Source organism: Antechinus flavipes, chromosome 6 (assembly GCF_016432865.1).
Source record: "Antechinus flavipes isolate AdamAnt ecotype Samford, QLD, Australia chromosome 6, AdamAnt_v2, whole genome shotgun sequence".
NCBI lineage: Eukaryota > Metazoa > Chordata > Mammalia > Dasyuromorphia > Dasyuridae > Antechinus > Antechinus flavipes.
The window spans coordinates 166,485,270-166,629,448 of NC_067403.1; the positions used below are offsets into that span (position 1 = coordinate 166,485,270).

At 34.4% G+C, this 144,179-nt stretch overlaps 1 protein-coding gene across 2 annotated transcripts; it reads right to left on the reverse strand.

Annotated features, from left to right (window-relative positions):
• Positions 1–2,169: 2,169 nt before the first annotated feature.
• On the reverse strand, positions 2,170–86,851 carry USO1 (USO1 vesicle transport factor). 2 transcript variants are annotated; one of them, XM_051967142.1, is made up of 25 exons: positions 86,708–86,851; positions 75,193–75,279; positions 75,048–75,112; positions 73,263–73,342; positions 47,076–47,176; positions 39,449–39,551; positions 39,257–39,312; positions 36,672–36,792; positions 35,484–35,662; positions 33,144–33,284; positions 29,405–29,493; positions 25,566–25,720; positions 22,406–22,617; positions 21,422–21,442; positions 16,694–16,804; positions 16,212–16,330; positions 14,215–14,396; positions 13,876–13,997; positions 11,416–11,554; positions 8,493–8,656; positions 7,832–7,921; positions 5,406–5,504; positions 4,641–4,748; positions 4,007–4,222; positions 2,170–3,421 (listed from the first exon to the last, which is right to left on the reverse strand). In XM_051967142.1, exons 1-25 carry the CDS (start codon positions 86,771–86,773, stop codon positions 3,254–3,256), a joined length of 2,994 nt encoding a protein of 997 aa, XP_051823102.1. In that variant the 5' UTR covers positions 86,774–86,851; the 3' UTR covers positions 2,170–3,253. The 2 variants fall into 2 exon arrangements, with proteins under 2 accessions (XP_051823102.1, XP_051823103.1); XM_051967143.1 differs by lacking the exon at positions 21,422–21,442 and having other exon boundaries at positions 86,708–86,850.
• Positions 86,852–144,179: the final 57,328 nt, after the last annotated feature.

The following is a 144,179-nucleotide window of genomic DNA, read 5'->3' on the forward strand; positions in this document are numbered from 1 at the left end:
GCCTACACAATAAAAGTGGATCAAAATAGAAATGAAAATGTGGTTGAAAACAAAAAGTAATGCCCTTCAAAACAGACTAATCAATCCTCAGAAAGAAAAACAAAACAAAACAAAAAAATCAAGTATTTCAGAAAGATCTTGGAAGCTGAAGAAAGTATTCTTGACTCTGACTCTTACTGGCTGCTGGAAGCCTGAAAAATAGTTAAAAATGATTACATTGAGGGATAGCTAGATGACATGGTGGATAAAGAGCTCATCCTGGAGGACCTGAGTTCAAATCCAGCCTCAGACATTGCACTAGCTATATGATCCTGAGCAAGTCAAATTAATTGTCTCACTCAAAAAAAAAAAAAAAAAAAGGAATTTTTAGGAAAAAAGAGCTGGTAACCACTAATATAAAGCAAAAATACCCATCAAAAGCAAAACACTTTGGAGAAGCGAAGATTAGAAAAAGGCAATTAGCATTAATGAAATTCACTTTTTTCATTCAAGGTTTTATCAATATTATTGTCAGAAAGTCACAGTGTAAAATGTGGATCTTTTCAACAGACTACAAGGTAACCACCTAAAAATATTCTGGGAATTTTTTCTACTTCCAATGGACCTGGCAGCCTTATCTCAGTTGAAAGAAAAATGAACTTGGATGAACTAAAGGCTGGCATATTGGTATGTCGGAGAAACAGAATTCTTCAAAAATTATAGAAATTCCTAGGTAGGAATTGAATACTGCAACATAACTTGGCATAAGCATCACAAAAATGAAAGCAATTTTTCCAAGAAGGACATAAAACCCATTCCACTTCAGAAGCTACAGTTGACAAAGTCCTCTCCCTACAGTAAATCTAATGTTGCCTCTTTTAACTTCCCCCTACCCCTATTTGCTCCTAACTCTGCCCATGGTGGCCAAATGAAATGAGCTTCAACCCTTTTCCACATCTACGTATGTTGAGGACATGACAGTCCTTGAATGTTATGCCAACATTTCCCTCCAAAGTTTTCTTTTCTTTGGACTAACCTAATCCTTCAGTGCATACTCGCCCAGCACAGGCTTCCCCATCTTTCTGAAATGGCGGTGTATTTTCTTAACCTAACACTCGAGTTGTGTTCTGAACAGGGTAAAGTACAGAGAGGCAACCACCACTCCTCATTTCTCAGTGTAGCACTGAGACAGCATTATTTTGTGGTTGCCCCGTTATACGGCTGCTTCGTACTAGCCTCCAAGTCCACCAAAACCTCTAGACCTCTGCAAAGGGTCAATTAACCAGGCTTCTCCTACTTCTATGTGGATAGCTGATTTTTGAAAATTAAGTACAAAACTTGACATGAATCCCTGACACTTTTCATCTTACTTGGTTCCATTCAGTGTTCTAAGATGTAAAAGTCTTGTGGGTTTCTGTTCCATTGGATGGTTTAGTTACAAGAGTAAATAAACTTTAATGCCATCATAAAACCAATACTTAAATGCCAATAGCTTACAAAAATGGGAGTTGATTTGAGATAAAAGGAACATGTGTTATGAAGTGAGAAGGTAGAGCTGGATGATGTAAGCTTTTTACAATTGTGGGGTGGTACAAAGAAATTAGGGAAATTAGGAAAAGAAGTGTTGAGAAAGGAAGGCTGGAAAGGGAAAAACATAAACTTTCTCAATTTTACCAGCAGTAACTGGTGAGAATAAAACTCAGATTTTTAAAGAAAGATCTTAAAACTCCAGCTTCACTCATCTTTAGTCTTTCCAACTTAAATAAAACTGCCCACAGGAAAAGAAAAAGAAAAAAGAGATAAATATATGCATATGCTTCCTCCCAACAACTTCAACGTCAGATTAATTCAGTCAAGATTTGTTAAACAAATCCTAAGAATAAAGCAGAAAATAGCCTAAGCTCTGGCAATACACAAATCAATTCCTACCTTCAAAGATCATATATTCTATGAGGAGATACAATATGTAAAGAGATATGCAAATTAAGATGATCATAGGAGGTTGCAAGCATTAACAACTAGAAGGGAATCAGGAAAAGTTTCCTGAAGGCACCTAGGAAAAATGCTTAAAGGTCTTTTGTCATGATTTCATATAAAAACATATAGGAATTTTGATTCAATCCTGAAAAATAAAAAGCACTGTTGCTCAAAATCTAAAAAGAAGCAAAGATAAAACAAATGACTATGGACTTAAAAGTGAATATAATATCTATTTTTATTACCAAAACATGAGATTGACATCTTTTATTGCACTCTTTTTAAATCTTTTATACTGGTCAAACCTATTTCAACATTAATTCAATTCAACAAGCATCCCTCAATTGTCTATTCAGTGCAAGGCACTGGCTGAGGTGCTAGGAGATAGCAAGAAGAGTAAGACCCAGTCCCTGCCCTCAAGGTGCTTCCTTGTACAAAAGCCAATAAATTAAAATTATATCAATCAGAATAGTGGGTGTTGGTTTATTTTATTTTTTTTGACTCAAGAACATGGAACTGGTTATGATAACCAGCTAACATGTCAGCTTGCCTGTAAGAATTATTAGGAGTTGTTTTTAACTGAGTTGTTCTGCTTCCCAAACCATATGCTTCAGTACCCCTGCAGCTTACTGCAGACATGACCCTGCATCCTTGGGCATCAAGCTCACTGTCTCTTTGCAATCTCTAGCTGCAAAGGCACTCCCCTTTACCTTGTTCAATATATTTATTTTGGGAATCATCATCAACGAATCAGCCATTTCCCCAAAATTATCCTGCTCCTGCTCTTAAACCTACTCATCAACCCTTAAAAGAACCCATGGGTTTAGAATATCATCAAGGTTGACTATGGAGAACAAAGAGCCCAATTCAATGTGTTAAAATCAAATATATAAGTACTTAAAAATCGCAAATTTCAAAATAAAAAGATAGATGCAGAGACTTCAGTAAATGACCAAGGAACTAAGGCAAATTGTATGACTACCTCATGCTTTTTTAACGGTACACTTTTGGTATCTAAAGCTAAGAGATGGTCGTCTTCTAAAGAGTTCAGGAGAACTTAAATAAAACAGTAGTGTGTTTTACCCACCATTAGGTCTTTTTCTTTAAAACAAAAAAACAAACAAACATGGGTGACATCATTTCAGAAACATAGCAATAGTCTTTTAGTGAATGCTTTCCATTTGTTTCCTAAAAATCTTTTATTATTATGTGTGGAGACAGACCAAGATATTGTCTTTGAGGCTCCATCTTAAAAATTACATAGTAATCTCTATTATTTTTAGAGATACTTTAAAGCTTAGATTGATCCCTCTACTAATGCATTGGAATTATGATGGTCATCTTCATCATCACTGTTGTCGTCATCATCATCGTCATCGTCATCATCATCATCAACATCATCATCAATGTCATCATTACCAGTCTGGTCTCCAGATCCAAGTTCATCTTCATCTTCATCTTCAACCTAAGTTGAAAAAAAAATTAGCTTGGACAAAATAACATGAAAAACTATTTCTTGGCCAAAAAAATGCTGCAGTTTCAAATGCTCTCCTTATTTTGAAATTTGTAATTTTAGAATTCTTTATTTCCTTGTCTTAATGACTGATGCAACTCCTGGGAAATGATCTGGCCAATGTAATGACAGCTACTTTTGCATAATAAAAACTATCATGAAAAAATCTGAATAGGAACTAAAAAAAGGTAGCATCTTCTTATTCTCCAGTGAGTGTTTCCTGCTAAAGTAACAGAAACCTAGATTACTAGAAATAAAATATCAAAGCATAAGCATATGCAAGATAGTTAAACAAAATCTTTAACAAGTACAATGCTTTTAAAGGAGAAATGTGCCTTCCTATAAATAGTTTAAATTTCTAAAACATAATAAGATTATTACAGAAATCATCTATTCATAATATAGCCAGTACCTTCAAGGTAAAATATTTCTAAATATTTTACAAAGAAATGTGAAACTAAGCACAAGTGAACTGAAATACAAAATGTAGAGCAAAATCTTTGCAATGATAAATTCTAGAGAAATATGTGGTCTTACCGGGTGCCCAAGTTCCTTGAGTTTACTTTTTAATGAAATTATTTTCTGATCTTGATCAGCCAGCAGCACCAAGAGGTCATCCTGTTCTTTGGCAGATTTGGCAAGTCCCACCTGCAGTTTGCTTTTCTCATTTTGTAAGATTGCAATAGTGCTGTTTGATGAATCCAACTGCTGTTTTATAGAAGCTTTTTCCTCAGATAGGGCTTTAACTTCATTCTGACAAGGGAAATGTTCAAGTTACTTAACTTAAAAGAGAACTCATGTTGGAAAAGCACATGATGAAATGCTCTTTTGATTCAAACACTCCATCCAGTTCAGCCTTGGAGAATGGTTCTTAAACACACAAACTTACCCTTAAAAAATGTATTTTTATATGCAAAGGATTTTCCATCATCAAAAAATAATTTAAAAAAACTTGAGTTGCATTATTTCTGTTCAAACTAGAGAGTTAAGAGATTACATGAAAATGCAGACCAAAAAAAAACCAAAGCACACATTCCAATAGAAATACTGACAACAAATTATTGGCTTCATTCTACTTTTCAGAGTTTACTCATGCATGAAAATAAATTCTCAATATGCTCAATGTTATCTTTTTAAAAAATTGTGTATTAGGCATGAAAATGATACTAACCTTTAATTCTTTAGTCTCTTGGAGCAATGCAGAAAGTCTTCCTTCAATGTCAGTGGGTTTTGCTGTTGTTACAGTTCCATTGTCTCCTGATACTGTAAAAGATTTAGCCTAAGAAACAGAAATTGAGTTAAAAAGAAGTTTTAGAAGTCAAGCTAGCAATATAAATGCCCAGACTACTAGATATAGTTTTTAATTTCACTTTTAAAATCTGGTTTCCAAGATTAGATAAAACAATTCTCAAATGGACTCCTATGCAAAGAAAATAGCATTATATGAAATAAATGACACTTGGGGAAGAACCCAAAGTGCCAGAAGTCCCATGTATAATGAGTCAGGGAACAGGGCAAAGCAGACACATCTAAGAAAATAAAGGAGACAGATCAGGGAAGGAAAGATCAAAGTTATTCTTAGTTAGAAGTGTGCTCTAACAATGCCTGAAACATAAGATCCCAGATTCAGAGCTGGAAGGACTCTCAGTGACCAACCTGTCCAAGACCTATTTTTGAGAGACAAGGAAATGATGCTCTGGCAGGTCTCAAAGAATGACAGATCAGGGTCTTTGATTATAAACTGGGCTCCTTCTATTATGTGTCAGTAAAGAGAATGTGTTGAGGGATTCTAACTGGTGAATTAAAACTAAGATTCTACTAGGCCATTGTGAATCTCTAATTTAAAACAACAGAATAAGCTGATCCTACTAAAGCAGGCAAGTCATTCCAGTCCTAGCTTTGCTATTTATGGATAAATAAAACAAAAGAAACTTACAAATGTTTCAGTTTTCTGTAATAGCTCCTGCTTTTCCATCTGTAATTTAGAGACCTCCACAGACTGTAAATTTAGCTGAGCTCTGAGTGTTTCAACTTCCTTTAGAGACAAAAGCAGCAAAAACCATTTTATATTTATTTAGAAAACTACAGAGAACCAGCAAAGAAATTGAAACAATAACTTTGGTCAATTATCAGCTTAAAAATGAAATTTACAAAAATCACCAAAATTTCTGCTACACAAACATTTCTGTAGGACGTTCATCAAAACAAGATATGACAAATAACTGGAGGAACATTTATTATTCTCAGTATGACCCATACCAATGTAATGAAAATAACCATGCTACTTGGAATTTATAGATCTAATACTATATCAAGCAAACTATTAAGTCCTTTGACAGAGCTAGACAAAATTAATATGATTAAATAGAGTAGAGAAACTCAAGAAAATAATTTAAAAAGTTAAGAATGAAAGAGGTATAGGAAGGAATGAGGGAGGAATTCCAGATCTCATGATATATTACCAAAACACAAATTATAAGTACAAAAATTGCTTAGTACTAGTTAAAAATCAGAAAAGTATAATCAGTGGAATTAGGTGGGTAAAAATCAAAAATGATATCATTCAATAACCTGGCAAATTTGATAAATCTGGTAACACAGATGACCCAGGAAAGAACTTGCTATTTGACAAGAACTGCTAGGAAAATAGAAAAGTAGCTTCAGAGAAATTATATCTAAGTAATATAACATATAGCATAACAAGGCCAAAATGGATAAAAAATCTCAATATAAAAAGTGATACCATAAAATAAAATAACCTTTTAACCAAATGAGAAAAGATCACAAATGATAAAACAGGTAATTTCATTTACATGAAATTAAAAGGCAGTTGAATTAAACAAAAGCTAGACAAGAAAAGAAACTGTCAGGTGGGAAAAAAATAAATCTTTACATCAAAGATTCTTTGATATGGGTCTAATAGCTAAAATACATAAGGAAATAACACAAATGTATATACGAAAAACTTCCCCTATGGATAACTGATCCTCAAAGAATATGAATAAATATTTTGAAAAGAATTACAAACTACTACCAACAATGTGAAATCTTGTTCTAAATCACTAGTAATAAGAAAAACACAAATTAATATAACTCTATGGCTTCATAGCTAATTAACTATGAGGACAGAAATGAGGGTTAAAGTAGAGGCATCTTAATATTTTAGTGGAGATGTGAACTGATTCAACAAATCTGAAGAGCAATTTGCAATTATACTTTAAAAAGTAAACTGTCCATACTCTTTGACGTAGAGATCCCATTGCTAAGCATTTGAAAAAGAAGCCAAAGACAAATGGAAGACCCTACGTACATAAAAATATTTATAGCAGCTTTTTTTTATTATAACTAAGAAGTAAAACGAAAGTAGGTGTCCATCAATTAAGAGAATGGTTAAAAAAAAAAAAAAACCCAAAACTGTGATACATGAAAGTAATGGACAATCATTGCTTTATAAGATACTGTGAACATTAAGAATTTATAGAAGCACGTAACTAGACAGAATAATAGAATAAGAAAAAGAATATAATAACCAAAATTCTGAAGCAGAATTATCTATTTTGATAGGATTTTCAAGTCAAAAAAGATGTCAGAAAAAAGAAAAAAGTTTATTTTTTCCCAAAGTTAAAGGCATCTATTTGAAATGCTGACAAGTCCACCTTTTTATTTACTTCTGTACATGTTCTCAAGAAGCATTTTATTTTTTGAGACATTAACACAAGGCACAAATAAATTGTTTATCAAGTTCTCCCTCCCCCCAGTAATTATAATGAAAAATTGGTCATGAAAATTTGGCAAAGTTTACCACTGTTCTGCCCACCCCACTTCAACCCCCGCAGCATTTTCAATTTATCAGCAAAGCTGCAATTGCCAATAAATGGGATCCAAGGCTCTTTACTAGCCAAGAATGCAGCTGACAATCAAGGGGACTCTTTTAAAGTCAGTATAGAGAAACTAATCAGCTTGTACAATCTTGTACAACACAGACAAATCTCATTTCTGACTGGTAGTGCTATATCAGATACTTACCAGGTGGCCTAACATCTGGACCGACATCCTCTACAAAGTACTATAGTTGCCACAAAGTTTACATCTTAACACAGTCACTGGTAATTGATAGTCAAGCCACTACTTAATTTTTTTTTTTAATTTTATTTTAACAGCTATTTAACAATCTGGGAATCAATTTGGATAGAGATTACATCTTTTTAGCAAAGAAAAATAATAATTATAAGGATTCTAAAAAGTCAAAAATTAAAGACAATTATTTGGTTACAATTTTTGTTATAAAAAAAAGGTCAGATTAATGATTATTCAGAACAATCATTCTAATTTATGATGAAAAGGGAGAAAGTACAAATTTACCCGTTGCAATTTTGTAGTCTGTTCAGAATCACCATCCACAGAAATCTCTAGAGATTGTTCTGCTTTCCCAGGTGTTAACTGTGTAGCCTTCTACAATAATAAACGAACAAATAAATGAAGAAACTAAATTACTTAACACTTCCTAGCTGTGTAACCCTGGGCAAGTCAATCCCAATTGCCTCAGCGCCCCACCTCCACCCCCCCCCCCCAAAAAAAAGAGAGAGGGAGAGAGCGAAGGAAAAAGGGAAAGAGAGAGAGAGAGAGAAGGAAAGACAGAGGGGAAAAGAAGGAGAGAAAGGGAGAGAGAGAGGGACAGAAAGGGGGAGAGGGATATATATAAATATATATACATATATATATTTCATTTATATATAATATTTCATATATATATTTCATTTAAATTGATGTGAAAAACTATTCTATAAATGATCATTAAAAAAAAATCAACACAAACCATTTTCTCTCATTTCAGCACAATGACTCATAACTCTTGTGAGACTAATATAAATTATATAGATATATCTTGGAAAGAACAAGCTCTTTACTAAGTTTACTAACGCACAATAGATGATCATATGAGAAGAATAAAGAAGTAGATACTATAAAAGACGAGCAAATTTTGCTTTTATAATTTAGTACTCTCTGAATGTTCATAACTTACCAAATTTTCAATCAAGGAGTCCTTTTCATTCAATTGGCTTTGTAGAAGTTCTTGCTTATTTTTTAGTTCTTTTATCTCTTCTCTCAACTTACTAATTTCTTCTGGCTGAATTCCATTCATCTGAGCTCCATCACTGTGGGAACTATGATGCTGATTGTCTTTTCCTATTAAACATGCATGAAATTTGATAAACTTACATAAACTTAAGTTTGGCATTATTTGCCCTAGAAATTCTAAGACAGACACACACTAAATCAAATATAAAGCTAGATAAAAGACAAAGGACTATATAATTGTGTCTCCAATATGGTACCATAGTTTTATTGTATGTGGCATGTGATAATTACAAAGCAAACATTGAAGGGCAGCTAGGTGTGTGAAGTGGATAGATCACCAGCCCTGAAGTCAGGAGGACCTGAGTTCAAATCTAGTCTCAGACACTTAACACTTTCTAGCTGTATGACCCTGGGCAAGTCACTTAACCCCAATTGCCTCAGCAAAACAACAACAAAAAACCACTGACATTACTGATCACTACTTTTTGTCTCTGGTCAACCCATTATCAAATTTATTAAATTATACTACCATCACATCAACTACAATGTTCTATTCTCTCCATGACATAATGAGATACTTTGCCAAATTCTTTGCAGAAACCCAGATATACTACATTTATGACATTTACTAATAATTCTAATCAAGTTTAAAAATTGCATTAATTTAGTATGACCTTAAAGGAGGGAAAGGGACCCACATGTACAAAAATGTTTGTGTCAGCCCTTTTTGTAGTGGAAAGAAACTGGAAACTGAGTGGAAGCCCACCAGCTGGAGAATGGCTGAATAAGTCACAGTATATCAATGTTATAAAACATTACTGTTCTGTAAGAAATGACCAAAGGATGATTTCAGAGTGGCCTGGAGAGAGACCTATATGAACTGATGCTAAGGGAAGTGAGCAGAACCAGGAGATCATCGTACACAGCAACAATAAGACTACAAGATGATCACTTCTGATGGACGTGGTTCTCTTCAACACTGAGATGAGTCAAACCAGTTCCAACTGTTCAGTGATGAAGAGAGCCATCTACACCCAGAGAGAGAACCACAGGAACAGAGTGTGGAACACAACATAGTGTTCTCACGCTCTCTTTTGTTATTTGCTAGCATTTTGTTTTCTTTCTCAGTTTTTTTTCCCTTCCTTCTTGATCTGATTTTTCTTGTGCAGCAAGACAACTGTATAAATATAATGGATTTAACATGTATTTCAACATATGTAACATGTATTAGACTACCTGTCAGCTAAGGGAGGGGGTGAGGGGAAGGTGGAGAAAATTTGGAACAAAAGGTTTTGGCAAGAGTCAATGTTGGAAAATTTACCCATGCATATGCTTTGCAAATAATTTAATAATTAAATAACTTAATAGTTAAATAAATAAATAATTGAAGATTTTGTTGTGGTCTGTTTTAAATGAACTTTGGGCTCTTAGTGATTATCCCTCAGTTTCAAAACTGTTCACAAACCAGGGTAGCTTAGCACTGTAAGAAAAACACCAGCCCTGGAGTAAGGAGGACCTGAGTTCAAATCCAGCCTCAGACCTATAACACTTACTAAATGTGTGACCCTGGCCAAGTCACTTAATAACCCCTCCCACACACACATACATAAACACACTATACCTTTAATACCTTATTTTAGAAACTGGTTGGAATCATAATCCTATTCATTAGCCTATAGTTTGAAGATCCCGCATTCTGGAAGATAGGGACAATGATTTTCCTAATGCACCTTTAGCAATTTTGATGATTTTTCAAAGGTCTCTGATAGTAACTTAGCAAATGTAATTCTAAATGTATCTATAAGTCTAGCATGCAATTTGTTTAGGTTTGGAATTTTGAACTCATCCCCAATCTTAAATCTCTGGGTTTCATCTCCCCTGTCCATTTTTGTTCCATCTTCTTCAGTCCTAAAATTATTATTCTTGGCAAAGAAAATATCAAAAATTCATCCACTCCAATAACATCTCCAGCTCTAATTGTTCCTGTGCGACACCAATTCTTTAATTCCATATTGTCTCATGGACATTTCAATAGTCATCCTATCTATAAGTTAAATTCAACATATACAAAAGCAAAACTCTTTTATTCCTCTATTACTTCCCTTGCCCCAATCTAATTCTTTTCTTAAGTCATTTCTGGCTCTTCCCTCTACCTTATATTTTCCCCCAACCCAATTAGTTGCTAAGACCTATACGTACTATCTTTAAAGCATCTCTTGTGTGTGTCTTCTTATATATTTCTACTACTATTTTTACTATGTCAGTTCAGGAACTCATTCTCTCTTTCTGACTACCAGAAGAGCTTTCTGGCCAATCTACCTGTTTCTTCTCTCTGGAGAGTGGGTCTCTGAAGAGAGCCTTAACACTATTACCAAAATATTCATCCTGGTATACAGGTACTCTACTTAAACACCTTCAGTAGCTATTTCCTACTAAGTGAAGTACAAAATCTCTAAGCTAGGACCGAAGGCTCTCCAGAGCTGGCTCTAATTTAATTTCCTTTCTCTTTTATTTTGTGTCTTTTATATTTATATTGTGTCTTATATATTTATATTCTAGCTGTATCAAACTACTCACTCTTCCTTTATTGTGTTCTATTTTCTCTTACCTAGAAGCATCCTTTCTCATGTATCTACAAGCCCTTTATATTTCCAACTATCAATATTACTCTCATGTTTTAACATGTCTTCCATGAAGTGTCTTGAATCCCATACAAACTGCCTCCCTCTCCTCAAATCTTTCCTGTTTTTCTTCTAAGATTTTTCTGTACTTCATCATATTACAGAAATCAGAGGGTTTGTAATAGAAAGGAAATCTAGAATACAACACATACATCCCAACCCAAAGTTCAAATGGGATCGTGATACCTAGCTGTACTTTGAGGAGATTATACTGATCCTTGTGCTGCTGGATCTGAGATACTTGCTGTGTGACGGCTGTCTGCAATTGTTCATTTTGACATTTTAGGGTAGAAACCTGTTGTTTTAATTCCTCAAGCTGGCAATCCTATGGAACAAAAATAAAGAGCATTTTTGTCAAGAGAAATATATGTATCAATGCATGTGGTACTCAAGATAATCATTTCTACAAGATCATGAAACTGGAATTAAAATTATGGATCCAATATATATATGACAATAATGTTTTATGGGTATGCTCATTTGCACTCATGCATTTCTATATCTGTGCTCTCTCATCTTGACCCCATCACATAGCTCCTTAAAGGTTGATACTGGAGCACTTGATTCAACACTTTCTACATAGGTGTTTTAAGAAAAGCATTGTTAGGTTGAATTTAACTCCAGTGTTTGAATTCTGTGAGAAATCACAGGAGAGAGACTTTACTTGCTCTATGTGGCCTCTAAAGAATACAATTAGGAGGAAGCTAAATTTCCCCTTTGGAAGGAGAAAAATGGTCATTAAAAAAAAATAAATAAATAAGTGAATGGCCCCAAAAGGTAAGCTTTTCTGCCCTTCCCAGGAGTTAAAGTCTTTAATCATTTGTCTGGAGATTATGCAGAAGGGATTTCTGTTTCAGAAGGACTAGACCAGATCATCTCTATGTCCAATTTTAACATTTTATGATTCTAAATCACAGGAGAAATTATTCTTAATCCTTTAAAGTTATAGATCATAGTTTCAGCACAATAGAAATGTTCATCCTAATCGACAAGTTATCTATAAACTACTTCACAACATATGCATTCATTAGATTATGTGGGTGAAATGCCAGTCATTTCCTAGTCTGTAGAGAGTAGATAATTCAATATTCAAATATCTAAAAAGTAAGGAATGACTCTAACAATGCTGAATAATAATCCCTAAGTGTGAGGTGTCTAGTATCATTTTAATAATAAGTACTATGACAGCTTCTAATCTCACGACTTAAAAAAATTAAAGCTATTAACACTTTAATGCCCAAGAAATTATTAAAATGAGTGATTTATAATCTTTCTGAATTAAATTTTGTATTGATTATAAATATATCAAATATTATTTTCTTCTCTCTAATCAACTACTTATTAGTTCCAAGTACAGACATCTAAGAATCTTTTCTCCTTTGCTCTAAGATACTTAGAATATTTTATGATGTACAGTAAAGGGAGAAACTTTTTTTCACTTTTGTAATCTCATTGTGGTTTGAAGATTGCTGAGCATAAGTTGTTTCCAAATCATCAGTATCTAAAAAAAATTCTAATTAATCTGATTTATACAAAAATTATTGAAAATGTAAAGTCTGAACTTGAAACATTACATGCCTTTTCACTTCCTAATTTATTGCAATAAAAATAGAAGGCAGTGAAGCAATGGAAAGAACATTAGCTCTAAAGGTCAAAACTAAGATTCAGCTCTCATCTCTGATGTCCACTCTGTGACTGGGTCTGTGGGACAAACATCTTTTTGTGAATTCTGTTTGTTCATGAGCAGGTGGGAAAGTCTGACAAAACAGTCTCAAGTCTCTCTCAAATCTAGATTTATGAGCCTATAAACTACATAAAAAATTTAGAGTCAATTTTCATGAAAGAAATATGACTAAAGTGGATTTTCTATCTTCCTCAAATACCTAATACAGTGTTCTGAATACAGTAGATACTAAATAGAAATATGTTGAACTGTAGTTGTTTTAGTAATTTCTATTAAATATGGAGCAGCAAGGATGCACTTAAGATCACTTCAACAAGAAAAATCAAGATTTAACCCACATCATTCTAAAATCTCTTTCAACACCATAAGCTGTCCTAATGGAAAAGGGCTCGCTGCCTGTACCTGTGATATACCACATATCAATGCTATTATTTCTTCAAATGTGTAACCCTTGAGTTTAAAAATAAAGGAAAAGGGGGAAAATGAAAAATTGCTCAAGTAATTAAAAAAAAATATTCCGCTAAATCTTTACTTAGGGTCTATAAACTTGCCTTTTTAATATTTTGACAACTATTTCAAAATAATTGATTTTCAATTCTATATATTTTGTGTACTTAAAAATGTAATTCTGAGAAGGGGTCCATAGACTTCATGTGGACTGCCAAAGGGGTCCATGACACAAAAAACATTAAGAACCCCTGTCCTAAATGTTTAACAATAAAATTGCAACTAATTATTGGACCTTTTTAAATGACTTTTTTTTTTTAAACCAGGAGCCTGTAAAATGTCAATTCTGAAAGAGACTATTTTTCAAAATTTTAAGGGGTGTTAGGTATGTAATTAGAACTAAAATGAATTTGCATCATACCACATGGTATAATTTACAAAATTTCTCCTGCATGCTCCTTAAAAGAATTTTGCTCTAAACCTGATGAGCTAGAGAATATCTGTCTGGCATTTACCTGCTCTCGGATCACATTTTTGTAGTGAGTCACAATGCTGTCATGCTGTTCCAATGTTTTCTTCACCTCTTCTTCCTTTTTATCCTCTTCACTAGATTTATAAATGGACTTTGTTATGACACCTGCAAAAAATGGCTTATAGTTAAATTTTCCAAATTTTATAAATAGGATTTCAATAGCTATACATAATCTAGCAATGAAAAGAAAACACTTTATGGATTAATCAATCTAAAGAACAATGCTTTTTTTGAGTTCATTATGTCTTAAAGGTCTTCAGAGAGAGTAATTAATTATCCTAATTACTTTTCAAATTCACTGTCTCCATTCAATGTGCCTCACCTTCAAGTTCTTTCACTAACTTTGTAAACTCATGATCAAACATCATGTGATCTGGGCTAGAAAAACTTGGCTGTGGTTTCTGGGCAGCTCTTGAGTACAGTTCATGCTTGCTAATGAAACCCAACTTCTCTATGAAGTTCTCTTTGCCAATTCTCTTCTCTATAAGTTGTTTCAATTTCTCTCTAAAAAAAATAAAAGAGAGAGAGAGAGAGAGAGAGAGAGAGAGAGAGAAAGAAACAGGTAGACATACAGACATATTAAAGAATTATCTATAGGTCAAAAACTAAGCTCAAATTATATTTGCAAGGAAAACAATATTTTTATTTTCCAATTACTTGTTATTTGTTAGTCAATCTCAATGGGACCTTTCTTGCAAGAAAGCACAATTTTCTGCTTATCCCAAGCCTGACAGAAGCTGTTGCTCCCTTCCTTGTGCCTGTGCCTCTTCCTCTTGGTTAAGGTCCTATGGAATCTTTCTGCCATGACCTCTCTCCTGTTCTTTGCTATCTAAAGCCCTGGATATTATCCTCTATTAACTCTCTTTCTTCTAAAGAAGTCTTAAACGAGACCTATCTTTTGACCAATGCCAGCCTCTCTACACATGCCTTTGACCCAATCTTTCATTTTTCCTCAGATTTTTTCTTCAATGTCTGCCTACTTATTGGCTATTTCCCTAATGAGTTCAACATTTTAAAGTCTCCCCAATCCTTAAAAAATTTTCATTGATCCCAGTATCATCTACAGCTATCATTCTCTCCTTATCTAAATTTGGAGGGGTCCCCAAATTACAGCCCCTGGACCAGATGCAGCAGCTGAGGATGTTTATCCCCCTCACCCAGGACTATGAAATTTCTTTATTTAAAAGCCCACAAAACAAAGTTTTTGTTTTTACTATACTCTGGCCCTCCAACAGTCTGAGGGACAGTGAACTGACCCCCTATTTAAAAAGTTTGAGGACCCCTGAAATACATCCAAGGCCTCTGCTTTCCTTCGTATCTCACTCACTATTTAGCCCTTTTCAAGTGTATTAGCAATTTCTGACCTTTTCACTCAATTGAAACTGGTCCCTCCAAAGTTGCCAATGATCTCTAATTGCACCTGATGGCTTTTTCTCAGTTTTTATCCTTCTCAACCTTTCCATTACAGTGGAGAGTGAGGACCACTCTGACCTCCTAGATCCTTTCCCTTTCTCCCTGTCTGACCTTTCTGACTGAGACATTTTCTCTTCCCTCTCTTTTGTTGATATCAACAGCTCTCATAGATTTAATTAGCAAGTCTATGCATAATTCCTGAAGCTCTTTCCTGCTTCTAGGATAAAAAGGAAGTCCCAAAGCTTTTAAAACTTTTTACCATCTGGCCCCAAGGTACCTTTCCAACATCACTGAATATTAGTTCTCTTTTTGTATTCTACTGTTCAGAAAGGCTTTCTTGATTTCTTATACATAATAGTCTACTTCTCCACCCTATCACTCTACACTGATCCTCCTGTCTTTTAGGACCTTCCTTTCACTCATCATTTCCTTTTCCTAGCCTGTATATATATATCTCCTGGATAGATAGCTTAGTTGTTCAGCTGTTTTCATGCTATCTTCTCTGTCCTGTGAACTCCCTGAAGGTGGGAGGGGGGTAGAAGAGGGAGGAGGAGTTGGGTCTGGTCTTTCTGTGTCTCCCTAGTACTTAGCAGGCCTTGGCACAGAGCAGGTACTTAATAAACATGAGTTAATTCATAGCAATTTTGATTCAACAAATTTTGATTCTGCTTTATGTGCAGAACACTGTTATTAGGTGCTGAGAAACCCATGGTCTCTGACAGCACGCAAGGGAAGACACATACTTTAATGATCTAGGTTTTGGTTGATATGTCTTCTTCCTTCACTGAAGCATTTCCAAGGATTGAAAATGTCAGACTCGGCAGCTACACATTTTGTTAACCACAAGAGCTCATACAATTGTTTCTGTGAAGAGCACTTAGAAGTATGAATCTTCTCCCCACTTACTTCATATAGTTCTCAAGTGAATTATCATTGAAATAAATGGAAATGCCCAACAAGAGGGCACATAAGCCTTGAACCAACTGCTCCTCTTCGCCAAGATTTTCTGCTATTTGTGCTGTAAGCTGAAATTTTTGTTAAGGAAGACGACAAACTTCATCACATACCCAAGGTATGTTCTTTTGCTATTCACAAAATTATTACACATTCGTTGGAAAAATATCCTTTTGAATACTGTATAATGGCACATGTACAAAGCCAGTCTAGATAAATCATATAAATGAATACTACTATCTTCCTAAGAATCTTAGGAAATATCATAAAGCATTTCTGATGAAATATCTTATCTGGAAAATAACTCCCCTAATATTTATATGAGTTTTAACACAAATGAAATCATATAGGCAAATTTTGAGCCTAACACTATTTACTTTAAAAAAAAAAAGTTTAACAATCACTCTTAGCTATTTAAAACAAACAAAGGATACAAATGGAATATTTGCTGAATTGTGAAGAAAGTGTGTGACAGCAATAGGACAATTGCTTAACCAGGTACAGAGCAACATCAATAACCCAACTCTTGTTTGTACTTTGCTCCCCTGAAATAAAAAAAGTGCCGTGAATTTCTCCCCATCAGTTATTTATTTCTATTGAAGTTTTCCTTTCTCTCTCTCTCTCTCTCTCTCTCTCTCTCTCTCTCTCTCTCTCTCTCTCTCTCTCTCTCTCTCTCTCTCTCTCTCATTAAAGAAGAATTTTAATACTTAGTTCCTGGTACCTTCCCACCCCTTCTCCTCTTCCATCCCCCCTCCTCTTCCATCCCCATCTCCCTTTAACAGGAGAAAAACCATTTTGGGTACATGTATAGTAACCAGCTTCCTGGCATGCTGTTAATATTCAATAAAAGAATACATTCTTCTATCATCCAAACACAGCACTTCCAAATGCAACCAACAACAAGCTCAAATAAGATGAAGAGAATTCAATTAGAATTAGTAAAAATTAATTTATATTCATAAATATAAATTGGCCTCATTAAAATATTAATAGAAAAGACAATGTTTTCTGAAGAATATAGCAAACTCCCTTAAAACAGTTCAAATATGTTCAAAATGCAAACTTAGAAAAGAGAAATACCCTTCTGCTCTAGTCTAGGCTCTTTTTCCCTATTCCCCAAATCCATGATATCATCAGCATGGGTGGTGGTGGTGGAGTGTTTCTCCCCACTCACACCCAGGAAAGCTATTGTTTCTCTACTACAGGCAGACTGTTCCAGATAACCTGGCCTGGCTGAAAAACAAGGCCTTGTGCAGCCTCCCTGGTGATAAGCCTCTCTACACTCAGACAGGTTGATTCTGAGATCATAGACACACAAATCTTCACTGAGCCTGTACCCCCAAATCTGTCCTACTTGATCTAAGTTTCCAGAGGCTACAATGTGTTATCATAATCTGTGAGAATCCAAGGTCACCTTCAAGCCACAATCAGGCACTGGAGGAAGATGTAATTTTATATGTTTGAATCTATCTCAACACCAAAATTTGTCTCTAAATTGAGTGTTGCTTCATCCCTAATTTAAAAAATTTCTGTAGTACAATTTTCTTGTCAAACAATGCAATGTAAAGAAAAAATCAAAAAGGAATGGTATCATGGATCATTTAGAAATTTCCTCTCATGGAGGAATGAAAGTTGAGGAAACTGATCAATGATCTCAGGGGCAGCAGAATTCTTACAGGGAAACACTAACCAATGCAGATCAGTATTTGATCATAATCCCTAGTCAGTATTTGATCACAATCCCTAGTCTTAAGAGAGCTGAAATTGCTAATAACGGTTTAAGTTACTTGCTTAGGGTCATGCAACTAGTATATGCCAGAAAAGAAGACTTGAATCTAGGTCTTCTTGATCTCAAGACTGGCTTCCAATCTTTTTTTAATTCCCCCGAATATTTCTTTATTCCCTATCATAAAAAAAATGTGAATTATTTACAATAAATTTGATTATAATGTATAAGAAAATGTTGATCAATTCTCATTTCATTTTTTCTCAGAAGAAACAAAAAGATTTTTTTTAATTGGCAAAACATTTTGAACCACAGCAGTAGTTAAGCAATAAAGTATACTACTTAAAATGATTGAGCTTTTATAAATTTATCACTTTTTAATTTTTGGATATATAAAACTCTACTGGAGTTCTCCCATTATCTATTACAGGGTAGTACTGTCTTAAAAAGTCTCTAAGATTAAAAAAGACCTATTTTTAAAATCAAAATAAACAAATAATTTATGCTTACTCTCAAAAATAAAAGAATAAAGGCATTAAACAGGAACAATAACAATATGGAATGAAAGCAAAGGAATAGAAGTAGAAAAAAAAATTACATGCATTATATTGTGATGATCATGAAAATAGTGTAATCCTTTGATGTAAGTTTACATGAAATCATTTACATCATGATTTCATGTAAACTTTCCCATTTTCAGAAAAAGAAAAATTGAAAAGAAAGAGGGACTTGTGAGTTTATTTTAGTAATTTCTGGTGTTAATGAGGCACAGTTCCCTAGTAAGTGTAAGGTTTCTCCTTTAATGGGGGAAGCACTGTATGATTGAAAGAGATAAATGTGATCATAATTTAAAAGAGTGAAAGCCTCACTGAAATGAATAAAACTGTCATGCTTACTCAGTGCTTGGAAAAAGAAAAAAAAAAAGAAAATAATGAGATCAAGATTTAAAAGAAAAAGCCTCAGCAAGACATTTTTAAGAATCACTTATAGCACTCCTTCCTCCCATCAATACAAATAATTTTTCACCCTTTAAGAGGCTACTGATCCAAATTTTTTCAGCTTCTTTTTCAATTGTAAAATCTTATAGATAAAAGCATCCAGTACAATTTCAGTATGAGCATACATATAATCTCGATGTATAAAATGTTAACTATCCTGCCTTGAAATTTCCCTTCATATCAAGCTTCTGCTCAACTTTCTTGCTTTTCAAAGAACGAAAGCTGAGTGACTCTTTCCAAACTAGTCAGAGAGGCATTAGTTTGATTTTCTAGTGCTTCCATTTAGCCAAAAAGCTCTTACCTCTCTTTCCAACATTTTCCTGATCAAAGACTTTTCTGTTTTCTCTCCAAAATAAAGACGCCATACAACTGAGGTTACTTAAGCAGCAGATCCAAATCAGCCAACCAGTAACTCAGCTTTTACTGAGCACTGACTTGGTATCTTTATTTATTTTTTTACCTCCTCCTGACAGGCTTCAGATTTTTTGAAGCCCCAAACCATCAGAACCACAAAGAACATCTCCACACAAGTACAGAGCTTTTACACTAGCATAGTCTTATTTGCTCATCACAACCATCCTTGGAGGTAGACTGCACAAGTCTCTACATCCCTATTTTCCCTATGAGGGGACTAAGGTATAGCTGTCCTTTAACTTGCCCAGAACTAGCAAACATAATCAACACTCACTTTAGCTCCTAAAGAACATTGTGCTAGATGGGGATCCTTAAACTTTTTAAATAGAGGGCCAGTTCACTGTCCCTCAGACTGTTGGAGGGCCAGACTATAGGAAAAACAAAAACTTTGTTTTATGGGTCTTTAAATAAAGAAACTTCATAGCCCTGGGTGAGGGGATAATTGTCCTCAGCTGCTGCATCTGGCCCGCAGGCCTTAATTTGAGGACCCCTGTGCTAGACACTCAGCAAGACAAATTCTGGTTAAAAAAAAAAAAAAAAAAAAATCTGCTTTCAGTCATGCAAACGATCTCCAAGGGATTGTGGCACATAAATAACTAACAGCTTATAGTTTGGGCTCACATAAATTAATCTAATAAGAATGCAAAGATTTTCATTTGCAAGACGTATATAAGTATACGAGAGATACAAATGATGTCAGAGGTCAAATGATTTTTTAGTTCGGTGCTCTTTCCAAATTAAATTCATTAAGCATTAAATGCCTAGCATGTGGAAGGCATTAAGAAACAATAAAGACAGACCCTACCTCAAGGAGCTTAATACAGTCTGCATCTCAGTTAACTAAAAAGTGACTAAATAGATCTTTATAATGGAAAACATTAGATAAAAACACAAATCAACTTGCTTCACTGTATATACCTGCAGGTTTTACTGGAGCTAAATGACTTTTAAAGATAATTTATACATATACATATATATATATATATATTATATATATATATACATACACATAATGTCGCAGTTCTTGACATCAAAAGCTTGAACTTTGTAGGAATTCAATAAATATTTCTTAATTTGAAAATATTTTAATTACATTAACAAAGCAAATGTAACTTCATTTTCTAAGGATTTTAATTGCTAGAGAATTATTCTTGGAAATCAACTCAAATAATTTATTGGAAATTTGAACTGGCCTTCTCTAGATAATTAATCTCAACTCTATTTTTAGTAAAACATTAAAACATGTCTAGTATTTTGATTGACCTCAATTATGAAAACAAACATGCTTGGGAATTTAAGTCTGGTAAAACCTATAAATGTTCCATTCTTTGATGCACATTTCTCCCTTAAGTTTCATGTCAATAAAATATTCATCATGTTCTGAACACAGACATAATGCTCAATATCATTAACTTTACACATAATAAAGCCCACATTTCAGCACCTCAGCTATTGTTATCCAGATTTTAAAGTGAAAACATATATTCAAGCATGCCTAAGTTTACTAGTTTAAATTATACATTTTTTAGCCAATCACTCATTTATAAAAGCATTTCTATATGTTCTAAGGCATAAAATTACGCATAAAATAAACTATGATGTTTAATTGTAAAGATTTTAAATGTCAAGACTTAGTATGATCTTAGCAATTCATTTAAATGATTCCTATTTTAAATCTCGATTAATCAATGATATAAGTACCTTAAAACTAAATTTTACATTCTAGAAAAAAAATAAGAGGGAAAAGAAGAAAAGTTTCAACTAAAACCCTTTGAATTCTGCAAAGTGTAAGCACCCCAAAAGAAAGCCCAAGGACAGCTTAGGATTGTCACTGGCATAGCTCCAAGGACACCACTGCAGCATCCCACTGAGAAGCCCTTAAGAGTACCATCTTGGTTGACACATGAAAGTGTTAAGTAGAGTATTATTTCAACAAGCAGTTAAAAAAATCAATCAGTAGAACCCAAGACACAGAAAAGGCCCTCTTTTTAAGAAATACCTAAGCCTCACCAGATGATACATACCCGTCTGTCGATCTTATCACCCTGTAAATTATACATTAAAAAAATTCACATGTATTACTATTTTTGAAAAATTAAATCTGGAAAAATCTTATCAAAATTCTTCCCTCCCTCCCCCCATCTTTAACTGTTAGACAACTAATCATTCATGACTGATTCTACCTTGAAAGTGATTCTATTTCACTAAAATGTACATTCATTTGGGGGGTCAAGGTGATATATTGTTCCCATTGAGAGACGAAATGAAATCATGAAGTGAAGTCATTATTTGCAAACCCTTATGACTACTTATTGTTCAATGTATGGTTTCCCTGACTAGAGAGTTAAAAACTATTTAAATTAAAACAGGAACTTTGATAGCTCATATTATGGCAAATACTCCAATATTAAGTAAACATAAATAGTTTTTCTTGATAAAGGTTTGGCTACTTCCAAGTATGTGGGGCAGTTGAGCTTTTTTTTTAATTTCTGAGACTAAAAAGTACTAGAAATAAAGGTGGAATTTTTTAAAGTGACAAGAGACTTAAAATAATATTCATCTTTTATCCTTAATAAATTCATTCATAAATTCCATGAAAGGCCCTAATCAAATCAGAGTATCACAGAGGGCCATCAAAGTCCAACCCCATCATATTACTAATCAGGAAACATAGGCAAAAAAACTTAGTATTTCTGCTCAAGGTGATTTCATGCAAAATGCTCTGCTCCAAGTGAAGACTCCAAGCAAAGGAGAGCCATTGCAATGCACGCTTAATTAATATCAGGTTGCACAAACTGATGCCAGAGGCAAAATGTCTTAGCAAAAGGTCGCATCAGCTGCTTTTTCTTTCTAAGAAAAACTGAGTGCATGAGCCCTCCTCTTTTCTCCTCTCTGCAAACTTTTCTGATGTTCCATAAATCCTGTAAGGTTTCTGTGCTGAAATAAAAATGTTTCTTTAGTGCACACTTCCCTTCCCCTCTGGATATAAGGATAGCCAAATACTGCACCTGAGAGAGGATGTTAGTGCACTGCTGCAGCAAAGACACCGGAGGGTTGCCGATACTTGTGGCAAGCTGAACCCGCAGCAGCTGCTCCTTCTGAGTAGAATTTTCTTGCAATGCATGGGCCAAGGCCACAGCAGCACACCAATTTGAAAGGGAGTCGGTGGAAAAGAGGCCTCCACATAATAGTTGACCAGCAGAGACTGAAACACCTGTAGCTATAAAATTAGCAGGCAGAAGATAATGTCAGAACTCTCTATATGTGTGATCAAATTAAATTCAAAGTAAATTGAAAATATATTCAACACACTGGATAAGTTGCCACCTAAAATCATAAAAATTCCACAAGAAGTTATTCACCTCCTTTTGTTCCTGAGCTATAATGGATTAGTAGAGAACAATTCTTAAAATATGAAGAAGTGAAGGAGAAATGGTGTCTAAAAAGAAAATTATAGAAGAATAGAAGGAATTTTAAGATCTCAGAAGAATATCAAAAAAAGATAGGCACCAAGCTGGTGGTGATGAAATTACTTCTAAAACATATTCAAAAAAAGGAGAAATCCATTTAAATGATTCAAACAAAGCTTCAGGGCTTTTTCTTTCATTTGTCTTTTCTTTTTTTGTTTTTCAATTTTTTAAAATTGGCCTTTTGTTTTGCCATTACCTTCATTTTCATATATAAATGCTCCCTTGTCCAGAGCCATCCGCAGCCACATATAGTGAATGAAGGAAAGACAGCAGCAGAGCTGGCACTTTATGCACCAGCAACCCCCCAGCTCTGCAGAAGAGGGGGCCAGAGGCACCTGATTGGTTCTAGTCACTGTTTTTCAGGCTCTACTTTATTGTACTGCCATTTTTATAAATCTTCCTTCACTTCTAGGAGCAAATTAATATTCCATTATATTCATGAACCACAATCTATTTAGACATTCCACAGTCAATGTGGATACCAGGTAAACTTACAGCAGAATACCTTTCAGTGAATTTCTTTTTTCCATTTCTATCAAGTATGTTCTTGGTAGTTAACAGGATTTTTTTGGGGAATCAACTTCAGGAAAGTTGCATACTTATTATATGTAACCTATCAATGTAAAGGAAGAAACTGGATACACAGTATTTTCAAATAGCATCTCCAAATTATTAAGATTCAAGTAAAGTTTAAAAGATTTACTTTTCTATACAGCCCATCGATTCAGATACAATGGATCTTAATTTCAAGGACTACAGAAATTTTTTTTTAAATTACATGAATTTTCCCCAACAAAACCTTGAAAAAAGTCTCCTAAATGATATCTGTAATAACTTAAGAATCTGGCCTAGTCAGCACAAGAAAAATCAAGTGAAATGACCATTATCTATGCTATAATATGAACCTGAAAGCAAAGGTAGAAGAGTACCAGGTATGCAGTCAGTGAACCTAGGTTTTAATCTGAGATTTACAATTTACTACCAAGCATGACCTTGGAGAAGTCAATCTCTGAAACTTAATTTCCTCACTTGAAAAATTAGAGGATTGGGTCTGATTGTTCCCATGATTTCTTCCAACGTGACATCAGGGTTTCTTAATCATTTTTGTGTCCTGAATCCCTTTGACAGTCCGATACCATCTCCAGAAATATTTTTAAATGAATAAAATAAAATGTATAGACATATCAAGCACATCAATTATGTTAAGAGGTGTATCTTTTGATCAATACTCTATCTAAAACAGGGGAACTCCTAGTTAAGAATTTCTATTTTTCATAGTAGCCAAAAGCTAGAAACTAAGATGTCCACTGAGGAATGGTGAAGCAAATTGTAGTTCATAAATGTACTGGAAATATTCTTGTGTGCCATGAGAAATGATGAAATGGTCAGTTTCAGAGGAAATTATAAAGATTTCAACATGAACTAATGTGGAGGGAAGTGAGCAGAATTAGATTAAAACTTTATACAATGAAAATAACATTACAAAGAAAAACAACTATGAGCCAAGTTATAACTAGAACTTGGCTCAATCCAACAACAAACCACGAATTCTGAGGTCTAAATATTAATTTTTCTTTCTACCTCTCTCTACCCTCACAGCTCCTTTCAGAGAGGTGATGAACTAAAAATGCAAAATGAGACATTAATTTTTGGAAATGATAAACATGGAAATTATTTTTGCTGGACCTTGTCTATTTGCTATGAAGATTTTAGGCTTTTAAACTGTTCAGTGGGAGAGAGGGGAGTGATGAGAATGAATAATAAATGCCTGATGAATGGAAGGAATGAAGAATGAAGAGATCTGGGGCTTATGGGTATAAAATAAAAATTTGATGTTGGGATTTACAGTAACAGAACACACAACTAGATTTCCAGAATGCCAAACTGGTAAGAAGTGTTTATTTAGGATTCATATATTTATTTTGCTGGAAATTTTAATCTATACTATTGACCGCAAGATTTTTATCATGAAAATTTTAATTAAAAAACACCTGGAAAAATAATAATAAAAAGAATCTTTGTCCAGATTTATGATCCAATTAGATATGTGTTCTACTGGTACATCATGGGCTGAAACTATGAATGCACAATGAAATGGGACCAAAAATGAACAGGAGAAGAAAAAATTGGGTTATCTTTGGGAAACTATGTAGTGCTTTTAATGAAACCAAGCTTTTTCCTCAAAGGTGCAGAAATATTCTTTTTTGTTTTCTGATGTTTATTTTCTAACTTTTTATTATGAATCTAACAAAATGAAATGGACATTTCCATTTGCACTATAAAACATAAAGGGAGAAACGTACGACAAACTGAATATTATGTGGAGTTTGCTTTCCTTTTAAAATTAAAGCCGGGAGGGGCAGCTAGTTGGTGTAGGGGACAGAGCACCAGCCTTCAAATCAGGAGGACCTGAGTTCAAATCTAGCCTCAGACACATCACACTTCCTACCTTTGTGACCCTGGAAGTCACAAAGGCAAGTCAGTTACCCCAATTGCCTCAGCAAAAAAATAAAATAAAAATAAAATAAAAAAATAAAGCTGTGGGTCTCTTACAGGGCAATAAAGATATGACATTCCAAAATAGAATCGCTCAAAACAAAACATTTACATTTTATTTAATATTAAGATTAATCTTCAGATATAGAAAGATGGAAAAAAGCATGAAATGGATTCAATTTAACAATTAAAAAAAACTTACCATCAATAGTAGAAGGCAGAAGCGTTGCCACAATTTCCCCTTGTCCTTTCTGATTTTTATACAAGAAACACTGGAAACAGTAGAGAACAGCACAACGCAAAACAAATGGCTGCCTTTCGTTAACCATGGACATCAGAAGCACAACAATTGCAGGTCTGTTTCATTTTTAAGAGAAAAATACATATCAGAATCAAAGCACCAAAGCCCAAGACTTAATCATGTGAGACTAGGGGCTGAAAGAACAATTATTGATGTACAGGAAGGGCTGATAAATATTATCTTTTTCCTGCAACTATCTTATTTTTCTAAAGCCAAATTCACCCAATTAAGAAAACCTGAAAAATTGATTTGCCCAATAAAACTTTCTTTTTGCAAACAATAAGATATATATTTGGAAAATTCTAAAGCTTAAAAAGCTAATGGAAACACTGAAAAATGTTAGCAAAGGAGATTATAAAATAAAACCACATAAATCAACATTTCTCTATGCATCACCCATAAAATCCTGCAAGAAGAGATAGAGATATACCCCATTTAAAATAACTTTAGACAGTATAATATCTGGGAGTATACCAACCAAAATAAACCTTGAAAGTACACTAACAATTATAAAAACGCTTTTCATACAAATAAAGTAAGATTTAAATAATCGGAAAAATATTAACTGTTCATGGATAAGCAGAGCTAATCTAATACATATAATAATTTAACTGAATCTATTCAATGTCATCCCAATTAAATTACCAAAAAATTGTTTTATTGAGCTAGAAAAAATAATAAAAATCATTTGGAAGAACAAAAGGTCAAAAATTATCAAAGGGATTAATGAAAAAAATGTAAAGGTTTGGTAGCAAGAGATCTTAAACTAATCAAAATGGCTATAATTAACAAAATCATCTGGTACTGGCTAAGAAATAGTACAAAGGTAGATCAGTTTAACATAGTTGACAAAGTAGATACAATAACAAGATAATAATAACCTTATGTTGTAAATATTTAAGCTTTTTGAAAATGAGTATTTGGTAAAAATTGTTGGGAAAGCTGGAAAGGAAATTGGACATAGACCAATTTACCAAGATAAAGTCAAAATGGACACAGGGATATAAAGGGAGGTATCTTAAGAAAATTAGAAGAACATGTAACGTATTATTTATCATATAATGGAGAGGAAAATAACTTATGAATTTAGGGTTAGGATTAGGGTAACAGATAGCACACTGAGGTGCAAAAGGAATACTTTAGATTACATTAAGTTTAGAAGGGTTTCTACAAATAAAACCAATGTATCCAAGCACAGAAAAAAAGCAGAAAATTGAGGAAAATTTTTTAGAGATTTTCTCAGATGAAGGTCTCATATTTTAAATGTACAAAAACAACTTTGTCAAACCTATAAGAATGAGTCATTCCTCAACTGATAAATGGTCAAAGGATATGACTGGGCAGTTTTTTGATGAAGAAATCAACTTATAGTCATGTAAAAAATGCTCTAAATTACTATTGATTAGAGAAATATAAATTAAAGCAAATTTGAGATATTACCTCATATCTGTCAGACTGGTTAAAATGATAAAAGGGGAAAGCAACAAACGTTGGGAAGGGATATGGAAAATTTGCGACACATTCACTGTTGGTGGAACTGTGAACTGATCCAAAAATTTTGGAGAGAAATATGGAGTTATGTCCAAATTAGTATTCAACTGTTGATACTTTTTGATCCAGTAATATCACTATGGGGTTTGTTTCCCAAGAAAAGAATTTATGTTTTCTAAAATATTTACAGCAATTCTCTTTATGGTGGCAAAGAATTGGAAACTGAGGAGATGCCCATCAATTCAGGAATGGCTAAACAAGTTGTGGTATATGATTGTGATGGAATACCACTCTGTTGCAAGAAAGGATGAGCAGACTGCTTTTAGAACATGGAAATACTTGCATGGAATAATGAGGAATAAAATGAGCAGAACCAAAAGAATTTTGAACACAGTTAACACCAATATTATTCTAAGAATAATTTTGTACTACAAAGTCATTTTGAGTATTATAAATACGCAAAGCTAAAGATGTAGATCTACCTCCAAGAAACTAATAAACAGAAGAATGTATAGTATGGTTTTGCACATAACATATGCCCATATTTGTGTTTAATGTTTCCACCTTTTTTAAAGTGGAAGGTAGAGGAGGGAGGAGAAAAAATATTTAAAATGCACAGCAGAGAACAAAGAAAAACTTGGAAGCACTGGAAAGTAGGATAGCTTAAAAAAAAAAAAAGTAAATGATGAAATGGAAATTCATGGTTTTATATTGAATCTTCTTTCTGTTGTACTATGTATATGACAACCTTTTTTTTGGGATCTTTTCATATTTATAATCCAAATGAACAAAAATTTTTCTACCATTGTTGATGGCGTTATGAAATGATCCAACCATTCTGGGGAGAAATTTGGAACTATGCCCAAAGAGTTATCAAATTGTGCATACCCTTTGATCCAGCAGTGTTTCTATTAGATCTATGTACCAAAGGAATAATAAAGGAGGGAAAAGGACCCACATGTGTAAAATATTTATAGTAGCTCTTTTTGTGGTGGAAAAAAATTGGAAAATGACTAGATGCCCATCATTGGCGAATGGCTGAATAAGTTATGGTAAATGAAATTATTGGTATATTATTGTTCTATAAAAAATGAACAAGCTGATTTTAGAAAAGTCTGGAAAAATTTACATGAATTGATGCTGAGCAAAACAAGCAGAATCAGGAATACTTTTTACACAGTAACAGCAAGATTGCACAATGATCAACTATGAAAGACACGATCCTCCTCAGTGGTTCAGTGATCCAAAGCCATCCCAATAAACTTTGGATGGGAAATTCCATCTACAGCTTGAGAGGGAACTATGGAAACTCAAAGTAAATCAACACGTGTTGTGTTCACTTTTTTTTTCCTTTTTCTTGTGTATTTTTCCCCCTTCTTATGGCTTTTGTCTTTTGTTCTGATTTTTTTTCTTCCTAATATGATTCATAAGGAAATGTGTTTTAAAAAAATAATAATAAAAATGAATGTACATGTATAACCAGAAAAAAAAGTTTTTAAAAGAAAAAGAAGAAATATGGCTTTGCCTATTCATTCATAATTATTTCCTAGAGAACGAGCAATATTTCCATGTGGAGGAGAAGAGAAAAGATACTGTATTCAAAACAGAGACTCTGGGACACAAGTTAAAAGGTAGGTAATTTTGGGCAAACCACCCCTTACACATGGGTTTTCTCATCTATAAAATGGGGATATCAACATTATGTCATTTCTGGAAATATCTACCCAACATCCTCCACTAAAATTCTACCCCAATTATTTCTAAAAACAAGATTAAAAAAATCAATCTATTTTCGTGGTTAGGAATCACAGATAAAAGCTGGAGGCAGTAAGGATTCAACCTGGTTGGAACAGTTAATTCAGTTCAAGCTCCATTTAAAAATCAACATGGGTAAAGAACTGTGGGGAAAATCACATTCTGGAGATGATAGGCAACACATTTTGTCAAGTGGTAATTAAATCAAATCAAACATGTAACTTTTAAAAGTTACAGAATAGATATTTCTGGTAACTGCCAAAAAAATTAGGGGAAAAAAACATAGCCCCTAAAGTTTCAAATACAGAATCAAAAACCTGGTATGTATCTGATGTGCAGAAAAGATTAATAATCTCTTGCTATCTCAAAGGTATACCACAAGATTTTAAAAGGACAAAGACATACAAGTTTTATTACCAAATCAAAGTTAATTAAGTGTATTTATAGTTTCCGTTAAAATTTTTTATCAGTACTGATATATCCCTCTCTCTTACCGTGGTGGGTTTGAAGGAGCATTGACAGATGCAAAGTAGTCCTGGTTTACTTGGCAGCCTCGAATAACTTCTGATACAGTGTTAATGGTCTGTTAAGAAAAATTTAAATATCAGAAAATAAATAAAAAAGAAGGGCTAATGCTGACCAGAGTAGGGAAAAAACTTAACTGCTTTTCTTTCAGCTTAATCTCCAACTGCAAAGGCTATTAGCAAATAATTTGTAGCAATTAAAATCTCACATTTCTTACAAATACACTCATAAATGTCCCTCACTTTCTACTAACATCCTATAAATAACCTTAAAATTCATGTTACTTTAGGAATACTTTAGAAAAACAAGACAATCTTTTGTGATTGGATGAAATAATAGCTAATGAATCATTTAAGCAATTTTATAAGGATACAAAAAGCAAAGCGCATAAAAATCAGTATAACCACAACTTCTTTCTTTAGCATTTGCAAACCACCTCTTCCCAGTCAAAGTAATGGTTTGATAAAAGCATGTATTCATTTATTTACTGTCAGAGAATCCTTTGAATGCAGTAGTTTCGCATTTTGACCTTTTTTTGATTGTCTTTAATAAAAAAAAAAAAAAAAAAACACTATCAACATAACACCTCTCAGGACATATACTCTAATGATTTCCTACATGTATAATTGTAGTGGCACTAATATATGCTTTAACTTGGTGCCTTGTGACCCATACATGTGTTAGAGATAGTTTGTCTGGGACGAGGGACCTCCTAAAGTAATCCTCTTTACTTGGCCAGGGCTGTGCTCACCCTGGATATGCTTTATCTTCACAGGGGTAATTTCCCAGGAGAATGGGACTAGAAAAACTGCTATTTCTAAAGTTGTTGGATTTAAGATCCTGGCTGTCTCCATTGGGTCCAAAAGGAAATGATGATCAAATGAAATACTAAACTTTCACTATCACTCTACAAAGCTTACTTAGGATTACTGAGATCCTGTACGTTGAAGTATTTGTTTTACTTAGCTTGACCCACCTGTAGCAAATGTTGGTATTTTGAAGATTGTGAATGCAATATGCACAGAGTACATCCCTGTCTTACCCTCATAGCCCTTTATAATCTGAAGAGCTGCCAAAACCAAAAAGCTCGTCCTTTTGCAACTCGCAGGTAATAAAACTTATCTGGCTGGTCCATAGATGGCAGAAATTGAGGTAATCCAAACTAGTAAAGCTTCCATAGATCACTAAGACTTGCTTTCTGACGTCCATATGGCCTAAAATGAGACATTTCAGTGGACCTTTTGGGGAGGCTTTATATAACAGATTTATTTAATAAAAAGATGATTTCCACCTTAAAAAATTTTTTTAGCCTTTTTTTTTTAGGGAAATAATCTCTTCTTCCAAAATTGAGGTTCTTAGCCATTTTCAATTGATAAATGTTTAAGGGATATAGAAAGCTTTCAGAGGAAGAAATCAAAGCTATCAATAACCATGTTAAAAAATGCTTTTAATCATTAATAGAGAAGTGACTATTAAAACAACTCATTCTTCCATTTGATTGGCCAAGTCGACAAAAAATGGAAAATGGCAATTGCTAAAGAAGTTATAGGTTCACAAATGCAATGCTGGTCAAGTTGTGAACTAGTCCAACCTCTCTGGAGAGCAATTTAGAACTAGATGCATACTCTTAGACCAGTAGTACATAGGTCTGTACCCCAAAGAAACCAAAGAGACTAAGGATTCATATATATATGTAGAGCTGTTCTTTTCGTGGTGGCAAAAAACTGAAAACTGCCCATCAACTGAGGAATGTTTGAACAAAGTGTGGTGCTAAATACTATTATGCTATTAAGAAATAATAGAGATGACTTCAAAAAAACCTTAAATGAGCTAATGCAAAGTGAAATAAGGAGAACCAGAAAATTTATTCAATAATAATAATACCATAAAAATAATGAACTTTGAAAGACTTAGTAAGTGACCCACACAATGGCCAAAAAATTCATGATTAAACATGCAATCTATTTCCAGATAGAAAACTGCTAAATGGACCTCCAATATAGTTTAAAACATATTTTCTCTTCTTTCTGGATATGGCTAATGCTGCTATTTGTTTTGCATAACTACAAATATGTGATCTAAGACTTTTTATATTTTCTTCCCTTCTTAATAGGAGGGGAAGGAGAGAGAATTCAGAACAGAATAAAAAGAACTAATTTTTTTAAAAGAGATTCTTAATCTGGAGTTTGAAAACTTATTTAAAAAAAAAATTTTAGAATTACTTCTATGTAACTGGCTTCCTTTACATATGACTGATCCCATATATTTTATGTATTTAAAAATATCATTTAAGAACTTTGCCATAAACTAATAATCAATAAATATTTAATAAGTACCTGCAGGGCAGGCATTGTGCTTGGTAAAGGTGTTCAAACACAAAGAATGGAACAATGCATATAATTTCAAAGGGTGGGTAAAGAGCACATTTGTAAATATATTCAACATAAATGAAATGTAATAACAGGGGAAAGCATTAATAACAGGTTAATGCTCTGGTAGCGACGAAAAGTTTCAGGCAGAAAATGGTACTTTATCTACATCTGAAAAGAAGAGAAAGAACAGGCGACAGAGGAAAGAAAAGATACATTCAAGGAAATAAGTGATGGAGGATCTTATGAGGAACACAGAGAAAATCAGCTTATATGAAACACAGAATGCAGCCAAATAAAACTGCAAAGATAAGTTGAAGCCAGTTATCCAGATTTTTAAAATTATGCTAAACAGGAATTTATATTTTATTTGGGGGGCAAGATAATAGGAAACCAATGGAGTTGATTAAGGAAGTCACATATTGCATTTAAATTTGCTAGCATTGTGTAAGATGGGTTGTAGTAGCAGAAATGAGACTGGAAGACTAATTGGGAAGCTATTACAATAACTAGGAGAGAGGTAATATGGTCTTAAATAAACTGGGTATGTGGGGTGAAGAAGAGTAAGGAGTTGAGGATAATGCTGAGATTATAAACCTTGGAGACCAAAGGCAACACTTCCTTCAACAGAAATGGAAATTTCAAAGAGGAAAGGATTTAGAAATAAACAGACCTGATGTTTAGATTTGTGAGTCATCTACATAGAGATAATAGCTAAAGCTATGGAAGTTGATAAAGTTACCAAGAGTGTTCCTAGGGAAAGACAAAGCTTAAGACAGGAGTCTGAGAAGCAACTATGGTTATGGGGGAATAGGGGGGTAGGATATGGATTATGCACCAGCAACTAAAACTGAGAAAAAATATCTTATAAGATTAGCCTCTTTTATAGTGTTTTTAGGCTTGCAAAGCCCTTCAAAATATTATTTTATTCAATCCTCACAACTCAGGGGAAGGCAGATGCTATTATTACCTCCATCTTATAGATGAGGAAACTGAGGCACATAAGGTCGCACAGCTATTGTTTGACACTAGAGCTAAACTCAGGTCTTCCTGACTCCCAGTTCCCTCTCCATCCACTGAACCACTGAGCTGCTCTCTTACATCATCACATTTTACAAGGTGCTAATGTTATTTACTATACATCTTATAATTCTTAAGAGAATGTAAATTCTGGAGCTCCATTTTAGTCCTCTTCTGCCTTGGAACTTCCAGCAAAGTGACTTTCATAGAACACATGACAAGTAAATGAATTCCCTAATGAAGCTAATTCCCAGCCTCAATTTGCTGTGGCATATGGCCTTTCTCCAAATAGTTCAGTTCCCAATATCAGATACTTTACCTCAGTCAGAATATCAGCAGGAACACCAGTAGCCATTAAGATAATACAAAGTTGTTGCAACAATCCACAGTGATACATTGCCTTCTGGCAGCTGCTGGTAGCACCTGGAGGATTTGTAGGTGATACCAGAACACGAACAAGCTAGGTTATGGAAAGGAGAAAAAAAGAATTGTTTTTAAAATAGAAGGAAAGTGTAAAATAAAGCCTAAACAGACACAAATTTACTTCTTGGCGAAAATTACAAATTTATTATTATGCAAAATTTATTTAATAAGAGGAATCTGTCAACAAGCAAATATTGTGTATTAATATAAATTTTGAAAGCCAGGTCACGTTCACAAAGCCAGATAAAAAGAAAACAAAACGGATTTAGAAAAATAGACTAGCAAGGACATGGAAATACTATTATAGAAAAAAAAAAGTCAAAAGAAGATTTGTACTTCAGACCTTAAAATGTATTAAAAAGTGAAAATACTGAAGTTGCCTGGTTCTGGCCAAAAAGCCAGGAAAAAACAGACCAATGGAAAAGACTAATAGATCTAATTTAAAATAAAAAGATCACAGATTTAGAGCTCAAAGAACTTTGGATGTCATCTACACCAAACTCCTCATTTTAGGATGAAAAATCTGAGTACTAGAGAGGTAAAGGCTGTTCTGGGGTCACATAGGCAAGTAGGAGAACTATGATCTCAGGCTTTCCTTCTCAAGATTTGATGCCCTTTCAACTGTAACACACTCACAAATCTTTGCCTAATAAATAATAAGGAAGGGAATTTAAAAATTTTTAAAAATGAAGACTACAAAGAAGTTACCCATTGCTTTATTCATTTGCAAAATGTAACGTTTTCAATTTTGTAAAAAAAAAAAAATTAAAATTAAAATTTTGACAATCCCCATGGTCACTAAGACTTTTTCTCAAGTATTTGATCAAATTCAGTGTTTCAAACCATTATCAATTGTACATTCCAGATAAACCGGACTACTACAGATTCCTTATGCTCAGTCCAGCCTCTCTTGCTTTTGTGTTCTTGCTCAGTCATTCCCATTATGCCTGGCACATCTTCTCCCTCCTCTTCTTCCACATCTTCACCTGATGAAATAATTTTCTTCCTTCAAGAACTAATTCACATGATATACCTGGTCAGATGCAATCACTTACTTTCCTACCTGTCTCTATTCTCCAGTTTACTTAGGACATTTATCAAAGCTATTTATGTACATGTCAAGATACACTCACTAAAATCAGTTAAAAATAAGTGGACCAAGGGTCTTATGTGAGGAACAGAAAGATCAGAATATGTATAAGTGAATAAAATGAAAAAAAAGATAGGAATGGTAGAAAGGGACAAATTATAAAAAATTTTAAAGCTAAACAAAATTTTAGATTTGCTCCTGAAGGTAACGGGGGCCAGTGGAATTTACTGAAAACAAGGTAACAGGACTGATTTTGCACATCAGGGTAATCCACTGGACAGATGAATGGAAGAGAGACTGGGGTAAGGTGACATGAGGCAGAGAGAGCAATTAAAAGCATCTTGTTGTTTATAATCTTTATATCTGCAATGCCTAACACAATGCATAGCACATAGTAAGCATTTTTATGGAATTAATATATTTTTATCAAATTTAACCAAATGGTTCAAATTAGAAAATCATCCACTTTTAATTATATGCTCTCTTTTCACAAACAACAACTATGCACAATGGAGAGAACATTGGATAAATGCTTAATGAGTACTTGTTAATCTGAGAGAGATTCAGAAAAACTGGATTCTACTATTAGCTCTACCATTAGATCTCTAGGTCCAGCCTGAAAGAAATATTACAAATACTTGAGACAAAAGTTACTACATTATTCTAGATTTATGATTTCTACTATGCTATGCTGTAAATTAGCATTATAACTTTAAGTATTTGTAATGAACTTTTAAATAAAATATGATCAGGTAAATGCTGGAGCTGAAAATTCTTCACTGGACTCTAGAGTATGAAAAGCTTTTAGCTCACAATGCTATTTTTCCAAGTCAAGAAATTCTATCTATAAAATTAAAACAAAGGATTAATCTATTCTTTATTGTAAAATTCTTCAATAATCACCACAAGCACAGTCAAATACTTTATTCTGAAGAGATAAGAAGTTCTTACCATATTTGTATCAAAAAACAAAATAAAAGGAGCAGCTAGGTGGCGCAGTAGATAGAGCACAAGCCCTGAAGTCAGGAAGACCTGAGTTCAAACATGACCTCAGACACTTAACATTTCCTAGCTATGTGACCCTGGGCAAGTCACTTAAGTGCAACTGCTTCAGCAAAAAAAATAAAATAAAACAAAACATTTTACCTGAAGCATCAGATGAAGATTAGTCACTTTCTGTGCAGACCAGCCAGAATTGTCATCACCAACCTCAAACCAAGGTTTCATACGCTGAATGTATGAACCTTCTTTGAAAAAATTCTGATTGGAATTATTGTTCTTTAACAAATTTTGAAGCAGGAGGAGACAATCTTCAACTACTATACCTGAAAAGACAAACTTGTTGAAGTTAAGACCTGAAAGAAAATTATGAAGCATTTTTGCTTGCAAACACTATCAGGCAGATATTGAGCTGTACTATCTTTTTGTTTATGACATCTTCTAAGTTTTCTCTTCCTTTTTCCTATTCTTCAAACCTATTATAAGCTCTACTATGGCAACATTTTACAAAATAATATCCTACTTTCTAAGGGGAAGAGGTGGCTGGCACCATATAAAATACTTAATAGGACAAAGATGGTAACAAGTGGGTGTTTCCCCATTTGAGATATGAAATAGAATTGCAAGTTCCATATTATTAGGAACTAAAACGGGATAGAAAAATTTCCATCCTTTCATTGTTCACAGCTCTATAAAAGGAATGCTATTTCCAAAATATTTAACCAGCAAGTGTTATAATAATATTCAGTTATTCTGAATATTTTTAAAAAGCTCAACCTCTGGCCTTACCTTTTTTAGTGTTACTATATTAGTTGTGTCTGATTCTTCATGACCCTGTGAACCATATCATGCCAATATTGTTCATGGGATTTTCTTAGCAGAATAGTTTGCCATTTCCTTCTCCAGTGAATCAGAGTTAAAACACCTTGGCCATAGTCACACAGCTAGCATCTGAGTCCAAATTTGAACTGGACCTGTGACTGCCTGAGTCTTGTCTACTGAACTACCTAGCTGCTGTTACTACATATAGTACTTTTAAAAACAAATACTCTATTTGTTAACATATCATCTTTTTGGCTTTTACTTTTGTTAGCTTCTGTTCACCAGCCCCTAGTACAACAGGCAATTATACTTTACTACAATGGATATAGTATTTTATATTAAAAGAGAAAAAAGAGGTACAAACCTGGTTTCTGACATAACCTAAAAATACATGCATTCTTCTTTTATATTACTTATATATATTTATATTTTTTCATTTCTAATAACTATTTATATTTTATACCAAATATAAACAGGTGACAAGACTGCAAATTTAACTTGTTCATACCATACCTCCATCACTGTTTCCCTCCTCTGTGATGATGTCCAGTAACCTCTCAAAAGCATTTTCAAAAGCAACAATTTTCTGGATTGCTGCATTGCTTCTTGTCAATGCCTGCAGTAATAAGACACCCTAGTAGGGAACAGGGAAAAGAATGGTTAATAGAGCTTAAGTTATTAATAGGAAATGAGAGCCACTTAAAATCATAACATTATACAAGAGCGGGAAGAGGTCTCAGAAATCATTTAGTCTAATGTCCTCATTTTAACAGACAAGGAAACTAAGGACCAGAGAGATTATCTATCTATCTATCTATACACACACACACACACACACACACACACACACACACACATTAAAAAAAGGTTATACAGCTATTTATAAGCAATAAAACGTAATTTCATGGAAAGCCACATTGTATTTCAAACTATATGTTAACAGAAAAAAGTTTTACACATAAAAATTAAGGACCTGACTACATGGTTATAGTGTGAGCAATATCATGAGACTAAGTTAATGACTGTATGTCACCAGCCGTGTGCCCAAGTGATCTGTGTGTAGTTCTATTAGTCCACAGTAGACTAGTTATCTTCATCACAATTTAGGAAAGATGTTAATAAGTTGGAACAGTTTCAGAGGAAGGGAACCAGAACAATAAAGGGACTCAAGTTCATACCCTAGCAAGGGAAGGAACTGGAACGGTTGGTTCTGAAGAGAAAAAAAAAATTAGGAGGAACACAAGAACTGTCTTTAAATATTTTAGGAGTTTCCAAATGGAAGAGGCATCAAGTAAATGCTGCTTAGAGGTTTGTTTTGGTAGAATTTAATAAATAAAGCAAAGAACCTACATATCTTGCCAATAATCTTCTTGATATTAGCCATGGAAAATAATGCAAAATTACTAAGAAAAAATGAATCACAGAGGGCAGAGATAAAAGCAATGAGTGAAAGTTGCAAATAAGAAAATTTAAACCTAATGCAATAAGAAGTAAAATCAAAAGGCTGAATGGGCTGTCTCAGGCATTATCAAGATGCCCCCCATTTTAAGCAAAGGCCACTGTCAAATAAGATGCAAAAGTGGCCACTGAAATTCCTTATATCAACGCCAAAAATCTGTTATAAACTCCACTGGTCATTAATTAGCTGAATCATTTTCTCTCTGGGCCACAGCTTTCTCATTATAAAATAAGCAGGTAGAAATGAGATGTTCAAAAATCCCTTGAGGTTTTAAAATTCTCTGCTCTCTCTCTCTCTCTCTCTCTTTCTGTCTCTCTCTCTTTCTGTCTCTCTCTCTCTCTTTCTCTCTCACACACACTCACACTCACACACACACACACACACACACACACACACACACACACTCACACTCACACACTCTCTCTTTCCTTACACATGAAAGAACATTATCTGGTAATACCAAATAATGACAAAGAAAACCATTCAAGAGTCTTTACATTAATGTATGTAATAAAAGACAAGTCTTATATGTAAAATCTTTGAAGGTATAATAGACAGTAACTATACTTTTAAGTAAGTTATGCTAATTGTTCAAAATCAAATCAGCAAAATACTCAGCCTTAATAAATAAGTTCAACTACATATATTCCAATGGCCTAGACTAGAGCATGTCAAAATCTATATGACTCTAAGAACTCTAAATCTGGGCAAAACCCCTATAGCGGTAAGTCTTTGACATTAGCTCATACACTTCAGTGTCCACAGGGCCCTCCTTTGTATTGTGGGGAAAGGAATGGACATAACACTATACTGACATTATTTCTCAGAAAGAGGCTGAAGTGCTATACTGCAGGGCTTCTTAAACTTTTTCTACTCATAACCCCTTTTTGCCTGAGAAATTTTTATACCACCTCAACTCAAATCTCAGCCAAGATGTTTCTGGCAGTATTTGTGCATGCACAAAACGTGCAAAATGCCCATGCTGTATGTTCAGAACCAAGGTTGCAGAGAAATTTTTTGATGTAACACAAAGCAAGTACTGCCAGAATCATTTTGGGATCATTATGCATTTGATTTTAAATTAATTTTTTGTTCACTGAATTCAGAAATCTTTTACTGTTGCCAAATTTCTTGTGATCCTCTCATTCAATTACATAACCCAAATGGCAGGGATAGAGAGCCTTTTTTCTGCAAAGGGCCATTTGAATATTTATAACATCAGTTGCAGGCTATACAAAGTAACTGACTACTAGAACTCAAGAAGTAGAAGATGGTTCTACCTAGCTTTCAGCTCATCTTTGCCTGTGGTTAATTGTGTGAAGGGAGGATTCCCCACCTTTGCCATATGTGGTTATGATACACAGTTTAAGAAGTTTTGCTCTACAGAACTATATGGCAATAAATATTCTGGTTAAAATAAGTATCTGTATAAAAAAGCATCAAAGAAACAATACTGTTCTATATTATCCTTTATGGAACTAAAAGAAAAACCAAAAACTAGATGATCATTCTCTCCTATTGAATTCATACAAAATTACAAATCAAGTTCAGAGGCTTTTAGGTTCCTGGATTGTTTTTTTAAATGATATCAAGAAGAAAAATTTAACAACTTCAGTCTCCTGAATCCTTGCTTACTTACGTCATTACGTATAACTTCCCTGGAATCAGCAAGCAAATCCATTAATCTTGAAACACCTAGAATAAGCAAATCATGTGATTTATAGTCCAAAAAATACATCTTAAAAAGTGAAACAAAGTATCAAAAGTGAACTCACTTTTACAGTTCCATTTTCAAACATTTTTATAATCTGAAATTATGCGAGTGTCTTACCCATAGGACTGACAAGAATAATCTGCTGCACCTGTGGCCCCTGTTGTTTTAAAAGTGTGGTAAGAAGCTTCACTCCAGGCCAACGAACATGGAAATCAAACTCCTGCAATATAGAATATAAAATATTTATATGTACTTTTAGACAAGGAAAAAATGTTTTAAAATGATCATAGTATATAAAAATCATAGTTAAATATCTTTAAAAAAATTTTAAAAAATTAATTTGAGAGTCGATGGACATTGGTAAAGGGACATAGAGCACTAATTGAAACTGGCAATTTATTATTGACTAGATAAAAAAGAACTGTAGAAATGAGACAAATAGCAGAAAGTATTTCTAGAAATAGTACATCTTAAGATCAACATGCTTGAACTGTTTAATTATTGTTCAGATATAAAATTTCACAATCTCCCTTGATATAATGGTTAAATTTATGTAGAAAACATCTTACAAAGTCTAATACATTAATACTTATGTCAATGTCATTCCTAGCATCCAGAGTGAAATTTTTCTATGGAGAGAAGGGAGAGGAGCCAGTCTTCCATCTCCCCTATTTTTCCATTTGAGTTTTCCTGATTTCTGTCACACTATTCCATAGAGAGAGTAGTGAATGGAAAGTCTTCCCAATTGTTAGTACTAAAATTCTGCTCCTTAAGATAACAAAATTCTGGGAAGATGACAGAATAAGGTCTCCTAGGGACAGTCTCCTCCACTAGAGGAAATAAGACATATAAGAAAATAAAACCTAAATTCAAAGAGCTCACTGACAAGAAGAGTGGCAGAATATCCTAACAAGATAAACTTTAAGGGTTCTCTCTTCATCATCTTCTGTCTGCTGTAGTTTGGGGCACGTTTTCTTTTCAGGCTCCTAGGGAGATTCCTCAACTTTTATATACACCCCACTGTTTCCAGATTTTTTCTTAGCTTCCCAACTCTACCAGACAGTCTGGTAATTCAAGTGATTGCTATATCTGGCTCCTGACTTTTGAGCTAAATCCAGGAAAGAGAAGAAAGAATCCTACCACCTGGTCAACTTAAAGATCATTAGTCATACTATCCTGAGTCTCAAGAAGGAAAAGAGGTAATTGTGGATGAGGGTGACACCAGTGCAGAAGGGAAGAGATCAAAAAGTATTACTGATTACAAATAGTCATTATAGCAAGGAAGCAATCAATCACCAAAAATCAATAGTGTAGTAGGGAGGGGATCCTCCGGGAAGAGATGTGAGAGCCTGCCTCAGGTCTCTTGTGACTCTCTTACTGTGACTGAAAAGAGACTAGTAGAGATGAACAACAGACTATTATTTGAGCCTACTAGTCTCCCTGCAATGTCCCAATTGGCAATGACTGATAGAAATAGGAAATAACAGAAAACAGGCAACAAGTGCTATGGGAGGTACACTAAATGTCAGGTTTTCTGAAGGGGAGAAACTAATAATAAGTATATATTTCAGTAAAAACACAAAAGAAAAATCACCAAGTATGAACTGGTTTATCCATTTTGGAAAGCAAGTATGCTAAAACAAAACAAAACAAAACACACACACACATACACATACACATACACATACACACACACACAACCAACCAAACAAATAAACAAATTCAGTGATTAAAATGCCCTTACTCTTTCTGACATCTGAGATCCTACTAAGATCACTAGTAGAAGTCAAACCAAAATAAAGGTCAAAAAGACAGCCTCCCTTTCCCCCCCATTCACCCAAATTTTCAATTGCCTTTTTTTTTGGTAGTAGCAAAAATATTAAAAACACGGGAGATACTCATTAATTTGAGAAATGGCTAAGCATACTATGGTAATAATTGGAATATTTCTTTCCTGTAAGAAACTGGGAATACAAAGACAACAGAGTAACAAACGATTCAAATGAACTGATGTAAAGTTAAAAAGAAAGAACCAAAATGCAAAGAAGCGAATAGCAGTAACCTTGGAAGGACACAAGAGTAGGACAGCTTTGAGAGTAACATTAAATATATTGTATCAGGGATTCAAACTATTTGTGGTTTCATAATTCTACTCTACATACAAAAATGCTAGTTTTATTCTGTATTTATTTCAAATAAAAATTTTAATAAAGTTGAGTGAGTCAATATTCAGAAAGTTATTAATCATGTTTATTTTTAACGATAGAAAAAGAGGAAAACATTGTCTTGCTTTAGGAAAAGGAAAAAAACAAATAAACAAGTGTAGAGGGCCACAGATAGTGGAGGAATTCTGGGGGAGGTATAAGACCCTTCAGCCCAGAGGGAACCTGATAATAATGTTTGGTTCAGCTTCCCATCTACCCTAAGGGCTCTCAGTCTTCCTGAGAAGAAAGGAAGCAGTGACCACCTGCCTTGTGATTAAAGTAGAGTGATACCAACTGGCAAAGAGTCATCTATACACAATAGCAAGTTGTTTATGTAGTCCAGCATGTCCAGTGTTGCTTTAGGTATATAAGGATATTAGGGTATACAAGGGTGAGAATTTGAAATAAACCGACTCCATATTTGACCATCCATGTGAGTCTTGCCTCATCACTCTTCCTCTAAGACCAAGGACTAGGGATGGTACCAAGATCCTTCAAAGAGCTAATCTGGACACATTTGGCGCCCCAAACGTGGGGCCTAGAAGATACATAACAAACAAGGATAACAAATAAGAATAAAAACAACCTGAAGATTAAGTGCTGTATGTAATGTAATTTCTTCATCTACTGAGATAATCATGTGGCTTTTGTTAGTTTGGTTATTGATGTAGTCAATTATGCTAGTAGTTTTCCTAATATTAAACCAGCTCTATATTCCTGGTATAAATCCTACTTGGTCATGGTGTATTTTCTTTTTTTTTTTTTTTTGCTAATATTTTATTTAAGATTTTTGCAACAATATTCATTAGGAAAATTGGTCTAAAATTTCTTTCTCTGTTTTCATCCTGTTTTAGGTATCAGTTCCATGCCCATGTTATAAAAGGAACTGGTAGAAGTCCTTGAGTAAAAGATTGGAAACCTGAGTAGCTGGGAAGACTGTGTTACTCTCAAGAGTGATATGGAAACTAAAAAGGATGGAGATTTTGAATTGAGGCATCCTATTTAAGATGCCAAAGGAAAGTTGGTACATGGGACTGGGGCTCAGCAAAGATGATACATTGGCTAGATTTCTAGTAGAAGAATCAGTGATGCAGTACACAGAATGCCAAGTCTAAATTTAGAAATTCTAAATTCAAATTCAGCCTCAGACACTTACCTAGCTATGTGACTTTGGACAAGTCACTTAACCTAGTTTGCCTCAGTTTTCTCATCCTTAAAATGAGCTGGAGAAAGAAATGGCAAACCACTCCAGTCTCTTTGCCAAGAAAACCCCAAACAGGGTCATTGAAGAGTCAGACAAGTAAAGATTTCTCAGAGCCTATAGGGTAAAGTAGATCAGACCCCAGGCCTAAGTTTCAGGTTCCTAGATGTCATGTGACCATTAATGGAATCTGCTCATGCCAAATAAGGAGACATTGATGTACACTGGTCAATAGTCCCTTCCATGTTCCTGAAGAATTCAGTCTAACCAATGAAATTTAAAAATTAACAGGGCAAGAGGGATGGGGAGGAGAGAAGAGAAGAGAAGCCTGCAGCTTTTTGGCTATATAACCTAGCTTCTGCTTCTGTACTGGGGCCCACCCTGCCTCCTGAGTGTGCTGGCCCACTTTTTGCAAGAACCGAATAAAGGCTGTTTATCTGTAGACACTTCTGAGAAGGCAATTTGGGTAAGGGAGTTCCAGCACCCCATCCCACACAGACACAACTGAAATAGTTGAGCAACAACATAAGTATCACAAAAACTAAAGAAAAGAGAATATACATGAGCAAAACAAAATGGATAGTAAAGACTTGGCCTAAGCTAATAAGGTTAAGGAATGAGAAAAGGCCATTAGATATGGGAATTGTGAAAATTAAATATTGATCCTGTGTTTAATATTTTTATTTAAATCTATAATTGATTCTATTCAACAAACACATTCTATATTCTTTTTTGTCTTCGAATATAGAAGCTCATAAGTTCATCCATCTCTCACAATTAGATGATGAAGTTTATTATATTTCAAAAAAATCTTTACAATTATTTTAGAAGTTCAATGCTCTCATAAAACATTTTAATTGAGAGGAAATGTTATCCTAATACCACCTGCAAATCCCTTTGTGCTCCTCAGAAACTGTCATCTTGTGCACTTCTTGAAAGCAGACAAGCTGACCTTGCACCATCTTTGTTTCATCAGTGTCCAATTAAAAGTAATCTTTGTTCTCAATCCCTGATTCCAGGGAGTCTGCTATCCTTAGCCCACTAGCAATGGTCTTGCGACTAGGTCGCATAAATCTATAAAGTATCTTTTTAAGGCAGAGAGGGGATGGTCCCAATTCCACGAGTTTGAGTATGAAACTCTTCCCAATGTAACCAATCATGATTTTTCATTTCCTGATGTTGCCAAGTCTTTCACCAATGGTGTATGATTTCCTCCATTTTATTCTTTGTTCTATGCTTAGAAAAAGGCTCTGCAACTTCACCTCTTTATCTCTGACTAAACTGAGACAGGCTACTAGACCTGTATTATGAGTAGATATGAAAATTAACTATTATACTGCTCAGAGAAAACACACCTCTCTTGACTTGTGTTGAATTTCACTTGTGACCCAGTCATGATAACGCTGGAGAAGGCAGTTTCATTTAATGATGAAGTCAGAAGTCAAACTTCAGCATTAAGAAGTGAAAGAAGAGACAAAAAGCCAACAAGGAAGAATGATAGCCAATAAAAAGGAAAGATCAGGAGAGAGCTTTCTGAAAATGAGAATATGAGAGTACATGTATGTGCAGTATAGACTAATGAGGAGTGAGCAGGGATGGATAGAGGAGACCAACTGCTGGAATACACAAAGGTATATGAAGAGGTATTAGCCCCAGCAAGAAAAGCAGCTTTTTCATGCATAAGAGGAGTGAAAGAGAAGATAATAAAGGAAGACATCTCAGTATTTTAAGGTGAGGAAGGAGGGAGAGAAGGGAGCGTCAGTGTTTTTGGTAAAGTAGGAGGTGCGAATTTAGGGTTCTTAGCAGGGAGAATGTCAGGGGATGGAGGGAAGGTATAATGGGAGACTGGAGGAGGGATTAAAAAGGTAAGGAACAGCTGCTAGGTTGAGAAAGATAATTGTTTGGGGAAGTATAAAAGGACTGCCTTGCTGCAGTAAGAACCAGATGAAATTATTTAAAATAAATCTGTAGTGGATCCAATAAGCATAGTTTTGTGATTTTCTCCAATTCTGTTCAGCAAGATATTCAGTTACACACATTCAAACAAAAAAAAAGTTATTATTTTAAAATAATAATGGAAAACTAAGAAATGATTTTTCATTTAGCTAGGAAAAGAAAGGGACTTAAATGCATGCGGGACCAAGGAGTAGCATATTTCTATTTGTTATTTGATTTTCTATTTTAATAGTAGCAAGAATTGGATTTATTAATACCTCAAAGAATCAAGTGTCAATTGTGTCAACTGACAATGTGTATTTTTAAAAAAATCCATAAAGCAAAGAAAATAATGATATAGGATGAAAATTTTTATTTCAAAGTAAAATTTATTGCATCAGTTATCACACCTGGTCCTTCTATTGTTAAAAGTCTCACAACAAATGAGAATGAGCAAGAACATCAATGCGCTAAAGAAACTTAAGGGTTGTTTTTTTTCCCCAATTCTGTTAACTAGGACATAACTAACGAACAAAAATTAACTATGTGAAACCATAATACCATCAGTATATCTTGGTTTGATTTTTTATTTTTTTTCTAAAGAGTAAAATCAAGACCATAGTAGGTATAAGAAAGGAGTATCTCAGGAGGAAAAATCTTATTAGTAATTCAATATTTCAGATACCCAGCTAGGGTGTCTACTTAGCTGTGGAGAGGAAGAAATGAAATGAGAATTCTAAATAATAACTAGTCAGGGCTCAAGACGAGGTAAATAAGTCTCAAGTCTCAATTTCTCCCCCTGACGTTGGGATTTTAAGAAAACAGGACAAAAAATTGAGAGTGAAGAGGGGACCCCAGAACTCTGAAAATCCTTGAAGGAGAAAATCTCCTTCAACTCTACTTCAGGAGGGACCCCGACCCAAGGACAAATGGCATCATCTTAGTTATCTGGGTGGGGTTGGCTCAGTCCTGAAACTTACTGAATTCAATTCAAATTCCAGCTCAGAGCTGAAACCCAGGGAGAAGCCAATTTGGGATTCCACCCACTAGCCCCCTTCAGCTTTTAGCCAAAGCCCCTTATTATAAAAGAGCCAAACTAAAACCCTCTCTTTGTAGTGGTTCCAAACATGCCAGTCCTCTGCTTGGCACACCAAGGGTCTCTGCCCACTGGAATGCTTTTTCCACTGCCATCTTCTCTTTACCCTTATCTATTTCCTTAACCAGATTTGAACCTTATTTCCAATCCCCATAATAAACCTCTTATCAATCTAGGTTTTGGGGGTCTATAAATTCCTTTACAGAGAACCTAAGTTTGTGCTGAATCCTGAGGAGTTGCAGGGGAGCCTGAACCCCGAACCTAGCCACTAGACCTTATTTAACTCCCTGGCCACTAGAAACACTAATTTCATTTGAGTACCTCAAATATAAACCTCAACCTAGCCACTAGACCTTATTTAACTCCCTGGCCACTAGAAACACTAATTTCATTTGAGTACCTCAAATCAAAACCTCATCAAGAGGAAGAACTAAGAAAAATCCGTGCCATCAGAGGGAACAATAGCATGACCCCTTGGCCATGGAAGGGAATGGGCCAACTCTCCCAGCCAACTACTGAGGGGGTTGGACGCTTCAGAAGAGCAGATCTGAAACTTGATACTAGGTTTATGATATACTTCACACACTGTACCTTGATTTCTTTATCTAAAACTATCATGTCTAAGAATAAATCCTGAAGCAAACTAGAAGTAAGAAATAAGTAAGGGCACGGAAGATGTGCCTGGGATTCAAAAAAGGCAACAGGAATAGAAAGGGGAGACAAGATTCAGATTTGCATAAACAAAAGCATGGAGGCTATGTACTAACTTAAGAAAGGAGGTAAACTTAATATTAATACATATTCAAGTAGCTGATCAAAGACACAAACTTCAACAATTGTAACTTTAAATGTAAAGGGATTAAATTTACTAATAAAAGACATAGAAGAATGGATAAGAAAACAAAATATTACAATTTGCTGTTAATAAGAAACACATTTAAAATATACAGAAAGGATGGATCAAGATTGTGCTTCTTGTGATTTTAAAAACACAAATAAGAACATAGGGATGACTGGAAAGGACCTTGGGAACCATCTAATCCAACCTTCTCATTTTTAAAGAGGAAGAAATTGAAGTTCAAGGAAAGTTAAATGCTTGACCACAAACATACATACATGTGGAGTGTCAGAAACATGATAAGCAACAATGAACTTCAAATAATGCAGTAACAACTGACAGACAAGAGACAGAAGAACTACATTAAGTAGAGTGGCATCATAGACATTGATAAAATATTAAATGTCTATGTAACAAATGACATTGCCTCTAAATTCCCCAAAATCAAACTGTATAAGGTGTTGACTCACCTCTAAGAGGGATAAAAGGAGTGTAACATTTTCTTGTTGTTTAATGAAAATTTCTGTAAATTGGCCTCCCAAATCATCACTTTGTTTTGAAGAATTGTCTTCTGTAATAGTCAAATAAAAAATTACTTCAGTATGGTGCTAAATTATCTTAAAGCTTTTTTTTTATTCAGCAATTAAAAGTATCACGCATTTGGTATTGTAATTATGAAAAATATAATTCTATTAATAAGTGTCCAGTCTTTCAATCATAGTACTTCCACAAGCACAAATAACTTTTTTTATTTAAAGTTTGGATTTAATTTTCATTCAATATGCACTCTTCAGGTTTCTTTAAACATTTCTACCTTCTAAGAAAACATTTAAGTCCATATTCTTCGACCCACAGATTCTACTACTAAGCATACTCCCCCCAAAAGATAAAAATCACAAAGAAAGGCTTCATACACATCAAAATATTTATAGCAAACTTTTTATACCAACAAAGTTAGATATCCACTGAGTAGGGAATGACTTATATGAATAGAAATAGGCATGAAATATTACTATGTTGTTAAAAAACAAAACAAAATAATATGAAGACCTTAAAGCAATAAGGGAAGAATCATAAGAACCAATGAAGAATGAATATATGCAATGACTATACAAAATAAAAATTAAAAACAAACATAAACAACAACAACAAAAACAATCCCTGGAAGCTGAATGCTTTATAACAAAAAAGCCTGATCCCAAAAAAAGGAACACCTCTGCCCTTGAAACATGGTTATGGAACAGTGAGTATAGTTCATATTGGGTTAGTGCTTTTCCCCCTCAGTTTTTAATTCTTTTTAACAAGGGTAAGTGGAGTGGGGAGTCAGGAAGACAGGGGAGATATATCTGGAAATGATACAAAAATAAAATAAACACATTTTTAAAACTGTTGTTATGACTGGATATACCTCCTAACAACTCAGTCATTAAATGTCGTAGGGTTAAAAAGCAGATATATACCACCTCACTTGCACACTTTAGATTCCCTGATTTCCTTCAAGATTCAGCTCAAATTTCACCCACTCCAAGCAGCCTTTCTGGGTGCTCCCACATGTTAATCTTTTCCCTTCAGAGGGCTTTCTATATACTTTACAGCAGGGCTTCTTAAACTTTTCCCATTTGCAATCCTTTTTGCTTCAGAAATTTTTATAACCCCAGACATATTGGAAAATAAAACAGGTATACAAATCAAACAATAACTGATAACGAATCATAATTTCACACCCCTCTCTCACTTTTCAGTTGCAAGACTTCATAGAGGGTTGTGACCAACAATTAAGATATTGTGCTAAGCCTTGGGATACAAAAAGAATTAAAAGATAATCCCTGCTCTCAAGGAACTTGCAATTTGATGTGGGGATACAAGAAGCAAACAAAGAAGCTATATACAGAATAATAAGAAAATAATTAAAAGAGGAAGAACACTAAAATTAAGAGGAGTTGTGGAATGTTTCTCCCCCCAATAGAAGAAACATTTATAAAATACATCATAGAAAAATATCTATAAAATTCAGAAAAGAATAAATATCTATGGAAAATTAAAAAAAAAAAAAGCAGTAGCAGCTAGGATCTAGAGATACTCTATTTTATAGAGAATACATGAATACATGTTGTCTCTTTCCTTAAATGTACTCTCAAGAGCCATGACTGTCACTTTACCTTTTTTTGTACTCCCAGTCCTTATTACACTACCTGGAATATAGAAAGGACCTGAAATCTTGTTGACTTCAATTCTGGCAATAAAAATTACCTATCAATTGTCTATCAGCTTTTCAAAAGTATATTAATTTTATAGTATTCACTGTCTAACATCATTTAAGAATACTACATTTAACTCTGCTTTCTTTGAGCAATTGTTTCTCTACAGATATAAAACAATCTTAGAATCATTGAAAATAAATTATTTTAATTCAACTAATTGAAAGCCTTAGGTTGAGAATAAAAAATAAACATTATCAAAACCTATTCACTTATTCCCATTTTTCAACTTGCCATTTCAAATAAGATTATCCTGGGTTTCCCCCAAGTGTGACATTTAATATTAGCATGCTGTGGAAATAAGCAAACATTCCTAAATTAGGGAAAACAATTATATGTAACTGATGACAGAACAGGTTCTTCAAAAAGAAAAGAATAAGCAAGAAAGGGGGGAGGGGAGAGGAACCACAGAAAACAGTATTAACTAAGTACTATTTTGTATTGTTCATTTAGTACCTAAAAAACACAATGCTTATCTTGTTTTCTAGAAATTAAAACTAAGCACCAAAATGAAACAAAATAGCTTGTGTTTAAAAATTTTTAATTCAAAAATAATCTCCATAAAATTCCTTGCCTCTACCAACTTCAACTTTCTCAAAACCTTAAAAATTTTCCCCATAAAAATAAAATAACTTTTCTTCTGAACACAAAAAAAGTTTTTAAAAAACACAATACTGTTATATGTTCCATTATTTAGACTAATACAAGGGGCCTGAGGATTATGTCATCAAAAAAAGAGTGGACAATGCAACAATGTTTGTTTGTTTTTTTTTTTTTTTTTTTTTGGGGGGGGGAGGAAGCAATTGGGATTAAGTGACTTGCCCAGGTTTACATAGCTGACAAGTGTCTGAAGCTGAATTTGAATTCAGATCCTCCTGACTCTGGGACCAGTCTTCTATCTACTGTGCCATTTGGCTGCCCCTATTTTTGATTTTCCATGATTTTTTAAAAAATTTGCTTTTGAATACTGGTGGTTTGATACGTCTCTATTAAATGGCTGAGAAGTTTTCTCATCTGCTGTGGTTGCTTAAATCTTTTATACAGCAGGCAAAAGAACTGTTAAGATTTCAAATTGTTCTACAACACACAAAGCAAGAATTAAGAGGCAAGGTGGAACTAATATTACTATTAAGAAGATCAAATCCTAAAAATAATGAATGTCCAATTAAGGTACAAAAGTTTGTATATGACACTATATAAATAGAGAGGAAGTACATGCTGGATTCATGAAGATCTGAGTTCAAGAACTGCCTCTTATACAAACTACCTATTCAGCCAAGAGTCAGTACTATTAGGACCCTCAGACATGCCTTATATATAAACTACAGATCCAAATCAATGACATTTCCATATCAAGAAGCTTTCCACACAACGAAATGACAAGAGCCCAGAGCAACTGATATCACAGACATCTAAGGAAGGAATCTCTGGAAGAGGAGGGAGGCATGGTGAGCAGTGTCAAATGCTATGGCTAAGCTAAGAGACAATATGCTGGGGAAAGGCCATCTGACTTAATAATAAAAACCTTGGAAAGAGAAGTTTAAAGTTAAACATTAAGTATGGAAGCCAGATTTCAGAGGCTGACTTTTAAAGGGAAAAGTTGACAAGGATATTGAAAGGAGAGATGGTGGAATCAGGTCAAGGTGAACAATTTTATTGCATTCTCCTTAGCTATTACTCTCAATTTATCCTGTCTCCCTCAGTCTGGAAATTCTGGAGAACAGACTGCCTTTCGACTTTCTTTGTATCCCTACAGAGGATGTGATTAAGTGCACAAACAAAATGGCTGACTTGGTTAAATGGGCTACTTCATTCTTTGCTACAGGAGCAAATGAAAAGAATATGACAAGCTGTTGAGGTATTTCAAATGTAAACTTGGGAAGAAAAAAGCATGTGATGGAATGGTCTCTATTTTTTCAGTGAAATATAAGGTGAAAGTCTTTGATGAAGAAAGTAGGAGAGGTGGCCTGAAAAGATATATAGAATGGCTCATTTGGGAATGAGATTCCTATATTTTATATTATTATCCAAACTATCACAAGATGATTTAGAAACTTTTTTTAAAAATAAAAGTTGAGCATAATAAGATTGTTGGATGGCTGCAAGAAAGAACTACCACTTTCAACTTCATTTAAGGAAAAAAAATAAAGTAAAAAGAAATAAAAGGATGAAAACAATGCTTGCACAATCTGCCTTTGCATGCCTAATTGAATTCCACATGGAATACTTCTATCAGAGGTAGTCCCTTTCCTGTGAAGGGCATCCAGCCACCCAAATTCATGGCCTTTCCTACAGCTTCATGGCCTTGGTGTCATGATGACGTCTTATTCCCATTCATCCCATCAGTTGCCAAATCATATCATTTTTATGTATGCACATTTCTTGCATACACTCCTTCCACTTTATTCATACAACCATCTCCCTGGTATCATAATTTCTACCTGGACTATTCAGTACCTTCCTGATTGTTCTGCCCATCTCCAGCAATTTCTCATTCTAATTCATAACTAGGTAAACCCTCTAATTCGGTGAACTTCAACAGCTCTCTATTATTTCTAGCAAGAAATATAATGTCTATTTAATATTTAAATGTCCTTACAACTTTCCTACACTTTCAGGCTTTCTATACATAATTTCCTTCTACATGCTTTGTGATCCAGCCATGCTGGCCTATTTCCTATTCTGTTCATCCAACCAATCCCTTTGGCATCTTTACACCTTCTGTGTTCCATGCATGAAATGTTTGCCCTCTCCTCCTCCATCTTTTAGATTTCCTTGGTTTCTTTCAGTATCCAGGTTGAGTGCTACCTTCACCATGAAATGAAACTTTTCCATATCCTACTAGCTCTTAGTGCCCTTCCTCTCAAACTACATTTCATTTAACTTTATATTTACTTGCCAACTCAGTGGATAGAGCACTGGATTTGGAATCAGGAAAATTCATCTTCCAAATCTGGCCCCAGGCACTTACTATCTGTGTGACCTTGGGCAAGTCACTTAACTCTGTTTGCCTTGGTTTCCTCACCTGAAAATGAGTTGAAGGAAATGATAGTATCTTTGCCAAATGACCCAACTAAGATCATGGTGTGTTGGACACAAGTGAAATGACTGAAGAATATCTTTTCAGAATTAAACTCAGCAAACATGCACACACAGAGACTTACACCTGAGAAAAACTGCGTTGGCACTTATATGGAGGATAAAGGGTGTACTCAGGGGAAAGGATAAGGTGAAGTTCTCTTTAGGCCAAGATGAATTTGAGAAGCCTATGGAACTCAATTTAAAATGCATTATAGACAATTCATGATTTGAACCTGAAATTCAGGAGAAAGATTTAGTCTGGATATATCTGCTAGTTATCCAGAGATGATAAAGAAACCCATGAAAGATTATCAAGAGAGAATGTATAGAAAAAAAGGTCTAGGACCCACCCTTGAATGATATCCAAAGTATAAAACGTGAATGAAAAATGAGAAAGAATAGGGGTTTATTAGAAAAGAGAAGACAGCCCCCATGCTGCTTTGTAACAGCTACTATAAGTGAATGACTCAGTCAGGTCACAAAAGCCTCGAGTGGCTGACAAGTAGAACAGAATATAAAAGTAGGGAGCCTGCACAAGGGTGAAAGGGCAGGAAGTAAGCTGTAGGAAAGGAGAAGAGAAAGGTACAGATGGGAGACAGCAAGGGAAAAGAATGGTAGGGTTTTCTTAGGGAAACTCTCTGAAACTTGTCTATGGTGGGAAGAGATGCATATCCACTTTATTTTAAACCAATTGTGCATCTCTCAGAAGTCATTCCACTACCCTTTGTTGGTTTTCTTCAGTACCTTTTTTGCATCTCTCATCATTTGGTCAATTCCGTTTTTAAGTAGTTATTTTCTTCTACCAAACTGATAATCCCTTTTCATAGTTTTTTTTGCATAGCTTTCATTTCACTTCCCAATTTTTCTTCTACTGATCTTATTTTTTAAAATCCTTTTTTTCCTCTTTTGAAAATCTCTTTCTTTAGATCTTCTAGGACTTCTTGTTGGGCTTTTGTATAGTCTGCATTTTTAGGCTTTGCTTGTAAATGTTTTCCAAGTCATTTTCTTGCATTGAGCTAATATGTTCAACTTTCCTGTCACTGTGATACCTTTTTGTTGTTGGGTTGTTTTTGTTGTTACTGCTGCTCATTTTACAACCTATTTCTTGACTTTGAACTTTATGTTAGGATACTTCTGGGAGGGCAGACTACCCTGATCTAAGGCTTTAATGTCCTCCTATTTTTACAGTTCAATGGGAGAGATCTGATCATTGCCCTTGCCTGCAATATGATACTAATACAGTAGAGCTCTGGGTCCCTTATGACTATAACCACTTCTTCTTTGCCCTGGAACTAGGAAAGAGGCAACGTTGTTGCCAAACGATATCCAATTTTGCGTCCAGTGTTACTGCAGAGATACTCTGGAATTTCTTTTTGACTAGGTGTTATGTTCCCTTACTATTCCTAATTAGCATTCTTGGACTTAAGTTATAAAAATGACTCCTGGAGACTTTGTTGGCTTTTCTGCTCAGAATTCAGGTTAGTACGTTTTTCAAGTTGTAGAGAGAGTGTGTTGGAAGAGCTCAGCAAATACTGGCTTTTTTTCTAACTTGGTTCCATTCCCTCTCTACATCTTTCGGGAGTACATAGCTCTCAATGTGAAGACCACTGTTTTTCTTATCAAAAATTTTTTTGGGGGATTCCAACTGTCATTTGCTCTGAGCTATCCATTTAGGTTTTATGGCATTCACAAATCTGGTAAACAAACCTGTTATGACCTTAGTGAAGAACAAAGCCAAACAACGTTCCAGTTTACCCTCCCAAGATGACATAATTATTAATCTCTGAACTCTCCCAAGATATCCTGGGGTTTACTAGATAGATTTCTTTCTTAAGGATCAGGCCTTAAGCCAAAATCATTTAGATTCTCATTGACTGGTCACTAACAACTCCCAGGCCAAGTCCCATCTGGTCACTGTTTGGGTCCAGATTGACTCAGATTGAATGTATATAGAAGTTATTTCTGCTTTGGCCAGAATCCCTGTGGGATCTTCCCCTCCCAAATTTATTTAGATTTTTTTTTTTTTTTGGACTAGCTGAATGAGATTCTTTGCCTCAATTGCTTAACTTAGTCTTAATCACTGAATGTTGCGCCTCAGTCAAACTGAAATCTATTGGACATCTTGGGCCAAGATTTCCCATTATATACAGGGCCATTTCTAGTCATTCTGATATGCATCTGGCTATTGGACCCAGATGGCTCTGGAAAGGAAAGTGAGAAAGATAATCTTGCATAGCTCTCCCTCTCTTAAATTTAATTCACTTGCAGGTATCACCTTCCTCATGTCATGGCTGTCTTAGAGAATGAAGGACAAATAACAATAATAATTATTAACCATGAAATCTCTAGTTTAGCCATTCAACTAGCCCCACATTTCTTTTTCTTTCCTACAAAATAACAATCAGAAACCAAATTTTAAACATCTTTTTTTTTTTTTTGGTAACTGGGGTTAAGTGATTTGCCCAAGGTCACAAAGCTAGGAAGTGTTAAGTATCTGAAGCCAGATTTGAACTCACGTCTTCCTGACTTCAGGACTCATACTCTATCCAATGAGCCACATAGCTGTCCCCAGAAACCATTTATTAAACACAATCTTATTGGTTAAGATGATAGGAAAAGATAATGATTAAATGTTGGAGGAGATATAATCAACTGGGAAGCTAATGCATTGCTGGTGGAGTTATGAAATGATACAATCATTCTGGAGAGCAATTTGGAACTATGCCCAAAAGGTTATCAAACTGTGTATCATCTAGCAATGTTTCTACTGGGCTTATATCCCAAAAAGTTCTTAAAGGAGGGAAAGAAACCCACATGTGCAAAAATGTTTATGGCAGCATTTTTTGTAGTGGCAAAAAACTGGAAATGAAGTAGATGCCCATCAGTTGGGGAATGACTGAATAAGTTATGGTAAGTGAATGTTATGGACTATTATTGTTCTATAAGAAATGAACAGCAGGATGATTTCAGAAAAACCTGGAGAGATTTACATGAACTGATGCTGAGTGAAATGAGCAGAACCAGGAGATCATTATACATGGCAACAAGAAGACTATACGATGATCAATTCTGATGGACATGGCTCTCTTCAACAACGAGATGATCCAGGCCAGTTCCAGTAGTCTTGTGATGAAGAGAGCCATTTACACCCAAAAGAAAGCACTATGGGAACTAAGTGTGGACCACAACATAGCATTTTTTTGCTCTTTTTGTTGTTGTTTGTTTACATTTTATTTGTTTCCTTTCTCATTATTTCCCTTTGTGATCTGATTTTTCTTGTGCAGCATAATTATGGAAATATATATAGAAGAACTGCACATGTTTAACATATATTGAATTATCTGCTGTTTAGAGGAGGGGGTGGGGAGAAGGAAGGGAAAAAAATTTGGAACACAAAGTTTGCATGGATGAATGTTGAAAATTATGCTTTTGAAAATTTTTTGTTTTGAATGAATTGTTTTGAATTATGTTTTGAAAATTAAAAACTTAAAAAAAAAATAAATAAATAAACAATCAGCAGAATGATTTCAGAAAAGCCTGGAAAGATGTACATGAACTGATGCTAAATGAAGTAACCAGAACACTACACATAGTAATAGAAAGATTATGTAATGAGCAGGGGCAGCTAGATGATGAAGTGGATAGAGCACCAGCTCTGAAGTCAGAAGGACCTGAGTTCAAATCTGACCTCAGACATTTAACACTTCCTAACTGTGTGACCCCGAGCAAGTCACTTAACCCCAATTGCTTTAGGAAAAAAGAAGATTATGTGATGATCAACTTTGATAGACTTAGTTCTTCTCAACAACATACTGATTCAAGACAATTCCAATAGACTTGGGATAGAAAATGCCATCTGCACCCAGAAAGAGACTGAATGAGAATCAAAGCACACTATTTTCACTGTTTTTTTTCCTTTTTTGTTCTGATTTTTCTTTCACAACATGATAAATATGGAAATGTTTAAAATGATTGAACATATATAACTATTAGATTGCTTGTTATCTAAGGAAAGGGAGGGACAAAGAAGGAGAAAAAAATTGGAACTCAAAATCTTACAAAAATGAATGTCAAAAACTATCTTTGCATGTAATTGGAAAAATAATACTTTTAAGAAAAAAAATTAAAATACTTTCTTCCAGGTTCCATGCTACTTAACTGAGACACTTTATCAAACATTTTGCTTAGTCTAGGTAAACACTATCTATGGTATTTCCCTGATGTACCAATTTGTAAACCTGTTAAGAAAGGAAATATGGTTTAGTCATGTATGACCTCATCTTGATAAAAGATACTTATGAACAGTCTCTAATACAGTTTTCCTAAAAATCAGAGTTAAGATCACTACACTAAAGTTTATAGCCTATATTCTTTTCCTTTTTGAATAACTGGGGTAATATTTTTTTATTCTGCAGTCTTACAGTATTCTTTTCATTCTCTACCATATCCTGATCAAAATTTTGAAGTCTTACAACATTATTTTCCTCTTACTTTGTGTTCATTATACAAATTATTCTTCTGATTCAACTCATTTCTCTTTGCATTAGTTCAAGAAAATCCTTCCAGGTTTTTTCTGAATCCATAGTATCTGTTCATTCTTACAACATTAATAACATTCCACTACATTCATATAGCATAATTTGTTCAGTCAAGTTGGTAACAAGGAATTGGAAATTGAATGGATGCTCATAAATTAGGGAATGACTGAACTAATGGGGTACCCCCTGTTTCTAGTTGTTTGCTACATTAAAAGGTGTTATCAATAAACATCCTTATACCTTTTAGCTTAAAGACCACATAGTTCTATACTGAGTGAAAGAATTATATTGCTTTCTAGAATGACTGGAGCAAATCCCCACAGCCCCTCTAAAAATTATCATTTTCCTTTTTTGTTCATTTTTGCTCATCAGATGAGTGTCATAGAATCTCATGGTAATTTTTATTTGCATTTATAATATTCATGATTTGGAGCATTTCTTAATATGGCTGTTAATAGTGTGCATTTCTTTATTTGAAAGATACTAAGAATGGCTCCTATTTTTATACATTTGTATCATCTCCTTATGTATCTTGGACAACTCCCCAATTCTTCCTGCCCAAACTCCTCTATTCTGGTTTCACCTGCTGACTTTGTTTAATAATGACTCTATGGTTGGTTATTTCAGTAAATATCTTAGGATGGATAGTCATTCTAAGATGTCCTTTCTCTGTAGTCATTCGACAAATTCTAGACACTATGTACCACACATCATTAGTGTCTCTGATTTTACTGTTGATTTATATTAGATTAGCCTTTATAATGCTTATCATGTATTATTGAAGTAATACATAATCATAATCTTAGCTAGACCTTTATTACTGTTCTGCAACCTTTTTATTTTGATATTAATTACTTGTGTCATTGCTCCAATGACCTTGGAAAGAAGAGAAAATGAAGGAAAAAGCGAAAGGTAGAAAAAGAAAGGGGTCAGGGAAAACTGATTTTAAGCAATTATCTTACTTCTCTAAGTCTCAGATGTAAAATGAGGGACAAACTGACTAATTTTGTAATTTTCCTTATAGCTCTAAAAGTCTAATTAAATATCAGAAGTGGAAATTAGAACTAAAGACAAACATGAAGGAAAAAGCATATTACTAACCAATAGGTCTTTTTATCCTTTTGAAGATATATCACAGATCAATCTCTCCCTAGGAATAGGCTTCCCGTAGTCATTTATCTGTTATGTGGATCAGATTATCTAAGAATGAGCCCTCACTCCTCCTTAGCCAAGATATCACAATGTAAGTTCTTTGAAAATAGATTGTTTCATTTTTTAAATTTGGAACCTGAGAGCTTGCCTTAAAGATGTTTAATAAATATTTTGTTGATTGATAGAATGAGGGTCTGAGTGTAATTTTATTTTATTCTTAGCCAGTCACCTTTAACCTTTTTCCATATGAGTTGACATGAATCACAAGAATGAAATACTTAATTCTCACATTGTACTTTTTCTAATTAGAAGGCCCAAATGGACCCAAACTCACTAAAGAAATAACATCTAATTGTTACAAATGACAAAAAAGATGTCTTCTCATAAAACTTCCTTTAGTCTACCTATCTTAAGAGGTCTTTTTCCTAAGATACCACGAGACACACAATTCATCCATCACGTAGCCATTCCTTCTTCATCTGATTAGGTCATCTCCTCTTCTATTAGGCAATTCTTTATTAGTAATATGAAGTAATTTGGACTTGCCTCATACCTTTTCCATTGTCTTTTGAACAATCTAGGATTTTAATACCTTAGCAGTTGTAGTATTCCATGACTGATAGGCAAAGATCAGCAAGAGGGGGAAAAACAAATTTAAAAGATAGTTTTTGTTTCAAAGAGGAATCATTAAAAATACCAAGTAATTTTTCGAGTGTAATCAAGACTCTTGAGTTTGTTGAGACAAACAACACAGCATATGAACAATACTTTTTTTTTTCCTGTAAAAATAGACTGAACTAATGATAATGGATCTCATTTAGACTATGCCAACTTTTCAAGGCTTGATTGATGCAATAAGTATAATGTCATCTACAAACAGAAGCATATGGGAAACCTTAATCTACAAGAAATCTCTTCCACTTTAATTCTGTAATGTGCCCCATCCACACAATGGAAAATACCTTTAAGCAAGCATTCATCTTCATATTGTATACCTCTATTGATTTTTACCAATCAATGGTTTGAAACTGAAGACCTGGGTTTGAGCTTCTCTGTAATTTAATCATGTAAAATATATTTTAAAATGCACCTGTACAAACTTATCAATAAGTGTGTTAAAAATCCCTGAGTTCAAGTAACCTATTTGCTGCTTATCTTTCTTAGCACTTCATTATTATTAGCATAAGTTTCTACACTATATGCTTTCATGCAAAATAGATCTTTGTCATTGTTGCCAGATAGGCAGAAGGCAGGACTTCATTATATTTCCTTTTGAAGCTGCAGATGCTCCTGGATTCTATGTTCATGAAACACCTGCGGGCCAGGCACTGTTCTTGACACTGGAGTTAGAAAGAGAAAAAGAAAGAGTACTTCCTTGCCTTCAATGGGCTTACATTCTATTTGGGGAAACAACCTAAATAAATCTAAGTACATCTAACCAAAATAAAGTAGAAGACAACTTAGGGGCAGAAAACAGAACAAAGAAAATAGAATATATAAAAGTATGAGAAATAATAAGGCTAGTATGGCTGGACCATAGAACACATCCATGTCTGGAAAGGTCAACTGAAGGCACACTGTGAAAAATTTTAAAATGTCAAGCAGGAGCTTATTATTTTTTCCAAAAAACAACTAAGAATCACTTTGTATATGAGACTGGTACATATGGAGGGATTAAAATAGACAATCCTATACATTAGGAGATCACTTGTCAGCTATGTGAAAGATGGATTGGAGAAAAGGGAAACAAGACTCAGGAAGATCAATTAGGAGATAACAGCAATATACCAGATGAGAGGTGATGAAGTCCTGAACCAAAATAGTGATAAGGGTAGAGAGATGTTGAGGTGGTCATCAAGACTTGGTAACTGATGAGATATGATGGAGCCAAGTATTCATTAAGGGCCTCTTACATGCCAGGCACTTTGTTAAGCACTGAGAATACAAAGAAAAGCAAACAAACAAAACACCCTTCTTCCCCCTCTCAAAGAGCTCACAGTTTAATAGTGAAATAAGAAAGAGTGACATTACCCTGAAGCCAATTTAACTTGTGTTCTTGAATTGCCCTATTTTCCAGAAACACTGGACCCAGACTGTACAGAAGGCCCAGAATGAATCGATGATGAAGTGCCTAGTCCCTCCACTCTTACCCACAGTAGACATAACTGCTTTTTTGCCTCTTTTATCACTCTCAATGTGTCTTTGAGGATTGAACCAACCTTGAGAATGGCATAAGTCAGTCTGCACCAGACTAATAAATTGTGCAGCAAGGACCCCGGTAGAGAAGCAGACACTAATGTCTTTGTGGTCTAGCAGTTCCCAAGGGAAAAGACTGTGACTTTTGCCATCCTTCTTACTCATGTTTCCCATCCTTTTCTTTTGTTTCTTTTCTCCTCCTGTGTCATTTCCATTTGGGAGGGAATTGGCCATAAGACTTCCCCCTTGCCTGGATTGTGAATCTTTGTATTTGTTTTAGGAGTTCCACATGCATCTTCACTTCTCCAATAATAAATCCAATCTCAATGTTTGGCTTATAGACTTGTGATTCTTTTAATTAATAGTGAGAAATATAAAATGGTACAAATGTCTTGAAAAAGAAAAACCATCATTTCCCCAATAAGTTCAAAAGAGGGAAGCATTTCAGAGGAAAGATAATGAATTGCATTTTAGTTGCATTGAGTAAGGGATGCCTACAGGGCATTCAGTTAGAAATATCCAATAGGCAGCTAAGCATGCAGTACTACAAATCAAGACTGGATATATAGATCTGGAAAAGCACCTGCATAGAGAGATGAGTGTTCAGCCCATGGGAACTGATAAGTTCCTTGAAAGTTGGGGCGGGGTGGGTGGGGTGGGGGGGCATGGAGATGATCCAGGAAAAAGCACTTGGATGTCCACCTATAGTTAGGAGTTGGGACAAATATTATTAATCCATAATCCATTATAATCCAAAAATTATATAATTATTTTATCATATTTATGAGATAACACAGAGGGTGCATCTTTCGGAAAATATGAGAATGAAATAATCAGGCTTCCACAGAAGACTTTCTATCTTCCAGCATAACATATCTTGACATTCACACAAATGACTGAAAGATGTATTGAATTGTGGATTTCAAAAGAACACGTTCATTTAACATAGAAAACTTCAGTCTTGAAGACTCTCTTGCAAGCTAACTCTCATGCATATGGTAAGACCATAAAAACAGATTCAACGACAGAGATATCTGTTTAAGTATCTGCCAAGTTTCATTAAATATATCTCACACAAAGGCTAAATTTGGAGAGAATTCCTTAATAATAGTGAGGTTCTTAAAATGCTCCTTGTTGCACTTGATATTAATATTATGTTGATTGCATCAATCCCTAAAATACTGCATATAGAGTCTTTTCAGTGTGATCCATGATCCCTGAACTGAGCTCAACCAACCACCCCATAAAGGGAAAACCAAAAGGATAAAACATGAATATTGCTCAATAAAAATACTGCTCAAACAAAATGGTCAACTCATTGAATTAGTTCACTGGTATAGTCTATTTTATAAATGTTTTTGCATGTCTATTATATTACTTGGATAGACCTGAAAAATTTTAGTTGTCATCTCCTTAAAAACACAAAACAAAGTGGAGAGCACAGTAAATCTGCATTCTATCTTTTCTGCTCACAGATTGAAAATGGAAGGAAAGAATTGTTGATATAGTTTGTTTTAAAATGGGTTGCTTTGTTCAAAATGTTATTTTTTTTTAATGAATTTTTAAAATAATCTTCCTTAAGAGAATGGAATGGAGAAAGGGCAAGAGAAGTAGTTAATATCCCTGATAACCTTCAGTGACCCCAATCAGCTGATGGTGATGGAGGCAGAGAACTATGCTAGCAATATATCCCTCCTGGCATACAATCAGGATGAACTGGAAGAAAGAAGAGGGTCACCTTTCCTCATGTTCCCCACTTATCCTTATGTTCGATACAAGTAACTTCCATAGCATTATAAAGCTGAAAGATACTTTTAACTTCCACAGAATGACACAGCTTGAAGCGACTCAGCTATTATTTTTGCAGATGAGACAAAAATGGCACAAAGAAATTAAGCAAACATACCATGACCAAGAGGGATTTACACTATTGATCAGAAAAATGCAAATCAGGACAACTCTAAGGTACTGCCATCTATTTCTCAGATTGGCTAAGATGACAGGACAAGATAATGATAAATGTTGGAGGGGATGTGGGAAAACTGGGACACATACATTGTTGATGAAACTGTGAATGGATACAGTCATTCTGGAGAGTAATACAGGATCTATGCCCATAACTTTTGATTCAGCAGGGTCTTTACCATTTCAATATCCCAAAGAGATCATAAAGGAGGGGAAAAGAACCCACATATGCAAAAATGTTTGTAGCAGCCCTTTTTGTAGTATCAAGAAACTAGAATTGAGTGGATGCCCATCAATTGGAGAATGGCTGAGTAAATTGTGGTATATGAATGTTATGGAAGATTATTTTTCTGTAAGAAATGATGAACAGGTTGATTTCAGAGAAGCCTAGAAAAGCTTACATGAAGTAATGCTAAGTGAAGTCACCATAACTTAGAGAATATTGTACACACTAACAAGATTATATGATAATCAACTGTGATGGACTTGGCTCTTCTCAACAATATTATGATTCAAGGCAATTCAAATAGACTTGGGATGGAAAGTACCAATCTGCATCCAGAGAGATAACTATTGGGACTGAAAGTGGATCAAAGTATAGTATTTTTATGTTTGTTGTTCTCTGCACGTTTGTTTTTCTTCTTGTGAGTTTCTTCTTTTTGATCTGATTTTTCTTGCACAACATGACAAATATAGAAATATGTTTAGAATTGCACATGTTTAACCTATATTATATTCTGGGAGGGATCTTAGGGATCATCAGATCTGTTTCTCTCATTTTATTGACAAAGGTGTTGACACAAAAAGATTAGGTGATTTGTGCAAAAATATACAGCTAATGGGAGTCTAAAACATAAAATTTCAAGTCCAGTGTCCTATCCAATATAACACTCTGATGCTGATTAAGCCTATCAGTTTAGCTAAATGAAAAACATCTAAAAGAAGTTGCTAGGTAGAATAAATGTTCCTGAAAGATTAATCAGAAGAAAATTTCTCATTCTTATGCTGACATTGATAAAGTGAATATTGATAAACTGAAGTTAACTGACTTTTTAGTTTAAAATATCTGTGATAGTAACAGAATAAAGGATACAATGAATAATTACAGACTCTGTAACAGTAATAGGAAAAGACCAAAAGTCGAGTCAAAAATATTAAGATGGAAAGTGCAGTAAACATTTACATAGTAGTCATAAGACAGTTATTAGATGTGTAGATTTTTTTTTATCACAGCTGTAGAATTTATACTGTCAGAGTGCTGGGTTTTTGTTGGGGGAAATACAGAAAGTTATCCCAGAATATGCTGCTGAAAAGTGCTATATAAAAACACAATACATCAACATTTTAAAACTTTTTTTTTTAAGTAAAAATTTCATCAAAATAATTTAGGCTGGGGGCAGCTAGGTGGCGCAGTGGATAGAGCACCAACCCTGAAGACAGGAGGAGCTGACTTCAAATCTGGTCTCAGACACTTAATACTTCCTAGCTGAGTGACCCTGGACAAGTCACTTAACCCCATTGCAAAAAAAAAAAAAAAAAAAATTAATAAAATAATAAAATAAAAGTTAGGCTCCCATATTGCCTATTTTTCAATAAAATGGCTTCATATTATTAGGACATAATTTAATCAAAATTCTAATTGTAATTCAATTGCAATTAATATTTCATCTAAAAAAATTGGAGATGTCAGATTGGCTAGAATGATAGGGAAAGATAATATGGAATGTTAGAGGGGATGTGGGAAAACTGGGACACTGATACATTGTTGATGGAACTGTAAATACATCCAGCCAATCTGGAGAGCAATTTGGAACTATGCTCAAAAAGTTATCAAACTGTGTATACCCTTTGGTCCAGCAGTGTTATTACTGGGCTTATATCCCAAAGAAATCTTAAAGGAGGGAAAGGGACCTGCATGTGCAAGAATGTTTGTGGCAGCCCTCTTTGTAGTGGCTAGAAACTGGAAACTGAGTGGATGCCCATCAATTGGAGAATGGCTGAATAAATCGTGGTATATGAATGTTATGAAATATTATTGTTCTGTAAGAAATGACCAACAGGATGATTTCAGAAAGGCCTGGAGAGACTTACATGAACTGATGCTGAGTGAAATGAGCAGGACCAGATCATTATACACTTCAACAACAATACTATATGATGATCAATTCTAATGGACGTGGCCCTCTTCAACAATGAGATGAACCAAATCAATTCCAATAAAGCAGTAATGAATTGAACCAGAAACACCCAGTGAAAGAACTCTGGGAAATGAGTATGAACCACTACATAGAATTCCCAATCCCTCTTATTTTTATCCGCCTGCATTTTTGATTTCCTTCACAGGTTAATTGTACACTATTTCAAAGTCTGATTCTTTTTGTGCAGCAAAATAACTGTATGGACATGTACACATATATTGTATTTAACATGTACTGTAACATATATAACATGTCAATACATGTCTACCTGCCATCTGGGGGAGGGGATGAGGGGAAGGAGGGGAAAAATTTGAACAAAATGTTTTGCAATTGTCAATGCTGAAAAATTACCCATGCATATAACTTGTAAATAAAAACCTATGATAATTTAAAAAAATAAAAATAAAAATAAAAAAAGGAGAAAAAAATTCAATTGCAGCTCCTTCCATAGATAGTCCTCATTTAATTTAAAAGTGACACCAACACTAAAGAAAATACTAAACATAACCAACAAGTAATTTTTCATCTGTAAGCTTATCTTGAATTGGGTACTTCTTCAAATATCATCTCAAACCAATTTATGACTGAAACATTTCCTTCCTCATTTAAAAAGCAAATCATTTAATCCATATCAAAATAAAAATTACAACTACATTTAATTGATTTGACATACCACTTAAACAAGATATTTTATGCTTTCAGGAAACTATTTTTTTTAAATAGTCATGTTAATATTATACAATTCAAGTTAAAGTATACATCTACACCTCAAAAATGACGAAACACAACTCACTCCTATTAGAGAAGTTGGAAATTACAAGTATTGAAAGATATATCTGTCAGAATCAGCATCACCACTGTATTTGATTGTGCTTATCTATAAAAAGTAAAACAGGAGGGCACATCAGGAAATGACAATGATATTAAAAAAAGATTATAAATAATAATTTTTAAGAAGATGTTAAAGGAACATCACACTTTTCTGTAAACAATAAATTACATTCAGGTTATACTTTGTAGGGGACTGGAGATAGGAGTTATTCAAGGGTTTGCTAGGTTCAATCTGTTGTGTCAAAACAAAATGTGTCAATAGATTTAAAAATTATATATAAATAGAATGAATTAAGACAATGTTTTTGTTTTTTTTTTTCCAGGCCAAAAACAAAAAACAAAAACACAAAAATCTGGGTAATAAATATTCACAATACCAAGAGTCTCATTATTTTCATTCCATAAATGCCCTGAGTCCCAGGGAACAAAAATGTCTACATATAAAATTTGGGAATTACAATACAGTCAATAACAACGACTTTGTTAAAGATCTATCTTCAATAACAAATTCTTAAGCAATAAAGAAACTTTCAATATGATGATCTTTACTACAAGCTGAAGAATGAGGGGGGGGAAAAATCACATACCAGTGTTTGTACATTATTAAAAATTATGCCTAAAAGCAACATGCATATGTAAATGCAATCTCTTTTACCTTCCATGTCATCTGCAAAGGTAGACATAAAAGAAAGAAGAGAAAATGGTTGAAATAGATATTATCTAAGTAGCACCATACATAGAACAAACAACAAGAACTTTTAAAATACTTCCAAAAAATATATATATTTCCCTGTTAAACTATTACATTAGTACATTAGATGGTTGTAAGAAATAAATCAAATTCACTTAGTCAACTACCATACATTATTCAAAATAATTCTGTCAAGATTTTGGGCCTGTGCACCACTAAGCACATTTTTCAAACTTGAAATTTCAAAGGATAAAAGATTTCCAAGTGGACTTGGTATGTCCTTTACCTTCTGTTGCCAGGGACCAGTTGGGCAGGGATTGGCTTTCTGACAAAGTACCGACAGGCAATAATCAAGCTAAGGAACAGCAGTCAATATCTCCCCTAACCCACAAATTCCTAACAGATTATTTTAGCAGCTCTTTGCTTTTAAATGACTAAACTTTCACGTGGCATTAAAATTCAAACTCCTTTGTCTCAGTCCTTCAATCTAGTGCTTGTCTACTTTTTCTGCCTTATTAAATATTGCACTGTAGTCCACACAAACAAGTTTATGCTACTGTATGTGACCAACTTCTTCAACTTGGCTCATGCTGCTTCCTATGCCTCAAACCCTCCCCCCATCCTTTAAGATCTAGGCTATTTGAATACAGCCAAATCATAGAACCAGACTAACTCAAAGTTTAAATGGAACTCATGTCAATTAGAATTGTTATCAAACTCTAGTTGATGACATGGGGGCTTAGAAAACATAAATGTAACACTACCTACATTGCACTGTATTTTTCTTTATTAAACATTTCCCAATTATATTTTAATATGGTTCAGTACCAGGGCCTTGAGTTTGATCTTGCTCACCTACCACATATATCTTTATACCTGAGCAAGAATACTCTCTCTAGTATCATCCCTTTAATTCAGATTCTGCTCATCCCAGAGATGAGAAATTCCAGTTGCAATAAGCTTTTAACTATAACAAACGTTTTTCCTTTCATTGAGGTAAAAATCTTTCCTTACAGCTTAAACATAACTTTTCCCCCTCTTCCACACAAAAGTCCTTCAAATCCTGAAAATCTGCTATTATGTCCCCACTCTCCAACTTTTCTCATTTTCTCCAAATTTAATTAATATCAGTAGTTCTTCTTGGTTTCTCTAGTTCCTTCAAGGCCCAACCCAGACACCACCTCTTTCCAAGGGTCTCTGGTGTGGGGACATTCACACTCGAGGGAGGCAGAAGCTAATCCCTTGACTCTTTTAATTCTGAGTTGGCTGAAATATAGCTTGACCGGGCTCACTTAAGCCCAGCACCAACATGGCAAGTCTCTGAAAGGAAAATTCCACCAGGCTGCTTACAGAAAGGTAAATCAGCCCAGGTTGGAAAAATGGGCGAGGAGGCTCTATGCCCATGAGTGTTGGGATCAGCCCCATAAGTGGCTGTTCCACTTCCAAACCAGGTGAGGCATTCGAATATAATAAACAAAAAGGCCTGTCTTGAATTGTTAGTGTCCCCTTTCAGATACTCCACCTCTATATGTTCTATATATCTTGTGTTTACTTCTATGTGAACATGCAGTGTTCCTTATAATATACTATATGCCAGGTCCTTGAGGTTGGGTAATTTCTTCTTTGTACCCCTAGTACTCAGAATAATGTCTCATATGCTATAAGTGCTTAAAAATGCTTGACTCATTCTTTTAAGTATTATTTTGAATGGCATGACTTCCTGTTCCTTCATGATTCTAATTGCCAGCTTAAGGATGAACTCTAGTTCTTTCCAGTATGTACAAATCAGAACTGAAATCAATATGCTAGAAAGGTCCAACCAGACGTATAGAAAAAAGTTCCACATATTACATTAGGCTTTTTTCTAATGCAGCCTATGAATGATTACAGGTTTTTGTTTTTTTCCTATTCGTTGATTTATATCAAGTCTATAGTGTAATAAAGCACTTGGATCTTTATCTAGGACAGGGGTGAGGAATCTTTTTTATGCCAAGAGCCATTTGGATATTTATAACATCTTTTGCAGGCCATATAGCACTATGAACTTAAAGAACTTAAAGCAGTGGGAGTTTGCTGTCACCTGTGATTGCCTTGGCAGGGTGAGAGCAAATGATTTTGTGGGCTGGATGTTCTCCACTCCTGATCTAAGGTATGCCTTCCCCATTTTGTACATGAGAATGTGACATCTTTCACCCAAATATAGGATTTCATAATTACCTTATAAATTTATAAAATTTAGACTATATTTCTGACTTACATTACTCCTCTTTTGTATCTAAATTCTATCATGCAAAATTTTAGGTTTCCACAAATAAGCATAACAACACATACCTTTATCCAAGTTACTGAGAAAAAGGACTATGAAACTATCAGAAACAGTTGCATGGTACTTCACTAAAATCTACTCTTCACATTTAAAACTGACTCATCTCTCACCACTTTTGGAGAGTTGGAAGTTGACTGCTCAACCAGTTTAAATATTTACTTGTCTCCATCTTATCCACAATAAAACTAACAAATGCCTTTTGAAAATCATTTATATAATCTATTCATACATATGATATCTACTGTAATATATGAAATTTCCCTACCTATTCCCACTCTAGTAAACCTGCTCAAAAATTAGAAGCACTCAGTCTGGTCTGATTTTTTCTTGATAAACTGGTCCTTGTCAGTTCCTAGTGATCACTATTTCCCTTTCTAAGTATTCATAAATTATCTTTCTAGAATTTTTGCTAGGAGTCAACTTCAAGCCTCTAACTAAAAGAATCTTTTACTCCTTTCTGAAAATAAGGTCCACATTTGCCCATCTCCAGTCCTATGATACCTTTCCCCACATTTCAGGATTTTTCATAAATCACCAATAACAGCTAAGCAATCAAATCTATAAGTTCTTTCAGTACCCTGTGTAGTATACTTGGTCCAGGCCTGATGATTTCGACATATGGAAGGCAGCTACCCTTAGAATCTCCTCACTTATCTTCCCTGTTAACCATTTTTGTTCTATGCTTCTCAGTCTCCTAGGTAGAGAAAACAGAAGCAAAATAAGACTTTAGTAATTCTACCTTCTCTTCTTCTTCAGCCCCATTCACCCCAAGCAGCCCTAGTCTTTCTTTGATTTTCCTCCTCTTAGCCCCTAAGTGCCTTTTCAAATCCTTTTTGTTGTCCTAAGCATGATTATCACAAGCAGTGATTCATTCTGGATTTCAGAAGCTCCTGAAACTCTTATCACTCTCAATTATCTGTTCTTTTTGCCACTACCTATACTAATCTTTTAAAAATCTGAGTTGGTTTATAACTTTTCTGATTATTCAAAGCACTTACTTTGGAAACTTTTTACATTATTTCTTCACTGAAAGTATTCATTGTTTGTCTCATTAAAAAGTTTCTTCCTCCATAACATACAGTCCTCTTCTGTAAGATATCAGGATCACAAATTCCATCTAATCCTTTTTCTGAATGTTTTCACATGAATCTTCCCAAGGCCTACAGCAAACGACAAGCTGTGCTGGTTCTTCTTTTCTATCACAGCCATTTCCTTTCTAGGTTTCCATTATTTCTATTTAAACAACCAGTTCCTCCTTGAGGAGGATAAGGGATGCAGTCAGAAGAGTAATCACCTTGTGTTCCCTCTAACTTCTGAAGGATGAAAATTATTAAGGAAGATCAAGATTTTCTCATCTGCTTTACGCTCATCAGAGAAAGACCCCCAACAGGTGCCCAGATAGGAAAATCACCCCATCACAACTATCCTCCTGCCTCCAGGTCACCTTTGTGATCTGAACTCATCATTCACTTCCAACATGTAAGCCAGGCAGGCAGTCTGTACTATGTTCCTACCCCGGTCCTGTTTGCTTCTTTCTCCTTTCATAGAATCTCATCCAAAGGTTCTCCATCCAGCTTTTATACTTCAGCACATGGATATGCTCCCAGGCACATGGATATGCTCCCAGAAGGTTAAATTCATTTGGAATGCTATTCTACCATCCCTCTGATCTCTCATTTTTTCCCATTTTTAACAAGGTATTCTCCAATCTTAAGTCACAGCAGTCCCCTTAAGAGGACCTGTTTTATCTATGAAGTTTTATATCTAAATTTCTAGTTCATTTTTCTACTGATACTTTACAAAAGCCATGAATATCATATGAAAGTTTCTTATGCAGGTAGTAATGAGCTTTCTTCCTTTAGTCCAAAGCTAACACTTTGTTTACAGCTCTCTTAATGTACATTAAAATTTTAATAATTTAACCTGAAGCAACTGGTAGTACAATACACAGAGCATAGGTTCTGGAGCAGGAAGACCTGAGCTCAAATCCAACTTCAAACAATAGTTCTGTGACTGCAGGCAAATCACTTAACCTCTGTTTGCCTTAAGTTTCCTCAGATGCAATATGAGTGTGCAAAATGATTATTTCTCTCTTTTATTAATAACTAATTATTGTATTAAGACCAAGAAGTTTTTCCCCTTTTCTACTGCCTTATCTTGAAATCAACCAGTGTGGTTCCCAGTGTGGGGAATCTTTCTAAAACACTTTCCCAGTCAGGATGGCTGAAATCTAATCAGACAGTAAACGAAATTCTCAGTTTGGACTAGTGCGTGTATTCTTGCTCATTGTGTCTACTCTTGTTGGGAACGTGTTAATTCTTTTTATCAGAGAGACAACAAGGAAATTTTTTTGTCTCTTTGACCAAGATTTGGGTGATCCAAGCCACAAGCCCAAGATCCTCACTATAATATTCATTTTCTCATTAACTGTTAACCAATTAGAGTTGAGTGCCACCTTCAGGCACACCTGCTCTTTCAAGGGCATAATCTGTGAGCCCACTGCCAGAGGGCCCTTTGGACTATGAGAAGACAACCAAATAACCATACTTTTATTAAAATGCTGGCATTTTATTGCTAATGATTAAATTACTCAGAAATGTCTCTTGAACCTTTGTTGAAAGGATCAAATGAGATCATATTTATATAACCACTCAGCACCAGCTATATAAATGCTTACTATTCTCTATTCTTTCCTTCCCCTAAAACAAAAATGATTTATTTTGCTTTCCAGTTACTGGTGCATGTTCTATGTCCTCCAAGTAAATAAGAAGCTCCAGCCCAAGCTGTACAATTTTTGTGTATCACCCAGAGCCAGATATACACACACACACACACACACACACACACACACACACACACATATATATGTATGTATATATATATATCTCAACAGAACTTCTGCCTGCCTGGGAAGCCTACTGGTATTGCAGAGTTATCTTTTCAGTTTCTAGAGGGAAACCTCTCAGATATTACATTTTCAACAAAGAAAGAAAAACCCAAGCAAAGAAAAGAAAAACCCAAACACACAAAGGAAATTCCAAGATTTAACTCTGAATATGTTTACTCTTTAAAAAGAACAAAGGAAAGACTCTATCAACGGCACTTAAAAATAATAAAGGAAAGATACCATCATCTTCAGATAAGAATTATCATTTTCTTACTTATAAATACCCTCTAGTTAATCCAGGGCTGGATTTTATACTTAGTTAAGAAATTAGTCAATTACTTATCTAAAACTAGGTAATTAATAAATACTTTACCTAAATAAATTTCTCAAGTCTTTATATGTATTATAAGACTGATTATCTCTTGTAGTTCAAAAAACAAATACCACAAAATGTCTTACAACACCATCTCTGAGACTAGTAAGAAATTTAAACCTAGAAGAAATCTTACAAATCATCTTATCTAATAACTTGTTTTCCATTCCTGGACTTTGAGGCTCAATAAAGTGCTTTGCCCAAGGTTACACACACAAGTTAGTGACAGATTCTAGTGAAAGATATTAGAATCTAGGTCAAACCAAGAATAGTAATGATTACTATAGATTCCCCATCTAGGAAAGATCACCAGAATTAAGCTATGGACAAAATATCTTAAATAGTAACAAAGTCTGGATTGTAAAGAAAAAAAATTGAATTATAAATAAAACTTACTATAAAAATTTTAAAGAATTTTATCTACTTGTGTTCAATACTGTTATGTGTAAGGATCAGTAACACACTCACAACATTTTTTTGTGGTTTTTAAAATAATAATATACATTATCAATATATATCTACTTTCATGTCAAGATTTCCCTATTCTATATTAGAGAAGTTTGGACATTTTGCTAATTGCTTAATTCTAAAACCTCAATAACAATGAGAAGCAGTTAACAGATACATCTAATTTTCTGAGAGTAATGAAAACTCTCCAAGAAATAGATTCCCAGCATCCAAAAATGAAGTGTGATAGTACACTTAGAACTCAACTATCTTGAGTAATGATCTTTTAGAGGCTTTTCTTTTTGAAAAAGTGTCAATCCAGCTGAATCGCACCAAGTAAAAATGAAGACATCACAAGAAAACAACCTGGGTTAAGAACATTAAGTAACTTGAATGAAAAAAGGAAAAGATATTTAAAGAATATTTCTTCTACTCCCCCCAAAATATGTCTGAATTGCAGTTTGCTTCAGAACCAGTGAGTACCAAATAATTTTCAATGGAGAGTATATGGAAGTATGGGAAATGCAAAATTTAATTTATTTTATTGACTAAATCTAAATTTATTAATTAATTCCAACTGGAAAGCCTATTAACAATCAACTGGGTAATCTTTAAAAATAAGATAAATATCTAGTTTTTTAAAATAGACTAAGATATGATCTAACATCAATTTAGGAAATTTGATTGGAAATCATAATTAGGTTTATAATTCTTTGTTAAATACATATCTTTATGTTATTCAATTCAAAAATGTTTTTGACTATTGGTAACTATAATACTAACAAAAAAATGGAAAACTATGTGGATAAGCTATCTGGATGAATAGATAATAAAAAACAATCTGAGAATTCAAAGGCTGATAATCTTAGGTACAAGAGAACAAAGTTAATGAATTCTATTGTAATTAAACTATTTTATATATCAACTTCTTTACAAGTAGTATCTATATATTAAAAATAATTTGATAATACATAACTGAAAAAGGAACTTCAATTCTTAGATGTTACAGAAGAGATGTAAAAGTCTGGTTTTTAATCAGCAGTAAAAAATGACTACATATGTATAATTTGCTGTAAGTTCATATTAGCTTAAACTCTCTCAAAACCAAATGTACTAATGATTAAAAAAAAAAGTTTCCTTAGAGGGCAAAAGAAATAATGAATGATAATCCAATTCTGTTTTATAATAAAGTGACAATTTCACACAATAACCATTTTTAACATTTCCCTCCAGGAATTGACATAGAAACTGATCTTGTTCTGATTTTAACAAAATTTTCATATATTAGAAGTTGGTAACACTTAAATGATTCCACAATACATTTACAACTCTTTTCTGTCTGCAAATGTGATTTCATCAGTCACAGAGACAAAAGCAAATAACAAAATGTGCACTGAACAAAAGTTCTTCCACAAAGCCAGACAATTCAAATCTAAATTAGGCTAAAATTCTTAATACAATTTTACCAAAACCAAATCAGTAAATAAAATCTATATTAGTATTTGTACTGACAACTTTAACAATTCATTTTGGAACAACTTCATATACTTTAAACCCTACAGGTCAAAATAGTGCATAAAGTGTACTGTGAAATTAGTAGCAGAAAACTGCCTCCCTCCCTCAAATTTAAATGCTTGTGTATATCTGTAACAAACTTTTAAATGATAAATTTATTCCTAAAAAGACAGAAATAACTCAATAACTGGAGACTTACCTTGCTCTTCTTCTTCTACATCATTAGACATTATGTTGTAGAGTGTGTCCAAAGTATAACCTATTATTTCAGAATCTGAACTGCAAAAAAAAAAAAAAAAAAAAAAATTTACACACACACACACACACACACACACTCACACTCACACATAGATATTAAATGCTTAAGTCTAATACTTGACCAAAGAATTTCCAACTAACTGAAGGGTAACAGCAATTGGGGAATCAAGGAAGTCTTGATATTTTTGTGATATGTAAAGTAATTTCATATCTAATGTTTAAAAAAGAAAAATATCCTTGGCATAAAAATTTTATCATACAAATTCAGATATATAAAATAAATTCAGATATATAAAAATTCCAATAGCTACTGCACTTAAAAAGTCAAGTCCTAAATTTAAGTCCTGAGATTCTAAGACTTAATAGTTTAATGTGACTGTAGTTATGTAAATCTGAGGTTCAGTTTCCACATTTATTAAAATGGTCATAATACTGGATAAACCTTTCTCAGAAAGTACCTATAAAGTGTTCATAAACCACAAATATGTATGGAAATATATATAGGCACACACACATATGCATTACATTAATATGCACACATGTAATTCTTATTATTCTATTGCCACTTTCAAAATGGTCATAACATTATATAAACCTATATAAACCTTCCTCAGAAGGTTACTGGGAAGAAAGTGTGTCATATTTTATATGATTATAAATCATATTTTATATACACAGAAACAAACACAGACAAACATAACTTCTTATTTTATTCTCTTGTCACACTTTCAATAAGTGGTCCTTTTCTGCAGCTATCATTGTCATTTACAAATTTTCTTTCCCTAAAGGCCAGGTTTCCAACAGTCACTTCACCAGTTCTACCTCTAATTTAGACTTACTTATTATTTAATAAGTAACTATCTAATGTATTCCTATAGGCATCTTGTTAATAAAAATAAATTCATGAAGTTTTACTATATATTCTATCAATTTCATGAAGATAGTTTTGATGAGATGAACAAAATATATTTTCAATTGACTTTAGAGATAGCAAATTTGATGTGTTTTTTTAAATTTCTTGAGATTTTCATTTGTCAACATTTGAAATTGAGAAGTGGGTAATCTATATTTCTTACTAAAAAATACTCCCTGTGGTAGTGTATACGAACATAAAAATATTACCTAATATTATATATTACTTTTCATAAAGCCTCTCTCTATATATATATCTATATAGGTATACACACACCCACACACAATGAGAAATTTCCTTCATCAACTATAGCAGATTTAGTGAAAAAATTAAATATAAATTTTCATAAAAATGAAAAAATTGTTAAAAACAGCACAACCATCAGATTGAAATTTTTACAAGTTTTTAAGTTCTAAACTTAATAGATTCTAACAAACAAGTTATAGAAAAAAAATATTAAATTCTCTTGTGTCTAGATTACATTGAAAATAAATTCATTGACTCTCCAACTGAGACAATCAAATTTTGATGTTATTTTTTTCAGTAATACAGTTTACAGATGTAAACTATCACAAGGAGGACTAAGTCCAATATATAAAAGGAACATTGGGATAATTATATTGCAGTATTTTGTAGTCATTAAAAAGCAGCTTCATTTAACAACTTATAAAGAAAAAACCCTTAAATTTAACAAGACAGAAAATAAGTAGATATTTTGCATTAATAATTTCTGAAATTTTAATTATATACACATATACATACATATTTCAATTTCTATTGATTGAGGAAAAGTTTTAAGATACAGAAACTTACCGGTCTGTCTGCAAAACATGGATCAGATGTTCCATAGCTTGGATACCTACTTCCAAACGATATTTCTGCCCATAAAATAAAGGTATCATTAGAAAGAATGAAAAATTAGTCTACATGTTATACTATAAAACAAACTGTCGCAAACCTTAGATAATGATTTGAGAGCACGGACAGCATCCCTTCGATCATCCAGAAGAGTTGATGAAGCTACTCGGTCACAAAGCTTTTGTATCTGTCAGGAAAAAAACACCACAATATTACATTAGTTCAAAGGTGAAAAACAGAATTTGTCATTTTTTAAAAAATCAAATGTTTCATATTCAAATAGAAAGGTTCAAGACTAGATTTTTAGAAATCTCTTTAGTGTCAACCTCTATGGGGGTTGGGAAAGAATAAATCATCTAATACAACAGATCTTCTTCCTCCTTCCCTGTCTCTCTCCCTAGATCCCCTTTCCAACTGTTTTTACTCCCAGATAAAAAAACTTCTCTAGTTCTTGTAAAATAATTCAAGATGGGACAACATAGTACTTATTCCAAGATTACAAAATAAAGGATCAAAAGTAAAGAGGTATATCAATGGAAAAGACAAGGCAAAACCAGAAACAATGAATTTAACAGTCCAATATCTAACACATCAGAAAGCATAAAATGAAAAAAGAACTCCCTATCTGATGAAAACTAGAAAGCAGCCTGGCAGACCAACAAATTAGTGTCTTCAGCTACTAAGCAAGCATGAAGAAACAATGGAATTTAAGAAAAAGGGACAGCAAAAGAACTAGTAAGCCATCAAAAACCGATTTGGTTTCTTTTCTTTTACTTTTTTTTTTAGCCTAAGGTTTTCCCTTCTTCTTTTCCTTCTTTATTAGAAATCTAATCTGTCAATTCCCTTATTTCTCTGGGAGGGAGAGAAAAGGGAAGAAGGTAGATCTGCATCTTATATTATTAATCCTTGTATTACCCTGGACTCTCTCATGGTAAAGTTTAAAAAAAAAAATGGCAAAAACTAGGCATTGATCCATACCTAACACCATACACCAAGATGAGGTTGAAATGGGTTCATGATTTAGACATAAAGAATGATATTATAATCAAATTAGGAGAAAAAAGGATAGTTTACCTCTCAGATCTGTGGAGAAGGAATTTGTGGCCAAAGAAGAACTAAAAAACATTATGAAATGCAAAACTGATAATGTTGATTATATTAAATTTAAAAGGTTTTGTACAAACAAAACCAATGCAGCCAAGATTAGAATATAAGCAGAAAACTGGAAAAAAAATTTTTACTTCCAAGGGTTCTGATAAAGTTCTCATTTCTAAAATATATAGAGAACTAACTCAAACTTAAAAGAATACAAGCCAATCTCCAATTGATAAATGGCCAAAGGATATGAACAGAATTTTCAGACAATGAAATTAAAACCATTTCTAGTTACATGAAAAAATGTTCTAAATCCTTACTGATCAGAGAAATGCAAATAAAGACAACTCTGAGGCACCACTATACCTCTCAGATTGACTGAGATGATAGGAAAATATAATGTTAAATGTTAGAAGTGACATGAGAAAACTGGATTAGTAATACATTGTTGATAGAATTGTGAACTGATCCAAACATTCTGGAGAGCAATTTGGAACTATGCTCAAAAAGTTATCAAACAGCAGTGTTTCTGCTGAGCCTGTATCCCAATGAGCTCTTAAAGGAGGGAAAGGGATCCTCATATGCAAAAATGTTTGTGGCAATCCTTTTTGCAGTGGCAGGACACTGGAAACTGAATGGATGCTCATCAAATTGGAGAATGGCTGAATAAGTTACGGTAAGTGAAGGTTATGGAATATTGTTCTGTAGGAAACAACCAGCAGGATGATTCAGAGAGGCCTGGAAAGATCTACATGAACTGATACTAAGTGAAATGAGTAGAAATCAAGAGAACATTGTACACAGCAACAAGAAGATTATGTGATAATTAACTCTGATGGACATGGCTCATTTCAACAATGAGGTGATGCAGGCCAATTCCAAAGGACTTACAATAGAGATCTGCATCCAGAAAGAGAGTCTTAATAACTGAGTGTGGACCACAACATAGCATATTCTCCTTTTTTTTGTTTGCTTGGTTTTTTCTTTCTCATTTTCCCCCTCTTTTGAGCTGATTTTTCTTGTACAGCAAGATAATTGTGGAAATAAATATGTTTAGAAGAACTGCACATGTTTAACCTATATTGGATTACTTGTCTGGGAGGGTGGGGGAAAAAGGTAGAAAAATGTGGAACACGAGGGTTTGCAAGGATGAATATTGAAAACTATCTTTGCAAGTATTTTAAAAATATATATATATATAAAATTAAAAATAAAATGTAGTTATACTATCCTACATTGTAGTACACACAAAAAGAGAATATCTGCATTAATGTAATTTGTAATGACAAGTTACAGACAGACCTATAGAATTTTACACGAAAATAAGATTTTTAACAGCCCATGCATCATCCTTTATCCCAAAGTAGCAATCATTCCTGCACATTCCTTAACAGATGGTCAGCTATAAGCATACTATTCTGGATTGGAACTTTTTTTCATTTTATTTTAAACAGCTTTAGTTGTTCAAAAAAAAATCTTTCTCTATAATAAAACAAAATGTACCTCAAAAAAAAAAAAGTCAAAAAGAAACTTCCCTAGTCCCACAAAAACTTCAGGGCCCCCTATTTCTAGCCAAATTTACATAAGTCTGTTAAACTCGAGCTTTGAGAGGAAAGGGATAACAACTTCATAATTTTCAGGTTTTTTTCTTCTCCAATCATTTTCCTTCTTTACCTAATATAGTACCTGTCTTTCCTTTTATATATCAATACCAGAACATGAGATTTTTTACCAAGAGCTTTATAATAAAGTATGTGCTATTATCATCCCTATTTTAAGGATGAAGAAACTAAGGCTCAGTGACTCAAAGTGACTGAGGAAAATTAAATTCAAGCCTTTCTAACTGAAAATCTAACCCTTTATCCATTCTACTTTTAAAAATTTAAGTTTGCTTCTCAGACCTAATGTTAGTATGATCATATAAATTCAATTAAGGCATCAAAAGATGTGTAAAACTGCCTAGTCCAAATGAAGCCTATGTGTTGTACTAACCTTCCCCTTTTTGCCTGTTGTAGACCTGTGATTTCATAAGCTTCAATATAATCAGGTATTCTTTCTCACTCCTTTATATACTGTTAACAACCTAAATAAACAGATCTTTATTTAAAATTTCATCATAAGATCATAGACTAAAAACTAGAAGGCACTTTAGAGATAATCAAATTCTACATGCTCATTTTATAGTAAAGAAAACAGATCCAGGTTTGCACAACTAGAAAGTAACTGATGTATAATTGAACCTATACATTAGCTTGGCTTCCAATATCCAAAACAACAACAAAAAAAAGATCACAATACAAAATTCTGGAGAAACCTAAAGAGAAGGACCTCTTAAATCAAGCAAACACTTATCAAGCAGCTACTACCGTGTTTCCCTGATAATAAGACCTATCCCGAAAATAAGCCCTCCTCTTACTGTGTAAGATTCCTCTAAAATAAGCCCTCCCCCGAAAATAAGCCCTATTGAGATAGCTACTGTAGTGAAGGTGATCCCCTGCACTACACACTACATTATGGTACCCTCTATATGCACCGTTCCACACCCCAGCCCCTCCAGTAAAACACACGCCGCGCTCCGAGCTGCATCCAATCAGAGCTGCAGCAGTGAGCGCGTCATCCTGTTCTTCCCCAGTGATTTGCTTGCTGGGGCCATTGAGAGCGGTGCCATGGAGGAGAGCTGAGGCAGGACAACATAAAAATGTTCATTAAAATAAGCCCTCCCCTGAAAATAAGCCCTCTGGTGTTTTTCTGTCCAAAAAAATAATAAGACAGTTATCGGGGAAACACGGTATATGAAAGTCATTTTGATAGATATAAAACAGACCCGTCCTCAAGAACTTAACATTCTTAATGAGACTACACAAGCAACTAAGTATGCACCAAATAAAGATGTACTAAATATATACAAAGTAAATAAAAGATAATTGGCAGGTAGTAAAAGATTGAGAGAGGAGGTAATTATGATATTTGAACTAAGTTTTTAAGACAATTAGGAATTTTATGAGGAAAGGATGAGCAGAAAATGTGTTTCATACTTGGAATGCCTGTGCAAAAAGGCACCGAAATGGAGGATAGAGATGTGAAGAATAGCAAAAAGTGGGCTTTTTCAAAGACGATGATGTGAAATAGTAGAATCAGGATTATCTACATATGTTCTAGACAATAAGCAAAGAGTACTAGAAACAGAAAAAAAAAAAAAAATACACCCCCCTCCCCTTCCCCTCGCAAAAGACAAAAACAAAAACAAAACCAGAAGAGAAACAAAAATAAATTCTTATTCTAGGACTGCAGGGAAAGCCTACTAGAAGCCTTTGGAAAGGGCATTTCTGACTTGTAGTTCTCTGCTAATTACATCTTCTTATTACTCTAGGCAATACTCTAATACTAAAAATCGCTGAAAAGGAACCAACTTGCATTGGTAGAAGATGATTACTTAACTAGGATTCCCTAGATCAGAGGTGGGGAAGTCCAGCTCACTGACTGTATTGGGTCTGGCCCTGCCAAGGCAATCACAGGTGATTAAGAACTGAAAGCTAGGTACAACAACCTCTCAGAGTCTTTAAATCAATAGTATGGCCATTGAACGATGCATAAATAACCAAATGGTCCTTGGCAGAAAAAAAAGGTTTCCTACACCTACCCAAAGACCAATGAAATCACAGGTTCAATTTTTGATACCTTTCCTTTCTTAATATAGCAAATATCAACTTAAAAGCAGTGCTAGTCTCATCTGTCATGAAGATGAGGTTATAAAGGATGGTCACTGTAAACTAATATTTGATACAGATCTAGAAATGCTAACTAACTATAGCAATATAAGAAAGGGAAGCAATATAACTACAGAAAATATAAAATAGCAATGAATCTACCTTATAAATACAAACAAAGAAATTGAATGAAATCAACTGTAAAACCAGTTGGAGAAATAAAAGACTTAAATAATTTGAATTGTATCAATTACTCTGGATTGGCTTAAGTATAATAAAAATGCAATGTTTCTTAAGTTAACATGTAGATGAAATTCAATAGTCATCAAACTCCAAAAGGATTACTTTATAGTACTAAAGATATTATAAAATATATGTAAAGGAACAAAGATCAGGAATCTCAAGAGAAAAAGGACTTGATAATAAGAGATCTCAAATTATACTACAAAACAGTAATCATCAAAACTATTTGGAATAGTTAAAGTAGAAAAATTCATCAGAAGAATAACACAAGACTTAGAAAGAAGGACCTTAGTAAAGTAGTGGACAATAAAACCAAAGATTCTAAATAAAGAGGTAAGGATTCACTGTGATTCAAATAAAAATTGCCAACAATTAGGTTTAAAATTTTAAACCAATAATTCACACTATAGACCACAATAAATTCACAATCAAAGAAGCTGGGAAAGAAATACCTTTCCTAACTATCTAGGGAAAGGGTTCTTAACCAAATAAGAGAGGGAGAAGGTTACAGAAGATAACATTGATAATTATGATCGTGTAAAATTAAAAAGTTTACACAAAAAATGCTTCTATCAGCCCTTTTTGTAGTGGCAATGAATTGGAAATTGAATAGATGCCCATCAATTGGGGAATGGCTAAGTAAGTTATGGGATATAAATGTTATGCATCCAGAATGGGGACTGTGAATCACAACATAGTATTTTCTTTTTTTTTGTTGGTGTTTGCTTGCATTTTTTTCTTTCTCATTTTTTTCCTTTTTGATTTTTTTTTTTGTACAGCATGATAACTGTGGGAATATGCAAAGAATTGTTTATAGTTAACATATACTGGATTACTTGCTGTCAAGAGGAAGGAGTAGGAGGAAAGGAAGGAAAAGATTTGGAACACAAGGTTTTGCAAGAGTGAATATTAAAACTATCTTTGTATATATTTTGAAAATAAAAAGCTATTATTAAAAAATACTTTGCACAGATAAAATTCAATAAGATGAAATTACAAAGTACATAGTTAACTGGGTTAGCATAGTTAATCTTTGCAGCAAAATTTCTCTGATAAAGGTCAACTATCCAAAATATATAAAAATTAATACAAACATAAAAGAACATTTCACAACTCCAAAAAGAGCCAAGAAAGATGAAAAGGACTTAAAATGTAAAAAAAAATCTTTAATAGTTCTTTTTGAAGTAGCAAAGAACTGGAAAGAAAGGGGATGCTCAGTAACTGGAGATAGACTGATCATAGCATGTTATATAAATTTGTAAAGAAATATTGAGTCTTAAGAAATGGCAAAAGGGATGGTTTCAGAAAAAAGATCTGGGAAAACCTATATGAATCCTAAGAGAATGAAGTGAAAAAAACCAAATATACACAATAACATATAGTAAATAAAAACTTTGAAAGGTATAAAAGCACTAATCAATTAATTGAATGACCAACCAAGATTCTATAGGACTAGTAACAAAATACTCTTCTTTTCAGACATGGCAAATGTGTAGATTCATTTTGCCTCACCATGTATATCTGACACAAGGGTTTTTCTTCCTTTCAAATGGGGGGAGCAAAGAGTCTGAAGCATTTAAAAACATGTACTTGAGGGGCAGCTAAGGTGACTCAGTGGACCTGAATTCAAATCTGGCCTCAGACCTGGAACACTTACTAGCTGTGTAACCCTGGGCAAGTCCCTTAACTCTAGTTGCTTCAGCCAAAAAAAAAAAAAAAAAAAAAAAAACCATACTTAAGAATAAAATGAAGATCAGTAGGAAACACAATCAGAACATACTTGCAGTTTTGCTGGAAGAAGGCATGGACCAAAAAAAAAGAAAAGCAAAGCTATTTACAGAGCTTCATAGTTTCATGTAAGATTCATTCTCTTTTCCTTGTCTGCTTTATTTATATATGGAAATGTTCACTTATTTCACATTGTTTAGATCCAGAAATTTTTTAAAAGAAAAAAAATAACGACAGGACTATGCAATGCCTAGGTCAATTCTAAAACAGATCATTAAAAAGAAAATGGTTGGCAAGCATTTAGAAAGAGAAGCAGAGATTACAAAGAGCCAGGCTAGGCTTCAACAAGAACATGTTATACTACACACTTTGATTCCTAGCATAAGTGTATCTCAAAGAGATCAAATAAAAAAGAAAAGAACCTATATATACAAAAATGTTTGTAGCAGCTCTTTTAGTGAAGGCAAAGAACTGGAACTGAGGGGATGCCTATCAAGGAATGGTTGAACAAGTTGTGGCCATCACATATGAGTGCAATAGAATACTATCATGCTACAAGAAATGATGAGAGGAATGATTTCAGAAAGATACAGGAAGAACTGATGCAAAGTGAAGTGATTAGAACTAAGAGATCATGGTAACAGCAATACTGTACGATCAACCATGAAAGACAGCTCTTCTCAGCAATGCAATTATCTAAGACAATCTCAAAATTTTTATCATGAAAAATGTTATCCACCACCAAAGAAAAAACTGATGAATTCTGAATGTAAATTGTAGCAGCATACTTTATTTCACATCATGACTAATATGGGTCCGTTCTGCATTCCTACACATGTAACCTATATAAAACTGTCTTCTCAATTAAGAGGAAGAAGAAAAATTTAAATTCATAATTTTAAAAAAGTGTTAAAAATTGTTTTTACATGTATTTGGGGAAATTTTTTTTTTAAGAGAAATCACAGCAAAACTGAAACTGGAAAGAATAATCAGGGGAAAAAAAACCCCAACAACTTGTTATGTCAGATAAACCTTATTTCCAGTGCAGATTATTAAACTAGTAAATGATAGAAACGCTGTGAAGTTTATCTAGAGCACAAGAAACCATTCTATTACAAGAAATTTAACAGAGATAAATATTAATTCATGTTACTTGGGTACTTCACAATCACAAATGAGGAGGCCTAGATAGCAGTTGTTCAGAAAAAGATAGGAAAGTTTTCAAGAACTACAAACTCAGTCTATAAGAGATGTGGTGGCCAAAAAGGTTAATGTGATCTTAGGCTACAGTAAGAGAAGCACAATTTCCAGCAAAGTTAACAGTCTAGTGAGACTGTGCACTTGTCAGATTTTCTCTAAAGTTATATGGTCAGTTCTGGCTGCCAGTTTAAGGGCACTGACAAACTGGAGAGTGATCATGGATAAGGACAGTTAAAAAGAAAGGGACATACTTATCTTGGAGAAGACTCAGTGCAGAAGATAGCTGTCTTCAACTATCTGAAGTGCTATCATGTAAGAGGATCAAATAAAAAAGAAAAGAACCTATACATACAAAGCCTCGGAAGAAGTAGGGAGTTAGGTGCAAGTTACAAAAAGACAAAATTAGGAATGATGTAAGGAAAGAAATTCCTTAAAATTGATCCGTAACAACTGTGAACAGATCCAGCCATTCTGGAGAACAATTTGGAACTATACTCAAAAAGTTATCAAACTGTGCATACCCTTTGATCCAGCAGTGTTACTACTGGGCTTATATCCCAAAGCGATTTTAAAGAAGGGAAAGGGACCCACATGTGCAAAAATGTTTGTGGCAGGTCTCTTTGTAGTGGCCAGAAACTGGAAATTGAATGGATGCCCATTAATTTGAAAATGGTTGGATAAATTGTGGTATATGAATGTTATGGAATATTATTCTTCTGTAAGAAATGATCAGCAGGATGAATACAGAGAGGCTTGGAGAGACTTATATGAATTGATACTAAGTGAAATGTGCAGAACCAGAAGATCATTATACCCTTCAACAACAGTACTATAAGAGGATCAATTCTGATGAAAGTGGCTATCTTCAACAATGAGAGGATCCAAATCAGTTCCAATCAGATCAGTGATGAATAGAACCGGCTACACTCAGAGAAAGAACACTGGGAAATGAATGTGGGCTGCTTACATTTATGTTTTTCTTCCTAGGTTATTTTCTACTTTTCTAAATCCGTTTTTTCTTGTGCAACAAGAGAACTGTATAAATATGTACACGTATATTGTATTTAAGATATACGTTAACATGTATGAGACTGCCTGCCATCTGGGGAGGGGGTGGAGGGAAGGAAGGGAAAAGTTGGAATAAAAGTGTTTCCAAGGGTCAATGTTGAAAAATTATCCATGCATATGTTCTGTCAATAAAAAGCTATAATTAAAAAAAAAAAAAAAAAAAAAACTAATCCGTAACCCAAAAGTGTAATACCCAGCTTCCACATATAGTGGGCTTAGCCTCCTTGGAGGTTCTGAAGTAGAAGTTAGATGACCACTTGTATTATGTAGGGGAAATGAAGGGATAAGCCTTTACTAAGAGTCAGACACTGCACTAAGTGCTTACAGATATCATCTCATATGATTCTCACAATAACCCTGTGAAGTAGTTACTATTATAACCCCCATTTTACAAATGAAAAACTTATAGATAGATTGGTTAAGTGACCTGGGCAGGGTCACAAAGCTAGAATCATGTGTAGATTAACGGGAATTCCTTGGTGTAGCAATTAAGACTAGATTAGATGACCGTGACCATTCTCTTAATTCTTTGATCTATATGTACAAATATATTGATAGCAGCACTTAAAAAAACATTTCTAACAATCCTATGTACAAATATATTAGTTGAAGCACTTTTGTTGTAGTAAAGAAATGGAAATAAAGTAGCTCATAAATTGAAAAATAAATTATATTGATGTAAGGGAATATTATATTATTGTAAAAAGTACAAAAGGGGCAGTTTCAGGGAAACTAAGATTTGTATGAACTGGTGTCGAGTGAAAACAGCAACACTAAAGTAATTTATATAATGACAACATTGTAAAGAAAAACATTGTTGAAAGACTTAAAAACTTTTGACCAATCACAATTCCACAAATTTTACGAGTAAAGCATGCTTCCTATCTCTTGGCAGAGAGGTAATGGACTAGAGCTGAAAAAGGATGTGAAATTCTTTTCCTTCATTATACTTATTAAAGGGTAGGCTCTTCATCTTTATGGGAGAGGAAGGGTATGAAAGAAAAAGCAAGATAGCAAAGTGGAGTGTGTGTGTGGGAAGCAGTAATGAAACATGATAAAACAGGAGAGCAGAAGTTCAAAAAAACAGAGAAATGCCATTCTATACCTTAAAAAGTGATAAGTATATTCCAAAATTATAAAGATCAAATAGGACTTGAAAAAAATGAGAGAACTCTCTAAACCCACCCCTTTGTGGAGGTGTATGACAGAGGAAGCTGCTCACAGGTATTACACACATTTTTGGACTTTTGTTTTTTGTTTGTTTGTTTTTGTTTATACTGGAATGTTTCTATATGTTTATTGTCTCTAACAAGAAACCATAAGTACCTTGAAAGGGATCATCTTTTCCCTTTATATCCCTAGGTTACTCAGTACTGTGACTGACACTGACACAGTAGGCAATTAATAAATGCTTACTAATTTGTAGGTGCTCAAGTTCATTAAAAAACAAAACCAGAGAAGAAGTAGGCCAATACAATTGCCTCCATTCTTGTAAGCAAAGGCAAGAGAAGTAGACTGGCCCCAGTGAAGGGCTTAACATTAAACAGAGAGCAGCTAAGGTAGTTCTTCACCAAGAGGACACAACACGCTCCCCTCTCCAACCTCTGAACTAGTTATATTTTGATAATAGCTACCACATATGGGATGGTTTAAGGTTTGCAAAGTGTTTCACAAGTATTATGCTGGGATCTTCACTATCCTCAAAGTTAGTTGCTATTATGCCCACTTCACAGATGAGTAAACTAAAGCTGAAAGAGCTTAAGAAAGTTGCCAACATGGGTCGTGAAATGGATAGTTCTAGATACATAAACACATGCATTAAATATAAACTTACGTTTTATATATAAAACCACATGTATCGCTATTTGCATATACATATTATTCATCACATAAACTGTACAGAGAATGTGATATATGATATTAAATATAAACACAAACTGCATGACAGACATAACTATACAGGTTATGTTGTATTAATTGCATACAAGCTGTATAGATATGTAATATATAAAACGTATACTATATAAACGTACAGAAAACCACAATACAAGTGATCTCATTCATCTCATATATATAGCGTGTAATTACACATAAGTTGTGTAAATATTTTTTGGTTTCTTGTATATTTTATGCACTTAATCTGATTCTTAAGTGACTCAGACATATGTGTGTATATAAACATTACATATCTTTATGCATACCTATTTTAAACATGATTCTGAGAAAGGGATCCTGGGCTGCCCCAGACACGAGGGGAAGGGCAGGATAGGGACGAAGGAGGGACCAGCCGAACTAGAAACAGGCGGCGCCAGCCCAAGTGACACCTAGTACAAGGGGACAGGATCTAGAGTGCCGACCTTAGCCGACCCCGCCCCCTCCGGAGAGGACCCCCAAGGGCGCAGAGGCGTCGGGCAAAGCCTGGGTAGACAGCTGGGCTTTAACCCCCGCCCCGCCCCCACGCCGCTCAGGCAGGGGCCCGCCGGGCAGTCGGCACAGCAGGGGGCCGCAACTCGCAACCCTCCTTCCCACACCCTCTTCCCCTCCCCCCACTCCCCGGCAGCTCCTCTTTCTCACCGTCTCTGCCCCCGAGGGCTGGGGTCCCGTGCTCTGACCCCCCATCACCCCGCGAAAGAAATTCATCTTGCCGTGCGCTCTTGAAGGACGAGGTTCCTCCCCGCCCTTCCCCAGAACCCTTACTTTCTTCCTTCCCCCTAACTCCCAGGCCTAGCCCTTGAACTCCGGACCCGGCCCCCGGCCCGTCCGTCCGCCCGCCCGTAGCTGCACAGCCCGGAAACCACCGCCGCACGGCCCGGGCTGCGCATGCGCGAGGACGTGGCCTGACGTGGCGACCGGGAGGAAAGGGGGAGGGGAGCGGCAACGGCTTAAGGCTGGCACGGCGCCCTCGAAACCCCGCCCCTCCCCGTCGGATGACACGCCTTTGTCCCCGCCCCCTCCCAGAGGTGCCTTTCCAATCATTCCCCAAATTCCTAGCCGCGTATTTCAAGTTTTTCAGGTCTATTACATTTTACTCAAACAGCACTTTACAATTTGTCTTTCCCATTCGAAAAGTGAACTCCTTGGGGGCATTGAGTTTTTCCAAGTCCAGACAAAAGGCACCTACTATGTTCCAGACACTGTCAGTCAAACATTGATTGAGCACCTACTAGATGCCAGGTACTGCGCTAAGACATATAAAAACAAAACAAGCAAAACAGTCCCTTCTCTCTAGGAGCTCACATTCTAATGGAGGAGATAAGCAAATGATTATGCACAAATAAAATGTATGCACAATAAATTGAAGACCATCTAAGGAGGAAAGCACTAAGTAGCTCCAGTGAATGACAATTCCTGACTCGTAGTAAGTGATTAATAAATGCTAGTCCACTGACTGACCTTCTGCTAGTAAATTGTGATTCCAGCTCACATTTTGGGTTGTTTTTTCTTAAATTACGGATCTTTTTGCTGGTTTGTTTTTACCATCCCATCCACTACCCATACTCTGGTAGCACTCTCTTTGGTAAGAAAGGATGAAAACCACTTGACAATAGCTCTGTGACCTGGACAAGTCGCTTAATCCCAATTGCCTCAACAACGACAAAGAGAGAGACAGAGACAGAGAGAGAGAGACAGAAAGACAGAGGCAGAGACAGACACAGAGACAGACACAGACACAGAGAGACAGGAAGAGAGATGGACAGAAAAGAGAAGGAAGAAGACAAGGAGGAGGAAGAGGAGGAGGAGGAGGAGAAAAAAAGAAAGAGGAAGAGAAGAAGGAAGGGAGGGAAGGAAGGAAGGAAAGAAAAGACAGAGAAAGGGGGGGAAGGCAAAGAGGGAGGGAGGGAGAGAGGAGGGAAGGAAGAAAAGAAAAAGAAAGAGGCAAAGAGCAATTTAGCTAAATTAAACAACAGAACTGATAACATTCCACTTCCTATTCTGCAAAGAGAGGGAGCTTTATAGGGGTAATGTTTTGTTGCTTTTTTAAATTCTGAATGAACACTTCCATAGACAAAGTAGAACACAGTAGGAAAAAAGATTGTACACGAAATCTGTATCTCATTTAGTTTTCTTTAAAATATATATATATATATATAATATATATAATAAATTCAACAAATTATTTCAAAATCATCTTGCTTATTTGCTTCCCTGTTTTCTTCTGTGTATTTTATTATAATTCATGGAGCATATACTTAAATCTGCTTCCATTGTTCCCATTTTTTTTGGTACTGAACACATAGGGTAATCCACATTTATAAATTTCTAGGATCGGCTAGTACTTTTTGTACCTGCTACTCAGTGACAGGATATATTAATCAGTCAATAAACATTTGTTAAAACATCTATTATATGTCAGGTAGATTGGTTAGTTGATTTGGTCTTTCATTCTTGAAGAGGACCAAAATGATATCACTATATTAGAGTTACAGTGTGTCCGACTGTGGCTGATCAGACCAGTACGAGCTCAGAACGCTCTGCCACAGGTCGGACACAAATAGTCCCTATGAACATTTGGGGGCTTCTCTAACTTTGTGCATCTCATGTTTCTTCTGAGCTAATTCCATTCTGCTTGGCTCATAGAGCACAGCACCTTCTCTGATGAGGGCACGCCCGTGCTGGGCAGTCCTGGGTTAATGTCTCCCATGTCATACAATTGATTCCAAAGTTCTTAAGAGAGATGTGTCAGGTACTATGTTAAGCACTGAGAACTGCCCTTCCCGCAAGGGGCTTATAATCTAATTATTCTAATTCATCCAAAATAAAAGAGTTCTTTGTGTCTTAATTTAATATTGCAGATGCAGGAAAACAATGGAATGGCAAGAACTATTTATTAGAAATGCTTGGGCTACTAGGTGTTGCTGCTGCTGATACATCAATGAATCAGGAAGGCCTGAATTCAAAATTGACCTCGGACACTTCTAGCTGTGTGACCCTGGCCAAGTCATTTAACAATCCTGTTTCCTTCAGTTCCTTATCTGTAAAAAATAAGCTGGAGATCAAAAAAAAAAAAAAAAAAAAAAAAAGGCAAGCCATTCTAGTATCTTTAGCAAGAAAATCCCCCAAATGGGGTCACACATTTTTAGACACAGCTAAAGAACAAATATGATCGATGCTATAGCAGCATGCCAAATGAGATAATAGGGTGAGGGAAGTGCCTTAAGATAAGGTACACAAACAACCATACAGTGAATAGAGATAAAATTCAGCATTCAAACATACTTGCATCTCCAGCCCTTCAATCTCCTGAAGAGTACCCAGAAGGTTCTGCAGTTTAGCAAAGCTGAATGAGATCAAGGCAGTGTAATTTAAAGTCAGTGGGAATTTAAAAGCAACTGAGGGGATGCCCATCAGTTGGAGAATGACTGAATAAGTTATGATATATGAATGTTATGGAATATTATTGTTCTGTAAGAAACAACCAACAGAATGATTTTAGAGAGGTCTGGAGAGACTTACATGAAGTGAAATGAGCAGAATCAGGAGATCATTATACACTTCAACAATAATAACATATGATGATAAATTCTGATGGATGGGACTCTTTTCAACAGTGAGGTGATTCAGGCCAGTTCCAATAGATTTGTGATGGAGAGAGCCATCTGCACCCAGAGAGAGAACTGTGGGGACTGGGTGTGAACCACAACATAGCATTTTCACTCTTTTTGTTGTTGTTTGCTTGCATTTTGTTTTCTTTCTCATTTTTTTCCTTTTTGATCTGATTTTTCTTGTACAGCAAGATAATTCTATAAATATGGATGCATATGTTGGATTTATCACATATATTTTAACATATTTAACATATATTTTATTACTTATTTAACATATATTGAATTACTTGACTACTAGGGTAGGGGGTAAAAGGAAGGGGAGGAAAAATTTGGAACACAAGGTTTTGCAAGAGTTAATGTTGAAAAATTATCCATGCATATATTTTGAAAATACTAACAATGCCATTCTGCTGCTCTGTTGGCCAAGAGGAGTCTGCTCCCTTTAAATATTCTGAATCCTATATACTCATTGTTCTAATATAACTATAACATTCATCTGCAAAGCATACTCCCTATTCTTTGTCTAATCTAACAAATCTTATGAATATCAGCTATAACCTCATCTCTAATTTTTTTTCCTCCACAGATATTGAATGGTTTTTAAGGTAAGAAAGCTATTAATCTCCTTTTCCACAGAAAAATATCTGGCATTTTTCCAGGAGTTGAATAGCTGAGGCTCACTCCTATATCAGAATGAGCTACTCAGTTTTACATGCATCCTTTTCAGGAATTCGAGGGTCAGAGCCCTGGATTCCCTTAACCCTGCCATTAGGTAGTGTGTGTAAGACACATTGTGAAACACTCCCAACCTGAGAACCTTTGGGTCATAGGTTAGAAAGAATTCTTGTCTCTTTCTTTGAACTGTCAGCCAACTTTGATCTGTAAAGTCATCATGAATGGTTTGCATCTGGTAATTCCAGAAATTCTGGACCTCAGAGCCTGCTGCTTTATTGGAATGTTTTAGCTAGTTAAACAATTTCACTTATTGAGGAGAGGAGGGATTTTTGGTTATCTGGGAAAGGATCTAGGTGGAGCTGATTCAATTAGGGTCTCCTTAAGGACAATGGCTTTTTATCATAAAATTGACTAAGGTCTTTTCCTTGACTCTAAATTCCATTCTATGTTAGGGCTTTTATGACTTATGGCCATCCCATTCTCAGCGCATCCTTGCCCTTTCTAACAGGTTGCAACCTCTTGCTTGTGTAACTCTTGCCTCAGTGCTCACCTGCATGGTACTCTCATTATTGATTGAAATGAATGACCTTCCCTGTTTGAAGGATGGGATGGCAAGCAGGAGAGGCTAGAGAGTTCCATCCTTCCAGACTCTTCAAGGTCAGTCCACTTTGGGACTGATCGGTCAAATTTCAAGTCTTCAGGCAGAAAGTTGCTTTGGAAACTCCTGGTTTCCAGCTTCAAGAGAGAAAATGAAAGTTGCTCAGCAATATCATACGACTATCAATTCTGATAGATGTGACTTTCTCCAATAATGAGATGATTTAGGCCAGTTCCAATGGACTTTTGATGGAAAGAACCTTCTACATTCAGAGAGAGAGAGGACTGTGGGAACTGAATGTGGATCACAACATAGCATTTTCACCCTTTTTTGTTATTGTTCACTTGCATTTTATTTTCTTACTCATTTTTATCCTTTTTCACCTGATTTTTCTTATGTAGTAAGAATTGTGTAAATATGTTTACACATATTGGTTTTAAAATATATTTTAATTCGTATAACATATATTGGATTGCTTGCTATCTAGGGAAGGGAGTGGGGGAAAGGAGGGGAAAATTTGGAACACAAGGCTATGCAAAGGTCAATGTTGAAAAATTATTCATTAAAAAAAAAAGAAAGAAAAATTATGCATGCATATGTTTTGAAAATAAAAAACTTTCAGGGCAGCTAGGTGGTGAAGTGGATAGAGCACTAGACCTGAAGTCAGGAGGACCTGAGTTCAAATTTGACCTCAGACACTTAACACTTCCTACCTGTGTGACCCTGGGCAAATCACTTAACCCCAATTGCCTCAGCAAAAAAAGAAAAAAAAAAGGAAAGAAAAAGCTTTCAAAAAAAAAAGAAAGAAAGAAAGAAAATGAAAGCTGCTAAAGGAAAAGTATCTGGGAAGAAAAGATAGAAATCAACTGCCTCCATCATGTCCTTGTTCCCAGTTTGCTCTTCTAGAGACCTGAGGATGTTTCCCCTTGGGTATATTCTCTTGGCTGTTCTGGGTTATCTTGTTCTCAATAGAAGAGCTCTTTTTTTTTCTAATTCTATTATGTATAACTTCTCTGGTTTCTGTTTTTGCTAAAATTGTATTTCTTACTGGAAGTTGAGAGGATGTCCATCAGTTGGAGAATGGCTAAATAAGTTATGATATGTGAATGTTATAGATTATTATTGTTCTGTAAGAAATGAACAGCAGGATAATTTCAGAAAGGCCTGGAGAGACTTACAGGAACTGATGCTGAGTTAAATGAACAGAACCAGGAGATCATTGTACACAGCAACAACATTATTATACAATGATCAATTCTGATGGACGTGGCTCTTTTCAACAGTGAGATGATTCAGGACTATTCCAATGATCTTGTGATGATGAGAGCCATCTTCACCCACAGAAAAGATTATGGAAACTGAGGGTGGGTTACAACATAGCATTTAATTCTTTTTGTTGTGATTTACTTGAATTGTTTTTTCTTTCTCATTTTTTTAATCTGACTTTTCTTGTGCAGCAACATAATTGCATAAAGATGTATGCTTATTTTGAATTTAACAAATATATTTACCACGTTTAATATATTTTGGATTACATTCCATCTAGGGGAGGGGGGGAAAGAAAGGGGGAAAAATTGGAACACAAGGTTTTTCAAGGGTCAGTGTTGAAAGAATTATTCTTGCATATGTTTTGAAAATAAAGAACTTCAATTTAAAAAAAGAATTAAAAAATAAAATAAAATAGGGTTTCTTTGCTACTTACTATATGTGTTTATTGAGAAACTGATAATGGGGTAGGAAAGGCATCAAGTCTTGGACATAGAGCTTGGGATCCTGCTTCACCCTGATAACTAAAAACAGTGCTTAGAGGTTAAAGTGAACCTTATCATACCCTCTAGACTAACAATATTTAAGGAAGCAGATAGATATAATTTTAGCCTAGAATTCACTCTTCTTGAAGAAATGAGAATGGCCTCCTTTTCTTCCTCTGGCAAGAAGTGATTTCCTTTGGAGGAAGATGGGAGGAGAAGAGCCTGGAGAGAACTATTCTGATATGGAGCATTATTATACATGGGGTGCTCCCTCACTATACCTGGAATCCTAACTCCAAGAGTGCCATGATTCAAATTCCTGGATTCAGTGGGATTGCATCAGCATCTAAAACTGAGAAGGACAAATAATCACAGAACAGAAACAAACATCCTCAGACCCAATTTTTTTTTTTTTTGGGGGGGTTGCCAACATTAGCTCATTTGTCCCAATCTAAATTCTTAGTGACCTCACTTTTAGTGAACTGTCTGTTATTTCCTCCCTCTAGATATAGTAGAAAAGAAAGAGATTATTATAGTCTCTGTTCCATTATGATCAATGAAATTAGTTCAAATAGGCTCCTCTCTGTCCATGTAGTAGAGAACCACTGAGCAGCAGGGTACCACCATATTAGGTAATCTGGGTATATTTGGGGCAGCTCCTATTCCACTTATCACAAAGGTATCCAGTTTAATTTGGCTTACTTCTCCCAGGCTGAATGGATGCTCAGATACTAAACTTGTGTCAATTGGACAGCTGTCCTCTTAAAAATCAAAATATTGTGTATTGTATCTAGGATATACTGCAACATATTTAACATATATAGGACTGCTTGCCATCTTGGGGGGGGGTGGAGGGAGGAAGGGGAAAAATCGGAACAGAAGCAAGTGCAAGGGATAATGTTGTAAAAAAATTATCCTGGCATGGATTCTGTCAATGCGAAGTTATTATTAAATAAAATAAAATTTAAAAATAAAAAAATAAAACAAGGAGTCCAAAAAAAAAATCAAAATATTGTAAAGAAAAGGGTCATTTTTAAAAAATCACTAATACAACATTTATAACAGTTAACGTTCTTTCCAATTCTGTAATAAAATAGAAATAATGATCCCAGCTAGTTCATATGGACTCTCTGAGATGTTGATAGTTAAGTTTTCAGAATATTCACATCTCAGAAATCAGCAATCACTACAAAACATAGTTGAAGTTATTTTGTTGATTGTCTAGATTTAAGAAATCGATGGAGAAAATATTAATAATGAAGATTAAACTTAAAAGTGTATCATAAATATATTTTTCCCCAGAGAGGTAGTTGTTAAACATTTAATAGCACACTGATAGTCCCATCTTACTCAGATCAACAATATCAGAAACCATGACTATATTTATTACCTTACAAAATTCAGTGATTACATTATAAAGAATGGTATGGTATCAATGTACATATCATAGTATGATCATCAATTTATACATTGGTTATTATAGATAGGGAATTAGGAAAAGTCATCTTCATGAGTTCAAATTCAGCCTCAGTACTTGCTAGTATGTAAATTTGGGCAAATCATTTTGCTCTGTTTGTCTTGGTTCCTCATCTGTAAAATGAACTAGAAATTCCAATAATAAACCATTCTAATGTCCTTGCTAAGAAAATCCTAAATGAGGTGACAAAGAATTGAATATGACTGACCAATAACATTATAGAAATTGTGTAAGTATACAACTTAATACACTACCTTGGAGTTTCCTCAATTGAAGAACCAATCCTGGTATGCATGTCTAATTTCCCTCTTTTGATGGAATAAAGAATGGTTTTTGCTTATAAACACTTATCAAAAAAAAATTATTTTGATTTTATTTTTCAGAGTTTAACAAACAGTTGGTGTACAACCTCAGTGAGCTCTTTAGTATTTTCAGAGTCAACAATTATTGCACAACCTCTATGGCCCTTTGGTCATTTATTATCTGAATGTCTAGAGAATCCACTGATAGCCACTGAGATAGAAAGTAGAAAGCAAAGATACAAAGAAATAAGGACAATTAAAAATGTAATTTGAAAATGGAAGGCGTACTACTCCAAAATACAGACTTTTTGCTCTGAAACAGCCTCTTCTGTCTTTGGATAAAGGAAAGGTTTAAAAATTAAAAAAGGTTATTGTTTTTTGGCAACAGACTCCATAACAGCAAAAGTTTATAGTGGAATGGACAACTCAGTATGAATAATCCTGAATCAAATAGCTATTTGGATGATTAACAGTAAGCTGGTTTCCTTGTAACTGCTTTAGAGTTGACTTTAAGATTAAGGTAAACTCATTCAAGGGTTCTGATAAAGACCTCATTTCTAAAGTATGTAGAGAATTGGCTCAAATTTGTAAGAATTCAAGCCATTCTCCAACTGACAAATGGTCCAAGGATATGAATAGACAATTCTCAGATGGAGAAATTGAAACTATTTTTAATAGTTCTAATATGAAAATATGCTCCAAATCATTATTAATCAGAGAAATGCAAATTAAGACAACCACTACATTAAATTAAGATACCACTACACACCTGTCAGATTGGCTAGAATGACAGGGAAAGATAATGCGCAATGTTGGAGGGGATGTGGGAAAACGGGACACTGATACATTGTTGGTGGAATTGTGAACACATCCAGCCATTCTGGAGAGCAATTTGGAACTATGCTCAAAAAGTTATCAAACTGTGCGTACCCTTTGATCCAGCGGTGTTTCTACTGGGCTTATATCTGAAAGAGTTCTTAAAGAAGGGAAAGGATTCACATGTGCAAAAATCTTTGTGGCAGCTTTCTTTGTAGTGGCCAGAAACTGGAAAATGAATGGGTGCCCATGAATTGGAGAAAGGGCTGAATAAGTTATGGTATATGGATGTCTTGGAATATTATTATTCTATAAGAAACAATCAGCAGGATGATTTCAAAGAAGCCTGGAGGAGACTTAGATGAACCCATGCTAAGTGAAACAAGCATTATACACGGCAACAATAAAATTATACGTAGATCAATTCTAATAGACATGGCTCTTTCCAACAATGAGATGATTGAGCCCAGTTCCAGTGATCTTGTGATGAAGAGAGCCATCTACACTCAGAGAGAGAACTGTGGGAACTGAGTATGGATCACAACATAACATTTTCATTCTTTTTGTTTTTGTTTGCTTGCATTTTATTTTCTTTCTCATTTTTTTGTTTGACTTAATTTTTTAATGCAGCAAGAGAATTGTATAAATATGAATGTATATATTGAATTTAACATATATTTCTACCATGTTTAACACATATTGTATTACTTGCCAATCTAGGGGAGGGGGTGGGGGAAAGGGGGCAAAATTGGAAAACAAGGTTTTGCAAGGGTTAATGTTGAAAAATTATTCATTCATATGTTTTGAAAATAAAAAGCTTTAATTAAAAAAAACACCTTTAATAAAAATAATCATGAGATAAATGATCATTAAAAAGTTGAGAAGAATAAAAAAAAAGAGTAAGGTAAACTTCTATTAATCCTCAAAATATATATACTATAACAAGAATATCATTATAGCACTTGACCATTTTAACAAAATCAATGTGTATTCTAACAAAAGAAACATATCATTGCACTGCTCTTTTCGTCTTCTTTTGGTTTTCCAGTATTACACCTAACAGATAAGGCTGGTGCAATAATATTGTTGGGCTATTCAAGAAAAAAAATCTTTGGATTGTAGTAGCACTAATTAGCACCAATTTCCTTGCTTTTACTCAAGCTTATTAAGATAAGCATTGGAGCAAGTTAAAAATGACCTTAGGCATAAATGAGCCAGTTGGGCTTTTAGAAAAGCAAGATCTTCTAGAATGGCTAATTAGAAGTTGAGGAGAAATAATATAAAGTAACAATTGTTTTGCTTGAAGGAGGGGTGAAAAAGAAAAGACTATAGTCTTAGCTATGGATTCTGTCAGGAAAATCAGTTTCTCAATTTCCTAGAGACTTAGAGAAGGATGGTATTAGATTATATTTCTGAAATAAGCCTCTGAACAGACTTCCTATAATCTAAGAAAAACACAGATGGTTATATGAGGACCACACTTAAGTGTGGAACCTCAAAAATTCTGTAAAAAGGCTTAAGGGAATTGCATCTTTAAGGAAGAGGCTCGGTTTTCCAAACCCCACCTCCACTCCCGGCTGTGAATCCTAGCAATGTTTTGTTATTACAATCTTTATTTTATTCTACAGGCTCAGCGAGAGCCTGACATAACCTAGAGAAATTAGAGATATCTGTCTGGAGGTCATGAAACAAATTTACTAATGCAGATGTTGCTTGAATAAGAATGTACGTTTTTCTTTAAATAATAATAATCTTGCCATACTTAAAAATTTTTAATATATTCTGTATTGGGAATGGAATAAAGAGAGAGGTTAAGAGATTTTCCCTGCAACTACCTCTCGGTCCCCTTGTGTCATCATCATCCTCTCACATGAAGGGATCTATTCTGCTGGTCAGAATTAGCTCCCCAACAGCCACTAGCAGGTGGTTCTCCTAACAGATGGTGAAATTTAATTAATGTCTGAATTTTTCATTTCAGTTTTTACTTTCCTAAATTCATCTCCTATTCACTTGGGCAGAGGTTTTATGAAAGACTCACCTCAAAGGGAAGTCTGCAAGTAATTATTTAATTAGATTCTACTGCAAAAATCAATGATACAAATTGAACAGTCTTAAAGATGGAAGTCATTTGGAGAGGCTACTACTATAGGATTTAAATTTCTATAGAACAATCACCAAAATTATCGTTTAAATGTAATTTGGACACTCTTCCATTCCTCCTTGAACTTAGCAGCTTTCAAATTATGCTTTCTGATAAGATTTCTGGCTTCCCATTGTCTGCTATATTGTTTGCCAAGCCCAATTTTGACTGATTGGAAAACCATAATATATACTTTTGAAAACAATTAACTAGAAGAGTACTATGTCTTCCAAACAATTATCTCTATTGTACATTAGCTCCAATTCACACAATCATCCAAGCACTGGGGCTAAAAAATACTTAATTTTCTAATGTTACATAAATATCATATCTAGATAATATTCCAAAACTCAAAATAAAACACGATCTAGCACTGCTGCATAATACTTTCCAAAATGTCAGAATAAGAAATAGACACAGCTCTAATATGAAAACAATCTCATGAATTGAAAACATAAACATGAAACAAAGTTTATTAGCAATCTAAGATCATAAATTTAACTCAATACATCTCTATATCATGAAAAAACATTTCATTCATTATCTTCCAATTTTCAATTAGTCAGTAAGTATTTATAAGAATTGTTATGTGAAAAGCACGGTATTAAATGCCAAGGATACAAAAAGAGGCAAAAAATGGCCCTTGCCCTCATGGGTTAGTGGAGAAGACAACAAACAAATATATATGAACAAATTATATACAAGAGAAATATGAAATAACAAACAGAGGGAATGTACTAGCATTGAGAGGAGTTAAAAAATAGGATTTTTAACATTTCTATTTTAAGTACATTCAGAAACCTGTCTAGAACAGTAACACTTTTAATCTCACAGTTAGAAAGATGTAGCACCAACAATTACTATTTAGTATATAGATCAAATACAGTATGGTTAATAATTGCTCCCAATTAATTGATCAAACCCAAATAAATCCAAATTTTTAAATGCTCACTTCTAAAGGTGCTACCTTATCTCAGATACTTTCCCAAATCTGTGAGCATCTGTGAAGTTAAATTTGGAAATTATTAGAAATCTCAAAACAAACTCTGACTTCCTCAGGAGGAAAATATTTCTTCAAGTGAAGTTTGCTGATTTGTAGGTATAATAGTTTCAATGAATTCTGAAACACCTTTCTTAAACTTGATTTTCTACTTTCTACCATCCTGGGCTTTCCTCTTTTTGTATTTTTTAAATTGGCCTAACAATTTTAGGTTTGCTAACAAGTTGGCAAAAATAAGACTCATTATCAATCTTTATTTAAGTAAAAAGTCACAGAAATCTATCTTGTTGCAAATGAGAATTGGAAATGGAGGCCACTAATTTGAGTTCTAGATAACATTACAGTGTAAAGTTGAATTTAAAAATTTTTTTCTATAACATCTTTATGCACTTCTAATTGTCTTATTGAACTTCAAACTATGAGCAAAATGAAGTGAATAGAATCAGGAGAATAATGTACACAGTAACTATAATATAATAATATAATAAAAATAATATAAATATAATAATAAATAGATGGAATAATGGATTTAGAGCACTGGACTTAGAATCAGGAAGGTTCGTTTTTATAAGTTCAAATCCAGCCACAGACACTTAGTAGCTGTGTGACCCTGGGTAGGTAATTTAGCCCTATTTTCTTCAGTTTTCTCATCTGTAAAATGAGCTGGAGATGGAAATGAAAACCACTCCAATATCTTTGCCAAGAAAATCTCAAATGAGGTCAGGAAAAGTTAGAAATGACCAAGCAATTTGTAAAAATGATCAATTGCTACTTAGCTACTCTGATCAAAATAACAATCCTTGACAATTTCAAAGAAAAATGAAATATTTTCATTTCAGTTTTTTCAGTCTTTATATCTCTTGGTTTTGTTTTGTTTGACAACAACATATTTGGAAATATGTTTTGCATGACTTTACATTTATGTTATTCTATCATCTCAGTTGTGTTTGAATCTTTGTGATCTCATTTGGGTTTTTAGGGGCAGAGATACTGTAATGGTTTGCCATTTTCTTCTCTATTTACAGATGAGAAAACTGAGGCAAACAGCATTAAATGACTTTTCCAGGGTCACATAGTTAGTAATTTTCTGACACTGAATTTGAACTCAGGTCTTCTTGTTTCAAGCCCAACCCTCTATCCATTTAGCTACCCTTTTACATGTATAATTAATATCGTATTTCTTGCCTTCTCAAAGGTTGGGGGAGAGGCTACAGGGAAGGGGGAACATTTGGAACTCAAAATTGTAAAAAATCAAAGTAAATATTTGAGCTACAAGTTTATACTGTATAAATGTATATCTCAATTTTTTTTTTTAGTTAAGAATTGATTAACTTAGAACATTTGCTGCAAATCACAACACTGCCTTTCTTTTCATAGTGATTCAATATTTTACTTTTTAAAAATACTATTATTTTCTAAACCTTTCAAATTATGTTTCTAATTATAACTTCAGATCTACTTTCCCTTTTTTCCCCCAATGAATGTCTCTCACCCAAATGAGCACAGTTTTCTTACAAATTCATTGCATCAGATTTGATCAGAGACAACTTTTTCAGGTTGAAAAAGTTTCTTTTTGTACTCTGTAAGACATTTCTTACTTAAAATCTTGCAGCTTCTTGATATATTCTAATTCCTTTTAGCTAACTTGGCTTTTAATTTGCTAGACAAAGGAAGCTCATTGTGGCCAAGCAAATCAATTTTTTCCTATATTGGACATTTCTATATTGGATGAAATATTTTGGTTTTTTCAAAAATATTTTGTTCCTTTTTTTTCCTTTGCAGCAACTATTATTCTTTTTTTTTTAAATTTTTATTTAATAATTACTTTATATTGACACTCGTTTCTGTTCCGATTTTTTTTTCCCTTCCTCCCTCCCTCCACCCCCTCCCCTAGATGGCAAGCAGTCCTTTATATGTTGGATATGTTGCAGTATATCCTAGATATAATATATGTTTGCAGAACCGAACAGTTCTCTTGTTGCACAGGGAGAATTGGATTCAGAAGGTATAAATAACCCGGGAAGAAAAACAAAAATGCAGATAGTTCACATTCGTTTCCCAGTGTTCTTTCTTTGGGTGTAGCTGCTTTTGTCCGTCATTTATCAATTGAAACTCAGGTCTCTTTGTCAAAGAAATCCACTTCCATCAAAATATGTCCTCATACAATATCGTTGTCGAAGTGTATAATGATCTCCTGGTTCTGCTCATTTCACTTAGCATCAGTTCATGTAAGTCTCGCCAGTCCTCTCTGTATTCATCTTGCTGATCATTCCTTACAGAGCAATAATATTCCATAACATTCATATACCACAATTTACCCAGCCATTCTCCAATTGATGGGCATCCATTCATTTTCCAGTTTCTAGCCACTACAAACAGGGCTGCTACAAACATTTTGGCACATACAGGTCCCTTTCCCTTCTTTAGTATTTTTTTGGGGTATAAGCCCAATAGAAACACTGCTGGATCAAAGGGTATGCACAGTTTGATAACTTTTTGGGCATAATTCCAGATTGCTCTCCAGAATGGTTGGATTCGTTCACAACTCCACCAACAATGCATCAGTGTCCCCGTTTTCCCGCATCCCCTCCAACATTCATCATTATTTTTTCCTGTCATCTTAGCCAATCTGACAGGTGTGTAGTGGTATCTCAGAGTTGTCTTAATTTGCATTTCTCTGATCAATAATGATTTGGAACACTCTTTCATATGAGTAGTAATAGTTTCAATTTCATCCTCTGAAAATTGTCTGTTCATATCCTTTGACCATTTATCAATTGGAGAATGGCTTGATTTCTTATAAATTTGAGTCAGTTCTCTATATATTTTGGAAATGAGGCCTTTATCAGAACCTTTAACTGTGAAAATGTTTTCCTAGTTTGCAACTATTATTCTTAAAAAAAAAAAAAAGAAAAGAAAGAAAAGAACCTTCCTATTGTGAACTAACCAGTCATTCAGGGGAATAATTTGGAATTATCCCCAAAGTGCTTTAAAACTCTGTATATCCTTTGATCCAGCAATACCACTGTTGGTCTATAACCCAAAGAGATTTTCTTAGAAAGGGAAAAGAACCTATTTGTAAAAAAAAATATTTATAACAGTTCTTTGTGTGGTGGCAAAGAACTGGAATTTGAGGGGATGCCCATCAGCTGGGGAATGGCTGAACAAGTTTTGTTCATAGGATTGTGATAGGACAACATTGTATTTAAGAAATGATGAGCAGGATGGTTTCAGAAAATCCTAGAAAGATTTACATGAACTGGTACAAAGTGAAATGAACAGAACCAGGTAAACACTCTACACAGTAACAGCAATATTGTAAAGATGATTAACTGTGGATGACTTAATTATTCTTAGAATTACAATGATCCAAAGGACTTATGATGAAAAATGCTAACCTCTAGAGAATGAATTGATGGAAACTGAATGCAGATTGAAGCATCCTTTTTTGCTTTTATTTTGTTTATTATTCTTGTTTTTGAGGAGAATGTGTTGGTCTGTATTTTTTTGGTAAAATGACTAATGTGGAAATGTTTTACATAATTGTATAATCTATATCAGATTATTTGCCTTCCCAAAGAGGAAGGGAAAAGAAAGGTGGGAGAATTTGAAAATCAAAATCTTTTTTAAAGTTAAAAAAAATTGTTTATATATAATTGAGAAAAAATCAAAATAAGCAGCACATGTATTTAGAAAAAAACATTTTTAAGAATTAAGCTCTAGAAGCACTTTGAAAAGCCAAATCTTTAGATCTGGTCCATCTAATCTTGCCCACTAGATAGCAAGAAATGGTAGTGGAGGAAAGAGCCTAGAGGAAAAAATATACTCCCTCTTTTACTCTTTTCCCCCAACCTCACTGATCATGTCTTCAGAAACACTGGTCCAATAACAAACAGTGCATTCAATTGGGAGCCAAGATAGGGCAAACTTATTTATATTAAGAAAAGGAAGCTTTAGGAAGATCCTCTTCAGAGCAGCATTTAGGATACAAAATGTATAAAGGCCCCCAGCTCACAGAGTACAACAAAAAGTTACACATAATTCAAGAAAACTTTGTGGATGCCCTATAAAGGAGAAAAAAGGATTCCAGGAATGACTTATGAGTTACCTTTTTGCTAAATGTGTTGGTCTAAACTTGAACCCACTTTGTCCATGATTATACATATTTGTCGAATAGTGAGTGTGTCCCAGACTTTTGAGCAGGACATTTTAAAAAATAATTGTTCTTCTATTATCTAAGCAGACACTTCTCCCCAAAAACTAATTACTCTAGCTGAGTAATTTATATTAACTGGATAATAATGAGTAACTGGTATAGGCTGCTGAATGATTTTTTTCAGGGTTACCTCTAAAACACTGAAAGGAGAAGCAGTCAAACATGTCTTGGGAACACAACCTCAGAGTTGCTTTGATTTGTATTTCTCTAAGGATTAGTGATTTAGAACATTTTTAAAATTGGGTTTTGATATGGATTTCTTCCTCTAAAAATAACTGCAGGTATATTAATGTTAATGTTATTATTATGTTAATATACATTTGTTGTGAAAGGAACCTTGAGATTATTTCATGATCATCATTATTCTTTTAAGTACTGATATTTGTTTTGGTGCTTTTAATATATAATTGTAGATCTCAAGTAAAGTATGGTTGATTTTTTGTAAGAAATTACATTTTGTGGCCCTGGGGTAGAAGATAGCCTCAACTTAGCCTCAACCATAAAGATAGCAGAAACATTTTGGGGAGGGATTTTACAGTATTCAGATTTTCACTTCCCTCTTCCAACCTTTGGTAATAGTACTTACAAGTAAGGGAAAACAGAAAGATAAGCAAATAAAAGGATGGAAAGTGATGCTTTTAGATCACCTGAGAGATATCTTTCTTGATTAGACAAGATATAATATTAACATTTAGATTATTTGTTGAGAATCAAGACCAAGAAGTGACAACCCAATCCAAGTGACAAGCCCATGAAAACATGGAGGAAAATAGTGAATCCTCTTCCCTTTCATCTCATTCCTCTGTCTGACTTTTCCACCTCTGGGAAAAGCAAGTTTTCTTGTTGCTTCTTAATTTTTTCATTTCTACTTTCCATTCCTCCCTTAAATTTTACTTTAATTTTGAATACTTCTAAATTTCAATAAAGATGTTGGTCAACATAAATATGTATTGTGCATCTTAGCTTTATTTGTTATTCAGATATTGGTATAAAAAAAAGAAAAAAGGAACAGGGAAATTCTCAGTTCTAGAGATTAAAAAAAAATTTTTTGGTCAAGTAAAACTGATCTGTGTGCTTGAAGATTTAGAACTGTTAGGCAAAGTGGGAAGACCTGATAATTCTTTAAATGCCTTAGACCAATGCAATCATAGTTACATTTGAGTTACTGAAAAAAAAAAATAGAAACAAAAAAAGCAAGGGCAGGCATGTTGTCCTAAGGGTTTGAAAGGAAAGCCATATCTCATGTTGGCCGGGGAAATGAATTTCTAAGCATCTTCAGACAAATCTTCTAGTTTAGGACATGATAGAGTGGTCAACTTTGCTTGCTTGCCAATGCCATCTGGTGGTAAGATGTAATTTCACCTGGTCTGATTTTCCCTATAATTTTTCAGGACTGTATTAACTGGACTAATTAACAAGAAGATGTTTCAGTATTGATTCTGTGGCCTTTTTATTATTTTGTTTGTTTTGTTTTGAAATTTTCAGTATTCTCTCAATTATATAACAATTCACATTTTAATGGTACAAGTATTACCCAATTTTACAGATGAAAAAACTAAGGTTCAAAACAGCTTTACTGATTGGTTAAAGGTTGTACAACTAATATTGGTGTCAGGACTTTGAATTTAGATCCTTTGGATTCTAGGACTTAGTCTAAGCTCTAGATTGATAAATTACAATTTATCAGTGTTCTGCAAATTGTTCATCTGCTTGTTTGATAAATGAAAGTTCTTTAAAAAAATAATAACAAAATTCATTGGGAAAAGCAAAAGGTCAAGAATATCAAGGGAATTAATGAAAAAAAAAATCTAAAGGAAGATTACCTACCTGTACCAAATCTAAAAATTATATTATAAAGTAGCAATCATGAAAACTATTTGGCACTGGCTAAGAAATAGAATAGTGGCTCTGTGGAATAGGTTAGATACACAAGACCCACAAACCAATGATTATAAATATCTACTATTTGGTAAGCCCAAAGATTCCACCTTCTGGGATAAGAACTCACTATTTGACAAAAACAGCTGGAAAGCTGGGAAACAATATGGCAGAAACCAGACATCTACCAACATCTCACACCATACAACAAATAAAGTCAAAACTGGCACATTATTAAGACATAAAGAGTAACATCATAAGTAAATTAGGAGAGCAAGGAAGAGCTCTCTATCAGATTTATGGAGAAAAGAAGAATTTATGATCAAAACAAAAAAAATACAAAATGGATGATTTTAATTACATTAAATTAAAAAGAGTTTGCACAAACAAAACCAATGCAACCAAGATTAGAGTGAAAAGAAAAATCTGGGAAACAAATTTTGCAGTGAGTTTTTCTGATAAAGGCCTTGATTAAGCATCAGATTCTGAGAAAGAGGTTTGGGTTATACAAAACTCACAAAGCCATTATTGTAGCCACAAGGAATCCTTTTATCTCATGAAAGAAAACAAAAGACAGATAAAGGTAATTAATCTAGTTACAAGCTGTGAGTGAAGAATATCATTTAAAAAATCAGAGGCAAAGAGGGTGAGAGGAAATAGGAGTAGGGGCATCTTTATTATGTTCGCTCGGCCGATCCAAGAGCACTTAATATTTTTCCAATTATTTAAGTCTGACTTTATTTGTGTGGAGACTTTTTTATAATTTTGCTCATATAATTCCTGACTTTCCTTTGGTAGATAGATTCCCAAATATTTTATGGTATCAACAGTTATTCTGAATGGAATTTCTCTTTGTATCTCTTGCTGTTGGGTTTTGTTGGTGAACAATTCACATTTTAATGGTACAAGTATTACCCAATTTTACAGATGAAAAAACTAAGGTTCAAAACAGCTTTACTGATTGGTTAAAGGTTGTACAACTAATATTGGTGTCAGGACTTTGAATTTAGATCCTTTGGATTCTAGGACTTAGTCTAAGCTCTAGATTGATAAATTACAATTTATCAGTGTTCTGCAAATTGTTCATCTGCTTGTTTGATAAATGAAAGTTCTTTAAAAAAAAATAACAAAATTCATTGGGAAAAGCAAAAGGTCAAGAATATCAAGGGAATTAATGAAAAAAAAATCTAAAGGAAGATTACCTACCTGTACCAAATCTAAAAATTATATTATAAAGTAGCAATCATGAAAACTATTTGGCACTGGCTAAGAAATAGAATAGTGGCTCTATGGAATAGGTTAGATACACAAGACCCACTAACCAATGATTATAAATATCTACTATTTGGTAAGCCCAAAGATTCCACCTTCTGGGATAAGAACTCACTATTTGACAAAAACAGCTGGAAAGCTGGGAAACAATATGGCAGAAACCAGACATCTACCAACATCTCACACCATACAACAAATAAAGTCAAAACTGGCACATTATTAAGACATAAAGAGTAACATCATAAGTAAATTAGGAGAGCAAGGAAGAGCTCTCTATCAGATTTATGGAGAAAAGAAGAATTTATGATCAAAACAAAAAAAATACAAAATGGATGATTTTAATTACATTAAATTAAAAAGAGTTTGCACAAACAAAACCAATGCAACCAAGATTAGAGTGAAAAGAAAAATCTGGGAAACAAATTTTGCAGTGAGTTTTTCTGATAAAGGCCTTGATTAAGCATCAGATTCTGAGAAAGAGGTTTGGGTTATACAAAACTCACAAAGCCATTATTGTAGCCACAAGGAATCCTTTTATCTCATGAAAGAAAACAAAAGACAGATAAAGGTAATTAATCTAGTTACAAGCTGTGAGTGAAGAATATCATTTAAAAAATCAGAGGCAAAGAGGGTGAGAGGAAATAGGAGTAGGGGCCAGAGAATTAGAGAGGGTCCTAGTCAAGAATGAACTCGAATATGAATTATATCTGTATCAGTAAGTATATGATAGGAATACAGGAAGAAGGATATGCTAATAAAAGATAATGATACTTTCATCACAAAGGTTTCTTGCAGAGCATGAGTATCTCCAGCCTGCTCAGGGAAAGGGGAAGGGTCCCTTATTTGCAGGATTCTTATTGATTTGGTGGATTGGGCAATCCTTGTTCAGGTTGACAAGAAAAAATTGTCCCAGGAAGATGGCTTCTCTTTGTGTGGGATAATGATGACAATGGGAATTTGGTGGGCTCAGTTGGAGTTTGCATCATTCTAAGGGAAACAGGGTGAACTTTGTTAAAGTTCAGATCAGTCCTCATTTCTAAAATATATAAAGAATTGAGTCAAATTCATAAGAATACAAGTCATCCCCTAATTGATAAGTGGTCAAAGGATATGAACAGGCAGTTTTCAGATGCAAAAATTAAAGATGTCTATAATCATGTGGGAAAAAATGCTCTAAATCACTATGGATTAGAGAAATGCAAATTAAAACAATTCTGAGGTACTATCACATCTATCAGATTGGCTAATATGAAAAGGAAAATGATAAGTGTTGCATAAGATGTGAGGAAAATTGGAACACTAATGCATTGTTGATGTGAACTGATCCAACAATGCTGTAGAGCAATTTGGAATTATGACCAAAGGGCAACTAAACTGTGTGTATTCTTTGATCTGGCAGTTTACTAGGTTTACATGTTGAAGAGATTATAAAAATTTTAAAAGGACCCACATATAGAAAAATATTTATAGCAGCTCTTTTTGTGGTGACAAAGAATTGGAACTTGAGGGATGTTAATCTTTGGGAAATGGTTGAACAAATTATGGTATATGAATGTAATGGAATACTATTGTAATAAAAGAAATGAGAAGCAGGCAGATTTCAGAAAACCCAGGAAAAGCTTACATGAACTGATGCTGAGTGAAGTGAGCAGAACCAGAACATTGTGCCCAGTAACAACAAGATTATGTGATGATCAGCTGTGATGGACTTGGCTCTCCTCAGCAATGCAATAACCCAAAACAATTCCAAAAGATCCATGATGGAAAATGCTATTCACACCCAAAGAAAGAACTATGAAGTCTGAATGCAGATTCAAGCACATGCTATTTTTACTTTTTTCCCCTTTCTCATGGTTTTTCCCTTTTGTTTTCAATCTTCTTTCACATGTTTAATATGATTGTACATGTATAAGCTATATGAGATAGTTTGCCTTCTTGGGGAAGGGAAAAGGAGAAAAAAATTGGAACTCAAAATCTTATAAAAATGAATGTGAAAATTGTCTTTACATATAATTGGAAAAAATAAAATACTACTAAGTGATGGAAAAAAAGTGATATCTTTGCAGATTTCCTTGCTGAATACTCCCATTAATCATACAAAAGTGAGCCTTCATGTGGGAAGCAAGAATTTGAAACATATTTCTTTATATTTAGGCATTTTACTTTTATCTACTAGAAGTCAAAACAGGGTAATTAAAAAAAATAAAGAAGGATAAAGTTGGCATGAGTCTGGAGAAGAGAGCTATTCTTTTTTTCAAAAATCACATACATTGAAAAAGTCATCTAAATCATTATTGATTAGAGAAATGCAAATTAAGACAACTCTGAGGTAATACCTCACATCTATCAGAATGGCTAAGATGACAGGAAAAGATAATGACAAATGTTGGAAGGGATGTGAGAAAACTGGAACACTGATACATTGATGGTGGAGTTGTGAAATGATCTAACCATTCTACAGAGTAATTTGGAACTATGCCCAAAGGGCTATCAAACTCTCCATACCCTTTGATCCAGCTGTATCTGTGCTGGGCTTGTATCCCAAAAAAGATCTTAAAAGAGGGAAAAGGAGACACATGTGCAAAAATATTTGTGACAGCCCTTTTTTGTAGTGGCAAGAAACTGGAAACTGAGTGGATGCCCATCAGTTGGAGAATGGATGAATAAGTTATGGTATATGAATGTAATGGAATATTATTGATGTTATAAAAGAAATGATGTGCAGGCTGATTTCAGAAAAGCCTGGAAAGACTTACATGAATTCATGCTAAGTGAAATCACCAGAACCAAGAAAAATTATACACAATAACAAGATTATGTGATAATCAACTGTGATGGACTTGACTTTTTTCAAGAATAAGGTGATTCAAAGTAATTCCAATTGACTTGGGATGTAAAGTGCTATCTGCATCCAGAGAGAGAATTATGCAGATTTAATATGGATAGAAGCATAGTATTTTCACTTTTTGTTTGTTTTTTCTTTCTCATGTTCCCCACCTACTTTGGTTTGATTTTTCTTGCACATGACAAATATGAAAATATATTTTAAAGGATTACACATATTTAGCCTATATCAGATTACTGGCTGTCTTGGGGAGAGGAGAGGTAAGAGAGAGAAGGAGGAAAAATTTGGAACACAAAGTCTTGTAAAAATGAATGTTGAAAACTGTTTTTACATATATTTGGAAAAGAAAAAAGTATTATTGAAATTTTTCTTAAAAAGTCACATATAGTCGAGGATTGGAAACTGAGTAGATGTCCATCACCTGGGGAATGGCTGAATAAGTTGTGGTATATGAATGTTATGGAATATTATTGTTCTTTAAGAAATGATCAGCAGGGCAGTTAGTAGATTACCTGCCCTGAAATCAAGAGGACCTGAGTTCAAATCTGACCTCAGACACTTAACACTTTCTAGCTGTGTGGCCCTGGGCAAGTCACTTAACTCCAATTGCCTCAGCAAAAAAAAAATAAATAAATAAGAAAGAAAGAAATGATCAGCTAAAATTCTGATGGACGTGGCTCTCTTCAACAATGAGATGATCCAAACCAGTTCCAATTGTTTAGTAATGAAGAGAGCGATCTACACCCAGAGAGAGGACTGCGGGAACTGAGTGTGGACCACAACATAGCATTTTTACTCTTTCTGTTTATTGTTTGCTTGCATTTTTTGTTTTCCTTTTCAGGTTTTTTCTTTCTTTCTTGACCTGATTTTTCTTGTGCATCAAGATAACTATATAGATATGTATACATATATTGGATTTAACATATATGTCAACATATTTAACATGTATTGAACTACCTCCCATCTAGGGGAGGGGGTAGGGAGGAGGGGAAAAGTGAGAAGAGAAGGTTTTGCAAGGGTCAATGTTGAAAAATTATCCATGCATATGTTTTGTAAATGAAAACCTATAATAATAAAAAAAGAAAGAAGAAAAAAAGAAATGATCAGTAGGATTATTTTAGAGGGGCCTGGAGACTTACATTAACTGATGCTACATATGAGTAAAAATAAGAGAACATTGTGCATAGAAACAGCAAGATTATACAATGATCAATTCTGATGGATGTGGCTCTTTTCAACAATGAAGTGATTCAGCCTAGTACCAATAGACTTGGAATGGGGAGAGCCATCTGTATCCATAAAGAGCACCATTGGGACTGAATATGGATCACAACATAGTATTTTCACTTTGTTGTTTGCTTGATTTTTTTTCTTTTTGATCTGATTTTTCTTGTGCAGTATGATAAATGTAGAAATATGTATAGAAGAATTGCACATTTTAAACATATTATGGATTGCTTGCTGTTTAGGGGAGAGAGGGTGGGGGAAGGAAAGGAGAAAAATTTGGAACACGAGGTTTTGTAAGAATGAATGTTGAAGACTATCTTTGCATATATTTTGAAAATAAAAAGCTATTATTTAAAGATTCACATATGGCCCTAGATTCTCTTCAAAGAAAAAAAGAGAAGTACTTTAGAACCTCCAAGCATGCAGGGGAAATCCAGTTCTTGAACATGTCTGTGATTTCCTTCTTTCTTCCTTAGACTACTTCAGGAAATTTCTCCTTGAGTGAAATCAGGGCCTCTCTTTTAATTTTTTTTTTTTTTTTTTTTTTTTTTTATAAATTTTTTTATTTAATAATTACATTATATTTACACTCATTTCTGTTCCGATTTTTTTTCCCCTCCCTCCCTCCACCCCCTCCCCTAGATGGCAAGCAGTCCTTTATATGTTGGATATGTTGCAGTATATCCTAGATACAATATATGTTTGCAGAACCGAACAGTTCTCTTGTTGCATAGGGAGAATTGGATTCAGAAGGTATAAATAATCCGGGAAGAGAAACAAAAATGCAGATAGTTCACATTCGTTTCCCAGTGTTCTTTCTTTGGGTGTAGCTGCTTTTGTCCGTCATTTATCAATTGAAACTCAGGTCTCTTTGTCAAAGAAATCCACTTCCATCAAAATATGTCCTCATACAATATCGTTGTCGAAGTGTATAATGATCTCCTGGTTCTGCTCATTTCACCTCTCTTTTAATTGAACTAAGATCTTATTTCATTCCCATCCAAAGAAATCATTTACCTATCTATTTTCTATTTCTTTTGTTGTTGTTGTTGTTGTTTTGCTTTATTATATCTTGACATCATAAAATCATTAACTTCCACTTGTTCAATTCTAATTTTTAAGGAATTATTTTCTTCAGTGAGATTTCCCAATTGGCTAATTTTGCTTTTTAAGGCATTTTTCTCCTCATTAGCTTTTATATTTCCTTTTGCACTTCTTTAAATTCTTTTCTTAATTTTTCCTCTCTATTACTTGACTTTCAAAATCCCTTTGCTCTTCCATGTCCTGAGCTCAATTCTTACTTTTCTTGAAGGCTTTGGATGAAGGAGCTTTGAATTTATCACTTCTGAGTGTGTATTTTGATCTTCCTTGTCATCATAGCAACTTGTTATGATCAGAAACTTTTTTTGTTGTCTGCTCATTTTCCTAGTTGTTACTTGACCTTTAGCTCTTTGTTAAAGTAGGGTTCTGTTTCCAGGATGCAGGGCGCACTGTCCCAAACTTTGGAGATTTTGTGTAACTGTTTTCAGAGATCCTTTTAGGGACCTGACCCACACTTTTTTCTGTCCTGGAATTTTTAGGAGGGTTCCCACCTCCCTACAGCTGTAAGATTTAGTACGCTAAAGCTACAATCCTGTCTTTCTGGGTCTGCATTCCTGATTCTCATTTTGTTGCCACAGACCCTCTCTGCTGATCTTCCAAGTCTTCCTTGGTGTCCCTGGGGTTGAGAAGTCCAGAAGCCACCAGTCCCTCCCGCATTGATCCAGAGGTCCCACCTTGCTGACACTGGGGCCAGGCTTGGGGCTGTGGCCAGTGGGCTACTCTAGGATTGTGTGATGGCTCCCACCCTGATTCCCCAGACATTTTCTGCTAAGCTTCTAAGTTATCTTCAGCTGGAAAATGTTTTACTCTGTCTTTCTGGTGTTTTGATGCGCTAAAATTTGTTCAATATCATCATTTAAAGGAATTTAGAGAGGTTTGGGGGAGAGGTTAAGCAAGTTCTTGCCTTTATTCCACTATCTTGGCTCTGCCTCTGTTTATCTATTTTCTGGTTCTAATCTGTATAATCTGCAATTTTTGTTTGTTATTTACTTGGATAAATAGGCTTACTATTCATTACAATTTGGAATAGTCTTTTTTTTGTAACTTGCATTTAGCAGGAAGGAGTCAAGCTGGTGAGTGTAATCGAAGGGCTAGCAACTAGAGGAGTACCTTTTGTTTAGATTTGTTTAAAATCCTCAAAATCACACCCGAAGACCAGCAATATTTGGAAGGCTAGATGCAATCCCAGTTTAATATAATTAGTTAGGTCCTGATAAGTGTGCAAAATGATTCCCCATGAAGTAGCATTTCATTCAAATTCACACTGCAATTTCCTTTGGGCTAGACCCAATTACCATATTTTACATAATTATGACTTTCAATAGTGCTAATTTTGATTTGAATACACCTGTAACCACTTCGTGGTATACAATGTTCATGATTATTAGGACCTAGTTGTAATCTTCCCACACTCAGTCCCTGCTCTTGTTAAGGCAGAAATTACAGTCTCCCTTGAAGAGGGGTATATAGATTCCAGAGATATTTATCACTACTTCCCGTGAGTTCCATTTAGACAACTCCTATGTAATTATGTATTTTTACATGGACAAACATATGATCTTATAAAAGTACAGGAATTAGAATAATAATAAAAAATATATATTTTGTATTTTCTGAATAATATTAAAATACAGCTATATATTGAACAGTCAGATTATAGATTATAAAATTGGGGAAGCAGCCTGATGTAATAGAGAATTAGCTCTGGAATGAGAGGGATTGTCCCTCACCTAAGAAAGCAAAGAATACAAACATCTCCATTGTATTCTATGTATTTTAAAAAAATAAATTGCTATGGATAATTTCTATTTTTTATATCATTACAGTTATCCCAGACACCCTTCTTCTATCCCCTTCCAGAGAGACATCCTAAATTACATATATTATTTTTTAGAAAGGAGAGGTGAGGCAGAAAATCAACATAACCAATCATTGAAAGAGTTGAAAAGCATATTCAATGTGTAACACCCCCCTCCATGGAGGAATAACTTGGAGGTATCTTATCACATCTCTTCATTCAAATCTTGCTTGATCTTTGTAATTTTGCTATATTTACTTTGTGTGTGTTATTCTTTCCATTTATATTTAAAATATCATTTTCTTGGCTCTATTTACTCTATTTAGATTTTTCCATGCATCTCTGTTTTTATCACCCAGATTATTTCTACATATACTATATTTATATACCATAATTTGTTCAAGCTATTCTCTAATTGATGGGCATCTCTTTTATTTCCAATTCTTAACTATCATAGAAAGTGCTGCTATAACTATTTTAGTGTATTTAGTGTTTTCATTTAGGAGTTTCTTTCAGCAGGTGACTGGTAAATGCCTTTTATTTCCAGGAAATAATTTTACCATCATTGTCTAAAAGGGAGGTGCATGTTTGAGAAATAATTCCATTGGATTTGGGAGGGGTGAAGTTAGAAGTCCATTTTATTACACAATTACAGAAGCAGATGTCCTTGTACACACTTGTAGCATAACAGCAGTCTTTTACTCCCTATCCCAAAATACAAGTTCTGCCTTTGCTTCCTCCATTGGCTGGGTACTACAGAGGTTACAGTTTATCTGGACAATAATTCTCCCCCATGTGTCCCCATCTCATCTTCTCCCCATATAAGTCTTAGTCCTTAATTACATCTTCCCTTTCACTTGTGAATGAATCTCCACTTCTGATTATATTCTACAAGTGTTTCTTGGTCTAAGTTCCCACCTCTGATTATATTTTCACTCCATAAATTTTTGTTTTCTTATTCTGCATTTGGTTAACCTCCATTTCTTAGGTTTCAGTTTCATTTTTCTGATTTAAGTTTCATAACTCTGTGGAAACGGAACTTTCATCCAATTCTTACACATTGTACATCAATAAAGCACACAGGCTGAGGAGACCTTTCCTATGACAATCTCTGTATATTGGTCATTGTCCTTCAATCTCAAAAAGGACCATAATGATATCATTATGTTGGAGCTGATGTAACATAGAGATGCAAGATGTCTGACACTAATATGAGTTTGGAAGGCTCAGTTCACGTATACATTTAGAGTTGAAATGCCTCTAAATGTGTGCATTTCACAAATTTTTTGAACTATTGAAATTCTGTTTTGCTTATAGAGTATAGTGAATACCCATCCTGGGCAGTCTTGTGCAGTGTCTCACATGTCACACAATGGATTTCAAAGTTTTTCAGAGAGACCTAGAAAGTTTCATTGTGATGTGGACTTTGAAACCAGCTTATTTGGCAATGAGGAAATACAACTACCACTCTTTGAAGATGATATGATGATATATTTAGAGAATCCTAGAAAATTATCCAAAAACCAAGCAAAGTTGTAGGATATAAAACAAACACACACAAATTGTCAGCATTTCTATATGTAACTGACAAAACCCATCAGCAAGAGATAGAAAGAGAAATTCCACTTAAAATTACTGTAGACAAAATACTTGGGGGTGGGGGGTCTACCTGCCAAGATAAACCTAAGAACTATATGAACACAATTACAAAATACTTCTTACACAAATAAAGTCAGATCTAAACAATTGGAAAAATATGAATTGTTCACGGCCAAGCTGAGCTAATATAATAAAAATTACAATTCTGCCTAAATTGGTCTACTTGTTTAATGCTATACCAACCTGCCAAAACATTATTTTATAGAATTAGAAAAAAAAATAAAATTCATCAGGAAGAACAAAAGATCAAGAATATCAAGGGAATTAATGGGAAAAAAAATACAAACGATGGTGGCTTAGCAGTACCAATCTAAAACTATATCATACAGCAGCAGCTACCAAAACCATTTGATACTGGCTAAGAAATAGAGTGGTCGATCAGTGGAATAGATTAGATACATATTACACAATAATCAAGGCCTATGACAATCTAGTATTTCATGTAAACCCCCAAACTCCAGTTTCTGGAATAAAAACTCGCTATTTGACAAAAATTTCTGGGAAAATTGGAAAATAACATGTCAGAAACTTGGCATAGACCTATATCTCACACCCCATATCAAAATAAGGTCAAAATGAATACATGATTTGGGCATAAAGAATGATATCATAAACAAATTAGGAGAGCAAGGAATAATTTACCTATCAGATCTTTGGGGAAGGGAAGAATTTATGATCAAAGAAGAACTAGAGAACATTATGAAAGGTTAAATGCAACACTTTGGTTACATTAAAAAGATTTTGCACAAACAAAACCAACAGAAACAAGATTAAAAAGGAAGTACAAAGCTGGGAAAAATATTTACAACTGGTATTTCTGATAAAGGTCTCATTTCTAAAATATATAAAGAACTGTGTCAAATTTATAAGAATACAAGTCATTCCCCAACTAATAAATGGTCAAAGGATATGAACAGACAATTTTCAGATGACAAAATTAAAACCATCTATAGTTATATGAAAAAATGATCTAAATAACCTCTGATTAGAGAAATGCAAATTAAAACAAGTCTGAAGTACTACCTCACACCTATCAGATTAGCTAAGATGACAGTAAAAGATAATGATAAATGTTAGAGAGAATGTGGGAAAACTGGGACACTGATACATTGTTGGTGGAGTTGTGAACTGATCCAACCATTCTGGAGAGCAATTTGGAACTATTTCCAAAGGGCTATCAAACTGTGCATACCCTTTGATCCAGCAGTGCCATTACTGGGTCTATATCCCAAGGAAATCAAAAAGGAGGGGAAAGGATCCACATGTGCAAATATTTTTTGTAGCAGTTCTTTTTGTTACCACAAAAGAATTGGAAAATGAGAGGATGCCATCAATTGAGGAATGGCTGAACAAGTTGTGATATATGAAGGGAATGGAATATTATTCTTCTATAAAAAATGATGACTACGCTGATTTTAGAAAGGCCTGGAAAGATTTACATGAACTGATGCTGAGCCAAACAAGCAGAACCAGGAATACATTGTACATAGTAACAAGCAAGAATGTGCAATGAAAAAAAAAAAAAAAAGAAACCAGCTTATTCTCCTTCTTTATCAGGGAGGAGTCTATCAGACTATTATCAATCATAATCAAGTTCCAAATTTTCTCTCTACCCTCCTTCTCACCCTCTCACTGAGAAGGCAAATAATTAACTGTAGATTGTACAAGTGTTATAATGCAAAATATTTCCATATTAGTCACATTGTGAAAGAAAACAAACCAAAATTTTTTTGAGAAAAATTTTAAAAGTTAAAAAAAAAAGAGGTTTCAATATGTATTCAATTCAATATTCAATTGGCTGAGGATAGATAGCATTTTTCATAAGACATTTAAAGTTATCCTGTATCATTGTATTGCTGAGAATAGCTAATTATCTCCCTCCCCTTTTTCCTCTGAGTTAGTCTCATAGATTTTCCCTTCTTCTCTCCCCCTTCAATTATCCCATTCACTAGTTTATATATATCACTTTTTGTACCCCTTTCCAGATATGATTTCTCTGACTGTCTTCCTCCTCTATCCTCTCTGTCTACTCTATACTCTCATTCTTTGGTTCATAACCCCTATAATTATCTCATCTCTATCCTCAGTATTTCTTATTTAATCAAAACTTCTGACGTATTCATTGTGGACTCCCCAGTTTTTGCCCCTGCTTTGTGAACAGTATCTTATATTCCCCTTTTCCGTTGGCACTCCAATAATGTCAAATTCCTGTAGGGCAATAGAGAGGACATTGCTCCATGTTAGAACTACCCCTACCCCCACCACTCTTTCCCAATTATGAAGCTCTTCACTAATCTATGCCAGGCCTTTGGTTACTTCTCCCTCTCCACCACCATTTGCCTCAAAATCCCTATCCTGGGTCTATGCCCTTACACTCCCACTAGTGCCAGTTGCCTCTAGGAGTTCCAACTGCTTTCCATCCCAAGGAAGGATGAGTGGCCTTTTTAAGTACTAAATCCCTCAGACTACATCTAAATAGAGGATTGCCATTCCCCTTCATAGATCTCTCTTCATCCACAGGATTTCTCTGCCTTTCAATCTTTCCTTCCTTCTCTTCCCCCATTCTTCTGCAGGTTTTTCTCTCCCTGACAACACATGGAGCATCATCTTTACCTCATTACTAACCCTTAATTTGATCCCAGTATATCACACACTCCCTTAACTCTTTGAACCCCTGATCCCTTTCATGCACCCTCCTATTATGTTATGCAATCTCTCCCTCCTCCTTTCTTCCCTCTCTCATCTCTCCTCTTCTCCCTTCCTCTTTCCCTCCTTTTCTCCCTCCGTTTTTCCCTTCCTCCCTCTTTTCCTCCTTCTGTTTCTCCCTCCCTCCTTTCCCTCCATCCATCTCTTCTCTCTTTCCCTTTCTCCCTTTCTCCCTCCCTCCCTCCCTCTCTCCTTCTCTCTCTCTCTCTCTCTCTCTCTTTCCCTTTCTACCTCCCTTCCTTCCTCCCTCCCTCTCTCTCTCTTTCCCTTCCTCCCTCTTTCCCTCTCTCTCTCTCTCTTTTTCCCTTCCTCCCTCTCTCTCTCTCTCTCTCTCTCACTCACACACACACACACACACACACACACACACACACACACACAAACATTGATTGACCTGCATGCAGAGTATTGCCAGTTTCTGTATAAAATGCTCCAGACTGTCTCTTCATTGTTACCTCTATCTCACTTTTGCCTTCACCCCTCTTTCCTGAAGAAAAAAAAGTCTCTTACAGGTTTTTCAGCGGTTACTCTTTTACTGTGCCCTCATCAGAGAAGGTGCTGTGCTCTATGAGCTAAGCACAATTGAATTAGTCCAGAAGAAACGTGAAATGCACAGAATTAGAGAAGCCCCCAAATGATCAAAGGGACTGTTTATGTCCAACCTGTGGCAGCGCTTTCTGAGCTCGTATTGGTCTAGTCAGCCATAGCTGAAACGACTCTAACATAGTGATGTCATTTTGATGCTTTTCGAGAACAAAGGACAACAACCAATCAACTATTATTGTTTCTGAATCTGTCCTTTCCTATGGTATTTGTTCACCCTTTCTGCATATCTATTGTCTGGTGTGTTTAAGAAGCAACTAAACTCTTTCAGTCTGGTTTTCTTTCTAAGTAGGTTTCAAACTCCTCTATATTATTGAGCCTCCATCTTTTTTCATTTATAGTTATGTTCTGTTTTGCAGGGTAAATCACCCCGGGCTCCATCTTGAGTTCCATTTTTCTATATTATTACAATACTTTATTTTATTCCCTCCTCAATTTCCTTATGAGTTCAGAATGTTTTGTGTTATTTGAATTTTTTCCCCCTTTGTACGTGGTTGTTTTTGAATTGAGTTGTTAATTTTAACCATTTTATCCTGAAATTTTTAGCCTTTCTTTTTTCTTTTCTGGAAGTGATCTATCAATTTTCAACTGGTATTTCATTTTCTGTGTTCAATTCTCTTGTATTATTTCTTGCATTTTAGTATTCAATTTTTGTGTCTGGACATTTCTTCTTGGAGACTTATGTCCCTTGGATAGTTTGATATCACTATATTTTGCTTGCATAGTGAGAATATTTTCTTCTAATATTTTTTGCTTCTCTTTTTCTAGATTATCCTTAAATTCTGTGTATTTGCATTCTCTTTGTTCTCTTTATTGTTTCTTTGATGAAACTTACAGATTCTAATTTTTTTCATTCTATCCATAATTTTTACTGGGCAGACCATAATTTATGCTTTCTTAATTGGCTTTTGAAGCACTCAGGAACAATGTTATGTAATTCCACATTCTCCTCATATTCCATGGGGTTCTCTATCTCATTGAATATTGGATTATTTTCTATTGCTTTGCAATATGTATTCATAAATTCCTAAACATGTTTACTAGATTTGGAGGCTATATTTCCTTTTGCTGATAATCTTTTCCTATTGATTTATCTACTATATTCAAAGTTTCTAAGATTTTTTCTTCATGACATTTATTAACTTCAGTTTTTTTTCTCCCTTTTGATTTTTTTCTGTGTCACTTTCTGATTCTCTCCCCTTTGATAATAGTTTCAGTGGGACTGGATCTCAAAATGTCTTAGCCTGTTCCCATACTAATTAATTCAGCCTAAGTCTCTGGCTTTAATATCTTTTTGAAGGAGAGAATTGGCCCTAAGTAGATGCAATACATATTATACCCGTGGTGTCCTGTCCTGATGTAGTATTCTGCTTCTTACTGACTCTCCGTTTTCTAATCCAGAACCAGTAGCTCAGCTACCTGCAATATTGGGCACCATTTAATTGATTTTCATAGTTTGAATCTTTAAGGCTTTGGAAGGAAGAACAGATATGAATATTGTCCCTTCCTTCTGCTCTAAAGATCTCCAGTAGAAATATTTTATAGCTCATAATGCTGTCACTATCTTTCACAACCTTAGCCAGCTTCTAAAGCAACATTGCTGTTCTTTTGTGATGCAAATAAAGTTTTTCAGCCTAGATCCAGGATCTCCACAGTACTAAAGAGAGGGAAGAAGGATCAAAGTTGTACAATTAGATTTTGTTGTAAGCCCAAGTATTTTAGGTCTCTTCACTGGCTAGTGGAGTCTTGTAATGGGTAGAATAGTGGGCAATGGGAATGCTGAGTGAGCTCTAGGTAGATCCATAATTATGAGTTTTGAGAATTCATAATTTGTTCTTGTTTTACTTTCTTTTGAATTCCAGATTATAGAAATAGCTGAATTTACTTTATTTTTGTCACATAATTTATTTTGGGGGGAGATTGTGACTAGCATAGAAAATGTTTCGTCCTCCAATTTGGACCCAGAAGTTCCTCAGCAAACATTTTAACTCTTATACACATACATACACACATACATCCCTTCTTCCAAAGGAGTTGTTCTTCTAATTTTTTTAAAAACAAAATTTTGTTTTGTTTTACTCCTTTGAGTATTTGATTATTACTCCTGATAGAGAAGTGATAAACTAGAAATGAAGGCACCATTTTCCAGACATGATTAGGGCAATGTCTGGGCTTGTTTTTTCTTATCTATGCTTGCTTGTTACAAAAAAAGATTTAATGAATTAATTTATTCATTTTGGCAAGGGGAGAGTAATGGGGAAGGGAAAGTAGCTAGTGATATGACACATATAGACATAATTAAAAGAGAATAGAAGGAATTTCAGAGTGAGACATAGGCTAGCAGAACAGTTTTGTGAAAAACAAGTTGGACTTAATACAAGCATTAAAAACAAGGTATATGTAAAAGAGATTCATGATTTCTCATAGCCTTCTTTCCTTTGTATATTGGATTTTTATGTCTATAGGTATTTGTCAAGCTCTATGTGACTCCTGTTTCAAAGTCCATTTGTATGGAACTCTTTACATATTTTGGGCTAGTGGTGACATCAGAAAAACAAAAACAGTTCTTTTAAAATAAAAGATGGAATATTTTACATTCACATTGCATATCCACTTAGTGTTTATTTTGATGTATGATAAAGGAAACTGAACTGATCCAATTTCTACCAAATTGCTTTCTCCTTTTTTATACAATGCTTGTCAGAAAAGGAGTCCTTTCCCCTCATAGCTTATATTCTTGATTGATCATTGCTGTTTTTGATGTTTTGGGTTCTTTCTTATCTAGCCTTTTTTTTTTTACCCAATAGCAAGAGGTTTTGATTTATTATTTGTTGATTATTCATTAGTAATATGGCTTTGAGGGACAAGTATGCTAATAAATTTTTAATAATCCGCTGTCTGGGACAAAACAAAACGCAACCCATTTTTAAGTATAATCTTCATTATTAACATTTTCTCCAGTTAAATCTGCTATATCTAGATTTTCTTCATTACTTTATTAAACAATAAACCAAACCCTCATTTATAATATTTCTTGATTTTTGATGTTCACATTGAAAATCTAACAATTAGTTCTCCCAAATTGGTTGGGTCTAGCTCCAGCATACAGCTAATCTGAGATCTAATGCCTTCTTCATTTCCAGTTTTTTAAAATTTCATTTGAGACCTAGAAATGTAGTTAGGGTTTTTCCATTTCTAAGAACAGATATAAACAATTGGGATTCTCCTACTTGGCTTTCCTTCAAGTCTTATGTAAAATGTAAAAATGAATTCATATTTTTCTGTTATAGACTTGACTGGCAAGGTTACTATGTGTCAGATGTCTGAAATTTGCTCCTCTGGTTCATAGTTATAGGAGTGAGAATCTTCATCTAACTAGATATATTCCCTGCTCCCATTTATTCTATTTTGGAATATTTTACCCTAGAATCACAGGCCATGGTTTGGGAAAATTCCCTCCTATAAACCCCTGCTCTAATTTGGACCTGACCTAGATCAATATTTTGGTATATTAGGGTGTCTATTGAAACAGAGTGAGATAGTCATAGGTCATTCATTAAACAGTTAACAAAAGATTTGCTTAGCCCAAATAGGAGAAGGATATTCATCAAGAACAGATAGGGAGGACATTTAGATGATAAGGATTTGAAGTCAACATTAATCCCTGAGTCAATGAAGTTTCAATTGTGTAGAGTAGAGATAAAGTGAAAAACTTCCAAGAATGTTTTAATTCCTTTTCTGTATTTTAGTTTCTCTAGGTCTCTGTGACCTAAGTATGTTGAGTAGTAGCCAATATGTACTTAGATTTTAGATAAATGCATTTAAGCTAAAATGATGACATTTATCACTGTTAAAGTTATCAATGTTTAGACAACTAATTGCCTGATGTATGTTTCTTCCCAGAACCAGAAAATCTGCTGTTTTTGGCACCAATAACATCCAATTGGGGGGGGGGGGGCAACCTATCTCTCAATGTTCCCCATCCCATGATGTAATCCTTTGTAACTAAAACCTATAAAAACTGTGTATCTTTTCCTATTTCTTCAGCCCTTCTACCATAAGCTTTCTCTCTTTCCCTCCTCATAGTGGAATTGTTCATTCTCATGAACATTTATTAAATAAACAACTTTTCTGCTTTTTACTTCGAGAGGTCTCTGAGTAGTCATTTTTGGATAGGATTCTCTATCCCTCATAGTTTTGGGGGCTCAGTCCAGGATGAGTCTTTGGGGAAAATGGCTGGGCATCCTGAACAGGGACAGGTGTGCTCACAGCTAGTTTTTTCTGCAGTCTCTGGCTCTGAGTATGTAATCTCTCTCTCTTTCTGACAAATGACCTAAGGCAGAAATACTTAATGAAAAGCAGAAGTGAAGACAAAAAGGAGAAATAGAGTCCTGATGAGCCAGTAGCAATCTGAAAAGAAAACATGTGTTCTTGAGGTAAACTGAGCTCTTGGGAAGTCTAAGGTTCTATTGACTAGGTTGAGGGAGACCCAAGAGATTAACCCTCCTAAAAATTGCTTTGATGGACTGCTATTGACCCCAATGGTAAAGGACTCTCTAAGGAGGCTCTCTCGGGTATCCCAAGAGGATATGTGGGGCATGAGGGTAACGAAGGACCTCTGCTGACAATTTGGTTTGAGACCAAGTTGTAAAAATGGGGCAGAAGCAGTCCAAAGATGTATGTCAGGATGATAGCCAGGGAATTCCAGTTGACAGCCCATTTGGAAGTCAACTCAGAGCCTGGGATAAATTACCCAGGTATAAAGGGAAAGACAAGAAGATAATGATTAAATATTGCTGTTTTGTTTGAGGCAATCAAGATATTGGCGAGGGAATAATTTGGCCAAAATATGCAGGATTTAAAGGAGCTAATGATTGTAGGAATACAGGATGCCTTCCTGAAGAGACAAAATATAAACAAAGCACTGACTATCATTCAGGAAAAGTAAGAGTTACCAGCCCAGTATTTAGAAAGGCTCAGAGAAGGAATGAGGAAATATTCAGGGGCTGACCCTGCTAGGCCAGAGAATGAACAAATATTGAAGGTACAGTTTGTATCCAATTCCTGGCCAGATATTAGTAGGAAAATACAAAAGATTGAGGGGTGGATGCAGTCCCCCACTAAGAATCCTTCTGGCAGAAGCCACCAAGGTGTATGTAAGATGATGAGGAGAAGGAAAAACAGAGAGACAGAAGAATTAAGATGCTGCTACAGACAACACAGCAGAAAGCTAATGAGGAGAAAGAGGTAAGAGGGAATGCAAGAAAGCCCCATCAGGAAAGAGGTGAGGGGAGCGGAAGGAAGAGAGTTGATGTGATTTGTTGGTCTTGTGGAAAAGCAGGTCACGTCTCTAGGAGATGCCTGCAGAAAATTGAAGAGGAGCAGGTATTGTCCTTGGTAGAGTTGGAAGACTAGAGGTTTCAGGGGCTCTGGGGACCCCAAGAGCCCTTGATAAATTTGAAGGTGGGGTCTAAAAGGGAAGCTTCTGAAGTTTGGGCAGGTCCTGAGAACCCAGGGCTGTTGTCTATTCCCCCAATACAAATAACTTTAAAGGATCTACAAACCATTATAAAGGTCCAGCAATATCCAATCCCAAATGAAGGAAAAAAAGGACTGAAGCCAGTAATTGGAAGTTTGCTGAAAACAGGATTAATTGAACCCTGCATTTCACCATTTAATACTCCCATTCTTTCTGTAAGGAAAAAAGATGGGACGTATAGAGTGATCCAGGATTTAAGGGAAATAAATAAAATGGTGTTGCCATCTCATCCAGTAGTACCGGACCCTTATTTAATCTTGGGAAGGATTCCAGAGGGAAGTGCATGGTTTAGCGTGATAGAGTTAAAGGCTGTATTTTGGAGTAGCCCCTTATCTGAGAACAGTCGGGATATTTTTGCATTTGAGTGGGAAGATCCAGATATGGGGAGAAAACAGCAATATCAATGGTGTGTATTACCACAGGGATACACAGACTCCCCCAATTTATTTGGGCAAATACTGGAGGGAATAATTAAAAATTTTAAGAATCCAATTCAAGGAGTAAAAGTTTTACAATATGTAGATGATCTTCTTGCGGTAGGACAGAAAAGAAGTGATATTGCCCAAGTTACTATCAGTTTGTTAAATTATCTAGGGGCACAGGGATTAAGAGTTTCCCAGGACAAATTGCAATTTGTGGAGTGTGAGGTAAAATATTTAGGCCATTTTATAAGTGAAGGGAAAAATTAATTAGACTCTGTATAGGTGGAGGGAATTCTTCGAATTACTAAACCAAGAATGGAAAAGAACCTCGGGAAATTTCTAGGATTGGTGGGATATTGTAGAACTTGGATTGATGAATATGCATTATTAATTAAGTCTTTATATACTCATTTGTTAGAAGAGACACCTGATGTAGTGCAATGGGGTCCAGAAGGAGAACAGAGTTTTGAACAACTTAAACAGGCATTGATGTCAGCCCCTGTATTACTTTTGCCATAGTTAGAAAAGCCTTTTCATTTATATGTAGATATGGTAAACAGGGTGGCTTTAGGAGTATTAGCACAAGTAAGGGGAGGGCAGTGACAGTGGGCTTTTTGTCAAAAATGTTAGACCCAGTGACAAAGGGATGGCCTACTTGTATTCAAGCAGTGGCGGCCACAGCACTTTTAGTAGAAGGAAGTTGGAAATTAACCTTTGGGGGTAGTTTAATAGTGAATGTCCCTCACCAAGTTCGATCAATTCTGAATCAAAGGGCCAGGAGGTGGCTAACTGATTCAAGGATTTTAAAATATGAAGCAATGTTACTGGAAAGAGATGATTTGGTACTCTCACCAGACCATAACCCTCATCCAGCCATGTTCTCGTCCACTTCCCCTGGGGAACAGTATTCCTTGAACATGATTGTCTAAATGTGATTTATTACCAAATTAGGGAAGACTGGCAAGAGGTCCCTTTGTTAAAAGGCGCTTAATGGTTCATGGATGGCTCCTCACGAGTGGTTAATGGGAAAAGGAAAAATGGATATGCTATTGTTGATGGGGAAGACTTGACTCTGATTCGAGTCAAAAGAGTGGTCAGCTCAAACTTGTGAATTATATGCATTAAATCAAGCCCTAAAATTGCTTGAAAGGAAGAATGGAACCGTATACATGGACTCAAAATATGCCTGGGGAATTGTTCATATATTTGAGAAAAATATGGGAGGAAAGGGGAATGGTAAATAGCAAAGGAAAGGGATTGGCACACAGGGCATTGGTCACTGAAATTTTAACTAATCTTATGTTGCCTAAGAACATTGCAGTGATTCACGTGCAAGGACATCAGAGAGGAGATTCATTTGAGGCTAGGGGAAACCACCTTGCAGATGAGGAAGCAAAACGGGCTGGAGAAGAGGAATCTGTAAGTATGGAGGAAATGATGGCACTAATTCCAGCATTTCCACCTCAATTGCCTCTACCTTCCCTTACCCTGGAAGAGAAGAAACAGATTCAGAGCCTTGGTGCTCAGGAGGATGAAGAGGGGCACTGGTTCCTACCCGATGACAGAGAGGTACTGACCACAGCAGGTATGAGACATGGATTCAACACTTACATCAGGGCAGTCGTTGGGGCATCCAGAACCTGTGTGATGTGGTGCGGACCAAGTTTGTAGTACCTGGCCTGTACATAATAGCACAGCATCTGGTTAGTGGTTGTCTTGTTTGTCAAAGGACCAATAGGGTGGTCCAACGACAAGTCCGAAGAGGAGGAAGGTCCCCTGGTATCAGGCCTTTCCAATGTATGCAGGTGGATTTACCTAGCTGCCATCAGTGGGCATCTCAAATACCTGCTGGTTGTAGTGGACCTTTCCCCTTGCCTGGGCAACAGCCTCTGTGGTTGTGAAAATACTTTTTGAACACATCATTCTGGGGTATGGGTTGGTGGAGCGAATAGATTCCGACCAAGGCACTCATTTCCTGGCCAGAGTCCTCCGATTTATAGGCCAAGCTCTAGAAATATCCTGGGATTTGTGTATTCCATGGCATCCACCCTCATCGGGCAAAGTGGAAAGGATGAATCAGGAAATTAAAAGTTAACTAACCAAATTGGCCTTAGAGACACAATTGCCCTGGACCAAGTGCCTTCCCCTTGGCCTGCTAAAGGTTAGAACAAAACCTCGAAGGGATGTGGGATGATCACCCTATGAGTTATTATATGGTCACCCTTACCCTAGGGAAATGCAAAACTCCTCCTTAGACCCAATATTTGAGACTAGGGATTTGTTTTTGAGAAAATATGTTATGTCTTTATTACAACATTTAAAGACTTTACAATTGAAGGGGATTATTGCTCAGACTCCTCCCTTAGGGTTCGCAGTGCACCCGATCCAACCTGGAGACTGGGTCCTAGTTCGGATGTGGAAGGAGGATAAGCTGACCCCGACCTGGGAAGGACCGTTCCAGACCCTCCTAACATCAGACACAGTAGTTGGTACCAAAGAGAGACGATGGACCCATCAAACCAGAATTAAAGGACCAGTGGATGCTCCAGGGGTGTGGACCTCGAGGCTGCATCCAGAGGGACAGTTAAAGCAAACGTTAAAAAGGAATTGATGGATTGTGCACATAAAATCCTAATAGCAGTATGATCTGGGGTACCAAACTGGGGCTTTTTCTGGCAGTGTTAGATTTTATTTTCTGTTGGACGGTGTTACTTAGACTCAGAAATTTGACTTACTACTTGGTAGAATGGGGACCAAACAAAACATACACAGAAGGGGATTGGGCTTTCTATCCGTATGTATAACATTACCCCTTGCTGGAACAATCCCTGATCCTTTATTGAAGGAAGGCAATAGCTTCCAGAACTTTTGTCAGGTTATTGCTGATAAATTTTGTCTCAAAAACTGCTGGATATGTGGGGGACCCAAAAAACTCACACGATGGCCCTGGGAACCTGTCCCTTTTTTCCAGCCTGGATATTGAGTAATAGATCAATTGTACATGATGGTACAGGATTTTGGTCAGATCAGGAGGAACACCAGTGGAAACTAACTAATGCTGTCCCAGGAGGGCATTGTTTAAATCAAACAGGCACAGGACCTTGGATGGGAGAAAATAAATGCGAATGGACCTTTATCCGCCAGCCAGAGAAGGTAGATATTATAGATTGTAGTACATATACAAATAGATGGGATAAAACAAGTATTGTTTGTGATGATGGGTCAGTGATTAAATGTACTCATCAACATGCAGCAGAGGGGAGTGAAGAATACTTGAAGGAATTTAAAAAGAAACCAACTTGTCAAACACCCCAAGATTTATGGAATTGTTTAAGGTTAAATAGTACAAAGCCAGGTACTATAGTATTATAAGGAATGGAAGCGGGAAAATAGTAATGGAACTATTAGAAAAATGTTTGGTAACTCTGGAGTAATATAGATTTTACTGGGGAAAATGATTGTAATTGCACTTGGATGCCTGAAAAACAATTTTAAAAGTGTAATTCAAAAACCATGAAAGGGGGGCATTAGGCCATTGGGATGTTAGCTTTTTCCCACCCTCAATGGGGGTTTTTATTTTCTGGTATGAGAAAAATCCAGCTTTAAGGGGACACTATTGGATTTATTGTCAAATGGCATATACTCACCTCCCAAGGAATTGGACTGGGAGCTGTTATATAGGTACAATAAGGCCCAAGTTTTTCTTCCTTCCAGAAGATAGTGACAATTAGGAATATGACTATATGATAATTTAAAAAGAGAAGAACAAAGCTTAGATCATTCTCTAACTGGTATAGATATTTCTCTGACTCAAACAGATGATGCTAATGGATGGGGAGATAAATGGCCCCCAGAAAGAATCATCAAAGAGTACCAGACAGCCATATGGGCTCAGCTTGGAAGCTGGGGGTATAGGGCACCAATATATATATATATATTAAATAGGTTAATTAGATTATAAGTAGTTCTGGAGATAACAACTAACCAAATTGCTCAGGCTCTTGATTTACTAGCTGATCAAGCCACTCAAACACAAGAAGCTGTTTTACAGCATCGACAATTATGTTAAGTATTAGCCAATATGTACTTAGATTTTAGATATATGTATTTAACCTAAAATGATAACATTTATCGCTGTTCAAGTTATCAATCTTGGATCAATCTTGGCAACTACTTGCCTAATGTATGGTTCTTCCTGGAACCAGGGAATCTGCTGTTTTTGGCACAATTAACATCCAATTAAAGGGAGGAGCACCTATCTCTTAATGTTCCCCCAACCCATGATGTAATCCTTTGTAACTAAAACCTATAAAAACTGTATATCTTCTCCTAGTTCTTTAGTCCTTCTGCCATGAACTTTCTCTCTTTCTCTCCTCACGGTGGAATTGCTCATTCTCATGAGAATATATTAAATAAACAACTTTTCTGCTTTTTACTTTGAGAGGTCTCTGAGTAGTCATTTTTGGATAGGATTTTCTATCCCTCACACAATGAATATTTCAACCTATTTTAAGGAAAGACTAGCTTAATTTGCTTGGAGGAGGAGGTCAGCTTACCACACCTCTCAACTTCCCACAACTTTTCTTTCCTAAATGGATCCAGGGGCTATCTTCTCTTAGATTTCAGATCTTAATGCTTTCCCGACTATTGTAGAGCTCTCCAAACTTTGGTCCCTGTTATCTCAACAATAACATTTCTACAAGTCTTACATGAATTGATGCTAAGTGAAGTGAGTACAACCAGGAGATCATTGTCCACAGCAACAAGATTATATGATGATCAACTCTGATGGACATGGCTCTTTTCAACAGGGAGGTGATTCAGGCCAGTTCTAATGATCTTGTGATGGAGAGAGCCATCTGCACCCAGTATGAGGACTGTGGGAACTGAGTGTGGATCACAACATAGTGTTTTCACTTTTTTTGATGTTGTTTACCTGCATTTTGTTTACTTTTTCATTTTTTTCCCTTTTTGATCTGATTTTTCTTGTGTAGCATGATAATTGAGGAAATATGTATATTAGAATTTTTTTGTTTTATTTATTTTATTATGGATTTTTATTTACAAGATATACGCATGGGTAATTTTTCAGCATTAACCCTTGCAAAATATTCTGTTCCAACTTTTCCCCTCCTTCCCCCCAACCCCTCCCCTAGATGGTAGGTAGTTCAATACATGTCAAATATGTTAAAGTATGTGTTAAACACAACATATGTATACATATTTATACAGTTATCTTGCTGCACAAGAAAAATAGGATTTAGAAATAAGGTAAAATGTATAGAAGAATGTACATGTTTAACATATATTGAGTTACTTGCAATCTAGGGGAGGGGAGGAGAAAAAAATTTGGAATACAAAGTTTTACAAGAGTAAATGTTGAAAACTATCTATGCAAATGTTTTGAAAATAAAAAAGTTAAAAAAATATCTTCTCCATTCTAAGTGGTCTGCCTGAACAAAGGTCATGATTAATTGGACCTCAGAAATAACTTACTCTAACTTGTACCTTTTCTAATATGTCTACCCTCCTCTCAAGGTCCTGTATCCTGATTCTATATTGGCAAAGCCTCTGGGTTCCTTGCTCCTCTGACCTTGGCTTGTCCTGAACAAAATACAACATGGCTTCTTGCCCAGTGCTAACTTGTTCCTCTGTCCTGATTCTGTTCCCTGTTGGGAATCTTCTTACCTGGGGTGCTGGAAAGCCCAGGGTAATCAAACCTACCAGTTGAATCTTTTCACTGGAATCAAATAATTTAAGCAACAAAACTGAAAATTTTTTAAAAATTCCCCTTTCAAGTAGCATGCTAAGGAAAACTGCTTTCTGGTAGCAATTTTAGCTTCTTTTCTTACAGATTTGGATTTTAAACTTAGTGCTGGTCTGTTTACAGACAATCAGCAGCATTCTGTAGCAACTTGTAATACTTGTTTCTAAGAGCAATATTTTTTGCCATGTAACTGGCAGAATTTATTATGGGATGAGAAAAAACTTTCTGTTCAAGGGCAACAAAGAGGAGGTGACCAAATACTTCTAAAATGATTAAAGAAACTTATTTGATCTGAAATAGCAGGCTAGAAATAATGATTTAGAGAAAGCTGTGTCTCCTAACCAAGGTCAAAAAATAAGTTTTTCCAACAGTGGATGAGATCATGTCCTTGAATGGTTTGTTATGTTTTATTTCTCCATCAGTCACATCATGGTCTTGCTCTGGACTCCCATTCATTTATCAAGGCATCAAACACCAGATGCAATTTATTCTTCCTTTTCTATAAACTCCAGCCATTTCTCTAATTCTGCAAGGGCTTCCTTTTCTGCGTGCAGATCCAAAAGGGTCAAATATTTGGAAATGTGTCAATATTGACATACTTTCAACCACTTCTGGTGATTGTGTCACATTGATTGTAGGGCAGGATTGTCGGGTGGGTCAATTCTAGGATTGAAGCTAAGGAACAAAAAGTTGGATTACATCTTTATCACTGTTATTGTATGTGTGTGCATTTGGGAGGGAAGGTGAGGTATCTTTAACTTTCCCATGTTCTCTTTCTCATCAGAGTCCAATATTATCTCCCTTTACCAATTATTTGAAGAATATGTGCTATGAGATTATGTAGCATTAGGATTTTAACTGTTTTCTTAGAAACATTTCCATGCTTAACAGCTTTTGGAAAATTCTTTCCTAATAGGAGGTTGAGAAGACACTTATGGTCACAGTTCCTGGGTAAAAGACTTAAAGAGAATAGAATTCTACATTATAAAAGAATATTTTCTCCTTAAGTACTACATTTTTTTTTAAAAAAAAATCTGAATTTAAGAAGTAAAACTAATATTTTCTTTTTTAAAAAGACTTTTTATTTTCAAAACATGAGCACAGTTTTGAATATGCCTCCTTGCAAAACCTTGTTTCAAATTTTTTTCTCCCTCCCTTCTTTTCAACCCCCTCCTCTAAATGGCAAGTAATCTAATATACGTAAAACAAGTATTTTTGCAACAAAGTAGAATAGAAAAGGAGAGTATTGCACATGCAATTGTAAACCTAGAATGTACAACTGGCTTTTCTTTTTAAATATATAATAAAGTAGTCAAGTTGCTTTCTTTTCTTTCTCATCCTTCTACTCATCCTACCCTAAGATGGCTATCATTATATACACACATATGTCCATACTATACATATTTCTATTTATTAGTTCTTTCTCCAGATGCAGAGAACATCTTCTTCATAGATCTTTTGTAGTTAAGTAGGTATTTATTATAGTTAAAATGACTTGTTTGGTCAAAGTTGTTTGTAAAACAATATTGCTATTACCATATACAATGTTCTCGTGATTCTGCTTATTTCACTCTTCATTATTTTGTGCAAGTCTGCCCGTATTTTTCTAAAATTGTTGAGTTAATCATTTCTTCTAGCACAGTAGTATTCCATCACAACCATATACCACAACTAGTTTTATCATTCCCCAATTGTTGAGCATTCCTATAATTTTCCAGTTCTTTGCCACCACAAAGAGAGCTGCTGTAAATATTTTATAACATATGTATATATATAATTTTTTTTTTCCTTTTCCCGAAATCATCTTGAAAAACAGGCCTAATAGTGGTATTGCTATGTCAAAGGGTAGAAACGGTTTAATGTCTCTTTGGACATAATTCCAAATTGCTCTTCAAAATGGTTGGACCACTTCATAATTCTACCAACAGTGAATTAGTGTCTCAATTTTTCCACATCCTTTTCTATACCTGTTGATTTCTCTTCCTATCATTTTAACTGATTTGATATTGTAAAATGATATCTCAAAGTTGTTTTAATTTGAATTTTTCTAATCAATAAAAATTTAAAGCATCTTTTGATATGATTATAAACCTTTAAAATTTAATATAATTTAAATTATGCATTTTACACCTGACAATACTTTCTATCTCTTGTTTATTCATAAATTGTTTGCCTATCTACAAGTCTGATAAGTAATATGTTCCATGTTCTTCTAATTTTCTTGTGATCTCTCCCTTTGTGGGTTGTGTATCCATTTTTATCTTTTTGGTAAATTATATAAGGCAATGATCTGTATCCAATTTCTGCCAGACTGTTTTGCAGCTTTTTCAACAATTTTTACCAAATAATGAATTCTTATGCCCCAAATTTAAATGTGTATAATTGTCAACTGTAAGATTACTGTAATTATTTGCTACTGTAAATTGTGTGTGTACCCCATTCCACTGATCTACCTTTCTATTTCTTAGCCAGTATAAATAATTTCAATAATTACTGCTTTATAATATAGTTTAGGATCTGATACTGCTAACCCTCCTTCCTTTGCCTTTTATTTTCATTAGTTCTTTTGATATTTTTGACCTATTATTCTTATAAATGATTTTCTCCCCTAAATTGGTAAAATAATTTTTTGGTAATTTAATTAGGATGGCATTAAATGAACAGATTAATTTATATAAAATTGTAATTTTTATTATATTGACCCTGTTTATCCCTGAATTATTAACATTTCTCCAATTACTTAAATCTGATTTTATTCGTGTAAAATTTTTTTCATTATTTTGTTCATATAATTCCTGGATTTGTTTTGGCAGGCATAATTCCAGGTATTTTATACTGTCTAGAGATATTTTAAATGGTGTATCTCTTAACTATCTCTTCTTGCAGGATTTTATTGGTGATTTATAGAAGTACTGATAATTTATGTGGGCTTATTTTTATTTTGCTATTTTGCTAAAATACTATTTGATTACTAGTTGATTCTTTAGGATTTTCTAAGCATATAATCATCTCTTTTGTAAAAAGAGATAGTTTTATTACCTTGTTGTCCATTCTGATTCCTTCTATTTCTTTTTTCTTCCTTATGGCTATTGCTAGGATTTCCAATACAATAATGAATAATACTGATGTTAGTGGGTATCTTTGTTTCATACCTGATCTTACTGGGTTTATCTTTGCTATAAATAATACTTATTGATGGTTTTAAGTAAATGCTTCTTATCAATTTAAGGAAAAATTCATTTATGCCTATATTTTAAGTGTTTTTAATAGAAATAAGTATTGTACTTTATCAAAACCTTTTTCTGTACCTATTGATGTGATTTTTGTTACTCTTTTCTGTGATTTTTGTTACTTTTATTACTGATGCAATCAATTATGTTAATAATTTTTTATGTTAAACCATTCCTCCATTCCTGGTATAAATCCCTCTTTACCATAATATACAGTCTTTGCAATATATTGTTGTAATCTTCTGGCTAATATCTTATTTGGGATTTTTGCATCCATATTCATTAATTAAATTGGTCTATAATTTTCTTTCTCTCTTTTTACTTTAAATATATACATATTAATTTTTAATATATTTAAATATAAATGTAATATTTGTTTTAAAAAAGGAGTTTGGTAGGGTCTTTTCTTTACCCATTATTCCAAATAAGTTTTTCATATTGGAATTTGTCTTTAAATGTTTGATAGAATTCACCTGTAAATCTCTGGTTCTGGTGTTTTTTTCTTAGGAAGACTATTTATGGCCTATTAAATTTCTTTTTCTAAAATATGTCTATTTAGATACTATACTTCTTCTGCTAATCTAGGAAATTTATATTCTTGTAAATTTTCTTCTATTTCACATTATTATTTTTAAAAGAACATCTTGAAAAAAAGAATTGGCTTTAAAATAGCAAAAATAATTTAATTTGAAATGTATCCAGAAAGAATTAAAGGAATATAGTATAAGAAACTATGGATCAGAAGACTTATATTCTTGTTTTGGTACTGTAACTTGCCATGTAATTTAAATAAGTCCTTTTCTCTTTTTTAAAAACTTTTGAATTTAAGCACAGAAAAGCATTTTCCTATATGCAGCAGAATACAAAAAGATTTTATATAATACTGTGTGAATATCCATTTCATAGTGATTGCTTTTTTAAAAGGCTATGATAAATTCTACATGCTATTTTTCAAAACAGTTCTGTTTATCTGTGGTTCCTTCCATTCTCTTCTGCGGCTGAAAAAAATGTTTCACTGGCCTCTTTTTTTTTTTTTTAATCACTGTTGCTAACCTCCTTTTCTCCAGTTTTGCCCCCACAATTTAAAACCAAAAGAAAGAGGAAACCTTATGACAAAGAAGCATAATCAAGCAAAATGAATCCACACAGCGGCATTGTTCAAAAGTGCATGTTTTTTCTGCATCATATTTCTGTTAACTCTCTGTCATGATATAAGAAAATGCTTCATCATATTGTTTACCATGTATATACGTCAATAAAGACATAGTTGTTTTTCTCAAACATTATCTTTTTGTAAATTACTCTCTTCTCACTTCATTTTGCATATTTCATATAGGCTCTGAAATTCATATAGGCCTTTGAAATTCACTTTTTATGGCATAATAATATTCAATTAGGTTTTTATTCCATAATATGTCTAGCCATTTCCCAATAAGAGGGCACTTCCTTAGTCTATTATTTTGGTCTATTGCCCCCCAAATGTTGCTTTAAATATATTTATACACATAGGACCATTTCCTCTTTCTTTGCTCTTCTTGTAGTGCAGAAGTAATAATGGTATCATTGGGTCAAGGGATAAAATTTGACATTGTTCCAAATTGTATCCAAAATGGTATTTATGTGCTTGTTTCCCTATGACCCCTCCAACAGTTACCATTTTCCTCTTTGTCTATCTGATGGGTATAATGTAGAACCTCAAAAATGCTTCATTTTTTTCTCTACTTATAGAGCATTTTTTTTATATGGTTATTTATACATTGGATTTCTTCCTTTGAAAATTGCCTGTTCATGTCCTTTCACCACTTATCAATTGGGGAATGGCTCTTAGTTTTATAAACTTGAACCAGTTCCTTAATATATCTTAGAAATAATACCATTATCAGAGAAACTTATTGCAAAGGTTTTCTTATTTCCCCATTTTCCTTCTAATTGTAACTACATTAGATTTGTTTGTGGCAGTACAAAGAAAAATACAAAAGAAAAAATAGTTTTTATTACATAAAGTTGACTTTTGCATGAAATCAATGCAGCTGGAAAAGGGAGTGAACCATTCTTTTGGGTAAACTTTGTACCACATATTTCTGACAAGGGTCCCATATCTAAAAAGTATATACAACTAGCAGAAATATGAAGCAAAAAGCCATTGTCCAACAAATGATCCAAAAATAGAAACAAATAATTCTCAAAAGAAAAATTACAAACTATTAACAACTGTTATCAAAAGACCCTGTGGAACTTGGCAGGATCTAGAAGTAAGCTGCTGCTGCTCACTGCTTCCCAGTTGCAAATTAGTCCATGAGTAGCCTTATAACTTATATTCTTTGAGAGTTAAAGAAGAATTCTTTCTTCTTCTTCTTCTTCTTCTTCTTCTTCTTCTTCTTCTTCTTCTTCTTCTTCTTCTTCTTCTTCTTCTTCTTCTTCTTCTTCTTCTTCTTCTTCTTCTTCTTCTTCTTCTTCTTCTTCTTCTTCTTCTTCTTCTTCTGGAAGAAATTTGTGAGCAAAGAAGAAATGGAATTCATTATTGAACATCAAATAGATAATTTTGATTATATTAAGTTAAATTTTTTTTTGTACAATAAAACTAATGCAGACAAGATTAGAAGGGAAGCAATAAACTGGGAAAACATTTTTACATTTAAGGGTTCTAATAGAGGCCTCATTTCTAAAATATACAGAGAACTGACTCAAATTTATAAGAATTCATGCCATTTTCCAATTGATAAATGGACAAAGGATATAAACAGAAAATTTTCAGATGAAGAAATTGAAACCATTTCTAATCATATGATTAAATCACTATTGATTAAATAATTCTTTATTCAATTCTTGTGAGAATTGGGTTTCTTCAAGGAGGATACCTCAATGTAGATGAAAGCTTTATACTGTTCCATTCCTTAGTCCTCCCTTCAAGGTTTGGATTGATTGGATTTACAGAGTTACAGTTAGTCAATTTATAACTCTTTTTAATCACTCATTCCATATGTTAAAAGACGTATATCCTGTAATTGATCTTAGCTGATTTGGGCTGATTTAAGCCTGGGTCCCTTTGTCAGGAACTTAATTGTTTAGATAATTCTGTGACTCACGCAGTGATTGGTTGGAGATGTAGATAACTCTCTTCATATAGTTTTGATATCCGTGGAAACCTAACTTCTCATATACTTCATAACAATTATATAAAAGAAGGTTCTAAAACACAACTAATAATAGTAGGTCTTGATTCACTGCCTATATATCAGTTATGAAGCTCACTTGTACAACCTCAAGAACATGGGTGGGATGCCCCTGATTCTTTGGAAAGTTCCTCAACTTATTTTTGTACCTCTAGACCATTCTCTCTTGTCCAATATAAGCAGGTTACCACCTTTTTATGACCATTTAATCAGTGGAGATGGCCCGTGTTTTACCCATTCTGTGACTCTACATCATTTTTGACCCTCAAGAGCAAGGTCAATCAAACAACAATATTCTGTATTTTATCATTCCTCTTTTGCATATTTGTGTATTAATCCCTATAAACATAAAATCCTGAGAAGCAGGGACATCTTGGGTTGGGAGGAGGATCTGAGGTCCATTTTATTAGAGAAGATCATGGATCCTTTAATAAAGTATCATTGACTAAGAGTTCTATCCTAGTAGTTTTTCTTGCAGATTGAAAATTAAAATCCTCACAAAGTAAGGGAAGATTAATCTGAATTGATTTTCAATGAAGTAAATAAAACCAGAAGGACAATATACATGACTACAAAAATGCAAAGTACAGAACAAAAAAACTGAGACCCAATATTTTGTGATTAAGATGATCAAACTTTGTCCCAAAGAGGAAGAAAATATGTTTTTTCCCTTTTTTTTTCTTTTGGTAGAGAGAGGGATAATGGAGCATAGCATACACTGTCAGACTCAGTTTTTGCTGAACTTTTCCTCCTTTCCTTCTTTCTTTTTCCTTCTTTATTAAATCTCTGAGGTAAAGAAAGATGAGATTTTTTGGGGGAAATGAAGGTGATTTGAAAACAAAAGTCATTTTTAAAAAGAAAACAAAACAAAAACATAATTCATAAGTTGAATAAATATTGTAAACACAAGGTAGTGGTTTGAGTTAGAACGTTTGGAAAAGCTAATGCTTTTAAGAGAGCATCTACTTACTACTTCAATAGTTAATAACCAAAATAAAGCACTATGAAGAAAAAAGTTATTGAATATTTCAGAGTTGATTATCTAGTTGGTAAACTATTTTTCACCTCCTTCTCCCACTTGGCTCTTGGCTATTTCTGTAATATTGTTTCTCCGCTAGAAGATAAAAAGAAAACTCATAAACACTAAATATTGTTGTGACCTTGTGTAGGAGACAGGGAATTTATGGAAGACAATACAGAAAGATAGCTTAAACAAAGGGACTCTTGCATGGGTTCAGCTGCAGTAATATCCACTGAATGAATCTAGCTAGCAGGACTCTCTTATTGGTAAGACCTAACATGATGGAGTCACCTATCATCAAGACCCTTAAGAAACTCCCTCTAAGACTTATATCACCTTTTACAGATTCATATTTCCCAAATTCTGGTCTTTTAAAAACAATCAATTGTGTACATGCCATATTATCTATAGAGAGTAAGGTCTTTGGGGATAGGGATCATATCTTATTTCTCTTTATATCTTCCTGATATTAAGCTTAATATATATTAGAATTACACTGCCCCACCACTCTATTTCTTAAACAGTACCAGGCTGTTTTAATGTTTTAGATCTGGTACAGCAGGGCCACTTGCCTTCACATTCTTTTTTTCATTGATTCTCTTGATATTCTTGACTTCTTGTTCCTCTGGATGAATTATATTATTTTTTTCTAGCCTTAGAAAGAAATTCTTTGGTAATTTGATCATTATGGCACTGAATAAGTAAATTAATTTATATAGAATTGTAATTGTTATTATATTGGCTTGATCTACCCAGGAGCAATTCATATTTTTCCAATTAATTAGATCTATTTTTATTTGTGAGTAGGATATCTTGGCAATTAGACTCACAAGTTTTTATAATGTCTATACTTACTTTAAATGGAATTTTTCTTTCTCTTATGAGTTTTTTTGGTAAATTTTAAAAAATGTTGATGATTTGTATGGGTTTATTTTATATCCTATAACTTTGTTGAATTTGTTAAAATTAGTGTTTAGTTGACTTTCTAGGGGTCTCTAAGTAAATCATTATCTTTTTTGGCAAAAAGTGACAATTTTTTACTCTGGTGTATGCTTATTTTATTTTTTTATCTTATTGGTATAAATTCTATTTTTAGTGTATTATTGAATAATAATGGTATTAATTAAAGACATTCTTGCTTCATTCCAATCTTATTGAAAAGGCTTCTTACTTATCCTTATTTCATATGATGCTTGCTCTTGGTTTTAGATAGGCACTAATAATCATTTTAAGGAAAGCTTTAGTTATTCCTCTGCTTTTCAATTTAAAAAAAATCAGAATGATGTTTGATTCAAAAGCTTTTTCTTCTTCTAATGAGATAATCAGATGATTTTTGTTATTTCTGGTATTGTGATATGGTCAATTATGTTTTGAATTTTCCTAATATTTAGCCAGTCTTTCATTCCTGATATAAATCCTGATTAATCATAGTCTTTTTGATATATTGCTGTAATTATCTTTATAATATTTTATGTAAAATTTTTGCATTAATATTTATTAGGGAAAGTGCTCTATAGTTTTCTTTTTCTGTTTTGACTTTCCTTGGTATCAATACCATATTTATGAAATAGAAAGAACTTGGAAAAAACTCTTTCTTTGCCCATTTTCTTAAATTGATTCTATAGTTTTGGAATGCATTTTTCTTTAAATGTTTAGTAGAATTTATGGGCATTTTCATCAAGTTTTTTCCTTAGGGAGCTCATTTACGACTTGTTCAATATAATTTTCTAAGATAGTGTTATTTAAGTAGTCTACATTCTGCTCTGATAAATTGGGCAACTTATATTTTTGTAAATATTCATCAATTTAATTTAGAAATGTCCATTTTTATTGACATTTGTAATTGAGTGAAATAGTTCATAATAATTGCTTTTATTTTCTCTTCATTGATTGTGAATTCACCTTTTTCATGATTATTTGGCTTTCTGTTCTCTTTTTAAAAATTAAATTAGCTAATGGCTTATTTATTTTATTTTGTGTATGTGTGTGTGTGTTTGTGGGTGTATTTTAAAAGAAAACTTCTAATTTTATCTATTAATTCAGTGATTTAAAAAACTATTAATTTTGTTAATTATGCTTTTGATTTTCAAAATTCCTATTCTGGTGTTTAATTGGGGGTTTCCAATTCATTGTTTTTCCAGGTTTTTTTTTTTTTTTTTTTAGTTGTATGCCCAATTCATTGAGTTTCTCTTTCTCTCTTTTACTGATACAAGCACTTAGAGAAGAAACTTTCTCCTAAGTACTGCTTTGGCTGCATTCCACAAATTCCAGTATGTTGTTTCATTGTTGGCATTATCTTATTGATTTTTTTGTGATTTGTTCTTTGACCCATCCTTTCTTTAGGATTAGACTATTTAGTTTCTAATTAATTTTTAATCTGTGCTTCAAAGGCTCTTTATTGAAAGTAATTATTACTATGTTATGGTCAAAAAAGATACATTTCATGTTTTTGTTTTTCTGCATGTGGTTATAAGGTTTTTCTGCATGATCAATTTTTGTGAAAGTGTCATGAAATACTGGGAAAGAGATATATTTTTTTTTAACTCTTATTCAAGATTCTCTAGTGGCCTATCATATCTAACTTTTCTACAATTCTATTCATCTCCTTAACTTCTCTCTTATTTATATTATGGTTAGATTTATCTAGCAATGAGAGGGAGTAAACTGAAGTTCCCAACTAATTTAGTTTTATTATTTCATTTAATTGTTTCTTTAAGCATTTTGATGCTATGCCCTTTGGTACAAATATATATTTGGTCTTGATGTCTATTCACTATATGTAATATCTTTTTGCAAAATGTAGTTGTCCTGATTATTTCTTTCAGTTAGGTTTATTTTTGTTTTTGCCTTTTCTGGATCATGGTTGCTGCCCCTGCCCTTTTAACTTCAGCTAAAGCTTAATGATTCTGCTCCAGCACCTTACTTTAACTCCATGTGCATTTTCCTGTTTCACATGTATTTCCTGTAAACAACATATTGTTAAATTCTGATTTCTAATCCATTCTGCTATTCTCTTCTGTTTTATGAATGAGCTGTAGGTGTGGCTTTAAAATTAAAATTAAAATTAAGGTTCAATGTCTGGATAAAATAAGGGACTCTATTCACTGAACATTTAACAAAGGATGTTTGTTTTGCTCTGACAAAACAAAGATATTAAAAAAGGATACAGCAGCACTTAGCTTCTCTGGATATAGAATCCTACATTTTTGTTTGGAAAGGGGTCTGATTATTGAATCATCAAGATATGATGATTCATGTGGTCTTTGCTACCCACCAAGTCTGAGAGGCACTGAGTCCATAGGATTTGGACTTTTTATTGGCCTTTGGCCAGGAAGCTATGTCAGAAAAGCTGGGGGCAAATAAGTTTCCAAGGGGTAGGAAACTTCAAAGACTACAAAGGAAACTGGGACTGAAGAAAATAATTTAAGGAGAAAGTTCTGTTAAAGGGAAGCTCTTTCAAGAAATTTCTGTCCTATCACATACCAACCCTTAGTGGCAAGGTCCTCAGGATATTCTTAAAGGATGTTCCACCAATTAATTAAATAGACATTTCTCCTGTTAAGGGCAATGCTAAGATAGAAAGAAAGAAGAAAGGGGGGGGGGGGAACAGGCTAACAAAGCCTGTACATTGGTTTTGATGACTCAGAATAAGGGTAAACATCAATTTTAGGTTTTCCTCTCCCAGACTGATTTTTTTTTTGACTAGGTAAAAAGGGTCATTTTTGCTTTATTTCTTGCCTAGTCTTAGTCACTGAATGGGTGTTGCTTCAAACAAACTGAGATCTGGGAAAGACCTTGGCTTAAAAAGGCCAAAATCTCCCATTACATCAGGGGCATTTCTCATCATGATGATCTATATTTTGCCATTGGACACAGATGGATCCTGAAGAAATACTGAGGTATTTCTTAAATACTAAATACTTAAATCTATAGTCAAGATATCATTTTCCTGATATCATTGGTCCTCTTAAAGAATAAAGGATAAACAAACAAAAAAACAAAAACAAAAACAAAAATAACATTAATGAGAAAAGAAGCAGTTATAAAGAGAGGTCTGATTACTGTTCAAATTCCACTGTAAACTGCATTATCTTTTTACTTCATAAGTAACACTGAGTTCTAAGGGGAATCTGATATAATGAAGCACACCAGCTTCCTTCATCTCTGTCACTAACGAATCCTGAATCCCTAAGGGATATTGTATAGTATTAACTACATGGAATGGCCCAACTGATTCTAAGGGTTTCCATTTGGCCCTATGTACCTTAATATACTGAAAATGCCTGAGCACCTTTTCCCTCCATGGATTGTTCTCTATAATTTCTCCTGAATGACCCAATTGGGTCAGGGACTTTGGAAGATACCTCAGGTTTGAGTGGGACTAAGAGATCCCTAAGGTCCAGGTGCTTATCTTCTCAGAATGATTTTCAAAGCACATCCATGGAATCAGGCAGCTCCAGTGCATCTGTGGCCCCAGCCCTGGTCCCATCATTAGCAAAGCAGGACTCTCACACTAAAACTTTTAGCTATAGTGGAACAGGGACCCTCTTCACAGTTCCAGAATAGAAAAAGGTGCTTGTGGTCAGGTCTCTAGAAGCATCTCTAAAAATAGTTGCACAAAACCCCTGAAGCTTGCTTGGAACAGTGCACCATCTATCTTGGAAACAGAGTCCTACTTTAACAAAGAGTTAAAATCTGGATAATAGGCTGGGAAAATGAGCAGACAACAAAAAAAATTTCTGACCATAGAAAGTTATTAGGATGACAAGGAAGTTTAAAATGCACACTCAGAAGATAACAAAGTCAAAGCTTCTACTCCAAAACCTCCAAGAAAAGTAAGAATTAGGTCAAAAGGAAGTCTGAAAATCAAATAAGAGAGATAGAGAAAAAAATTAGGAAAAGAATTGAGAGTAATGGAAAAGGAAATACAAAAAGCTAATGAGGAGAAGAATGCCTTAAAAAACAAAACTGGCCAAATGAAAAAGGAGGCATAAAAGCTCACTGAGGAAAATAATTCCTTAAAAATTAGAATTGACCAAATGGAAGATAATGACTATGAGAAATAAAAATATAATAAAACAAAATCCAAAAAATGAAAAAATAGAAAAATATGTGAAATATTTCATTGGAAAAACAGCTGACCTGGAAAATAGGTCCAGGAGAGATAATTTTAAAATTATTGGACTACCTGAAAGTCATGATCAAAAAAAGAGCCTGGACATCATCTTTCAAGAAATTATCAAGAAAAACCATTCTGATAGTCTAGGACCAAAGGGTAAAATAAAAATTTTAAGAATCAATCAATCACTTCCTGAAAGATATCCCAAAATAAAAACTCCTAAGAGCCAAATTCTGGAAACACTATAAACATCTAGAAAGAAACAAATCAAGTATAGTGGAGCCACAGTCAGGATAAAACAAGATTTGCAGCTTTTTCATTAAAGGATAAAAGGGCTTAGAATATGATATTCTGGAGAGCCATGGAGCTAGGATTACACCAAGAATCACCCCCAGTAAAACTGAATTTTATGCTCTTTCAGAGTGAGTGATTTGGGAAATTGAGGACTTCTCAGAATAATAACTCAGCAGAGTCATTATGGCTTTGGGAAGAAAAGCAAAAACTTTCTCTTCTAGCAGAAATAACTGAAATAACTTCCTTGACCTTTATTTAACTGCTTAGAGAAGAATCTAACTAACTATTTAATGGCCTGGAGATATTCAAGAGGGCTAATCTCTATTTGTTGATTGAGGAAGCCTGAGGTAAACTAGGGCTCCTTGGTTATTCCAGCTTAATGGATTACTTACCTCTAAATAAATCTTATTGTGAGGGATTATATGGTTTCTCATAAAATTATTAACTAAGGTAGATTGAACCTATAATCTGAGTTTAGTTTATGAAGATCTGATGGGTTTGGAAAATGAAATTCTTTGTATAAACCTTATAAACATTTGTAAACTTTCTGAAACTGACCACCATAAATTCAGGTAAACATATCTATATTGGCTTGGCTAGAATAACAAATCTGTGCTATTTCCATCTAAAGAGGCAGTGAAAATTAACCAGATAAGGGGAGGGAAGGATTATGGATTATTGTGGGTTATGGCTATATAATCACCTTTAATTTCTGTGACCACGACCTCCCCTCATTGGAGAACTCCAGTGAGCGGATTGTCTATTTCTCCCAACATCCTAATAACAGTTCTATTCTTCACTCTGAGAAATCTCTGAGTATTTTTGAATTAGGGTTTGCCATACCACACAAGAGGAAAAGGTGGATATTCAGTGAAATAGAGAATTTTTGAACATTCGTGATGAAAAGACCAGAACTGAATGGAAAATATGATTTTCAAAAACAGGACTCAGGAAAAGCATAAGGAGATAATCAGGAAAGTGATATCAGAAAGGACTTAATAAGGTTTATATTCCTACATTGTAACCTAGTAGAACTTTCTTGTTATTATGGCAGTTTGAAGGAATACATATATATACACACACACACACACACACAGATAGACAGAGGGCACAGGTGTGAGTTGAATATGAAGGGATAATATCTAAAAAGAAATGATGAAATTAAAGGGGAAGAGAGCATGTAGCACTGATGAGATTTGTATCCCCTCAGTTCCTAGTGGTGATGAGGTTAGTGGCAATGAGACAGTTGTTAAAATCCCCTTTTAATTGCCTGCAGGTTTAAAGTGAAAAAATTCACTTATTCCTGAATTATTAATTGCAGAATGAAAGTTTATTGTTGGATAGAAACCAGTTTGCTAAGAGACTGACTTCTATAGTGGTAAAGACCTATTAGGGAAATGGAATTTTGCACTGAGAAGGGAGTGCCTCTTCATTGGGCAAAAAGGTCCTAGCAAATTGCTTGGGCCTTTGGCAAGAAGTAAGTTTAAGGGAACCTGTTATATGGGTATCTTGGTGGGGATTGGGACAGCCTGAGCTGATCAAATCAAGATTTCTCAGTTGAATGAGAATTTAGAATTTCAAAAAGATCAATGGAAGTTGATTTGCCCTCAAATAGTGTTGCTTCTCTCATCCTGGGAAGATGGGTCCTCTCTCTAGACTCCTTGGAGCCTGGGAGATTCTGATCTATCAGATCAAAAAGGGGACACAATTTAATTTTAAAGGGAACACAGTTTAGTGATAATATTAAAGGGAACATAGCTTCAGAGTGATAATCTTAAAGGGAACAGTTTCCCTCCCACTTCAGCACAAGAAAGGGAAAGGGAGAAGTAGAATGGTGCAAATTATCTGCCATTAAAATAGAGACAAGAAAA

What these genes read in the sequence shown, in the direction of transcription:
- USO1 (XM_051967142.1), bottom strand. Translation starts at nt 86,773, where the DNA reads ATGAATTTCTTTCGCGGGGTGATGGGGGGTCAGAGCACGGGACCCCAG. An exon ending in TATTCTTGTCAGTCCTATGG is followed by an intron (nt 39,313 to 39,448) that starts GTAAGACACTCG and finishes TGCTTATTCTAG; the next exon opens with GTGTTTCAAGATTAATGGAT. An exon ending in ATCTTCATCTGATGCTTCAG is followed by an intron (nt 33,285 to 35,483) that starts GTAAAATGTTTT and finishes TCCATAACCTAG; the next exon opens with CTTGTTCGTGTTCTGGTATC.